Source organism: Grampus griseus (genome assembly GCF_964374135.1).
Source record: "Grampus griseus genome assembly, chromosome: 5".
NCBI classification, from domain to species: Eukaryota; Metazoa; Chordata; class Mammalia; order Artiodactyla; family Delphinidae; genus Grampus; species Grampus griseus.
In genome coordinates, this window is record NC_138998.1 from 133,167,589 (window position 1) to 133,311,767 (window position 144,179).

At 46.5% G+C, this 144,179-nt stretch overlaps 1 protein-coding gene and 1 pseudogene across 3 annotated transcripts; both read right to left on the reverse strand.

The window, feature by feature from the left end:
• Nucleotides 1-23,509: 23,509 nt before the first annotated feature.
• On the reverse strand, nucleotides 23,510-118,805 carry RCAN1 (regulator of calcineurin 1; the record flags this gene model as incomplete). Of its 2 annotated transcripts, none has more annotated exons than XM_082654957.1 (4): nucleotides 23,510-25,291; nucleotides 27,488-27,647; nucleotides 29,296-29,469; nucleotides 118,572-118,805. In XM_082654957.1, 4 exons carry the CDS (start codon nucleotides 118,803-118,805, stop codon nucleotides 25,119-25,121), a joined length of 741 nt encoding a protein of 246 aa, XP_082511083.1. In that variant the 3' UTR covers nucleotides 23,510-25,118. The 2 variants fall into 2 exon arrangements, with proteins under 2 accessions (XP_082511083.1, XP_082511084.1); XM_082654958.1 differs by lacking the exon at nucleotides 118,572-118,805 and adding an exon at nucleotides 32,191-32,494 and having other exon boundaries at nucleotides 23,513-25,291.
• LOC309822784 (large ribosomal subunit protein eL21-like) lies at nucleotides 101,497-101,979 on the reverse strand (annotated as a pseudogene). Its single transcript has one exon. The product of its transcript is annotated as a large ribosomal subunit protein eL21-like (transcript).
• Nucleotides 118,806-144,179: the final 25,374 nt, after the last annotated feature.

The following is a 144,179-nucleotide window of genomic DNA, read 5'->3' on the forward strand; positions in this document are numbered from 1 at the left end:
AAATATACCAATTTAAAAAACATACCATCAGTAAAACAAACTATATCTTACTTACAGACTTATAAAATTTAGTCTAAGTACAAAAACACACATGAGATTATAAATAGTAAACTCATGATAGCAGTTGCCTCTGCAGAGGGAAGAACGGAAATAGAATGAGGGAGTGGGGTGTGGAGGGTCTTTATAATGTTTTATAAATATGAAATATCTGGAATACATGTTACAAGATGTCAAGTTGTGATATAGTTGGGTTCAGCTACCTGGGTAATCATGATTTTAACCTCTGTTCTTTTTCCTAGTACACTTGCATATATTTGTACATATGTATACAGAGAGAGAGAGAGAGAGAGAGAGAAAGGGGTATAAGAACATGCAACCAATACCATATAGAACAATAACAACCTAGGAGAATTAATAAGTATTTTGTGATCAATACTTGGCCTCAGTGTTTCTGAGGATGAATGGATACGTAAATCTTTTGCAATATGGAAACTTTTGGCTTTTTTTTTATGAAGAGCCTAACTCAAAGATTAATTATCTTTACATTTCACCACCCCCTTGTTAATAACATATCTTTCATGAAATGTAATTCAAATTTTCCTGGAAGATAAATTACATCTGCTGACAAGGCTCTTTAGAACCACTGGGAACAGTCAGATATTGGAGGTTGATGAGAAAGCAACCCAGCTGCTTGTTCATTCACTCTGCAGCACGGACCATGTGAGATATGATGGGGTCTGAACTCGGCTGGTAGCAGAGGAGTGGGGGAGGGGAGAACAACAAACAAATAGAAACGTTTTGAGGCTGAGCTCTCAGAAGTCGCTGAATGGCTCTGAATAATGTGGCAGAGCCCAGGACTCCAACAGATGAGAAGAGGAATCTAGGACGTTGACAGCAAAGTTTGAGTGGCTGCATGGAGGTTGGTGTCATGAACTGAGATGGTGAAGATGAGGGAGAAATTTAGGAAGTTTGTCTTTTGAACATGGGAAATTTGGGTTGCCTTTCAAAGTCCAGGTCTAGAAGTGGGCGCTTGTATATTGAATTTGAAGCTCAGAGAGGAATCAGGGAGGAGATATACACTTGGTTTTCATCAGTATACTGATGGTACTTCATGCCAGGGGACTTGATGAGACCCCCGTGGAGAAAGGGTAGCTAGGGAAGAGAGGTCTGAGGTTCAAGTCTGGAAACGCTCCAGGGATTCGAGCTTCACAGAGGAATGTGGAACCAAATGAGAAAAACAAAGGCTATTCCAGAGCTTTCTGCAGCAAGGGAGTTGGCCACCATCACTTGCATTTTGGCAGAGACTCAAAGGCAGGCAGAAGAGTGGGAAAACCTCGTAGTGGAAGAAGGGGACGGCTTCAGTGTCCCTGATTCGAGGCTGTGGGCCTGGGGAAGCCGGAGGTGGGGTAATTAGAGCGGGGCATCCTATGTGAAGGCTTAGGGTGCATATTTGGCTTTCTCTGTTGGCCTTAAGTTGGAAGCGGGGACAAAAACTGGGAAGCTGTCAGTTATTAAGTCCTGGCCATTTGGGGTCAGTTGTTGCAGAAGTTATTGATGAACTTCCTGTATTGTTACTGGAGATGGCAGTCTAGCTGCCTACACATCGGACTGACAGCAGGCTGGCTTTCTGGGCTGGTTACTGTAGTTAAGGGGTTGCTTTCCTGGACAGGTTGCTGCAGATTGTCGGTCAGAGTTCTCTTTTTATATATGATCTGACTATTGTCCATTTGTATATTCAGTCTCTCCGGAGAGGAAAGCAGAAGAGGAGACTATGAGGGAACAGCACGAGGTAGGAGGAAGAGCAAAGAAAAACCTCATCCTGGGAGTCAGGAAAATAAAGCGCCTCCAGAAGGAGGGAGTAGTTAACTGGCAAGCGTCGCCGAAATGTCTGATAAGAGGAAGATGCAAAAGTAGATCGAGGTTTTCCAGATGAAAAAGAGATGCAACCATCATTCTTGCTGAATTCTCACACAGGAGAAACATTTTCCTGTGGCAATGGTTGGAAACAGGAACAAACAGGATGAATTAGGAAGAGAAGATACCAGTCAGTCCCTGCAGGTGGCACCTTACATCATTGTGGAGGACTGAGCTGCAAACACTGCCCCCTACTGGGAAGAAATACTGGCTGATTAGATCACACCTGAGATTCCCGTGAACCTCAGCCCGCTCCCAGGACTTAAGCTCCACACTAAAGGCTCTATTATTCCATTTTAGGGAATTCTACTGCCAAGTAGATTGGGAACCTGGTCATTCTCCTTCACAGACTGTTAGAAACAAGGCAAAGAAAACTGAAGACAGCAGTCCCGGGTTTAATCTCCAGCATTCCATCCCAGGAACTTCAAATCTGCCACAAGAATGTTAACCACGAGAAGAAATTGTTTAATGATGCTTTTCACTATCATGAATTTGGTTTTCCTATACCTACGTAATGTAACCATGTTACAAAAACACGTACAATTGAGAACAGATAAAATTATCCAGAATCTCTCTCCCTTATCATTGCTCTGTTAGAATTACCTTACACTTGAATTTGATGGGTGACATAAGCAGATGTTTCTGCCCCTTCATGAGAGGACATTTGCCTCACTTCTAGATGTGAACGCTAACTCCTGTTCTTCTGGAAACTGACTTAGAGGCTGTGGAAACCTAAGAGCAGAGAGACAGGGAAAGGATGACCTTGAGGGTCTTCTTCTTTGTCCTGCTGCCTCCACTCCAGCCCAGGCTCTCACCTGGATCACCCAGCAGTCTCCTACCTGGTTCCCTGGGCTTGTTCCTCTCCTGTGCACCCTTCACATGGCTGCCAGAGCATCTTTCAAAATCCCCAATCTATCAGTACTATCCTTCTCCTTACAAAAATTCAAAGGTCTTCCCTTTCTCAAAAGGCTCCAGTCTGGACTCCCTAATAATACACAGAAGATCCCTCCACGTTCTGACCCTGCCAGCAGTTTTCAACCTTGGCTACACTTTAGAATCCTTTAAAGATTTGGGAGCTTTAAAACCTACCCAGTTGGGACTTCCCTCCTGGTCCAGTGGTTAAGACTCTGCACTCCCAATGCAGGGGGCCTGGGTTCGATCCCTGGTCAGGGAACTAGATCCCACATCCCTCAACTAAGACCTGGCACAGCCAAATAAATAAATATTTTTAAAAAACCAAGAAAAAAATCTGCCCAGTGGTTCTGGTTTAATCAGTCTGGGGAGGGTCCCAGGTATCCAGAGTTTTAGTTCACTTCCCCAAGACCTGGTGACACCTTCTTAAACTATTTGCAGATTCCAGCGGCTCAAAGAGAAGAAAACTTGTTGTGTTTCCAAGGTCACTCCATGCAGCATATGGTAGGTTTCAGACAGAGAAATGGAGATGGGGATGCGGAAGGGAAATGTGGGAACCTGGACCTGGGAGGGTGCTTGTGAGACCTTGATAGACAGCAGCCCCAGGACTGACCAGTGGCCTGAGAAGTGAAGCAGCCAGCGAACAGGAAAAGGAAGGCCAGTCCTCCTGGACTACAGGGGCACTTCCACTGGGGGGGCCATCCTCCCAGGCAGCTCGGCCCCTCAGCAGATCTTCACCTGCTCCTTTTTCCCTAGGCAGTGTAAGGGTAACTACAAATGGAAAGAAAAGATTTTCCCTGGTGCCAGAAGGGAAAGAGAACTCCCTCCCTCCCTTTCTTAGGGTGTTTCCTTTACAATCCTTTCTCTGTCTCTTTGAGATGTGTGTAAGCCTTTCAATAAAACCTAATAACCCTTTACCAGTTTGACTCCCCAGAGATGTCTTTCTTGGGGACCTTGGAGCCGTCTCTTTGAAATGTGAACATCAAGGAGGATGGTACCCTGACTCCCTGTCTCTCTGGCTCCAAGTTGTAACTTCATGCTTTGACAAAGGCATGAGAATTTTAATTTTTCTTAACATTAGGTGTTGCCTGCCAAATTCTTCTTGGGAGTGGATGAGGGAGGTGGGACTTTTGGGGGCATCACTCCAGACTCAGGCACCCTCAACCCAAAGCTACAGGACTGGTTCTGGTTTGCCACTGCTGTCTCCTGCTCTAGCGAAGTGGAATAAGCATGTGTAAATGCCAGGTAGGAGCTGCACTGCCATGGAAGTTGGATTGCCCAATAAGCACACATGAGCTGACCAGTGGAGGCCATCCCAAATCTCATGGAAGGGGGATCAGGAACTCATATACATATCACAGCAGAGAGTAAGACCAGGCAAGTCAAGGTTACCCACTATAGTAAGTTACTGCCCAAAGAAAAAGCGATGGAAAAAGGTCCCCCACATTCTTAAACACAAAAGTCGTCTGCTCCAGAAGAAGATGAGAGCAACTTCCCAGGTAGAACTTGAGGATTGCTGCTCACAGCTCTACTGGGAATGGGAAAGGGGTTTCTTATCATGGAAGTGTGGACAGGCACCCACTGGTCTGGGAGGAAATGCCCATCTCCTGGACTCCACTCTTGCTATTGTCCTAGAGGTTGATACTTAACTGTCTGAGAAAGATGAGATCATGAGATCTTGCAGGTTTCAGGGCCTGAAAAATAGGTTTCAGGACCCCGAGGGTCGGGTGGAGGTGGATGAGAAGGGTTACAGTCTTTGGGTCCAAGAGGTGTGGTTGGTGAGAACAGGGGAGTCTTAAAGAGCCATTAGAGCCTGGGACCATACAGGTGGGTACACAGAAGAAAGCTCTAGGTCCATGGGCTCAATGCTAGTGCGCCAGGATCAAGCCCAGACAGAGAACCCACCCCTGAACTATAACCTCATTCCCACAGGCCCCCACTCTGCAGTTGGAGTGTCCATGACTTCTGCAAGCTAATGATGGGCAGCATCTGTTACTCTCCAGTCAAGGTACACCTCAGCTACACTCTGGACTCCAGGAGGAGTGAGTTCAATAATAATCTGGAACCTCTGTAAGCCTTGGGTAGCACTAGATCCCAAGATGGGCTTTGAGCTTGGTGTTATCACCAACCAGTGGGTGTGGACCTGGAAGTCCCATACCTTGGTGAGAGTGGGAATGTTGATGCCCTGGGAACTGGGGACGGACGAGATAAGCACTCCATTTCTATGAGTTTGCTTTTGTGCCAACCATCTAAAACACCTTTCCTTTTCTGATCCATGTGGCAGAGTCCTTCCTGTCTGCCAAGAGTCAACATTAGCATCACGTTGCTGAAGGAACCTTTCTTGGGTCCCCTTAGGTCGAATGGCCCAATCCTTCCTCTTGCATTCAGTCCTTGTTGATGAACCCAAGTTTGTGTGTCTGATGCACAGTGAGGCCAAACAAACCCAAACATTAGAGTTTGGAGCTGAGAAAAGTTTACTGGAAGTCCAAGCAAGGAGCACAGGCAGCTCATGTTAAAGAAGCCCAAAGTCCCCAATGATCTGGGGGGAAGAGCTTTCTTTTGTTTTGTTTTGTTTTTGCGGTACGCGGGCCTCTCACTGTTGTGGCCTCTCTTGTTGTGGAGCACAGGCTCCGGACGCACAGGCTCAGCGGTCATGGCTCACGGGCCTAGCCACTCCGCAACATGCAGGATTGTCCTGGACCGGGTCACGAACCAATGTCCCCTGCATCGGCAGGCGGACTCTCAACAACTGTGCCACCAGGGAACCCCGGGGGGGGGGAAGAGTTTTTAATGGCAAAATTTGGGGGTGGGCTGCAGCGTATGTGACCTTCCTCTGATTGGCTGGTGGTGAGGTAACAGGCTGGTGTTCAGCCTTCTGTTTCCAACCTGGGGTCCTCATGGGCAGGGGCCTTGGTTACCTCATGGGTAACGGGCTGGTGTTCAGCCTTCTGTTTCCAACCTGGGGTCCTCATGGGTGGGGGCCTTGGTTCCAATAGAAGAACCCAGAGGCATATTGCCATGTATATCCCCCAGGAGGAAGCAGGACCCTGCCCCATCCCTGCACTATTGTTTCTTGACTGCCTTTCCTTTGTTTCTGCATTGCCTCATTCCTCTAATTAGTGACTGTTTGAATCTGCCCTTTGGAACTCAGGGAAGGTCTAAGAGGCTGAAACCATTTTCCCCCACACAAGAAATGGGGGACACAGAAAGGCTTTTGTACTCAGGAGGGTCCCACAGGGTCCTGCTTGGTTTCATCCTGTCTGGATTATAAGGACTTTGACTCATCTCTAGCTCCATCATTTTGCCCTGTATTGGGCACCTAGCAGGTACTCAATAACTGTTCAGAGATGAATGAATGAATGAATTCAGGTGCAGAAACTAGTCTGAGGGTGGTTTGCCCATTTGACAAAGTCATCCAGCTTGTTAGTTTCTCATCTCTTTGAACCAACCAGGAACAAAGACCAAAACTCAGATTGGCTTTTTCATTTCAGGGCATGTCCTGTCCTTCATACAGGTGTAGACTTACCATGGAGTTTTTGTTGTTGGTCACACCTAATAATCCCTAGTGGCTACCTGGGTGGAGCTCACATTGTGCGACAATGAGGAAAACCCATGCCCCACCCAACCCCATCCCCTGTACTCACTCACCTGACCCCACCTGAAGACTTGGTCCCTCCATCAATCAACAAGAGTACATTGAGGACATACTGTCAATTATTCTCCACCGAGACAAGTGAAGTGCAAAGAGTTGTTAAGGGCACTGGCCTGAGACTGGAACTCAGCCAGGGCTGGTCAGATGACCACATGATCAGAGGTCACAATACTCCTTATTAAGCCAGGCAGTTTGCCTTAAGAAAGGTGGCTCTAGAATTTCTGAGTTTTCCATACAATCTCACCATGGCTACTGTCAGGCATGGGTGAGGTTCTCATCTTCCAAAGTCTCCTCCTTTAGAAAACCACCTGCTTTAAGGGAAGTACATCCTTACAAAAAGTGAGCTCTTTGGGCATCCAGAATTTCAACATATGCCACCAAACTCTTTCCTTCGCTCTGAAATTTTGGAGTAGCTCTTCCCCTTGTGAATTTGTAACACTCCAAAGCAGGAAACGCCCACATTCAAACACATGTAAATACCAAGAGTTATTTCCTAGTAAGCCCCTCCCATATTCCAGTTACACAGATGCAAAAAGATAGAGAAATTTTCATCTAAGCAGCTGGTGTCAGAAGCCCAGCCTTTATCAGGTGAGCCCACGTGTGGCAGACCCTGAGCCCTGGACCTTGTGTTGACTGGTGCAGGGCCTTCAGAGGAAGAGGAAGCCACTCCATGTAGTTTGGACCTAGGTGAGCGTTTGTGGGTGGGTGGGATTCAGGAGGATACAGGGTGAGGAAGAGGGGGAGGGAGAGGGAGATGGTAGAATGTTCTGCAAGATGAGACCCGCTTCTCTGAAATCAAAATGAATGGCCAATTAAGTACAGGAAAAGATGCTCAACATCACTAGCCATCAGGGAAATGCAAACACACACCAGGATGAGTTGCCACTTCTGCCGCTAGGACGACCAGCATGAAAAAATCAGATAACAATAAACAATAAGTTTTGGCAAGGATGTGGAGAAATCAGCACCTTCATACACTCCCGGTGGGTGTATAAAAGGGTTCAACTGCTTTGGAAAACAGAAAGGCAGTTTCTCAAATGCTTAAACATAGAGTTACCATATGACCCAGTCATTCTACTCTTGGTATCTACCCAAGGGAAACAAAACTTCAATTGTCCACATAGAAACTGCACATCAACATTTGTAGCAGCATTTTTCATAAAAGCCAAAAACTGGAAACAGCCCAAATGTCCATCAGCTGATGAATGTACACACAGAATGCTATATATCTATACAATGAAATATTATTCAACCATAAAAAGGAATGGAGTACTGATACATGTTACAATGTGGATGAACCTAACAAATGCTATGCTAAGTGAAAGAAGCCAGTCAGAAAAGATCACATATTATAGGATTCTGTCTGTATGAAGTTCCTGAATAGGGAAATCTATAGAAACAGGAAGTAGATTGCTGGTTGCTTAGGGCTGGGCTGGGGGCGGGGGCAGGGGAAGGACGAGGCGATAAGGGAGGTGATAATAAAGGGTTTAGGGCTTCTTTCTGAGGTGATGAAAGTGTTTTAAAATTGACTGTGGTGATGGTTGCCCATATCTGTGAATATGTCAAAAACCATTGAATCGTACACATTAAAGGGGTGAATTGTATGTCTGTGAATTATATCTCAATAAAGACGTTTAAAACAAACAAACAAAATCAAAGACCTTCTTTCTGTCCTTTTGATTTCTTGTGGCAGCTGGTGACTGAGGCACACTTTGTGACCTGGGAGGTGTGGGTCCCAATAGAGGCAGAGGCAGGTGGGGAGGGAGTGAGGTGGGGAGCAGCAGGCACCACACAAGGCTCAGGGCTTCCTAAGCTGTGGACTTGGGGTTTGAACTCACCCAGGTCTTAGAGACCCGAGCAGTACCGGTTGACACCAGGGTGCAAACATGTCCTCTAATCCACACTGCAATCCCTAGGAGCTGGGAATGTGCTGGTTTCTCTGTACTCACTTTGTCAATATGTCCTGAGTGCCACTGAGTATCATCTTGTAGATTTCTCCTTCTCCCCTCTTGTCTGAGAAAAAGTGAAATAAAGTGCATGCAAAGACTCCACTGGTTACTCCAGCTCAAAAGAGGCAAGACTATACCCCTGAAAACACCTTGGCTTGGGGGGTCTCCTAGTTACTCCCACCCCCAAGACACCTAGCTTCCACCTCGAAGTTGGTAAAAATTCCCGTGTGTTGAGCTTAGTGAGACAAGACAGAAGTTTCTGGGGAAAAAAACAAAAACAAAAACTTTTTAATGGCAGTTTTCTTTTTTTTTTTAAGAAACATTGTTTAAAAGTAATTTCAACATATACTCTTTGTCAGTAGAGTTGTATAGCACTTGTATGTTAAATGCCTCACATGCAGAGATTATTTTGTTTTCAGACCCAACAGGGAATTCCTCAGGAACGGATCACTATTGTGCATTCAGAATTATGTGGCTGCATTGTTTTTATCTTTACAAATACAAGTCTTCATAACCTGTTTATTCCATTCTATGTAGAAGGCAACAATAGCAAGATTTTTAATGCATATCCCCCGCAACCTGTACTCTTTCCCTATGCTACCATTTTGACACTTACAAAAGAACACCTCAATTCAGCAACCAAGTTTTACAACCATTATTCCTACCCATCAAATGGTGATGCAGAAGGTCGTACTTCTCATGAGTTTTTAATATATTAAGAGTACATTATTTACCTAGGACCGAAGGACTGTGCCTTACTTTTTTTTTTTTTTCGGTACGTGGGCCTCTCACTGTTGTGGCCTCTCCCGTTGCAGAGCACAGGCTCCGGACGCGCAGGCTCAGCGGCCATGGCTCACGGGCCCAGCCACTCCGCGGCATGTGGGATCCTCCCGGACCGGGGCACGAACCCGCGTCCCCTGCATCGGCAGGCGGACTCTCAACCACTGCGCCACCAGGGAAGCCCTGTGCCTTACTTTATAAGAAACAAAGATAGCCACATCAGTTGAATTCCATATATGTGATGCTACATATTCAATGTATTAAAAATTGAAATAAACATCATAATCAAACTAAGCCTCCAAACTCATGCTCTTTACGTGGAAGACAGTGCAAGAGCAGACACAATAGAGACTGCCTTGCAACAAGAAAAATGGGAAGGTGTTTGGGTCCCCTGTTGATTTTTGAGCCACTGTGTCAGATCTGATCTGCCAATCTTTGGGCTTCTGCGTATATGTGAACAAATAAACCCTTATCTATTTAAAATAAATACATAAATAGTTGCTTCTTAAAAAAAGAAAAAGAATTCTGTGGCTGCAGTGGTTCCATATTGCAGGTCCAGGTCAAAAACTCAGGAATGTCCCTTCTGTCCCAGCTCCTTAAGGCGGGCCCTGCAGATCCCAAGGGGACAACCTTTCAGAAAACTGCTAGGTGTCTAGACTGATCATATCTTTGAAATGTTTTCTCATCACTGTTTTCTCATGCGTGCGTGTCATACTTCCATGTGAGAAATCAAAGGTTTTCTCATCAGTGATTTCTTGCTTTAGCTTAACTCCGCTGGTTGGATAGATCACACAATGTGAACACAGCTGGGGGCGTGGAGGTAAGAACCAGCCTCTCTTGGACGCATCTGGGGAAAGCCAGGCCCGCGTTTCCATGTTGGTGCACAGAGTCTGCACCCAGAAAACACCCCGGTGAAATATTCGTGTGCATCACCTGCCTTAGGTTCTAGCCTCCCACACAGACACGGCCCGCTCAATAGTGCTTGAGGGAACTACACCCATACAGAGTTAAAGAAAAAGGGATCGAGCTGGGTTGTAAGCAATTCATTCAACAAGTAGCTATTGAGCGATGATTTCATTCCAAACCTCTGCTAGGTGCTGAGAAACCAGAGACAAATAAATCAGCTGGTGAACTGGCTGGGGGCTGGAAGGGAGGCCAACCACTGGGGTCTAGATCAGTGGGGTGAGAGCTGTGCCGGGAACTCAATGGGTTTGCAGGAGCCGGGGCAGGGACACGTAGTACCCCGACCAGGGATCAAACCCACGCCCCCTGCAGTGGGAGCTCGGAGTCTTAACCACTGGACCGCCAGGTAAGTCCCAGGGACACACAGCTCCATTTGATGGGACAGGCAAGTGGCAGGCAAGTCATCCCAAAGGACATGATGCCTGAGAAGTTCCCTGAGAACAACTAGAAGCTGGAAAGTCAGAGAAAGACATCGCAGGTGAAGACAGAGGTGGAAGTGTGGCACGTACGTCCAGAGAAGCGCAGATGCCCACTGTGCTTGCTGTCTCTGCGGGAGGTGAGAAAGAATTCCCAGTGTAAATGGATGCATCTTAGGAGACTGAGTTTGGACTTTAGGATGAAGATGAAGGAGGCATGAAGATCAGACCTACGTGTTAGAAAGCTCACTCGAGCTGTTGTGTGGAGAATGGATGGGCGAGGCTTTGCCTATAATACAGTGAGAAAGGGTGAGGGTCTGATGGGGTGGGAACACAGGGGGCACATCCTAAAGATAGAACAGAGAGGGACCGGGACTTGCAAAAGTGACTGAAGTCGGGGATAAGGAGGCCACCTTCCATGGCCCTAGCTTGAGTCACTGGGTGGACAGGGCTGAGATCTGGAAATGCGGATTGGAAATCAATGAGCCCTGCCGGATAGGCAATTCTGGAGTTCCTGAGAGAGGCCTGGGTGGAAAAGTGTGCAGGGAACAAGGGCCTGACCCACGTAAGCATGTCAAGACTTCTTTCTGAAAGAAGGAAAGCACACCTCTGATGGTGCGAGACATAAACACACATCAGCGGGTCAGCCCTGAATATCTCTCTTGGGGGGATTAAATGATGGGGCAGGGGTAGCGTATCCCAGCTCTCCCTTGCCCATGAGAGGACCTGAGTCGGTGATGAGATGAAACTGAGCAGGTCCTATTCAGGTTAATACAATGCTCGGCCTTAAAACTCCACTGCATCGCAATGTAAGAGGTGAGAGGACCACTGAGGACCAGCGGCTTTAGCATCTGAAAAAATTTAGACACTTACTCTGGCTTTTAGAATGTTTTTAGACCAGGGACTGCACAATGACAGCACCATCTAGAACCACAGACCATCGTTCTTCGGAGGCATACAAAGAGCCTAACTCATCGCCTCAGGTCTAGGTTAGCTAATCGGTTTCACTCACGATTTGGTGTTTTCTGGAAGGACATCTATGAGGTAACTCTCTCTTGAAAGGCTTCAGAATAATCAAACATTAGGACAGAATGTATTTTTAAAAACATGGGAAATATGCAAAGAGTGAGCAAGCAGTCACTGGACACCTTTATAAAAATATCCATAGAAGTGAATATATATGATAAAAAATGCAATACAGCTAGCAGTCCTTCTTCACCCTTTTTTTGTTTGTTTGTTTTGTTTTTTGTTTTTGCGGTACGTGGGCCTCTCACTGCTGTGGCCTCTCCCGTTGCGGAGCACAGGCTTCGGACGCACAGGCTCAGCGGCCATGGCTCACGGGCCCAGCCGCTCCGCAGCATGTGGGACCTTCCCGGACCGGGGCATGAACCTGTGTCCCCTGCATCGGCAGGTGGATTCTCAACCACTGCACCACCAGGGAAGCCCTCTTCACCCTTTTTTATTGATATATGAGTATATTCACCCAAGTGTTCTTCTCACACAGAGAGAATCAGGTCGTATTCCTTACTACAGCACTGGTCTGAAGTATTTATGCTTCACTAATGGTACTGATATAAAGTTAGCTAAGAGAAGATATAAACTGGGATTTTAATTATGTAGAAGTAAAAAATCACCCCAAAACTTAGTGACTTAAAACAGCCACCACTGTATTCTCTCACACTGGGCTGTGGATTGGCTGGTGTGAGCTGGCAGCTCTTCTGCTCCATGAGGTTGGTTAGCAGTACAGTCTCCGAGGGCTCTATTTTGCTAGAACATTCCAAGATGACGTCTCGGCCATCTTGGTGCTCCTCCCTGTGGCCTTTTTCTCCACGGAGGGGTCTTACCCTCTAAGGTCTCTCTGTGTGGCCTCTCTCCACGAGAGGTAGTTGGACTTCTTACACGGCAGCTGGCTGCTAAGAGGGCAGAAGCAGAGGCTGTCAAGCCCTCTTAGGATCAGAACAGGCACAGTGTCACTTGCAGCATGTTCTGTTGGTTTAGTCAAGTCTTGGAGGCAATGCAGACTCAGTGTGGGAGCAGACGTCCCCAGGGCACTGATGCTGGCAGGTGTGGCTCCTTGGGGGCCATCTTTGCACACTGGCTGCCACGGTTCACAGTGCAAGAGGGATGAGCAGTGAAGTGGTTAGAACCACAGATCTGGCGTCAGACTAATACAGGTTGAAATTTTGACTCAACCACTTCCTGACAATAGATGTGACCATGGGGTGTAAGACATAAAATGAGACTCAAGATTATGTGGTCTTGACATCTGGTGAAATTGGAGGCCCTCTTATGGCCCAACAGCAAGTTTCCCTCCCCACTCTGTTCCTTTGGATAAGGTCCCCCCAGCTAAACACCCAGCCCCCCCCACCCCTTATCAAACAGATCAGGCTCAGTTCCTGCTTACCCCTGAGTAGTGGGTTTCCGTTCCCTCCCGGCTGGTAGAATTACTCAGACAAGCCGGTCACATTCTCCCGTGGGAACCAGGGGCCATCCCACCCTCTTGAGAGCCTGCCTTCCACCGCCCTGCTTGTTCACTCTGTCCTGAGTGTAACCCCCATGTGCCCCTGCATGGTATGCAGTATCCCCCTCTCCCGGGCTGTGAGTGTGTGTGACTAATAAGCTGCTTTTTATCTCATCTGTCCTGTGTTGGGTGTTGCGTGTTCATCCCTCCCCATAACCCTGCGGTAGGAATCCCTCCTTCATGAAGAGGGTGAAGGGGAGGTGATTCAAACAGATGACTGGGCTTCCCTGGTGGCGCAGTGGTTGGGAGTCCGCCTGCCGATGCAGGGGGTGCGGGTTTGTGCCCTGATCCCGCATGCCGTGGAGCGGCTGGGCCCGTGGGCTATGGCCGCTGGGCCTGCGCATCCGGAGCCTGTGCTCCGCGGTGGTGAGGGGCCTGCATACTGCAAAAAAAACAGATGACAGAAGCAAAGGCCTGGTGTGCAAGGAAGGGGTCATGAGCCAGGGAACACAGGTGGCTTCTGAAAGCTAAAAGAGGCAAGGATTCTCCCCTAGAGCCTCCGGAATGAATGCAGTCCTGAGGGCACCTTGATTTTAGAAAGCTGATTTCTAGAACTGTAAGATAATAAATTTATGTGGTTTCAAGGCCCTGCGTTGTGGTAATTTGCTACCAGCAGCGATAGGAAATGAATGCATCTTCTTTATCTTCTTCTTCATAGCATCTCTCACTATCTGAAGTTATTTAATTTATTTATTTGCATGTTGATTGTCTAGTTCCTCTTACTAAGCTCTGTGAGAGTGGGCTCTGTGTTGGTCTCCATCACCTCATCTCCAGCTGTGCTAACAGTGCCTGGCACATCTGGTTGCTGAATAAATACTTACTGAGTGAGCCTTGAGTGAAACATGACAATAGTGCAGTGGCCTATGTGTGGCACTATCTGGGCTTCTACTCTTCCACTCGTTCTGATAATCATGGGAAGCCTGATTTTTAAAATCATAGTAACCTTACTTTGCACATTTTATTATTTATTTATTTATTTTGCGGTATGCGGGCCTCTCACTGTTGTGGCGTCTCCCGTTGCGGAGCACAGGCTTCGGACGCACAGCCTCAACGGCCATGGCTGACGGGCTCAGCCGCTCCGCGGCATGTGGGATCTTCCCGGACCGGGGCACGAACCCGTGTCCCCTGCATTGCCAGGCGGACTCTCAGCCACTGCACCACCAGGGAAGCCCTGCACATTTTATAACAATGCTTTGTACTAAGAGTATTGTATCCTTGAAAAAAAACCCACCCAAATTCAAAGCTGTATTTTGTTGCAAAATTGCTTAGGAAAGAGCTTAATGTAACTATTAAAATATGTTTATAAACGCCGCATTAAAGGGGAGAGGAGAGATCAGTGTTTGAGTCCACATGGCCTGCAGCGTGCAACAAAGGGATGGCCTGAGGAGATATCAGGTTCATTGGGGGCTGACAGCGCACGGGGCCACACAGGCTGCCCCAGAGGAGCTGGCCTTGGACAGGTCACGCGGCACTGTGAGTCTGGCCCGATGAGGATGCCACACCTCCCTTCTGAGGTTACACCTTACACCTCTGTATTAGTTTTCTATCGCTGCTCAATGAATTACCACCAACTTGGAGGTTTCAGAGAACACATTTATCATCTCACAGTTTCGGTGGGTCAGGATCCAGGTCTGTGACGGCTGCGTCCTCTGCTCAGGGTCTCTCCCCAGGTGAGACCCCCTTGGAGTCAAGGTGTTAGCCAGGGCTGCGATCTCACCTGAGGCTCGGAGTCCTCTTTCAAACTCACGCAGTTGTTAGCAGAAGTCATCTCCTTGCAGCTGTAGAACTGACATCCCCTTTTCTAGCTGGCTGTTGGCCAGGGACTGCTCTCGGCTTCTAGAAGCTGCCCCCAGGTGCCTGGCACACGGCCCTCCTCTCACAGCTTGCCTCTTCCCGGCCAGCAGGAAAACCCTGCTACGGCTCTGCTCTCCTTTGAGGACTCGCCTGATTAGGTCAGGCCCACCCGGGAGCATCTTCCTTTGGATTAACTCAAAGTCAGCTGAGTCGGGTACTGCGTTCTAACTGCGAAATCCCTTTTCCCATATCAGGTGATATCATCATGGGGGTGATAGCCCGTCACAGTCACAGGGCCTGCCCACACTCAAGGGAGGGGCTTGTTCCCCAGGGATGGCGGTGGGAATCTTGGGGGTCAACCTCGTCAGTCCACCAACCACAACCCCTCGACCCCAATTCACAACTGCATTCTCACCAATCCCATCCTTTCTAACCCCAGGCAGCGCGGCCTCAGCCGGACTTCTGCTAAGCTCTGGGAACTCTCTTACGACTGGGGACAACGGCACTGTCTCATGAGACCAGGGATGGCCTCCTGCTGAGCCCCCTTGCCTGTCCAGGTCACCTGTCTGCCTCACCTCTCGTCCTGCAGAATGTCAGCCTCCACCCCAGAACTTCCGCTCCCCGCTCGCTGCTGCACGTCTCTCCTCCGTACTCCCTGAGTGTGTACAGCTCAATACGGGCAGCAGGGGGCGCTGCCGGCCTTGGCTGGCGGGCGGTCCCAGAAGGCGGGAGGTCCCAGAAGGCGGGAGCTCAGCCGCATCCCAAGGCCATGCGCCTCTTCCTGGATTCCCGGCTCTCTCCCAGGAGAAGGCGGGCTGTGCCTATGCCTGAGGTCTCCTCCCTCTCAGCCTGCGTCTCTGCAGGGGAGTTAGCCCTGCCGCAGGGGAGTGGCAGTGCAAGGGTAGGGGGCTTCCATGGCCAGGTCCCTGCTGGCGGATGAGCACGCCTCCGCCTCTGCCCGTGGTCTGGCGGTGGCGGCGAGGATGGAGAGTGAAGCGGATGGTCCCTGATTGAAGAGGGGCTTGCGCTGCCTCCTTCTCCTGTCCCTTTTGTGTGTCTGGAGGCCCCCTCCCAGCCACACTGCAGTGTTCTTATCATCGGCGGTAGGTTCTTCTCATTGGGGCCGTCTCAGGCACTCTTTCTAGTCCCTTCTTCCTGAGCACAGCTCCACTGGGTGAGCTCCAGGTCACAATTTTCTGGGTCCTTCACGACAGGCCGAGCGGCTTGTCTTTTTGGTGGTAGAAGAGGATCCCCGGCCCCAGGCCGCCAGCTTCCACAGGCCTGCAGGTAAGGCCCTGAGATCTGCGGGCCAGCAACGCGCCGCTGCACGCAGGCCTTGCCTGGCGCCATGACCATCCTGTATTCTACCCCACCTTCCCCTTCCCTTTCCCTCCTCCAGGTCTCCATCAGCTTCTGCAGTTGGAAGAGGCTGTGAGTGGGGCTCAGGCTCACTTGGGCGAACAAAGCATGCCCCTCAGGGTGACCTTGCCACGTGGCCTGAGTCTAGGACCCTCGGGATCGGGGGGCGGGGGGCAGCCCATCACCATATATGGCCTTGTACAGCTCCTGTTCTTGGCCGCCCAAACCCTTACTTTGGAGGCCTTGAGATCTTTGCTGCAGTCACCCAAGACTGGGCATTAGGACCGGGAATGTCCCCATTAACGTCCCCTTTAGCCTGAGCCCTTAAGGACATCTGTCGGTCAGCGCCTTCCTGCGACCACCATCCGTGGAGTGTGCCAAGAGTGTATCCCAGTCAAGATCCAAACACCTTGCTTCCTGGGGAGGAAACTTCATTTCCAGAAAGTACTCTGAATTTTTGGTAATTCGTGATTTCCATTGCTGGCTCGGGGGCCCACCTGCTGCCTAGCCCATGTGGCACAACCAGGCGGGGGCCAGTATGGGTCATCTCCTGCCCTGGGTGTCCGGCAACATTGGTCTAGGGCGTAACTTTCTTCCGGACAGGAAATCCAGTAGTTGCTGGTATTTGGGGCCCAAGGCAAAGGCCTGAGAATCACCACCCACACTCCTTTCAGTCCTGTCCTGGGAACTTCATGGTAATTAGTATCTTTGGCAAACTTGAATACAGGGGAGTGTGTTTAGCATGTTGGTGTAACTAGCCAGTGCTGAGCCAGGGAGAGAGTGTAGACAGGGAGGTCGGAGAGAAAGGACAAAGGCCTGGAGGAAGAGGGCCTCAAAGCCCAGTAAGGATTTTAAATTCTAAGTCGGGGAGCGGGGGTATATATTAGCTTCCTACTCCTGCTATAACCAATTACCACACACACTGTACCTTAATGTAGCATTTACTCTCCTTAAGTTCTGCGGGCTGAGATCAAAAATCAGTTTCAGGGCTTCCCTGGTGGCGCAGCGGTTGAGAGTCCGCCTGCCGATGCAGGGGACATGGGTTCGTGCCCCCGTCCGGGAAGCTCCCACATGCCACGGAGCGTCTGGGCCCGTGAGCCATGGCCGCTGAGCCTGCGCGTCCGGAGCCTGTGCTCCGCGAGGGGAGACGCCACAACAGTGAGAGGCCCGTGTACTGCAAAAAAACAAAAACAAAACAAAACAAACAAAAACAAACAAACAAACAAAATCAGTTTCATTGGGCTGAAGTCAAGGTGTGGGCAGAGCCACGTGCACCCGGAGGCTCTGGGGGAGAATCCTTTTTCTTGCCTATTCCAGCTTCAAGAGCTGTATTTCTTGCATCCCTTGGTTCATGGTCTCTTCCTCCATTTTCAAAGCCAACAGTGTAGCATCTTCAAATCTCTTCTCTGTCATCACATCTGTCTCTGCTTCTCTCTTATCAGGACTCTTGTGATTACACGTGGGGCCCACCAGGATAATCTCCTCATCTCTAAATCTTTATCTTAATCACACTTGCAAAGTTCCCGTTGCCCTGTAAGGTCACATCCACAGGTCCCAGGGATTAGAACCTGGATATCTTTGGGGTCCACCATCCAGCCCATCACACAGAAAGTCCTGGTGCGGGGGGCGGGGGTGGCAGTGAGCAAGGGTGTGGCGGGATCTGATGTACCGTAACAAGGGTCCCTCTGGTTCTGTGGACAAGTGACTGGAAGAGGCGGGGGCAGAGCAGGTGACCACACAGGAAGCTCTGCAGTGCCCCAGGGCAGAGACCTCGGAGGGCCAGGTGACCTGAAGGAGGGAGATTCTGAATGTATTTTGAAGACAGAGGGGAGAACATTTGCTAATGGGTTGGAGAGGAGAGTGAGACAAAGGGTTTCTCAGCTGAGCTGGGTGAATGGTGTTGCTACTGATGGGAACATGGGAGGACGGACAGGCCTAAGGGTCCTGCGTGGAAATTAAGATAAAAAAGAAATTTTGGACTTGGGCACATTTTGTCTAAATGAAAAGCAAAATAAAAACAAACAAAAAACCAAACATCCCAAGCACAGGGTAAAATGAAATTTGCTCAGAAACTCGCCTCCTGGGATTGGCCGGCAGTTCAGTGGAAGTCAATGTAGGGGACTCTTTCTATGAACACAGGGAGCCCGGGGTTGTGCCTCCTGAGCCCCCCACCATGGAGGGCCTGGTCCTTGATTGACGGGGGCTGCCTCTGGTCCTTGCTCAGGCCTGCAAGACCCAGGCCAAGAAGAGGATCCTTAGTGGGAGATGCCAGTGACTCGAGCCATGCCAAGTTTGGCTTCACACTTGGTCCTGAAACCCTCACAAGGATGAGTCAACCTCTTCCAAGGTCAGCTCTCTCCTTTTATAGCCCCGCCTTCTGTTTCTCCCACCCCAACCCGAACCTCCCAGCTCTGAGCACAGATTCTTCACTCTGTCTCTTTTCTTAGACATTGGAAACTGGACTACCCACCAGGAAGACCTTGACCTTTCAGAGAGGGGAGCCCCAGACACCAGGATCCAAGGAGATCTTGCTGACCTCATCTGGAGGCTAATGAAGCCCAGTCTTAGAAGTACAGTATCCTGGTTCAACACTTTGGAAGGGGAAACTCTTCCCTTTGTTTTCCTGATGAGCCTCCAGGGGTAGAAAGAGGAAAAAAGAAAAGAAAAACATCGGTGCAGAGGATAACCTCTCAATAGGTTATGACAGTAGACTCGGTCAGAGATACTGAGTAACTTCAGGGAGAAGAGTGACACCTGTTTTGGTGAAGCCCCAAGCACTGTGAGGGTTAAATCCATCAAGAATCTGGAACAGAGCAGCTCTCAACAAAACAGGAAGACAAATCATTTATGAAATTCAGCAGAGAAAACTTGAAGTAACTGATTTGAAGTGGAAGCAGCTCGGGGGCTGAACACTGCACAGTTAGGTTTAGGGAAACAGTAGATTGGCAGCCAGATACCAAATGAAAACAGGTCACATCTTCTTGTGGTTTTTCTTTTTTTTTGCGGTACGCGGGCCTCTCACTGCTGCGGCCTCTTCCGTTGCGGAGCACAGGCTCCGGACGCGCAGGCTCAGCGGCCATGGCTCACGGTCCCAGCCGCTCCGCGGCATGTGGGATCCTCCCGGACCAGGGATTGAACCCGTGTCCCCTGCATTGGCAGGCGGATTCTTAACCACTGTGCCCCCAGCAAAGTCCCATGGATGAATATATTCTTGAAGTAGTAATTGGTTGGTTCTGAACATATGAAAAATTAGTCATATATTAAACTTTAGGGAAAGAACTATGACCCAGGTTACTTTTTAACGTTAACAGATTGTCATGGACATATCAAGGTCTTCTAGAAGAGATTAATCAGAATGCTCACGCTCTAATCTGGGAAGCTGCTTTGCCTCGCTGTATAATACTGTGTTCTAAGAATGTTATGAAAGCATTATACACTTGAAAAATGTTTTTACAAGGATAGGGTGAGAATTAAGACCTTCCCCCAACTTTTGTCCATTGTCTAAGATTTAAATGTTTTCCTTTATCCTGATTTTAAAAATAAATCAACTTTATTGAGGCATACTTTACATAAAACAAAATGCACACATTTTAAGTATGCGGATTGATCCGTTTTGGACAAATGTATAAACTTGTTTTACTACTACTGTGGTGTTGTTACTGCTGTCATTACTGTGTTCCTCCATCAAGATATAGAACATTTCCATCATTCTGAAAAATTCCATGATGCTCCTTTCTAGTCACTCATCCTCTAGCCAATCAATCTGTTCTGAAAAGAAAATTTAAAAGCAAAGTTTCTTCTTTTCTCATCTATTGCTTTACTCCAACACAATTATGTCTCCTTTTCTTTCTCTTTCATTCTTTTTTTTTTTTTTTCTTATTTTTTTTGCGGTACACGGGCCTCTCACTGTTGTGGCCTCTCCTGTTGCGGATCACAGGCTCCGGACGCGCAGGCTCAGCGGCCATGGCTCACGGGCCCAGCCGCTCCGCGGCATGTGGGATCCTCCTGGACCGGGGCACGAAGCCATGTCCCCTGCATCGGCAGGCGGACTCTCAACCACTGTGCCACCAGGGAAGCCCTTCTTTCATTCTTGTTGCTCTAGCAGCCTGGCATTTTGTTGAATTAGAGCACTGAGCTGATTATTGGCTCTACTGACTAAGGAGAGAGAAACATGCCTTATTATTTTTCTATTTTTTCTCAGTGACCTTTTCACTCTTCATCCTCTGAAATCTGCATCCATCCATCCATCCCCCCCACCCACCTATCCATCCATCCATCCATCTATCCATCCATCCACCCATTTGCCTACACATCCATCCTTCTATCCATCCATCCATCCATTTGTCCATCCATTCATCACCCACCTATTCATCCATCCTTCCATCCATCCATCCATTCATCCATTCCACTCATCTACCAATTCACCCACCCACCTGTCCATCCATCCAACTTTTTTTGAATGTCTGCTCTGAGCCAAAGGCCACCGGGAATCCCATCTCCACTTGATTTATGTTCTAACAGCGAAGACAGACAATTTAACAATTATGCTAAAAAGGCAATACATACTACAACAGGGAATTATGGGACACAATGGGTGACATAGCAGGAGTAGCTGGGAGGGATTCTCAGGGGAAGTGACATTAATGGTGGAGACGTAGGACAAATATCAATGAGTCGGCTAATTATTTCAGGAACATTTATTAAGCACTGCAGGCTGGGCACAGTGGTAGCTGCTAGTTATTCAGACAGAGGTGAGTAGGGCAGACATGGGACGTTTCTCATGGTATACACATCATCGTGGAGTTAGCCCAGGCGGGGCTGGGGCAGTGGGATGTTTTAGGGAACATCTCAGTGGAGCACAGGGAAGACAGAACAGAGTGAGTTAGAAACACTGCAAATTCCACATGACCAGAATATGAATGTCAGCCAGGAGGGGCGTTCTTGATAGCCTTGCAAGATACAGCTGTGAGCAGGGGCTACTGTAAGCTGTGAGCGGCTTGGCTGTCAGTCGCTGTAAAGAATGGTCATCGGATCCCTAATCAGAATCTTGAAAGAAGGAGAAACGGTGCATGTAGGGACCGCATCTCAGTCACTTCCAAATAATCTTCTCTGGCTTTCATAAACGTAGTCATGATTAAAATGACCTTTCACGAACAGCGGGAGGGAGTGCTGAAGAAAGTGAGATATGTGAGAATAAAATCCATCTACCTGATTGCCGTGTAACTTTTGATGAGTCACGAGAGTGAGAATTTCAGATGTGAATTAAAGATTGCCAAGCGTGGCGGCATATACTTGAAAAAAAGTTCCCTACAGGTCCTACTTTAGAATCAGAAGACACGAGAATTGGAGAAGAAAAAAATGTATTTCTTATTATACCCTAACTTCTTCTCAGATAATTTTAAGGTAAATTCTTTATGTAATTTCCATCTGAATTGTTGACCTTTAGATGAACTTTACCTGATAGGCACTTAATGCAAATATTCCACAGGATTCTTTAAATGCTGTAAAATATGACGTACCCCAACTGCCGATGCACTTTTGGTCATAACATGCCTGTATAGTATATTTAATCCTTTGCAATGAACGTTTGAGAAAATCTATTTAGTTGGTAGTGAGTTCTGTACAATTTCACCTAAAATTAAAGCTCTCCAAAAACCCACATCTCCTGCGGGCACTAATTCTCACAAGATTCTGGACATGAAAAATCCTAAATGCTTGCTGACTGCATGCAAGTCAATGTTTATAGCCCGAGTATTAATAGCCGCACGAAATGTATACTTCTCTCATCATTTACCTCCCATTGCTTGGATGTAGCATACATTGAGGGGCTGATTTTCTTTTCTCGGATGGGTGGCTCCAAGCTACTTATCATCAGATGAGAAATATAGTCTATGAAAATCTCTTTAAGGAACACAACCAATCAATGGCAAAGGATGCGTCCCGTGTGATTCTGCCTGTCTGTGTCTGTCGTTTTGCATTTTACTGAGCCCTCTCGCTAGCAGGGCTAGCGAGATGCTTGAGTCCTGGGCACTCAAGCATGCGTGATTTGGGGCCCTTCATAATCATCGGCCAGGTAACCAGACTGTGAGCATGATTGGCTTTGGAATTTCAGGTGAGGCTGTACCTGCCACAGAACCACTCATCAGACATCGTCCATCAGGAGTGAGGCTGTTTGTCGACTTGTGATTTCTACTCTAGGGTCTGACGGCTTCCCGGGCAGTGGGACCAGCCACCTGTATTTCCCCAGTGGTGTAAGGGGAACTGTTGGAAATCTGCATTAACTGACAACACAATTCGACTTTATTCCAGGGTTATTAATGGTATGTTTTGTTTTGCCACATCGCGTGGCTTGTGGGATCTCAGTTGCCCCACCAGGGATTGAACCTGGGCCCCGGCAGTGAAAGCCCGGAATCCTAACCACTAGGCCGCCAGGGAACTCCCTCCTGGGTTATTTATGAAACAGGATCCTGGACCAGCACACTTCCCAATTCAGTTCTGCTCTGCAGGGGCTCCTAGTTATTCAACACGATGACAAATAACAGCCCTTCCCCCACCCCCGTGGTTAATTAGTGAATCTCCTCAACAATCAGATTGTTGGAAATGTGGTGGAAATGTGGATTTTCCAACATGTTTAAACCTCAAACGTATATGAATTAAAAATATGCAAATGCTGTTGGGGAATGACAGAATGAGGCTGCTTGTACAAGGAAAACAGAGGAGCAAGTGAATTTTCATGGAAAAATGCCTGATGCCTATCTCGATGAAGATTAACACCATTTGCTCTAGTTCAGCAAATAAACATGGGGTTGTTTAGGCCTTTGGGGGCTGGCCAGGAGTTCACCACCATTTGTAATAAGAGTTCCAGGTGAGATTCAAAGAGGAGGCTTACAGACAGATTTTCTGAACATAACTGGCCTTTGTAACTTAGAATCTTCCATGGGCATCTTTTCTAACAGGAAAGAAAACTCCTTAAATGAACAATCAGAGAGATTGTCGTTGAGTGGGTCTGCTGGCGAAAAGGGTTTTCATCAGAGTATCCTCTCCCTGGACAAAGGAAAGACTCAGACTTCTGATTTCAGTTTTCTCCATTTTCCCCTTTCCTAGGTGATGCAGCATTAATGTGGTTGACCCTCTGTGAATCACAGCAAGGATCTGGGAGTTTCCAGACTCAAACTGATGAAGGGATGCGTCCTTCTGAGACTGCAGAATTCAAAGGGTGCACAGGTTGACAATTAGAAATAAAATGACAAACCAGGTAACTTTTCCGTAAAGAGCATATTGTGTTGATTTATTATAGAATGCAGTTAAAAAAAATATCTTGAGGTTAGCCTCTCCAGTTTAAAAGCACTTAACTAGGGACACTTGAACAGCTATGCAATGGTCTCTCCCTCATCTGCCCCGACCCCCCACCAAGTACTGTAAACAGGGTTTTGAGAACATTCAGTCAATGTCTTGATAGGAACAGCCACATACCTTTGCTTCTTAAAGAAAACCATCTTCCACATTTCCAAAGCATGCATTGTTACTTGGCATTAGGTATTTCAAAAGGACAAACCTTGTTATGGTATTGTAAGGCCAAAATAGAATACCTATTGACCAGACACACACATGACAACTAGAAAAAAATTACAAACATTTAACCTAGTGTGACAATTCCGTCAGGAATGAATGGGGAAAGGCACTGCATCCTTCTCATACCACCACGCATCTACTGTCCACTTCACATGCTTTGAATTCAGGTCCTGTCAAATAGCTGAAAGGCATTTTCTATAACATACGATTCACAGGGAGGTTAATACATCTTACACTAGTCTTCCACGGCCGTATTTCTCACCCAAGGGCACAACAGGTATGAATATATGCTATCAGCTTTATTTACAAGTTTATCTTGATGTTTCAGTGGGGTTAAAAAAAAAAATCAATGATCTCAACTGAAAGTTCCCCCCAAAAAGGGTTTTGGCTGTGATTCATGTATATAAACTACCACGTAAAAGAAATAAATGAAACCCATTTATTGTCTGACCTAAACCATCTACACTAAAATTTCTCACCCACTAAAAGTTGGCAGTGAAACTGCTCTTTTCTGAGTTTTATAAGCGAAACGCTACGTAGGAATTTCAGATCGACTTCTTTTGCAAAAGCACAAGCTCTAGGTCGCATCAAATAGGATGCTGAGTGGGTGTATTACCGGTAGAATCCCCCTGTGTGTGCTGTTGCAAAGACAGTCATTGAATCTGGAAAGGTGACAGATTTTGCAAATGCTTTCCTATCTTCCCCAAAGATGTAAAACAACAATGGCATAACGCTATATACGACCAAAGGTTAGTTCTGAAAATCAGTAATACACATGCACAAACATTAGAACGTGAGGGGGAAAAATGAGACACTACAATTTCCACATTGCGTTGCTGTCTTCACAACCTTTCTGCACCAGACACCTTATGGCTTCACGTGGTGCCTTTTCCTACTGGGAGAGAGAGTCTACCTTGTAGGCTGGTTAAAAACAGAAGGCTCTCCCTGGACCCACTGATCAATCTACCCCTGGCAAAAACAGAACCTACCAGAAAAGAACAAGTACAAAACACTATCGTTATTGGTTTTCTCGAGACGTTCCCAGAAATCCTTGTGCGATCACCCCAAACGCAGTGATTGGCTCAGGACATTCCCAGGAGCCATGAACATTGACTGATGCGCAGCGTTAGAACCAGAAGACAAAGCCTCGATTCTCTTCTGAGCAACATGGAATTTCTGCCACAGCGATCACAGGCTGCCATCTCCAAAGTTGTGACTGGGCCGCTTCCACAGTAAAAGATTCCTTCTCGTGAGTATGATTCAGAACACTTCGTCTGGGTGCCAGTTCAGCTTAAGTGGACGGGCGAGTACTCCGGCCTCCTGGTCTGGATAATTTTGGGTTTGGGTCTCTTCATTCTTTCCACCTCGTCTTCTTCCTCGTTCTCCTGGTCGCTCTCACACACGTGGACCACCACACTGGGAGTGGTGTCGGTCGCTGCGTGCAATTCATACTTTTCCCCTAGGGAAAGAAAATAATTGCAGGGTAACTCAGGCAAGGGCCCGAGGGTCAAAGAGTAAAAGAGCAAACGGATGCGGACATAGGGGTCAGCTCGGCCAGGCTTCCGTGGGCATCCGATGGGGACTGAGGGCCACAGGCAGCCACACTCTGGATTGGTGTTTCTTTGGTGCCTCATTCTATATATCTCACCACCGTAAATGACTCAGCTTTCAATCAAACACTCTGAGTCCAGGCACATGGAAGGTGTGGAAGGAGCGTATTTTTTAATTACACTTAGCATGTTCACCAGGCCCTCTGAGCTACCCAGAGGACTTCCCCAGTGTGGCGCAAGGAGCACCCGTTCAGGAAAAGACGGTGCATGAATAAAGGCGTTAGGAAAGGACCTCTCGAGCCCACGATGGGGACAGGAAGCGCGGGTGTGCAGCACACAGGTGTGCTGGTTGAAACAGGTGCTCTGGAAACATTTTTGACCACACCATATCCTTTTTCACACAACTATCAACCCCTTGAACCAGGAGTGTCCTGCTGTTCTCCGTCAGCCTGAATTTTATCAGGTTCAGTCAAGACGCTTTTCCTCATAAAAAAGGTGTTGCCTCTTCCCCACCCCGCTCGTGAGACTGGGATGCTATTGTAACTGCGGCTGGAAGAGCCTCAGCGTTCTTGGGGTAGGGGGGAACTAAGGTGGAGGGCCAGGGAGATCGCTCAACATGCGGGTCACGATCCCCTTTACAAACCCCTGTCTACCCTCTGAGGAGTCGCAATCCAGAAAGCACGGGGACAGGATCATATTTGCAAAACCTTTGCAATCTTTCAACTGTTGAAAGAAAGACTATTCAAGGTCATAAGCCCTAAGTAAACGAAGGGCAAATTGATCTTATGGCTATTTTCCAGAAGGGCTTCTCAAACAAGCCGTCTGTAAAGAATGGTAGGTTCTAGAGTGTGAAGAAGGCTCGCTAGCATCACTTCCTGCCTCTGGAGCAGTTTGACGCCTCTCCCCAGGTGGACGTCCCCTTCCTCCCTTCTCTAACATCCCAGGAGGTTTCAGCCCTCTGCTACCTAATACACCTTGACCTGGAGCTGCCAGGAGGAGCGCTGGCCACTTCCGTCTTGACCTTCATGCCACGATGAGCAGTAAGTAATGTGATTCTTGCTTTCTACCACAGGGGGATTTTCCGTCAGAGCGATGTTTACAGAGATGTCATCTTTTCCATGTGAAACGGCTAATGGTCCAAGGAAATAAAACCGTCCCCTCAGAGGAACACCAGATTGCTGGTCAAGGAGAAAGCTGATGGCCTCAGCATTTACTGCATTTGCTCCACGAATAAGGCAGAAGGGGGGCTCAAACCTCTTTACCCCCAAGAACCCCGATTGCACCTGCCAGCTCACCCAAACCCTATCAGGTAGGACAGGGACCTCCAACATTGTACTGTTTCCAGAAAACATGTTTTGAGCGCTGCCCATAAGCTAGGCACTATATGAAGTGCTTTTCACACGATGATCTCGTTTACTACTCCACCCAGTAATACCCATTTTCTGGATGAGAAGCCTGAGGCCAGAGTACCTTTCTTCCTAAATGCTCACACCTTTGTTCTTTCTGAGGACCGGAACCTCTTCTTTCCCTGGCAAGCTCACTAGGGGAGCACCCCTCCCTATTGGGCTTCGTGACTGGGGCTCTTTCTCCACTATGATCTATGGGTCCCTGTTCCCTCACACATTCAAAAGGTCAGGGGAGAAGCAGATCAATAGATGAAATTACCTTGCCTAAAAATGAAATGTCTAAAAATGGGGAAAGCCTGTTTTCCCTTTCCAAAATCCAATCACTCATCCCCACCTGGAGCAACAGGACGTGAGGCCGGGTCTTGAGTCCCTCACACCGGCTGTGCTCAGTGGGTGAGGGGATGGATTCACGTGATGCGGCCCAGAGGGGTCATGGTACTTGGTCCCCTGGACCAGCGTGCATGCTTTCCTAATGGATGAAGTAAGAGGCAGGCGTGCACACTCCCACCCCGGGGCATGGGTTACTTCGATTCAGAAGAGAGCAAATAGAGACAAGTCACAACACACACTGGCACTGATCACGTGAGAAGTGGAAAGAGCAATGGGGTCGTGGCCACTGCTGCTGCAGGCGTGTCTCTGCCTTGACCACAATCTCTCCACGTCTCCTTGCCCCCTCTCCACCCGAGGGGCACTGCTTACCTGGCCCCAGCTTGGAGATAGCATATAAAAGGTCATAATTTATGACGGGAGTAGCGTCTTCCACTTGTTTCCAACCGACCGGCGGCGAGGCAGGAGGAGAGATCAGAAACTGCTTGTCTGGGTTTGGTGGAGCCAGGTGTGAACTTCCTATGTGTAAAGTCTGAGGAGAGAGATAAATGCAGGTGGGTGTTCCTCGGGGGAAGAACTGAAGCAGCAATCGCACTTAATGGCAGCCTACGGAAGACAGGTGTGAAGGACAAACCCATGTCCAGACAGCTGAACAGGTGCAGCCCAAGGGTGAATCGCAATACGGTTTCTAAGGGCGGGGAAGGGAACTTGGATTATGGTGCAAACATGATTAGAGGCCCCTCTCAGGACAGGGACTCACAGGCACTGGGACTGCAATTAATTATGCTTGAATTAGACCGATAGAAAATATACAGAGATAATTTTAGTAAACATGGGAAAAGTAAAGCACTGTCCCTGAGGTCAAGAGGGATCTCAGCATCAATTGCTTCCAGCTCCTCATATTACGGTGGCATCACATCATATCACAGAAGCTCCAAAGGCTAAGCGACATCTCTAAGATGACCCAGGACTCCTGCCCACCACGCTCTCAGGCTTCCCTCCCTCTGGGTCTCTGAATCAGATGCCCAAAGTGAGGAAGGAAAAATACATCTACCTTCCAGGATACATATTTAAAACAATAATGATAAGGAACAATGACCAAGATCCTAGTTTGGGCTTAAAAATTATACCAGTGATTAGAGGGCTGTTTGGAGACATCTTACATCAAAATGTTACCAGTTGGGATTTTCTTTGTTCTTTAGTATCCTCCCCCCCCCCCAGAAAAATCACAATGAACATGCATTTACTTTAACAAACCAGAAAAAGTCGTGGAGAGACCAAGTAATTACTTATACGGAACCCCACCAAACATAGAAGGGAATTTGCCCCTAAGGATCCAAGGTTGAAGCCTGCGCCTCGCACTTACCACCAGGGGGCAGGGCATCCCGGCTCTCATTTACCCTGGAAGGGCAAGTTCACCTTCGCGCAAGGTCAGGAAGCCCCTCTACAGGATCTGCTCCCGTACTGGCAAGGGGAACTCAGGGCCCCAATGGGGGTCTCTTTCACCAGGGAGAAGCGTCCGAAGAGCCCCTGCCCCGCCCCCTGCCAAGCTGTTAGACTCCGGTAACATCATCAAATGGAACTTTGTGAGCTACCTAGAAGGCAGTTGCTGGGGGAGGCAGGAAGGGTGATGCAGGAGAAACAGCAAACCCGCCGCACAGCTCCCGGGAATGCCCTGGGGCCGGGACCCCCGCTTACCAGAAGTATTTCTTAGCATTTGCTACCTGCCTGGTGAACCCATTTTTTTCCTTGCAGGCCGGGTCTGGCAGCCCCGTGCTGATGCGCGGGGCCGGCTTGCAGACACCAGCTCTCCAGGAGTGAGCGGGCTGCGGGGACCCAGCGCAGAGCCGAACCGCTCTGGCCCGGGGGGGTGGGGGGGTGGGGGGGTGGTCAAGGGTAGCCACGCCCACGACCCTGCGGTCTTCCACCTTCCTGAGTCAGGAAAGGCTCTCTTTCTCCCCTCATCACTCAACTCAAGAAGGTCATCTCTGAGGGCACTTTCAAATACACCCCGATGTCTTCTTAAAATAGGGGACATAAAAAATTTCGAGTATGAATCTTGTCCTTCTCAAGATGATTTCTTGGAGTTTTAAATCAACCTATGCGTAATGGATGTCTAAGCTCCTTTTAAGGGTGGGAGGGAGGAGGGAGAAGGATGGGTATCAATGAACTCGATTCACCTGAGCAAAATATAATTTCATTTCCTTTCCAAGAAATTCCGTCTTATGTAGCTGGAGTCTGGCATCTGCTGCAGATAATGGGTTGCTGAAGTTTATTCTGACTCGTTTGAAGCTCTTAAAATACTGAAAGGTGATATCTTTGTCATATGTCCTAAAGAGGGATTCAAATTTGGCCTGAAAAGTAAAAATAAAAGGAGTTGAAATTTACCTGCATATGACCTTTGACTGGATGACTTCATTACATTTCTTATGGAGGAACCAAATTATTAATCATGTCAAGAACTTCCAACTTTTTTCTTAGAGAAGAAAGAGAACCCACCTTTCTCCTCTGGGGAGATTCTGCCCTTTTAATTTAATATACGTGATTTTATACAAAAGTAAGAATGTACGATTTACTAAATTCATTTAATCAGCTGAACAATTACCAATACTTCAACACTTCTTACAGTCACGGAAACATTCTTTTTAAAAGTAGAAGGAACATTTTCATTTGGTCATTTGTCACCCTTCTGGCCTGCCAGACCCTACTGTCCTGTGACCTCCCCCAATCTAGTGAGCTCCAATCCCACCACACAGCTCAGGGCATTGCTTTGTCCATCAGATACTGCTTTTGGACTTAAAAGCACTGGAGATAATTTCAAAAAAAAAAAAAAAACACATTATTATTGAATTGGTAACTAATGAAGTTAATGAAAAGGCTTGCATTTCTTAATGTAAAGGAAGCAGTTTTTTAAAAATTCCCATTATTATTTTCCCATTCAATCTGTTACGTTTTAACTCTCTAAAATAGTAGTGGTTTCAAAAATTAACATTCTGCCAATGAACCCATTTCTGCACTCTGGCTTTAATATATGTACAGATGTAGCTCTAGTGTTGAAAGAGCTAGTGAACACTATGAAACAGCATGAGCTCTTAGAATTGAAATGCCCAAGTTCAAGGACTAAAAGCCTAGATTCACGAGAGCGTTCATCAGCTCCTGGGAATAGCTCTAGGGAGCGACCCCCGGCGGGGTCCTGGGTGCGGGTGCCCTTGGGGGGACCTGGGAGGCCACTGAAACCTTTCTGACCAGAGAGGGAGGTGATGGACAGTCTTGAAACTTCCAGGAAGATTATGCAGGGACTTTTAGTCACCGAACTTTCTGAATCTTTTTTCAGACTAAACTGTGAGGATGGTGAGAGGCAGATGGGGGTGGGATGGCAGACGGTGAGAGCCCAGATGGGGCAGCATGCCCTCCACCCAGGTGACTGGTGAGAAGGGGAGGCCCTGGAGCCCACAAGTACCCTGGAGACCTATGCAGAGCACGGTGCTTCTGCAGAGGGGAGAGAGGATTCCCAACAAGAAGGGAGAACATCTTCGAGGATATTCATGGCTAGAAAGCGGGGGAGGGGAGGGGCCCTCCTGTCGGTCAGTGCCTGGTCCCCAGGGCAGGGCTGTAGGCAGGTCCTGCATTCCCTGCTGGCTGGTGTCTCCACCAGGCAGGTGGCTCAGGGGGAGTGGGAACAGCTCACAACCGTTCTCTCTTCGAATTCGCCGGCTTCTCTTTAGTTGATGGAAATGTCTGTGACTTTCCCACGAGGGGTATTGCAGAGGCAAAGAATGAGAAAGAATGCACAGCAGATGTTTCAGCTGCGATTTCATCTGGCTGCACGTGGCTTGTTCTCCACCCCTCCCGAGCACGGGGCAAGTCTGGGGCGTAAGGGTGTCTGCGCAGATCTGGAATTTCACAGGACCTCATCCATAGGCACTGTGACCAACTGCTTAGTTTTAAAGTTATCATTCATAATTTAAGAGAGATGACTTTGCTGAATATTTTTAGAATACAAGTCAGGGCTTAGGACCAGAACCCAAGAGAACCCACACTATCTTGTTAATTTTATATTGCTATTATGTTATTAGTATTCTCTTATAAAATAATCTTATTTGTTCCAATAACCAATACCTAGTAATTATAGTTATTGGATGGCATCTCTACTTAATTAAGTAAATCAGTGATTTCACTCATATAAGGCTAACATTAAATACATAGACTTTGTAGTACTTTTACACGTAGAACATGCTCTAATACCTAGTTCAAAAACTAGTCCCAGCTTGCAAGCATTGTACACAGTTATGGAGTTAAATTTGATTAGAAAAAAAAAGAGAAACCTTCTGATGTCTCAGTAGGGCTTTGGGTATAAAGGTATAACGTGATCACCACCCCCCAAACAGAACATACAGAAGTCATTCATATATAATATTGTTAGAGATCAATTAGATAGCTTCGTAGCTACTGATGAAAATCTTACATTTTAATCAAATGAAGAAGAAAAGCATAGTAATTAAAATTACTAATTATATTAATAACCATCAATGAGAGCTGCTTCCCAGGAGGTATACTCATCCCACACTTAAGTTATGTATCCAGTTTTATTATTTATTTGCTATGGCTGCATTTTCTCCAGCTAGAGAAATCTGGAAACTTGAAGACAGGCCCTTGTAATTCCTGCAAACATTCAAATATCTTTCCAGTATTGATTTCCTGAGATAAAAATCAATGTATCCTGAACTCTAAATGTCAAAGTGAAACATTCTGTTCACTGTCAGAAAAGTCCTCCCTCCAAAAGTTTACTTATTGATACAACCCACACAGAATGAAAAAACACCACGCCAAACCCTCCCTTACTAACTGGTCAAGGGACACAGATGCTTTTAAATATTGAGAGCTTTAAAAATTCCTTCACAGTTAATTCCTCAGGCAACACCTTTTGATTTTAAGGCTCAAAGCATTCTGGATGTATTTCAAAACCCCCAAACCCACAAGACAGCCACATACCCCACCAAGTATTTCAGCTAATAGTCCCAATTAACATAATCGTTTGAAAACTCTCAAAAATCACATTATATCAGAAGCCTTACCCTGGTTTCACTTTCGCTGAAGATCTCACTGTTTGCCACACAGGCAATCAGGGAGCTAAAACTGTAGTTAAAGTTTCTAAAGTGCATCTTGCTTCCTTACAGAGAAAGCTGCAATTCCCGCGGTCAAGTCCCAAGTAAGGTTCCTTTACCAGAGACTGTAGGTTCTTTCTCGAGCCCTCACTTATAAAGCGCCGAGGTCCAGCCCCCACCGGGAAAAAAAGCACCGCTTCCAGAGCATCCTGTTTGGACACCAAATTCCTGAGTCAAGTCCTGCTTGCTCGCAGGCAGGCAGAGACAGAGTGTAAGTTTCTACTGGAAAGAGGTGACGTCAACACCTTAGTCATTTTCCCTATGCTAATTAACTTTGCTTGGGGAGGATGGAAAAAACTGCCGAGGTTTGCTGTGCAGCTGCTTTATCTACCCCTCTTGCAGCATAGTTTCCACTGGTAGTAATTCCATTCAGCCACTCAGTCACCAGGCTCCTCGGCTGAATGGGACGACCCTTCTTAAGATGGAAAATGTGACAGAGGAACAGGAGGAAGGTCTATAGCAGTAAACAGTAATTAGCCTCCAGGGAACTCTCAAGGCTTGGAGAAACCTGGAAACCCAAGTCTTGGCAAGTTGTTTGATCCCTGTAATTTCCTGAACACTGAAATCAAAGTTTCAGATGCTGGGGTATTAGAGAAAACATTCTGAAATCAGTCTTGGTCAATGAACCCTGCTTTTAAAGAAAAAGTGGACTTCATTTTGAAATATGGTCTTTTTTTTTTTTCTAATTAAACTTTATTGGAGGAATGTCCTAATTACCACTTGTATTTCACAGTGAGAATGGGAGAAGAGATCCTAGGATTTTCATTGGAAAACTTTATTATTGTAATTTGAGAACTAGGAATATGCAGCACGTTGATCATTTTCTAATAGCTGCTAAATTCGGGAAAAGATACAAAAATATTTTAGAGGATCTAGCCTCTGAAGCTGAGAAAAGAAACATTCAGAGGTTGTCTGCTTAGAGACTCATAGACGGAAGGTTTTTGTTTTTGCTTTAATTAGGAAAGGAAGAAGAAATAGAAAGAATGTACACTACAATTGAAAAGTTAGTTCAGTTGGCCTTTTTTCAGGTAAGATGTCTGGTCTTGGAGAAGCACACTGGGTGTCAGGATGCCAGTTCTTTGAAAAGGCTGCAACTCTTTTTTTGCAACTTTTTACTTTATTACTTTTTAAATTGAAGTATAGTTGATTTACAACGTTGTGTTAGTTTCAGGTGTACAGCAAAGTGATTTAGTTATACATATCTATATCTATTCTTTTTCAGATTCTTTTCCCTTATTGGTTATTACAAGATATTGAGTGTAGTTCCCTGTGCTAAACAGTAGGTCCTTGTTGGTTCTCTCTCTTATATATAGTCGTATGTATTTGTTAATCCCATTAAAAGGCTGCAAGTCTTTGAACTTCCAAGTACTTTGCTAGTTTAGGTCCCTATGGCAGTGTGAGTCCTAGGTCCTTCCTACTCAGTATCACCTAAATGCAGTCTCATTATTTATAAAAACATTCTCTAGTCTAGAGGCGGACACCTCTTAAGCTTCCAAAAGTTAAGTGGAATCCTGCTATTCACATTTAAAAATTAACTACAAAGAAGCATTAAAGTCAGCCAATAATAAAAAGAATATATGCAATGGGAAAGAACAAACCAGAGCGTTTATCCCTCCATAAAAGGAAATGCAAAGTCTTCTTGCATGAGTGAGCACTGCTTAATCTCCGTGGATGGTGCCCTGCTGCCAGCTGTAGGGTTATGCAAGAGACCAGTTATGGTGTTTGCTTTGCCAAATTACCCGTAACTGCCAACCCACGAGATCTAAGTGCATGTGTTCTAGAAGAGTTTCGAACGCTGTGAGATAGTATGGCATGCATCAAACGCCAAGAGAAAGTGGTCCATTGGGTGGTGCTTGGTTCCGGGAACTGTGCCCTGGGATTGGCTGCATTTCGGTGCACAGCCTGCAGCGTACCCTGGAGGCACATGCAGGCTTTGGTGGTGGCCTGGGGGTGGCAGTGGGGGTATGGGAGGCCAAGGGGAAAGGCACGGGAGGTAGAAGGCACAGAAGTGCATTCCACTCCTCCGGAGCGGCTGTCCCTCCTTTTCTCTTTCTCCTGGAGCCCACCTTGGCGAATAAGGGTTAAAAGGAGATCAGAGGAGGAAGAGGAGGTTAATTTCACCATCTCCTCATCCTATTAAAACTCATGACATGAAGCTCCAACTCAGTCGTGTGGGCAAATCTGGAACATTTCTGTTCATCTGAGACAACAGCACTGAACTCACCCAAATTTACAATTGTGGTTTCATTAATACGGATGGGATAAAAAAAAAAAAGGAATAGTGAGGTATTTGAAGATGGTTCAACTATCTTTGCTCCTAGAAATAAATGATAAATGATAGATCTTTCATTAGGCTGTCCAGAAAGCCTCCCAAAACATGCAATTCTGTACGTGCCTTTGAATCGATGGTAAGCTCTATCTGAATCATATTTAGGGAACTTGAGTGCTTCCATTTCTAGATCAGAGAAAGGGGCTCAAAGTTGTGGCCGACTGTAGGGAGGCTGGATTGGAGGCTGGCAAAAACCACCGGGTCACAAAGTGTACCTGAGAGAGATGGCACCTAGGGTCCAATAACACAGGCTACCCGCAGCGTGAGAGGTACGGAGCATGGACCCTTCGTGGTGCTCCAAAGCCCCGGCTGGCCAAGGGGACAGACACCTGTCCCTGAACCCAGAGGGCCTTCCTTTTATTGGCTCACCTGACAGTTCTTGCTAGGAATGTCCACTCTTCAACTGCACGTCTATTAGACATGAACTTGCACTTCTAAACGTCCTATGGTATTTGTCTATCCCTTGTGGTTTGAAAGGCAAATACTTTTTTGATTCTTGTTTGCAAGTTGGATGTGAGTGATTTGAAGAAAGCAGGGCCCACAGCAACGTCTCATTAGAACTCTTGAAAAGCATACTAAAAATTGCACTTAAAATAGTAAAACAGGGGATTCCCTGGTGGCGCAGTGGTTGGGAGTCCGCCTGTCGATGCTAAGGGACACGGGTTCGTGCCCCGGTCTGGGAGGATCCCACATGCCGTGGAGCAGCTGGGCCCGTGAGCCATTGCCGCTGAGCCTGCGCGTCCGGAGCCTGTGCTCCGCAACGGGAGAGGCCACAACAGTGAGAGGCCCGCGTACCGCAAAAAAAAAAAAAAAAAAAAAAAAAAGTAAAACAGAAACCAGAAGTTAGAGAAGAAATGAAATGCTTGAGTCCGCTGAAAGCTTTAGATGTTTTGCATTTCTTCCATTCGCGCCACTAAAAATCTTAAATGAATCTCTTCAACCTGCATTTGCTTCCTGTGGTTCCAAGCAGTGAGAGCATATTTTCATTAAGAAGTTTCTATTCTCAGTGAGGAACAATTGAGGTTTATGTCGAAATCCATCATTCCCATCACAGCACTCTTAAAGCATAGGGAGGATGACCTCAGCACGCCCATTATAAACTCCAAGGAGTTTACAGCTACGCCAAGAACGTGCCACCAGTGAAGCCTTCTACAGAATGACCACAGAGAGAAACCGAGTTCTGACTTTGCTGTGCAAATCAAAGCTGAGCGAAGAAGAAATCTGCAGGTCTCCTGGGAGGGAAAATGGCACACCCGACTGAGATCAAAGGTATCAGAGAGTTTATCTTGAGTGCCAATTAAGCTTGTGTTTTAACGGAGCTTTTAGCTTCTGAGATAATGGGATAGCTTTACTGTTATTTAATATTCGTAACCCTTCCCTTTATAAGGTGGAGCACTGTTCCCCCAACCTAAGTTACTGTACACAGGGGCCTCTGAGTCATCTTTATCACTTCCCAGTCTAAAAGGTGTTATTAACTGAGGGGACACTTCTTGTTCTCACTTGGAAACCAGGTTAATATCAACTTCCCAGCTGCAGTGAAGATTGAACAATCTGACATAGGCAGAGTGCCCAGTATAGTGCTTGAAACACAATCAGTGGTTGATGCATGTTAGTTGTGTTTCTAGTTCCCATTTCGTCGGTAAGGATACTGAGGTTCAGAGGGCCTCGCTGTGTTGAGGAGTCAGGACTCACCCCGATCCTTTGACTGCAGATTCCATGGAACTATGCTTGCCTCGCAGCAGTGCCCTTTGGTACTTCCCCATCTCCATTCTCTCAGTCCCTCTGGCATCCTGGATGGCTTCCTCTCCTACGTGCCCCACTGGTCAATAGAGGGGTCTCTAGGTTCTCTGTAGCATCCTCCACCTGGCACTCCTGCACACCATTTCAGGCAGCTGTGGCCAATTTCTTACTGCTCCAAAATAGTGCGTAATTCCCACAACATAAAACTTCCCGAAGCTGAGCTTGATCACGTTCTTCTCCTACTGTAAAGATTTCAGTGACTTCCCATCGCTCTGTAGGTTAAAGGGGAAGATTTTCACTTGGTATTCATCCATGTGTCGATCCATGCATCTATCTACCCATTTGTTCTTTCACCCAAGCACAGTTCCAGGTGTTGGGGGTTCAGAGATGAAGACAGACAAAACCCTCTGCCCTCATGGAGCTTACATTCTAGATGGGAAAAAGGAAAAAGAAATGAGATAAGTGGGTAAAATATATAGTGTGTTTAGATAGTGGTAAGTGCTGGGAATAAGGCAGAGATGAGGGATAGGAAAAGCTGGGAAAAGGAGAAAGAGAGAAAGAAAGACAGAGAGAGAGAGAGAGAGAGAAAGAAAAAGGAAGGAAGGAAGGAAGACTAGCCAGGGAAGGCGTCCCTGAGAAGATGACAGGTGGGTACATCAAGACCCGAAGGAAGTGGCGGAGTGAACCGTGAGATGCTCGGAACAGCATCTCAGGCCAGGGATCAGAAGGCACAAAGGCCCCTGGCATGTTCAGGCCCAGCAGGAGGCTCAGAATGGCTGTAGAGGAAGGACGTGGAGAAAGTGGTTGGCAGCAGGGCCACGCGAGACCTTGAGCCATTGGAAGGTCTCTGGCTTGCATGCTGGTATCAGAGGGTTTTGAGCAGAGGAGAGGCATGAACTAACTTCCATGCAACAGAACCACTCCAGTATCTGGGTTCAAAAAAGAGGGAAGGGACAGGCTGGGGGCATGGCACCCCTGAGGCACGAGACCTTCTCTGACTACGGAGCCCATGACTCCTCTAGGCAGCCCTCAGCTCTGCCTGCTTTCCTCAGTTGTCAGCCAGCTCCTCCCAAGTCTCTGCCCGCCAAACTTCTATTCATCCTTCAAAGCCCATCACCAAACATCCGTTCTCCAGGAGGCACCCCTCCGGACTTTATGTTCTCTCCCTCCTTTAACCCCTGTGACCTCCCCCCACCCCCCCACCCCCCAGCTCTCAGTGCAGTCTGCCTGGCATCCTAGTTATATTCTTGCCTTGCAATCTCCCTACTACAGTGAGAGCTGCTTGAGGGTACCACTGCCACTCCCTGGAGATGCGGATAAATGCTTGTGCAGTTCAGGGACTACACCAGGGAGAGTCCATCTGAGACGGGCCAAGAGCCAGCATCCACCAGCCATCAAAGGGTCAAGGCCATCTGTGTTCCTAACTGGAGGGTTTCCAGTGCCTCTGGTTTGAACAAAGAGCTCCTTTTCATTGCAGGGGGTGGTAAAGGTACAAGTTTGCTCGGTGGGTGCTGGTCCCATTCCAGGGTGTACTTCCTCTGTCCTTGCTGCATGGTGGCTCGCAGGATGTCCAGGCATGGACTGCACCACCAGCTCCAGACTCTGAGGCCTCACCCCCCCAGACCCTCCCAGAGGCCTTGTGACTCTCCTTAGGGGTCTACGGCCGGGGTCTCGACAGCCCTTTGTCGTTTGGGCAGAACGTGTTTAATTTAATATATGTTCGCTTGTCTTTTTTAAATGCCTATTTTTTAGGGTGTGTTTTATAAGGTGCACAGTAGGGAGTAGAATTTGTATAGAAGTTACAAATAAAATGCTTTTATTGGCAGATGTACCAAAAATCTTTCATCCATGAGGTTCATGATCAAAAATGTTTGAAGGCCTATTGTCTCCGCAGTAGGGTGATTAAATTCCCAACTTTCTGCTTTTTTGTGACGATCATGTGTAAGAAAGAGAACAGGAAGATATTCTTCTTTCTGATTTCTAAAGGCGTTTCCATTTTTGTTCTCTCTGGAGGGTAATCAGGGAATGGGCTGGGGAGCGGGGCAGAGCCAGATGTGGGCTCGGGAATTTACTGCTCATAGAATTGCTTTATTACTGGTAAGATCTGCTCGGCCACAGGGAGGGGCCTTGTAGGAAAGAAAATGTAAAACAAAGCGGATAACCTTTTTTTGTGGGACTTGGAAGGTTCTAACCAGAACTCCTCAGACAAGAGAGTGCCCTTGTCTCCCACGACAGAAGGTGATGCCTATGAATTCTAAATCTGAGCTGAGAAAACCATCTTTAATGAAAATCACCTTTATGTTTAATAACCATTAATCTTCTGAATCTGCAGGATAACACAAAAGAAGTGATATTAATACTACACTTCAGCCTGGGTCATTTTTGATACTTTGGGGAAAAAAAATGGAAAAGCCTGAAATATCATTTGATACTTTACACAGAATAGTACAAGATAGTATACAAATAATTTCTATTTCTGAGATAATGTGGAACTTCCTATTACTTAATTTTTTTTTAAGTGGCTTATTGGGCTTCCCTGGTGGCACAGTGGTTGAGAGTCCGCCTGCTGATGCAGGGGACACGGGTTCGTGCCCCGGTCCGGGAAGATCCCACATGCCATGGAGTGGCTGGGCCCATGAGCCGTGACCGCTGAGCCTGTGCGTCCGGAGCCTGTGCTCTGCAACGGGAGAGGCCACAACAGTGAGAGGCCCGCGTACCGCTAAAAAAAAAAAAAAAAAGGTGGTTTATTGACACCAGTGCCACAAATGATGGAAGCAGTGGTGAAAATGCTAAACGCATTTTAGTAGAATGGCAATCATGCTCTGTTAAAGCTTGTGGTGGAAATGAAGGAAAACTGCAATCACCCTCAAAAAAAAAAAAAGAAAGAAAGAAATGACATAAAGTAAAATAAAACAACCAACTGATTGGGGAAAAGTAGGGAGGAAAGCATGTTCAAATCGATATCTTAAAAGAGAGTTCACAGTTCATCCAAGATTTCATCTTGTTTGTTAAATTCCGTGTGCACTTGAAATCCCATTAACTCTTTTTTTTTAAAATTTATTTTTATTTTTTTTTTTTAACTTTTTTTTATTTTATTTTTTTTACATCTTTATTGGAGTATAATTGCTTTACAATGGTGTGTTAGTTTCTGCTTTATAACAAAGTGAATCTGTTCTACAAATACATATGTTCCCATATCTCTTCCCTCTTGCATCTCCCTCCCTCCCACCCTCCCCATCCCAGCCCTTTCCTTATTACCTCAATTTTTCCCTAGTACATGAAGGTTAACCGCCCCCTCTGTCACTTCTTGGAAATGCACTATTTGCAATGCTTAAGATGGAGAAATAGCCACAGGGAAATCAAAACTATACTTAATGACTTGAAGACCAGCAGCCCGGATTAAGGGAGGTAACATTTATTTAAAGTCAGCTGGGGCCAAAACCCCCCTAATAATCCATCCTCAATTGTTCTCTTTATTCCTTTCCAGACCCACTTTGCTTTAATGATTGATTTTCACTTCTGCTTTGAAGCTGTTCTGAAGCCAGGGCACAATCCTGCAGTGACAAAAACGTGGACAAGAACACTGGTGCAGGGGCTTGGCTTCCCTGGTGGCGCAATGGTTAAGAATCCGCCTGCCAATGCAGGGGACACGGGTTTGAGCCCTGATCCGGGAAGATCCCACATGCCGCGGAGCAACTGAGCCCGCGTGCCACAACTACTGAGCCTGCGAGCCACAACTACTGAAGCCCGCGTGCCACAGCTGCTGAAGTCCATGCGCCTAGAGCTTGTGCTCCGCAACAAGAGAAGCCCCTGCAATGAGAGGCCCACTCACACCAACAAAGAGTAGCCCCCGGTCGCCACAACTAGAGAAAGCCCGCATGCGGCCACGAAGACCCAACGCAATCAAAAATAAATAAGTAAAAATAAATAAATTTATTAAAAAAAGAAAAAGAAAATAAAACACAGTAATGCTAAAGAAACAGAATGTTGGGGGAGACTATGGTCTAATAAAACTCAACTTTAAATAAAAAAAAAGAACACTTGTGCAGGGGTGGGCTGGTGACAGGCTGCTCTTGTGTTCCTCAATCACCAGGACCTGGTTATCTTCCATTCCAGCTACAAACAGCTTTCACAACCCCAGACCGATTCATTCCCACCCAGTAAATCCCTTTACATTCAAAGGATGAGTTCGACACTGTTGTGTGAACGCTGACGGAAAAGTCCTGTTCCTATCATTCTATGTTCCATACTCATCTCAGAAGAACTGACACAACTAAAACCCTGGGGGGCACATGTGCTGCCTTGAGGCAGGCCCGGATCCTGTTCTGGTTCTGGTAGGTTCTCCCAGGGAACCTGGCACAGCACTGGGGGCACGCAGACACCCCCTCAATACCAGGTGAGTGACTGGCCAGACCAGAGTCGAAGGTCAAAAAAGAGGAAGGGGAAAAGAATGAGGTCAAACCGAACTCTGTAAATCTTTAGCACCAGGTGTGAAACCCAGTTTTCAATAACTTGGCTACGAAGAGTTTGTATCCACACCCAGTTTTCAATCTCATGATCTCAGCTCAGAAATCGTTTTGCCAAGTTTGGGAGAAGAGAAAAGTATTACGTGTTCTTACCTACTCTTTCCATTACCACCCCCAGGCCCCATTTCCTTGTCTGTTGTTGGGAAGTTACCGACAGTACCACTGCATATGCTGTCTTCTCACACTGACATTGCCTTCATTGAGGATTATTTAAAAGTCTGATAAGTCGGCTGAGGAACTATCTCCTGTCACCTCCATGCGGGTAACACAGTGATTCAAAACATACTTAACAAACAATAAACTCTAAACACAGGACAAACAAGGTATCACCACAACTTGGATATCATGCTTTTCACCATGAAAAGCAAGAACAATCATGCCAACTTTGTTCATTAGGAAAATTGGGGTGTTTATGGCAAGTGACTTAAAATTTGCACACCCATCTTTGCACCAGAGCATCTGAGAAGTGAGAGCTGCCTCCTTTCCATCAAGTCTAGAATGGCCAGGTTAGTTTACTGGTTGTGAACTGGCAGCCCCCCTCCCCCCAAATAAAAATATTAGTTTTCAACATTTAAACATTGGGAGGTTTCACATAGAAATAGAATTTCTGGTTTCTTTGGGATTAAAAAAGAAAAAAAGGCAATAAGGGGCCCAGTGGTCTGTTGGGCAACGGCTGAACCCTTGGCTAAGCCCCTGCTTTTCGAATACCAGGGGCCCTGTCGCTCCCGACCCCAAAAGCATCTGAGCTTTTGGCCGCTAGCTTAATTTAGTAAGTCATCAAAAATAGATTAGTCACCTGCTTTGAGCCAGATACTGAGAGGTAGGGGTACGCACAAAGCAGCTTACCCATCCATATCCCCGGGGCTCAAAATGTTCTGTGTCTCATAATCTACTCCAAATAATACATCGAGAGAGTGTGTCCCTCGCTCCTCACACAGCAATTCTTTATTTTTTTTCTGGCTCAACACATTTCTACGGGTGACTACCTGGGCATTTGCAGGATGTTCTCTCTACTCCTGAAATTATACTCTCATGCAAGTGAATGGTGGGGACGTTATTATAGGGCTGACCTAGATTCTGCTCAAACCACAGTTGGTTTCTTTAGCAATCATTAGGGCGACATGATTGGGCCATACCAGGGAAGCACACAGCACAACTGAGAATCAGAACCTAACGTATTTCTATAAAACTGGCTTACGATGAATGAAGACAGAAGGGTTTTGTTACGACCAATATTCAATGACACGGTTGGAAAGATGATCTAAAAGTACACTGAGATACAGGTATTCTCAGGGTGTGCCTTTTAAGATAGTTTTTCAAAAGATCATTTTGAGAAGACAGCATTTTAAACTGCTCTTGTAAGATTCTAGGATACAGTTTGATCAATATTCTTATGTTGAACTAACTGTCGGAAGACGGAGGCTGACTTCACCCTTGAGTCTGAGCTGCCCTGGCGCTTCCATCCCGAGGGAGGTCGTGGTGGCACTATTGGCCCTGCGGAGGAGAAATTACGTGGCACATACAGTGATCAACTGTCAGGGTCTGCTGAGCCCCACTTCTGCTCTTACAACCCCCCCCACCAACCAAAAACCCAACAGTTATCCTCTGAGACAGAGCTTCTTGTGCAGGAAGTTTATTAGGGGGTTCTTCTGGGATCAACACCCAGGGAAGGAGAGGAAAGTGGAGGGGAGGGAGGGGAGGGGAGAAAAAGAGGCTGGGTAGAGGGAGAGTAGGGCTACCATGTGGTCCCACTGGCAGCCTTGCTGGTTGGTCCTGTGGGGTGTTCTGAAGACAGGATGACCCTCATTGGAGCAGAAGGGCTGGGCCTTGATACCCCACATTGGTCAGCTCTGGGATGGGGGCGGTACCTTGAGAAGGAGGGGACTTAGCGGGGTGGCTCTCAGCTGAAGTCATCCCCAAAGGGGGTAAGTGACAGGGCAGCTGGGGGACAAATCCAGTATTCTTGAAGGGACCTGGGTGTGTCACTGTGTCCCTCAACCAACCAACCAATGAACCAATGAAACAGACCCAAAGTCAACGAACCAAAAAGACCCGAATTCAAAGATCTGCACCCTAAGTTAATCATCTGAAATTTCTGACAAATACGACAGACTTTAAACTGGACACCATGAAAATACGACTGATTCCACTCCAAATCATTAGCCCATCTCCCCAGGTAAGGAACTTCTAAAGGAATATGGTAGTGAACTGTAGTACACTCGATAGTTTAAACTTTCAGTGTAAACCAGGTCAACTAAAACCTTGAATAATGACTCAACCGTTTCCCTCCTAGGAGTTTATTCTAAGGAAATCCTCAGGGCTGTGGGCAAAGATTTAGATGCAAATACCTTCCCTGTTATTTGCATATTCTTTATGCAAATAACACATTAGAACAAGCTAACCATCCTATCAGTGACCAGCTAATAAGTATGCTGAATCAATGACTATAAAGCCACTCACACCTCACGGGAAGGAAGTGAAAACTACTTAACGACATAAAAGGATGTTCACAACTTGCTGTTAAGAAAAGAAATGCAGGTTTCAAAGCAGTGTTTACTGTTGTGACTCCAATCTGGTGAAAAGAAAAAGCATGCACGTTAGTATTAAATAAGATTGCAGCGTTTTCCTTCTTCGCGTCTTTGGACTTACTAGAATTTCTACAACGCACATTTATTACTTTTGCAATAACCAAACGGCTTTTCTCTTTCCCCTCCCCCCACTATATGTTCTATATCAATGGTCAAGGAAACCATGGTTAACAGATACACTAAGTAAGGTGGAACGTTAGTCAGAGAGGAAATCTACTCCTTTCTTTGCATAGCAGTCTGGTGTCATGAATTTTAATTCCTTATGAAACCATTCCCAAACCTGGTATTTTTAACTCATTAATATTTCGGAGTGCCAACTGTTGGAAAAATCCCATGTCTTCCTTAAATACCTGTAAAGACAGGGATTTCGCCAGGAAATATTTATTTTGCTTTTCTTTTGATAAGCTCTCCTGCCAGCCATCTTTATCTGGTGGAACGCCCAACTCATCAGCTGTATGTGCTGAAGCAGTCTCCACGGAGTCGAGGTCAAGCACCGGCCAGCACAGGGTCCTGCGATTCCGTCCGGCTCCACAGTGTGGGTCGCTAGGCTGAGCACTGCCTTAGTGTGAGCAGACCTCACACGGCACATTCTGCAGGCTCCAGAGTGTGCTCATCAGAGAATATCTGATCTTGGGGGGAAAATCTCCCATCTGGGTCTTTCAAATGTTCCCAAGGGTGATGCCTTCTCAGAGCAAAACTATCAAGTTCTTTCCTGTCACTGCCATGTCACCACATCTACTGCTTCCTCATCTGTGTTTTTTTCCTCTGTTCTTCTGTCCCAGAATCACATCCGGGTCTTTTTTTTTTTTCCTCTCCCTGGGACAGTCCTGCCCTCTGCATCTCCCTTCTAACGAGACTGGAACGTACCTAATGAACTTTTCACCGTGACTGCGTTAATGATGACAGCTATTTAATGTATAAGACCTCCCAGAGAATTTGTATTTAATCAGCAACTTCTGGAGATCAAAGTCTCAGCCCCAATGGAAAGCATCACTAAGGGGAAAGTTCCACGCAGCAAGTCAGTTATAGGGAAGAATTCCTTGGACAGGTGGGCTCTTCTGGGGCCGGGTGTTGCCTACCTGGAAAGGAGACACACATTTTTTGAGCATCTACATTGAGCAGATTCTTGTCTGGGCTGTTTGGAGTTAAGAACAGACTTCCATGCCTAAGGAAAATCACTCATTTGTTTCTTGTTCAACCACCATTTAACAAGGATCTACTCCGTGCCTTCTCGAACTCCACCGCTCCGTCAAATTACACCTATTACATATTCTCATAACACTGGGGACCTCTAGTTCTTAGTACTTATCATATTTTAACTGGTTTCCTCCACTAAACTAAGGGCAGACCAAGTCATGGACCCTGGAACACTTAGGACCCCCCATAAATATTTGTTGAACCAAGCATGCAGCTAAGTACCTGACTCTTCACTGCAGACACAGAGAAGAGAAGGGCATGACTCTTCCTTCAAGAACTCACGGTCAAATCAATCGTGAAATTCTTACTAAGCCATTACCAGGTGTCCCGTACTCTACGAGGGGGTTCAAAAGCCTAAGCTACAGCGCCTGACCTTACAGGGGCTTAAGATTGAAGTTTGGGAGATAAGACTGCCACTCCAGTAACGTGGTAACATGCATGACCCCATCTGTGCTGCAGGCAGTAAGAGCTCAGGATACTGGAGGTGGAGGGCGGTGATCAGTGATGATCTCATCTCAATACCCCATTAGTCCAGTTACAGAAAGTCCTGTGGATTAAGGCCTTGAGAATAGGGTTAGATTTTAAATAGGGGGGGAAAGGATATATTCCTGTATTTTCTCATTACTACTTGAATAAAAGGTATTAGAAAAAACATTTTCTTCATCCACTACTGTGCAGAATCAAATAAGGAGCTGCTTTTATGAAAAGGCATATACAGTTTGTTCATTTTGAACAAATTTCTTTGAGTGCCTGCATTTGGTGCGGCACCGGTTCAGTGTTGGTGTTTGTTAATCTCATGTCCTGGATTTCTTGGGAAATCCTACTTTTGTTACTTTGATTTATTCCTAAAATACAAACGATTCGTGCAATACAGGTGGCTATGTTTTTAACATTTTGGTAAAAATATCAAAATAAATGAACATATTAGACAAAAATCTTCTGTTAGTTCACATAGCCAAACTGGGGCTTGGGGAATAATGTATCCATCAGTGTGCGGGCAGAGGAGGACGCAGGGGGCTACTCTAAAGGCAATTCTGGCAGATGGCATTTTCTGAAGACAGCTGCCACAAACCTCCTATCCCACATGCTCTTGTAGAACCTTGCCATCCCCCATCAAGGGGAGGGGTGTGTATCCTCCACCCCTGAATGTGGGAGGGCATGTGTGAGTGTCTCAACAGACACTGTATGGTGGAAATGACACCATATGACTTCCGAGGCTAGGTCATAAAAAGCCGTGCACTTCCGCCTTGTTCTCTTGGAACCTGGTCACCATGTTTGCGGGAAGCCCAGGCAGCCCGTGGAGGGGCCCACGTGGAGAGGAACTGAGGCCCCTGGCCCAAAGCCCTGGCTGAGCTCCCAACCGACCTGCCAGCCATGTGAGTGTGACATCTTGAGAGTAGGTTCCCTGGCGTCCAGTTAAGCAAACCCAGCAGACGCCACATGGAGGAGGGAAGACCCATCTCCACACGAACTGCAGATTTATGACCAAAATAAAGGATTGTTGCCGTTTTAAGCCTTTAAGTTCTGGGTGGTTTCTTTCCCAGCAATAGTAACTGGAACGACATTTCAGAGATGGCAGAAGTGACGAGGCCTCTGTAACTGATTAGACTTGGAAAGCAAGGAAGGAAAGACCAACGTGACTGACTGCTTTCCCACCCAGAGGAGGATCCTTAACAGGCAGAGTGGGAGTTAGAGGAAGGGTAGGTGAGGGGTTGAGGCTGGGACGGTGACTTTGGCTTCTTGCCATTTATATAAAGTGGCCTGCTTTTCACCTGTCCATCGACGAGAGGTACATAGAGTGTAGACTGTGGAGCCAGCCTGTCTGGGTTGGAGCCCTGGCATTGCCGTTTCTTAGCTGTGTGACCTTGGGCAAGGTTCTGAACTCCCACGTGCTTCAGTTTCTGTGTCTGTAAAAGGAGGATCATGATAACAGGACCTACCTCATAGGGTGGTTGTGACATTAATGACCTAATGTCTAAAAAGGGCTTGGCACAGAGGAAGTTCTAGGAAAATGTCTGCCGTTGTGATCCGCAGAAATGTGCGTTGAAGAACGGCCTTACATGGTGAGCTGGGGTGAAGACCAGCCTCTCAGACGTCCACGTCCTAACCCCTGGAACTTCGAACATGGGACCTCACGTGGCAGAGGGGACTTTGCAGGCACAGGGTCCTTAAGGACCCTGAGATGGGAGACGATCCTGGATTGTCTGGGGGCAGGTCCTTATAAGAAGGAGGCAGGAGGGTCATCAGGGGTGGACCCAGACATGATGTTGGAAGCAGAGATCATGGTGATATGGGGCTGTGAAGCAACGCTGTAGCCTCTAGAACCTGGAGAAAGGCAAGGAAACAGGTTCCTGAGTTTAGCCCACTGAGACTGATTTTGGAGTTCTGACCTCCAGCGCTGTAAGCTAATAAACCTGTGTGGTTTCAGGCACTAACTCTGTGGTACTTGGCTACAGCGGCAATAGGAACCTAATCCAGATTTTAACCTTGAGGAAGGTGGCTTTATAGAACACGGAGCAGACAGAATGAAAAGAAGATGGGTTTTGGAATCAATAAAACATCTCTTTATTCCTCGTCTCCTGACTTAGCCTTGGTGGGACATTTTCTCTTTAATCTTAGCTTGCGGAGTAGCCGAAGCCCCGGCTCTGCTATGAGCACTGACTCCAGCCCTTGCGTGCTGGGAATCCATCAGTGGGTACCAGCCAGCAAGACCACAGAGGTTCTACACGGCCAGAATCTGGCCTGATTGGCTTGACATCCCTCCTGATTGGTTGGTGCCCACAAGCTACCAGTTGCTGTGAATTTCAAATATTACTACCTCTAGGCTTAAAACGCTGAGTGTCTTCCTCTGTAAATTAGGCGCAATCGAAGTCAAAGCTGGTGGAATTAGTGTAGGTGAGTAGTTCTCACAATGTGATTTCCCAAGCAGCAGCATCTCATCACCTGGGAATGTGTTAGACGTGCAAAATGTTGCCTCACCTACTGTAGCTGGTAGAATTCTAAAATGGCCCATTCCCCCCTTCCCCGGGGGACACGGCAGGCAGGACCATGGCCATGACGGATTTTACCCGTGATTAGGTTATGTTACACAGCACAGTGTTTTGTTTTAACTTTTTTTTGGGGGGGGGGAGGGGAGGTGCTGCATCGTGCGGGATCTTTGTTCCCCGACCAGGGATCGAACCCATGCCCCCTGCATTGGGAGCAAGGAGTCTTAACCACTGGACCGCCAGGGAAGTCCCACAAAGTCCCTTTGTGAAAGGGAGATTAGCTAGGCTGAGCCCTTCAAAGCTACGAGGCTCCTTCTGAAGGCAGAGATTTGACGTGTGAGAGGAGAGATCCCTTGTCGCTGGCTTGAAGGAGGAGGAGGCCAAGTGGCAAGGATGTGAGTGGCCTCTCGGAGGCAGGGTAGTCGCGGAAGGAAACAGGGATCTGTTCCCAGAAGCAGATTCTTCCCCAGACCTCCGGAAAGGAAGGCAGCCCAGCCTATGGCTCAATTCTAGCCTTGTGTGACCCAGAGCAGAGAAGGCAACCACACCACACCCTGAGTCCCGACTACAGACCTGTCAGCTAATAGCTAATAAGCGGGTGTGGCGTTACGCCACTCAATTTGTGGTATTTCATTATGCAGCTAAGAATTTACTTACAGAATCAGAAGCTCTGTGTTTTAGCAAGCCCTGCAGGTGACGGCGAGGCACACTCAAGTTTGAGCACCTCTGGCGTCCATAAAGGGCCCACACAGCCGGGCCTGGCGCCGTTAGGTAGCGTGAGCAACAGCTGCGGTTGTCCTATCATATATTCTAAGGATCTTTCCGCTCCTTAATTGCATTTGAAAACGTTTTATAAAGCACGAACGCAGAAAATCTTCCAGATGTGCCCTTTTCAGGTGTAAGATCGGACTGATCCCTGGACATTCTGCAAACACCAGACAAGGGGTCCATGCAAACTTCCCTTCTCCCCTTCAACCTAAGAGTCCAGGGCAGCTGGAGCTAATAGCCATAAAGCAGCGGCAGAAGGAAAGTTCGAAGGCAAGTGGGCCAGGGAAGGCAAGACCACATCCCATCTTCTGAGAAGCTGCAAGTAGGGGCAGGTAGACCAGAGTCTCTGAAACTATAAAAGCAGGACCTACCTCCTTGGGTGGTTATGAAGCTGTAAAGCCATGCCCGGGACTCAGCACAGGGCCTGGCACAGGGATGGGGGTCAGGGGAACTGGTCGTGCCTTTGTCCCCTTTATCATCTTCCTCCATTTCATCCTTCTGCATCCTTCTCACTTCTCCCAGCTTTTGTTTTACTCTTTTTTTTTTTTTTGCAGTACGCGGGCCTCTCACTGCTGTGGCCTCTCCTGTTGCGGAGCACAGGCTCCGGATGCGCAGGCTCAGCGGCCATGGCTCACGGGCCCAGCCGCTCCACGGCATGTGGGATCTTCCCAGACCAGGGCACGAAGCTGTGTCCCCTGCATCGGCAGGCGGACTCTCAACCACTGCACCACCAGGGAAGCCTTTTGACTCTTTTTTTGATTAGTGTTAGCATGGTTTATTTTTTCCACCCACTTATTTTTAATCTATATGTACCTTTATATTTAAAGTGGGTTTCTTATGGACAATATATGGTTGGCCTTGTTTTTTGATCCACTGTCACAATCTCTGTCTTTTAATTGGTGCATTTGACTATTGACGTTCAAAGTGCTTACTGATTTAGCTGGATTCGTATCTGACATATTTGTTAGGATTTCTCTCTCCTTTTAAAATCCTTGCCAGTTTCTTACCCTGCATCATTCTTTCCATCTCTCTGGTTGGTTCCTGTGTCATCCCCCTCCCCCCACCCCCTCTACTCCTGTGAGGACTCCTTCACAGTGGGCTCTCCTGAGGGTCCTGGTAGAGGGTAACACGTGGGGATGGCCAAGGACGCTTTTGCGTGAGCTCAGGGAAGCCTGTTTATCTGAAGGCATGGCTGGAAGCTCCACCCGATTCTCTGCAGGATGGTCCACAGACAGGACCTGGAGCACAGAGAGGAGGACGCATCTTGGGAAGGATGCTGGAAAGTGAGCCTCAGAAAACGCACTGCAACGTCCTCTCCTCTGAGACGCTCCCAACTTGGGTGTTAGAAATGGCCTGTCCTTCTCTCCGTCAGCCCTTCTATGGCCTCCATTTGCTGTCAGGAGAAAACCCGGCATCATAACCACAAGTGGCTCTTGCTGCCTCTTGGTGCAGGTCCTGCCCTCGACACAGTCCAGCTCCGGCCACTGTCCTGGTTCATCGATGCTGCCCAGGCTGGTCTTCAGGTCTCAGAACCTTTATCCGGGCTGCCGTCTACCTAGAGCATCTCCCGGGCATCTGCTCTGGGCTGAGTCCTACTTGAATAACAATATAAACATCACTCCTCAGAGAAGCTGCCCCTGGCCCCACAGACACGGGGAAGCCCTCTATTAAGTACTCCTTTTCCTTCCTGGCACATATGACAACGGTAATTGGTCTGGGGTTTAGGGCTGGAAAATGACCTTCCTGCTGCTGGCCACACTGCCACATCTTGCCCGGGTCCCGGCTCAGCAACTCTCTGTTGACTGAGTGACCGAATGAATTAATGACCACGCTCTCTGTCAACTCCAAAATACTGATCTAAAAAGAGGAATTTAGAAAAAAGAAAAGAAAAAGATATCTGGTAGTGCTTTTAAAAAAATATATTTATTTTTGGCTCGTTGGGTCTTCCCGCTGCGCGCGGGCTGTGGATCCCCTCCAATCACAGCGAGCGGGGACCCCTCTTGCGGCAGAGCACAGGTTACAGGTGCGCAGGCCCTGGCGGCTGCGGCACACGGGCTCAGCAGTTGTGGCTCGTGGACTCCAGAGCGCAGGCCCAGCAGTTGTGGCGCATGGGCCCCGCTGCTCCGCGGCACGTGGGATCCTCCCGGACCAGGGCTCGAACCCGTGTCCCCTGCACTGGCAGGCGGACTCCCAACCACTGCGCCACCAGGGAAGTCCCTGGTAGCTTTGAAGACCTGTAAATGAGTGAGTGACGGAAAATCTGATTTGGGGATTCCTTTCCTTAGTCATTCAACAAGCATCTTTCTGAGCATCTTCCCTGTCCAAGGAGCCGAGCTGGTCTCTGAGAGAGAGCAGGTGAAGCAACACCGCCTTGCTCTCGGGAAGCACCCACTTTAGGTCAGAGTAAAAGGTCGGTACTCAGAACTACCCTTTAAGTCTTAGCAAACAGCAGTATGAGTGATGCGTGCGGAAGCAAGGGAGCCCAGGGTACCACTGGGTGCAGGTCGGGAAGCCTTGTAAGGCTGTGCTACACGGACTCCAAGATCCACCCCTGAAGGCCAGTGGGCAGTCCGATAGATGGAGGCATTTGATATGTGGACGAAGCTGCTTTTCCAGCGCTGTCAGCCGTGTGAGAGCCACTGGGACCACCTTTCCGGTGCTCTGTGCCTGCAATTGGGGGTGGGCTTACTGGCCGTCTGGGTCAGCAACCCCGGCGACTTCTCAGTGGGATGTGAGCTAAATCAGGAGGCGAGAGCAAAGCAGACTCACAAGAGCAGCCCCCCTCTAGCCTGGCCTTGTTTCCATGTCATGTCACTTCAAGTTTGCTTCTCGCTCCGGTCGGGAGACTACAGCATCACACAATGGGAAGTGTGGGCTGGTCCGCACGTGCCACTCACCCTTCCAAGACCCGGCCGGAGGACAATCTGAACCCCGACTTGACATTTTCCAACAAAAGTTTGTACCAGTGACGTACAGTGGATCCCCACCGAAAGCTGATCTGAGCCATGACTAAGAAGGTCATTTTGGAAATGAGGAAGCGTATTTTGGGCTCCTTGTGGTTTCTGATGAAAGTTGCTGCAATGTGGGACACGGGTGAAAGAAAATTGAGAAAAGAGATGAGTTCGCTCAGCCTGTCCCTGTGAAGAACGGGGGAGATGAATGAGTGGGAAGATCCTTTATGTCCTAAGAGTCCGTGAGCCTATGGCTTGTCTCAGCGTTTCTCAACGCTCACACTCACGACGTTTTAGACAAAACAGATTTTCCTGTGGGGTCCTGTCCTTTGCATTCTAGACTGTTTCAGTGACTCCCTCCCAGATGCCAGCAGCTCTCTCCCAGTCGCTGCTGCAACCCCAGCGTCACCCACGGATCTGCAAACGTCCCTGGGAGGAGGATTTTAGAACTCTGGGATCTAAAATCAAGCAGGTTTGTTCTAACGTCCTAAGAACAGCCCCAGCGCGCCAAACACATTCACTTAACGTCTTGTTCAACAGGAACGAATGACCTCTTTTAATATAGAGCTCCTCTGAAACGTGTCATTTCAACTGGGTCCAAAGGAGATACTGTCCGAGTCTCAACTGCTCAGCTGAACACACGGAAAAATGTTGGGAGAGTTCAGTGCATCTTGAATAAGAGGAAATCCCTCAGAGATATGACATGCTCTTTGATCATTAGAAGGATGGTAAAAGAAAGTGATTTACAGAAATAAAATGGATAACGAACATTTTGGTGACTCAGAAAATGCCTAGAAATCACATCAGGCCAAAGTTCACTTTTTCCATTAAAACAACCCCAAAACTCTGCCTAATAACAACGTCCCACTCCAAACATTTGCCAGCAGACTGAGAACTTACTACATTTTGGCTCTAAGAGGAAATGACGTAAAAATACTGACTCGATTCCTTGTTCACAGTTTCTTCCTTTCCGTTAGGTTTTGTTTTAAATGTAAAAAACATTTTCTTTGTTTCAAACTAAGCAGGTTTTAACTTAAAATCATTTACTGGGATAATTGAGCATTAAATTATTTGAAAAATCCCAATAATGCTGCTATTATATTGTCAACAGGTGTGTAACTACTATTTATTTTAGAAGCAGATACAAAGAAGGTGCTACACCTATGAACATGAAAGAAAAATCGCCGTAGCTTAAAACTGTCTTTGTAGTTTGAAGGTAAACACAGTGTTCTCAAATACTAAGTTATTGTAACTCTCCAGCTCAGAAAGTAGAAGTCAGGAGGCATTCACCGCACCAGGAACTGAAGAATAGGAGGAAGCGTGTTCAAAATAGCAATGGGTTTTTCCCTGAGATGTATATTTTACAAGAAATGTTCAATTCCATTTTAGATATGGAAACAGTGTGTTTTCCCCACTAAAAGGGGAAACAGGAAGGGTATAAGTAGCTTCTCCCATTACTGTATCCTATCTGGAAAATTTAAAAGGTGGAGAAATGATTAGTCATAAGTGCATGACTTGTTAAAAATGACTTTCTGGATAACAGAGACATACCTGCGTGAATGAACATTTCCCACAACCTCTATATTGGGATCCTTGCTTTGGAAAGGCTTACGTAGTAAGCAAGACAGTGGATCTTGGTGGCGGTGTTTTGTTTGGAACCCGAAGGGTCACGGAAAGATTTCCACCAGGCTGCAGCCATGCCACCCCCAGGACCAAGGGGCAGTGGTGTCAGGGAAGGACTAGGGTCCCCAGCACCCGGGCATCTCAGGACCTGAGCCCAGGCATGGGGACTCTCCCAGCACACCTGAGAGATCGGGGTATTTCCAGTGGAACCAAGAGAAGAGCTTTCATGGGTGATCTATTATCTCCACAGTTCTCTCCTCACCTGCTCCCTACCATGTAGGCAAATACCCCCTAGGAGATAGAAAATTTGGAAACAATGGTCCCAGCAGAAAAAGTAAAAACCTGTCATGAAGGGGCCAGGAGAATGAGAGAAACTAAGTACCTCTCCCACTGCTATGGACTGAATTGGGTCCCCCCAAGTTCATATGTTGAAGCCCAAACTCCCAATGTGATGGTACTAGGAAGTGGGGTCTTCAGGAGGTGATTAGGTTTAGATGAGGTCATGAGGGTAGAGACTGCATGATGGAAACTAGGATCCTCACCAGAAGAGGGAGAAAGACCAGAGTTCACTCTCTCTTTGCCACATGAGGACACAGCAAGAAGACAGCCATCTTCAAACCTCACCAGCAAGGTGAAGAGAGTTCTCACCAGAACCTGTGTCGTGCGTGTACCTGATCCCAGACTTTCCGGAGTCCAGAACTGTGAGAAATACACGTCTATTGTTCAAGCCACCCAGACTATGGAGTTTCGTTATGGCAGCCCGAACTAAGAAGACTCACCATCACTTAGCTTTGGAACAGGACTGTGAACCAAAGTCTATGGATTCTAAGCTCATGTTCTTAAGAACTGCACTTTTATCACTTTGTGAGAAACACTGAATTAAGACATTCAATATGTTTTAATTACAGGGTGCTGTTTGCTTTCAAAGCTATATATGAAATTTGTTTTGCATGGTTAGATACGTGCTGGATGACTCAGATTTCTGAAACATAACAACAGTCGAATCAGTTTTCTTAATAAAATGACATCTCTCTGATTTCTGCAAAATCTCTTTAATGACCTCTTAAACTGGGAAAGCTGAGTTTTCAGATTTAAACTTGGGGAAGTGCAGATTTCAAGAGGGTGAAAGTGATCCTGCTCAGGATTTAAATTCTCTGCAATATTGAAATGTGTGAAATATATGAGCATAGAACTTTTTTAAAAAAAATTGAAGTGTAATTGCTATACAATATTATAAAGTTACAGGTGTATATATAGTGATTCACAATTTTAAAGGTTATACTTCATTTATAGTTATTATAAAATATTGGTTGTATTCCCTGTGTTTTACAATATATCCTTATAGCTTATTTTATACTAATCGTTTGTACCTTTTAACCCCCTACCCCTATCTTGCCCCTCCCCCCTTCCCTCTCCCCACTGGTAACCACTCGTTTGTTCTCTATATCAGCGAGTTGAGCATAGTACTTCGGTACGTGGGCCTCTTACTGTTGTGGCCTCTCCCATTGTGGAGCACAGGCTCCGGACGCGCAGGCTCAGCGGCCATGGCTCACGGGCCCAGCTGCTCCACGGCACGTGGATCCTCCCAGACCGGGACATGAACCCGTGTCCCCTGCATCGGCAGGCAGACTCTCAACCACTGCGCCACCAGGGAAGCCTGAGCATAGAACTTTTAAAATAGCTTTATGGAGATATAATTTAAATATCATTACGGTTTTTTTTTTTAAACTTATTGATTTGTTTTTTTTTAAATTTTTGGCTGTGTTGGGTCTTCGTTGCTGTGCGCGGGCTTTCTCTAGTTGCGGCAAGCGGGGACTACTCTTCATTGAGGCGCACAGGCTTCTCATCGTCGTAGCTTCTCTTGTTGCGGAGCACGGGCTCTAGGCAGGCACGTGGGCTCAGTAGCTGTGGCGCACGGGCTTAGTTGCTCTGCAGCACGTGCGATCTTCCCGGACCAGAGATCGAACCCGTTTTCCCCTGCATTGGCAGGCGGATCCTTAACCACTGCATCACCAGGGAAGCCCACCATTACAGTATTTTTTATATCTTTGTCTTTATGTTGTGATAAAACTGATATTTTGCTTAACATCATGAGAAATAATGCTTTAACTGAAAAACATTATTCATGATCATTTAAAAGGCTCTTATGAATGTCTACATCTCTCAGTAAATCTACTCATGTCTAGTGCAAAAGGGGCTGGAAGAAGAATGTCAAATTCTGTTTTGGTGCCACCTAAAGAAAACTTTCTTCCCAGTTGATATTGTAAGACTATCACGGTACAAAGCAATTACAAAGAAAGGCATGCTTTTCCTCTCTGCGCTTATTCCGTATGCTGGCTTCTTATTTTGTGTAGGTTCTATGATGCTGCTGACTTGCGCTGCCAACAAACCATCTTGTGGTCAACAACCAGGAGAGGGACCGTGAGATTCCGTTTGCTGGATGCCGGGATACGACCAAATAGTCGTGTCTGAAGCTCGCCTTCACTTGCCTTCCGTTGCTTCTGCTCTTTCCTGTCTCCCTCCTACATGATGAAAGGCAGCCATGTGTCTTTGGCCAATGACTAAGGCGCCGTGCCCATGCCTGCTCTGTCTGGGTCCTGGCGTCTTCCGACTCAGGCTGTCGGTGGCTCTCAAAGGTACCGGGGGAAAGTCGAGAGTCAGATGGCCAGCAGCCATGGTTACAGCTGCCTGCGTTCAAAAAGGCCAAATCTGCCCGAAGGCACTTTCTAGGACAGCCTATAACTCTGTATAATTATTATTTTTATTTCTTCATAGCAGTGGTCATTTTTGCACCTGGTGGTTTAGGTGAGTTTGGAGATGCAGCTACTACATGATGTGCTGTGGTTGCTCGAAATCAGTATTAGTGGTGGGCGCCTAAGACCCCAAAAGAACCGATTATGGAGGTAAACTTGGAAAATTAACACTCTCTCCCAGCCAAGGTGGTGTTGGTGCCCCTCCAGTCCAGCTTAAACCCTCACTGCACAATACCGCCTTGCTTCCAATATACCTAAAAGCAAAAAGATGAGGGTTAACTCTACTAGTGGGATCTATAGCAGCAGCCCCTAAAGGGGCTGCACAGGGTGGAGAAAATGACAGGGGATGGGAGGTCAGTAGCCTTGATGGCTGACATGCTTCTGAAATTCATCCATTCGTTGAATATCTACCACAGGCCAGGCATGGCCTAGGCCAGGTGCTGGGGCCCAGATATGACTCTACTGTGGTCCCTTGAGGAGCCGGGAGGCCCACAGGGCAGACCTGGCCACCCAATCTGACCCCAGGAGCTACGGAACACAGAATCCAGGTGTATTTCTGAGGGCCTGCCCCCAGATGCCCTTCAGGTACAGGACTGCCCCTGAGTGGCGAGGTCGGCAAGTGAGAACAGGAGAAGCGCGGCCAAGACTCCCAGGTGGTAGCGGTCCACGCTGTTACCTTTAGAGTATCCTAGATGTCCTCCCAAATCCATCTTCTCCCACAGTGAAAGCCTCTCAGTGGCCAGAAATACCACTTAGAGAATGATGTTGCTGTTGCGATTCTTACTTCCACAGTAAAATTCCAGATCTGCCATCTCTCTGCTAAGACGGTGACAGAACCATTCTTGAAAAGACATGGAAGGACTGCAAAATAATCCAAGCCTAGGAAATAATTTTGCAATTTCAAAGTGGTTTCTATGACCTTAGTTATAGGCTGAACTGCGTCCCCTCCCAAATTCCTATGTTGAAGCCCTAAACCCCCTAGACCCTCAGAATGTGACTGTATTTGGAGATGGGGCCTTCAAAGAGGTGATGAAGGTTAAATAAGGCTGTTAGGGTGGGCTCTCATCCTATAAGACTGTGTCCTTATAAGAAGAGGAAATGTGGACACACAGCAGGACACCAGGGTGCACAAGACAGAGGAAGGACCACGTGAGAACAAAGTGAGAAAGCAGCCACCAGTAAGCCAAGGAGAGAGGCCTCGGAAGAAATCAACCCTACTGACACCTTGATCTTGGACTTGCAGCCTCCAGAGCTGTAAGAAAATGAATTTCTGTTGGACAAGCCACGCGGTTTGTGGTATTTTGTTACAGCAGCTATAGCCTAGCAAACTAATACGACCTCCAGCTTAAGAGTATATAACCATATAAACGATGCCCATGTTGAACTACCATTCTTACTAAAAATCCTCATATGAGGTCTCTGCAGAAGCACAAATTCCTATCTACGGTTTGCCTGAATGTTTTCAAGGAAAAGTGTCTGGAAGAAAACGATTAGACAGAGATGTCAGCACTGGAATGCGCACCCAGCTACCCCCAGACACAATTAGTGGCGCGCGCAGAGATTTGCCATGTATTTGATGGAATTCACATTCTGCCATCATCCAGTACCAAGCTGTAAGTCAGTCATTCATGTATGCAAAACCACAGAACTCTCTGATGTTAATAAAGTAAGACAGGCAACTCTATGACAATGATTAAACTCGCCTTTGCAAACGCCACATTTTTGGCAATCATTTGGAATGGAGCTTTTTTTTTTTTTTTTTAACTAAACAAAGACCCAAGGAAAATAGCAGAAAGGCGTTCAAAGGCACCCATTACACCAAGGAAGCCATCCACGAGGATGCACGCATGCCAAGAGTGCATCCTACATTCTGAACACTGTTTCTTTTCAAATGGGCTGTGTGAAAGGTTGCTGGCTGGCTTCTAACTGGAAAAGTCACAGAAATTTACCCTTGCAGAAAATATCTATAACTGTTTCTTCCTTGGAAAAAATAATGACAAGCCCTGAATCATATTTCCTAGGATCTTAAAATAATGATGTTGATTTGCTGGTTTATTTGAAAATTCCATGGTAATAAAATAAAATAACCAATTAAAGATTTAACCTATTTCCATAGGAGCAGTCAAGGGAAAAGGAGGCGGCAGAAAGCAGCTGACACTTCGGCTTAACGACTTTTTGGCGAGTCCAAAACCCACGTTCCGACAATGGGTAGTTCTGAAATACAGCAATTGCTGGAAGTGCCTAGGCTGGGATCCTCCCTGAAGACCATTCTTTCCTCTTTCTTTCATTAAATCAGCCTTAAGGAATTCTTAAACCTCTCAAATCTTCACTTGTAGAACTTCTAGCATTTCTCCATTGGCCACTGAAGTTGAAATTCTTTCTTGTCCTTCTGAGCCCAGCACATTGGAGGCTGAAGACAAGTGGGCGGTGATAAAAATCTTAGAATTAAGATTAAGAGTAGGGCTCGTGGGTCCCATGAGAAGACTTAGATGACCAACAGTTCTAGAAATTTTCTTCATACTAAGAAACAGTCCAGTCAGTGGAGAAAAGGAAGGAATGATCAGATCTTTACAAGGCAGAGTCCAGGGCAGACAACTGTGCATATGCTCAGAGCATGAAGTATATAGTAAGAGATGTTAGGTGAAGAGGCCAGCAGGGGAGTCTTGCCAGGTGCCTATGAGGGTCCCTCCACCCTGGGGTGTTTCCCAATCCTGCTGGGGAGAGGTATGAATGTCACGTAAAGAGACTCGAGGTTGTGGACATACAGAGCTCTGCAGGTATTAGCATCAGGTGGTGACACCCTTTAGGGTTGGGATTTTTGCTAACTCTGCAGATATAGTTTGTTTATGCAGCTCTGTCCTGGATGGTCTAGATACTCACAGGGCAGCCCTGAGCCAGTAGTCCTGGCCTCACCTGTGAACTTGCAAGAAACGCAGAACATCGGGCCCCACCTGAGATCCACTGAAGCAGAGTCTGCATTTTCACACGATTCCCAGGTGATGCCCACACATGCTATCAGTCTGTTCGGGTGCTAAAACAGACTAAGACTGGGCAGCTTATAAACAACAGGTGTTTATTTCTGTCAGTTCTGGGGGCTGGGAAGTCCAAGATCAAGGTGCCAGCAGGTTTGGTGTCTGGTGAGGGTCCAATTCTTGGTTCATAGAGGGCTAACTTCTCATGGTGTCTTCACATGGCAGAAGGGGCAGGGAGCTCTCTGGGGTCTCTTTTATAAGGGCACTAATCCCATTCGTGAGGGCTCTGCTGTCTGACCTAATCACCTCCCAAAGGCCCCATCTCCTAATATTATCACACTGGGGGTTAGGATTTTAATGTGTGAATTTCAGGGGAGACCAGCATTCATCTGTGGCATACAGTGAGGTCTAGGCTGGAAGGGGAGGAAGAACACGCCCATTGTTACCATCTGATTGCTCAGTGATACCATGTGACAAGGACATGAAACCATCCTGGGTTAACTTGGGGACAGATGATTCTCTACACCTTGCCAGATGGCCACACATGGCAAACAAGGCAAATCTGGTTGGCAGGATTCTTCCAGAGGGATGTTTACCAGGTTGCCAAGGGCATCAGAGTCAACTGGACTTTCACTGTTGTTCAATGGAAAGTTGGGAATTCACATGCAGGCTTCATTCTTCATTGAATTGTTCCATTAGATATGCTGGTTAAAATATACATGCTATATTTCTATACATATATCTCCATCTCTCTCTATATCTATATGTATATATCTCTATATACATCTATCTCCCAAGCTGTAATTAGTGAATGCTATGTGTACCTATCAAGTCTAACAGACAGGGAAGAGGTGGCTTGATTACTTGATTATCTTTAACTGACTTCTATTGCCAGTAAAACAACAAACTTATTTCCCTCCATGTTTAGTTTTAGTGGTTGATTATATTTTCAACATTTTCCCCTAGCAATGTAGCTTTATGAAACTTATATGATCCAAACTTTTAATCCACTCCATTTCCCCAAGGTTCTCTTTTCTCTTTAACAGGATGATAGAAGGCCAGATCACACTGCCTCCTTCTCAACTTCAGAGCACCCTTCTAAAACACATGGGCTTCTCTGGTGGCGCAGTGGTTGAGAGTCCGTCTGCCGATGCAGGGGACGCGGGTTCGTGCCCCGGTCCGGGAAGATCCCACATGCCACGGAGCGGCCGGGCCCGTGAGCCATGGCCGCTGAGCCTGCGCGTCCGGAGCCTGTGCTCCGCAACGGGAGAGGCCACAACAGTGAGAGGCCCCCGCGTACCGCAAAAAATAAAAGAAAAATAAATAAATAAATAAATAAATAAAACACAGCACAACACAGGGAGAAGCAACTCTCCTGCAGACTGTAAATGACATTGCCTTATAAGCAGCAACACCAGGAGTATGAAAAAAGGTATTAGAAACAAAAGGACAGATGCCACCCCTTTGCAGCAGCACCTCCGTCAAGACCAGCTGCTTTTCCGACTTGACCTAGCAGCCTCAATGGGCTTTCGGGTGAATGTCCGTATCCCCCATGGAGTGGGAGTGGAGTGGAAATGCATTCGAGTTGACAGCAGGGATCCACAAGTACTGAAAGGGCTGTGCTTTCACTCCATGGTACTTTTCAATTTTACCTCAAAACTTATGATTGAAAAAAAAAAAAAAGACTCCAGGTGTCTGGAGCGTTCTGCCACATGATTTGCAGTACATAAAATCATGGAAAGTCACACCACTTCCTGATAGCGCACAGCTCATGTTGGCCACCGAAACCCTTCTTCTGACTAATTCATTCCATGCTGTAGTTTTCCAAGGCTGACTCATAACCATATCCTACTTTTCTCATTTCCTGAAATGATTCTGATGAAGGTTATTCCACATAAAACGTGGAATGATATATAAAATCTAGAAACCTAGGTACAGTTTTAAAATCTTAACTCTAAGTCCCAAATAAACTTTTGTCATAAATTCATCAGATGGACCCAGGTTTCTGGGTTTCACGAGGACATCACACTCTCCAGCAGATGAGGCTATAACACAGTACTGGGCTCGCGATCAAAATTACTGAACTCAATTCAGAAGCAGATCTACTTTTAATGAAACAAATAGGCTATAAAGCAAAAATATTTTCAGGGCTTCCCTGGTGGCGCAGTGGTTGAGAGTCCGCCTGCCGATGCAGGGGACACGGGTTCGTGCCCTGGTCCGGGAAGATCCCACATGCCGCGGAGCGGCTGGGCCCGTGAGCCATGGCCGCTGAGCCTGTGCGTCCGGAGCCTGTGCTCCGCAACGGGAGAGGCCACAACAGTGAGAGGCCCGCATACCGCAAACCACACCCCCCCAAAAAAATATTTTCAGACCACAAAGGGGTCTGAAGTCGGGATGAAGTACGATGAGGATGCAAAAGGGATTAGAAGCCATATAGACCTTTCTGTTTTATAAGATGGGATCATCATCATGCTTTATTTAAAAGAACATTTCACTATTTAATCCCCAAATTTTTTACATTATTACCAAAAGGAGCATGGAATACTTTATTTTAGTTTTTATTCTTTTAACATTGAGTACTCTAAATTGCCTTGATTCGCCCCTGTTTTAAGGAAGATAAATGCTTTAAAATTACTTTTGTTCTCTAAAAAAACAAAATCCCTTAGAAGCAATGCACATTTCGACTCTTTAGTCAGAGTTTCTGGGAAAAGAGTAAACAAGCCAACTCTTTACTAATTATTTCTCATACTCATCTTCTATCTTTGAGACTTAGAATTATTTTTATTTTTCTAGTTAACATCCTGAAAAGTATGTGTTTCAATATAATAAAAATGTGAAAGCATTTTGAATCATGCAATCATTATCTTATCAGAATCACTCAGCATTTCTAATACCCACTAAGGAACATTTTTGGAAAATCTTTCAAAATGAGTTACTCATTGGGTGCTGAAACCCTAATGAAATGATGATTCCGGAGGCCAGGGTCAAGAATGGCAACTAAAACCATCAGGTGAAAAGCAGACGGGGAATTTTATCAGCTGGATCAGATTGACCACAGTTCAACTCGGAGATGGACTGATCTGACACACAAAAGGGGAGACAACCAGACATTATGCACCTCTCGATGGACGGCAGTAACAGGACATCTCACGTAAACAAAAACAAAACTAACAAAACACTGATTTGACCACTTTCCCAGACCTATGGGTTTACAATAAATAGAGAGATAAAGGAATGTGCTAACAGGGTGCAATTGCCAGGAAATGTCTAAAAAGGGACTTTCTACCAGACAAATGACCCAGTCTTCAAATACAAATGACTATGGATGGGGAACCCAGACATTAACAGACAGAAGAGATATATCAACCAAGTGCAATCGGTGCATCTTATTTGAACTCTGACCCAAACATGCTAAGGACAAAAATAGATTCATGAGTCAATTTGGGAAATTGGAACACGGAATTGGTATTTGATATTAAGAAAGTACTTTTATCTCTTTTTTTAAAGAAAAGAGTCCTTATCTGTTAGAGATGCATACCTTTGAAATGATATGATGTCTGGGGGGTATCGTTAAAATCACCCCATGGTGTGAGGATGGGAAGGGGAAATTCCATGTGGTGATCAATGCTGAGACTGGGTGATGAGTTGAGTCCATGTTGAGTTCATTAGACTATTCACTCTACTTTTGTAAGTGTTTGAAAACCTCCATAAACAAAGTTATTTTTAAAAAGTAGTGGAGAATTGATAGGGGATTTAAGATAAGGTCAGCACTACCTGTACTAATGTTAAACAGACATGGTATAAGATGGCTTTCCTAATAAAATGTATAATTCACAAAAGCTGAGAGTATGTAATTTTTAAGTTTTAGCAATTTTTCAAGAGAGCGAGGTCTCTGATGAAAACTGTCATACCCTGACACAAAGTATACAACAGAACTCTCTTGGACATGGCTTATTTTTTTGCAAGTATTGTCCTACAGACAACAGGGAAAATATTTAGAACAACTTTCAAGATGCTGGAAAATAGGTACAAAGAAACATCTCAGTCCACCTTTCAGATGAGAACCCAGTAGTATCGAAGTTTTTGTTTCTTACTGTGTAACAGACCCGGGTCAGGTCAGTCACATGACTAAGGTCTAAGGACCATGCTGTGAAGGGTGCTCTAACTACACGGTTGATGAAACACTGGATGCTTTATGGTACCTTAAAGCTGTGAGGACCACACTGGAGCCATGGGTAAGGGTAACGTCCACTCGACCGGATATGCCACGGGGACACCTCATGCCCGCATGGCTCACTCCAGCCACCCATTGCAGAGGCACTAACTCATAACTCCCACGACAATCCAGCGAGGTGTGGAGGTGGCAACTGTCTGTTTCTATTTCATCTATGAAAAGACTGATGCAGATCACATGATCGCCCAAGTCAGAGAAAGACTCAAGAGGAGGGCCAGAAATAAAACCCAATCCAACACTTGGAAAGCCCAGCACGTAGTGTTAACCATCACGATCTACTTTGTTCCAAGCCCGGGGAAGACGCTGAACTGAGTGACATATTCAGATGCATATTAGCACATATCAGGTGGCAGGTTTTTAAATTTCCAGGTAATTTTTTAAAAGAAGAAACATTACAACAACTTTCACATTGAACCCACTTAGAAGATGAGAAAGGTGGTGTCCATTTTTCACAGGAGAAGATGACGTTAATAGCCTCGGCAGCCAACAATGGTAACGATGAAGAGGAGGGGAAGCAGTAGCTCTCAAATTGGCACCTACCAGGTTCGGGGGCGGGTACGTGGCATCTGTTCTCTCTCTTCCTCCTTAAACTTCTCTGTGAGAGAGGCGCTATTGCTTTTTCACAGCCGAGGAACTGTCTGCGAATTAGGCTAACTGAATTAGGCTACAGGTCATGCCGAATTCTCTTGGATGTTTGACTTGGAATCAGAATCTGAAGCAAGGTGACAATGAAACTGTACCCGGCCGAACACAAATTCTTAAAATGGTGAAGAATGATCCATCATACCTGGTGGCCAACTATGTTGACAAGATCAAGCCGTCAAGGAGATGCCTGTGGTCCCATGAACTACTAATGGAAAAAGCTTAATTCTCTTAATGCTGCCGACACTTCACGAGACATTTGGCCACTCCAGGGAAGATGCTACCCCACGCGGGCATCCTGCACTGACAGGCGGACAAAGGAACACGCTAGAGAAAGACAAAGATGAAAAGGTTTGCGAGGCCAGCGACCTTCTGTAAGAAAGCAGGCCTCAGGCTCAGGCCCTGTTCCTTACCTTATGCACCACACCACCTCCACGTACAGCAAAACACAGTGACTGAGGCTCAGAGTGATTGATGAGGTGGAATCACCTAGGAAAGGCATTATCAAGGATTATCAAGAAAGGAAATTCTCAGGGAAAATCCTTTCAGCCCTATTTAAGATTAAGGCAGGGTTGGACTGTCCATTTTAGACACTGATCCCCAAATAGTTAAACATTAAACTTCTAATGATCAGAACATTATATCCTTTTTCTACAGAAAACCTGGCTATCTAAGGATTTTGAAGAGCAGAGGTTTTACGCTGGTTTCCCAAGAAGCTATGGCATCTTAGGACACTGGTCCAGGAGTCAGTTTTGGTCTTTAGCCCCAGCTTTGGCAAAAACAAGTTGTGCTGTGCTGGGCTGAACATTTCACCTCCCTGGATCTGTCTCATCTGTTGCAAAATCAATGGTAAAGGAGCTCCAAAAGGATGATAGCAGGGACAGGAAAGATCATAATCACCTATAACATAATTCAGCTTATATAATGGAACAAATTGTGGGAAAGCAAGGCAGAGATATTAACACTCATGTATTCATATCTATGCTAATGGAGTACTATAAACCCATTTCACCTGAATACTAAAAATAGGCTTCCGAGTAATCATAATAATTTTTTTTTAAAAAACCATAAATTACTGTCATCCTAGCTGCATGAAATTTCTGTTAGAATCACTGGAAATTGTGAGAATGCAAAGATAGATAAATGTAGCCTACTTATTCCAGGAATCGTTGGAAAATTCATACAAGGTCAGGATAAGGGGGGAAAAAAAAGAAAGAAAACTTGCCTGAGAAATTAAGTAGTGTCAGGAAGCTTAATATAATCTGTGTTTGATTCACAGCACAGGATGCTTTCTGTAAGAACTCTCATCTAACCCTGTTTGTTCTGGACAGTGGCTGGTCCGCTTGTGAATGATGAGTTCAGACAAGTTCAAGTTAATGAGCTCCATGAAGAATCCTATTATGTAGGCGTTTCCATAACTTTCATAGGCAAGGGAGAAGATAAAGAACTTGTTTGTAAGGTGAACAAACGTCCTGCTGGCAATGGTCTGATCAGCCTAATAATGCTTTAGATGCTGTGCTCTCAAAGATCCCCTTGTTCCATGGATTAAGTCAGTCAAAAATCCAGAACCGGGTCCCATAGAAGGTACTGACGATCTTCTGAGAACGTACCTCCCATTTTCCTGTTTATTACACAGGCTCTGAATAATAATATTTTTAAGTTACGTTCAACCTACACTGTGCAGTGTACAAGTCTTTTCACATGTACTAACTCATTTGAGTTTCCGGAAATTCTCTGGAGGATATAGGGAAGGCATTCTCATCCTTACGTTTGAGAAATGAGGCTCGGTGAGCTCAGATCACTTGCCCAAGGTCATGTAGCTCCTACTGGCAACATCTACATGCACGTTCATGCCTTCTGACTGTTTATTACCCAGAATGGCTGTACCCAAATACACCTTCTTGTAAATCCTTAAGACAGTACCAAAAAAGGCATAGTTGAGGTATACACACATGCCCTCAGATTTCTGTGGTGAGTCAGTAAACGTGACTTTAAAGGGAACACTGATTTGTGAGCTCATTCACGTCTTAGGCTCTGAACTGAGATAGGGTTAACTGACCAGTACAATTTTTTTTCCCCCAATTAATCTTTTAATCCAAGAAGTAAGGTTCTAGGCATTCTTGAGCACTCTAGCACAAACCCCAAATCTGCCTAAACTATTAACAGAGGTGCGTGATTTATGACTCTGACAAGCATGCTTTAGTCTGAAGGTGTGGGCTGATCAAAGGCACATGCTGGCACAGATGCAAGCAACCCATGAAGGGGCTTAGGAAGGAAGCACTCACACTGGAAGGGGCTGGAAGTTTCTGCGAGAAGCCTAGTTTTAGAACTCCTCTGTGGAGAAATGCAAATCAAAACTACAATGAGGTATAACCCCACACTGGTCAGAATGGCTATCATCAAAAAGTCTACAAATAATAAATGCTGGAGAGGGTGTGGAGAAAAAAAGAATCCTCCTACGCTGCTGGTGAGAATGTAAATTGGTGCAGCCACTATGGAACAGTATGGAGGTTCCTTAAAAAAACTAAAAATAGTGTTACCATATGATCCAGCAATCCCACTCCTGGGCATATATCTGGAGAAAACTCTAATTCAAAGAGATAAATGCACCCCAACGTTCATAGCAGCACTATTTACAATAGCCAGGATATGGAAACAACCTAAATGTCCATCAACAGAGGAGTGGATAAAGAAGATGTGGTACATATATACAATGGAATATTACTCGGCCATAAAAAAGAATGAAATAATGCCGTTTGCAGCAACAAAGATGGACCTAGAGATTATCATACTAAGTGAGGTAAGTCAGACAAAGACAAATATCATATGATATCACTTATACATGGAATCTTAAAAAATGATACAAATGAACTTATTTATGAAACAGAAATTGACTCACAGACATAGAATACAAACTTATGGTTACCAAAGGGGAAAGGGAGGGGTGGGATAAATTAGGAGTTTGTGATTAAAATATACACACTGCTATATATAAAACAGATAACCAACAAGGGCCTACTGTACAGCACAGGGAACTCTACTCAATACTCTGTAATAACCTAAATGGAAAAAGAATTTGAAAAGAATGGATACATGTATATGTATAACTGAATCACTTTGCTGTACACCTGAAACTAACACAACATTGTTAGTCAACTATACTCCAGTATAAAATAAAAATTAAAAGATAACCAACAAGGACCTACTGTATAGCACAGGAAACTATACTCAGTATCTTGTAGTAACCTATAATGGAAAAGAATCTAAAAAAGAACATATATATATATATGTATATGTGTGTGTATATATATATGTGTGTGTGTGTATATATATATATATATATGAATCACTTTGCTGTATACCGGAAACTACACAATACTGTAAATCAACTATATTTCTTTTAAAAACTCCTCTGTGAATAAAAATCTTTTAAAAACTCCTCTGTGAATTGCTCCATATAAGAATATCAACCTAGACTTCTGTAAGAACTTAACAAGCAGGATCTTCCTTTACTATTTTTCCATCTTTTACACTTAGAAGAGACAGGTAATAGCATAAGAATAAAAACTGATGAAAAAGAACAGCCACAGACAATGAAGGTCCATATTGATATTCATCTCAAGGTGGTTGGTTTTTTGTGGGGCAGCCATTTACTGGAAAATATTTGTCCAAAAGGAGGGTTGTTATACAATTTTAAATAATGAAAATAGGGTTTTATAACGGAAACTATTTTGCAATTCTTTAATAATTTTAATACTTAATACGATAATTTGAAATGTACCAGAAGAAAATTTGGTTAAAGTGACAACAAAAACAGAGTGTCAAAAATTGTAATCATTGACATAATTTCACAAAGACATCAGGAGAATGATACATCTGTTTAAGGAGCACAATGAGAGCCTGGGGGAAGCTACATGGAGAATTAATGGCGAAATAAAGAAACAAAAAAAGAGTAATATCCAGCAAAGACTCTCTGAGAATGCTGTGCTGAAATCATGATCCGTGTAAAGCTCCCAATCTACGCCACTTTCTATGCACCAAAAAACTTTTTGTTAAGTGGTTACTTTAAAACTTTTATTTTTAGTACAAAAAAACTCCCCGAAGTATACTTGTAAGCCATGGTTGGACGATGTTTGATGTTGAAAATAGTGATCTAGGGAGTGCCCTGGCGGTCCAGTGGTTAAGACTCTGTGCTTCCCAGCAATCCCACTACTGGGCATATACCCTGAGAAAACCATAATTCAAAAAGAGTCATGTACCAAAATGTTCATTGCAGCTCTATTTACAATAGCCCGGAGATGGAAACAACCTAAGGGCCCATCATCGGATGAATGGATAAAGAAGATGTGGCACATATATACAATGGAATATTACTCAGCCATAAAAAGAAACGAAATTGAGCTATTTGTAATGAGGTGGATAGACCTAGAGTCTGTCATACAGAGTGAAGTAAGTCAGAAACAGAGAGACAAATACTGTATGCTAACACATATATATGGAATTTAAGAAAAAAAAATGTCATGAAGAACCTAGGGGTAAGACAGGAATAAAGACACAAACCTACTGGAGAACAGACTTGAGGATATGGGGAGGGGGAAGGGTGAGCTGTGACAAAGCGAGAGAGAGGCATGGACATATATACACTACAAAACATAAGGTAGATAGCTAGTGGGAAGCAGCCGCATAGCACAGGGAGATCAGCTCGGTGCTTTGTGACCGCCTGGAGGGTGGGATAGGGAGGGTGGGAGGGAGGAAGACGCAAGAGGGAAGAGATATGGGAACATATGTATATGTATAAGTGAGTCACTTTGTTATAAAGCAGAAACTAACACACCATTGTAAAGCAATTATACCCCAATAAAGATGTTAAAAAAATAAAATAAAATAAAATTGGAATCATTAAAAAAAAAAAAAAAAAAAAGACTGCGCTTCCACTGAGGGGTGGGGGGGGTGAGGGTTCGATCCCTGGTGGGGGAACTAAGATCCCGCATGCCACCCAGCCAAAAAAAAAATCAACAACAACAACAAAAAACTAAAAAAAAAAGGAAAAGAAAATAGTGACCTGCCTGCATATCCTCTTTACTTTAAATACCATTCTGATGCTCTCTATGTAAACAAAAATACATCTGAATACTTTTCTTTTCCTCCAAGAGTTAAAAATATTGTTGTTAGTTCTACTTGGCTTGTTTGAATAGTTGACAGCAGAACTGCGAGGACGAGCTCTCTCTGGAAAATGCTTCCCTGTTTCTGGATTAGATTACATAAAAGTTAGTTACCTGAGTCATCTGTTTATGAAAGGAAGCCAAAAAGGAATTCATACACGGTGTCAACAGCAATAAAACCTGAATTTTAACTCAGAACTGTTCTGTCAATATTGTCCCATGTCAGGGCACCACAATGGTCCTGCTGTTCAAATAGCTGATGCACCCTGGGCTGGCTCCTGGCCCACCCAATTTTCCACAGGCGCGTAGGATTCGGGATCTGGCTCCTTCAAAGGCTCAAGATCCTATCTTTTCCAATTCAGGGAACTACCCAGAAAATTCCACGTCGTGCGTGACGCCAGTGCAACACTCCATTACATTCTCTTAAATGTGACTGCATTAACTAAAGCGGGCCACTCCCAAATCGGCCTCAAATTTTCTGTGATTTCAGGCAGAACAAGCGCTTCAAGAAAATCTCACGGAGTGCTCTGTGAATTCCATTATGAGGGCACATAAAATAATCATCTTGCTCAATTTCCCTGAGGGGTAATCTCCGAAGGTCACATTTTGGCTGTAAATCAATAAAGACTTCCTGGAGCCCTGATTTCATCTGCAGCAATCAGTTTGGGAACATATTCTCATGCTCCTGAAAAATCAGATTCCTCTATATTCCATAATGATCCCCAAATATTCTGAATATTTGGTCATCACTGGTTGAATACCTACTACAAGCCAGGCGCTCCCAGGAAGGCATATTTTCTGGGCGGGGGCGGGGGGCAGACACACAGGGGGCACAGGAAGAAAGGCACGTGGCAACGCCCTGGGGAGGCCCCGCAAAGGGCAGAGGGATTACACCAGTGGGAGAACAGGAGGGAGGGAAGGCGGGGCCAAGAAGCCGGCATCCTCCCACTGCCTTCTTATACCTGAAGTGTCTAGGACAGCAATGTCAATATACTTAACACTGCTGAACTGTACTTAAAAACAAAAACAAAAAAAACCCAAAGATACGAGAACCGAATCTAATCACGAGGGAACATCCGCAGAACCCAGACTGATGGCCATTCTATGAAGTGACAGGTCTGGTACCCTTCAAAAGTGTCCGGGTCCTGAGAGTTCAGGAAAGACGGAGGGGCTGTTCTAAACGGAAGGACACTCAAGGGATCAGACAGCCACTCGCCACTCGTGAGCCTCAAAGGGATCCTTTTACTCCAAAGGGTGCCACTGGGACAAATGGAGAACTTTGAACGAAGTCTCAGGATTACATGGCCGTAATGTGTCAGTGCTTACGTCCTGATCCCGATAGCTGTATTGTGATTATTTGGCAGTGTGTCCTTGTTTTAGGGGACGTGCTACTGTATTCAGGGGTGGTGGGCGCGCCTGGCAACTACTTTCAAATGGCTCAGAAAAAAAGTTACTTGTATTGAACTTGCGACTTTTCTATACCAACCACCGCAAAAAGAGAACTATAAGGGAGGCAAATGTAGAAGTTCAGCACGGTGCTGTCACAGGGTGGTGTCAGGGCTCCGGGCCGCCCAGGATTGAACCCCAGCTTCACTCTGTGCACTGTGTACCTGCCACTTCGGGCAAGTTATCTCACCTCTGTGTGCTTTAGTGTCTCATCAGTAAAAAGGGATAAGAACACCCGGGTGTTAGCTCATACCGTTGTGGAGGGGATTCAACAGGAAACATGTAAAGTGCTCACCGTGCTGGTCCTATTAAAACAAGCACATGTGTTAATTAGATATCCTTACCCCAAATAATCAAAGATGCTGCTGGTGGCACATCCACGTCAACCTTCGGCCACCAGCATGCCTGGCTATCCTTGTCACTCTTTAGCTCCACCTTTGCTGGGCACATCAGGAGGGACATCTTCCTTCAACAAACCTTTTATCTTAACTTCTGCTCACCTCAGCGTCAGGCTGGGTGTCATCACCACCGTCGCCATCATGTATTGATTAGGTGTCCACTGTTTTCAGGGAAAAAGAATGTTGGAAGACAGGCCCTTGCCTTTGCAGAACTAACATCCAAAGCGGAAAGCCAATTCGTTTGACATTAGCTGTTACAAACCTAAGAACTCACTGTACACTCTAGTGTGAAACTTATCTTGGAGCCAATATTGGCACCATATTTCTGAGCTGAAATTCATGATTTATTGCTGTTGACACTGGAAAGTGGCTCAGCCTTTCTGGAAAACAAGTCGGCAATGTGCAACCATGTTTATAAGGTCCATAATCTTGGACTCTATGATTCCATTTGGGAGAATTAATTCCTATATCAAAAACAAAGACAAATAGTCTAAAGATGCTTAAGTCAGTGCTGTTTATGATAGAAAAATATCTGGGGAAATGCAGCAAAACGGGAAGCTTGTTATCTGCAAGAACTAACCGCTAGCATTCACTGAGCGCTGGGTGCAGAGAGCTGGTTTATTAGGGCCACAGCCCGGGAAGTGTGAAAAGGCAGGGACCTTCCAGGACCGCAAGGAACTCAGCGTGGCTGAGCACACGTGGTGTGGTGGGAAGGATGGTGGTGTGGGAAATAAGAAATGAAGTCAGAGAGGCAAGCAGGGTCCAGGTCAGACCTTAGAAGGCTGTAGGCGCTGTACTATGAGAACTGTGAGCCCACTGGAAGGAACGAGATGGGGTTTGTGACTTGGGAAGACCGCTCTGGGCACCTTGTAGAGTTTGACTTGAACGCAGAACAGAGGGGAGAGGGGAGAACAGTGTGGAGGTTGGAGCAGTGACCAGGCGGGAGGTGAGGAGGGCTGGGACCCAGGCAGTGGTGCCGGGGATGCACACCTGAGAAAAGGGCCAGTGAACAAAAGCAGAATAGGGACCTCCCTGGTGGTCCAGTGGTTAAGACTCCGAACTCCCAATGCAGGGGGCCCGGGTTCGATCCCTGGTCAGGGAGCTAGGTCCCACACGCTGCAACTAAGACCCTGTGCAGCCTAAATAATTAAATAAATAAATATTTAAAAATAAAAAAGCAGAATAAACACCCAGTTAAGGATCACAACTATGTAACATGCGTGTTTGTTCACTGGAAAAGATTTAAACATAAATTTTAAAGTAATGCAAATTGAATATGATGTTCATTGATTTTCTTTTTTCTAGAAAGTCTATGAAAACCTTGCAATGATACACACACATATTTATAATTTTAAGTTAAGTCCAAGATTTGACCCCTACTGTCATTTAGGGTGATGCTACCTGAGTGTGGTCTGTGGACAGCAGCCAGTCTGCAATGAGGTCAGAACAGAAACTCGGAGTGTTTAGAAACTTTCAAAGCAGTTTATCAGAAAAATTGCGTGTCTGTTGCATCTAATAATAAAACATTAAGGCTTGTGCTCTGTATGTCTTCCTGTTCCACTTCATTCTTCTAGTCATTTATTTTTATTATATTGTATTTATCAGTTGGCAAGAGACTGGAAATGGAAACAAAGCAGGTCATCCTGGCCGATAGTTTGAGAAATGCTGATTGAAGCACACTCACAGCTGGGGGCTCTCAGAGGCTGGCCCGGTCCACACAGGGCTGCCTGCTCCAATTGGCAGCTAGCAGTGCCTCTTAGCCCCTGCCCCCAAATCTGGGCTGCTGCACCCTTTACATGGTGGTTGGGATGGTGAGGACTCAGGTCTGAGGAAGAGGTCCATACACACCTTGGAAGTGGATTTGGGTCATTTGGGGAGGGAACTGCAGGGTCCTGTACCCTGAATGTGGCGTTCATGGAGGGGTGCAGGGTCTGAGTGACATGTCTCCTTAGGGCCATGTGGGTGTGGACACAGGAGGGCTAACGTGGGGAAGCACTGGGTCCTGGGCTGGTGCCCATTGCCAGGGTCTACTGAGCTCTTGATTACAAGACAAACACCGCCAGGTTCCCTCCCCACCCCACCCCAAAAGTACACAGTTCCTTTGTCCTCTAGCTTCTCGGTTACAAGGAACCAAACTCTCCTTGCCTCTTCTTCCCTGATGCTTTTCCTTTCTCCCTTCCCAATGCGCACACCGACACATGCGCACAAGGCGTACACGGACACGTGCACAAGGCACACGGGCACGTGCACAAAGCGCACACGGACACGTGCACAAGGCGCACACGGACACCTGCACACGTGCGCATCCCGGTTGCGCACGTGCATGAGCTCACACACGCAGGTCTGGACCAATCACTGCTCCCCGGGTGGCGCAGGATGGGGTCAGAGCGCCTCCGACCCGGAGGGGACACACAGGGCCAGCGAGCCTCATCCTCACCTGGAGAAGGGGCCAAGGAGAGGTCAGAATCACGCCAAGCACTCTCACTTCAGCGTTCTTTACCTGAAGGCTTTAAACTACAAATCTGATAGATGGTATGGCTTTGCCTTCCTCCCACCCCAGGCCGCCCCCAAACCCCATTACGATTCTGCGTGTTTCTACCGTTTGAGGTGGTGTAGCCACAAACCACATGCTTTCAAGTAAAAGGAAACCCTGAATACTTAAAAGATTGAGAACACAAGCTCTAAGAGTATCCCTCTGTTAGATAAAGGTAACCAGCCATGCAGACTAATCTCAAATCAACTCTGAAACTGAAAACCTCAGCCCAGTTACTGACAGGGAAAATGTTTAGGGAAATCTTTGTGAGGTTTAAACCTACAACAAAGACATCTCTAGCAAGTACAGCCTTCATTGGAATTTCCTACTCCTTGCTGTTGCTGGTGTAATGAAATAGTAACATAACAGGAAAAAGGGGGGAGGAAGCATGTCCCTCTCTTGCCATTTATATTCCAGAGTTCTGTCTGCTTCGTGGACAGAAGATAATCAGGGTGAAATAGATACTGTCCAATGTCTCTTGTGCTTTTGGGTGGTTCTGCCTAAAAGCGACTTAGCCCTGAGAACGGGGGAGGTGTTGACAGATCTGTGTGGCAATGCACTTAAAGCAGCGTCCACGGGGATGTGAGCCTTCCACTCAGGACCTGAGCTCCAGCGTTGAAAGCACACCATGGTCCTATTAACGGAAGTTTGATATGCACACTGCAAGCTGACTCCTACTTCAGCACTTCCGCTGGCTGCTGACGCTTAGCTAACGCCTCATCGCCCTCCATCCCCAAAGTCAGAATTCCATCTTGAAAGGCAGACACTTTTCTGTGCTCCCATTAGGCAGGAGAAAGGGCGAATAAAGGCACGCTATATCTGATGCAATTCCTCCCTCACCAAATCCATCGAAAGACCGTTTTAACATAATCAGATTGGCTGTTAAGAGCTTGACCTTGAGTAGAGGATGTTTTAACTTTTCGATTAACTTTGAGAATTCTGTTTTCCATCTTCACAAGGATGTGAAGTTGCAACTGAGTCTAAAATGTGCATTTGCTGGTGGGGAATGGCAGCAATGCCAGGGATCAAAGGTGTGTTGGTGTCACCTTAGTTCCTTGACGTCTACAGTACATGGGGCTCCTTAGATGGGTCTCCTTACATCAGTGGGAGGAATCCCATGCTGACTGCTTAAGGGTGAGAGGCTCTAAGCAGAAGGGAGCTTTGCTTCTCTAAGTTGCTGTGCTCATGGACTGCTGAGGTGGAACCCACGGAATAGACATGTTTGGACCTGCGTTTCCAGGGGCACATGGGAAAATGCCTTCCAAGTCCCAAATGGCAGGTTCATAAGAGAATTTTTTGAAATAAAACTTATTTGAGGGGACTTCCATGGTGATCCAGTGTTAAAACTCTGTGCTCCCAGTGCAGGGGGCCCGGGTTCGATCCCTGGTCGGGGAAATAGATCCCGCACGCTGCAACTAAGACCCGGCGCAGACAAATAAACAAATAAATAACTTCTTTTTTGAAGTTGGGAGAATTGCTGTATAGGAATTGCCATAAATCCTGAAAGACTGAAACTCAAAGAAGAGCCCATTTCCCTTCAGTCATTTTAAAATAATTTAATACAAATACTAAAAAACGAATGCTACCTTTATTTTGTGGTGATTCTTTGCACGTTAGCATATCTTAGACTAGAAACCCAACCTGACTATGATCTGGTGGGAAAGAACTTCCAGAGCTTCAGACAGAAGGCAGGTGCCTCTCATTCCCTCCACCCTGAGAAGTGGAGCCTTTCCTGCTGTGTGCGCCCTCTAGGCACTGCTTGGGCTGGGGTTGATGTCCCAAGGCAGAGCTACTAGGATGGAACAAGTGAGGGGGTGGAAGTGGAGGGATAGCTGGAGAGAAAAGGAAAGAAAAGGAAGGGAAAGCAACTAACAATTTAAGCACATCCTACGTGCCAGCAACTCTGCGTAGGTGCTCATATATATTATCTTTTAAAATTTCTCATCTTGATACGTGTTATTTCCATTTACAGAAAAGGAAGCAATCTCAAAGAGGTTAAGGCCTTGTCTGAGTTCATCAGTTAATTCCTTTCTGGAGCCAAAGATCACTGGGCTCAGGGCAAGTTATCTCAGAGAGGGGAGAGGCCTTGGAGGAGGCCGGAGGCAGCAGGGGGGAAGGTGGGGGTGTTCCCATTGTTTCCCATTGTTCCCATTGTTTCACTGTGCAACCACAGACTGAAGCTGAGGAACAGGGGACAGGGAAGGGGAGGGCCTGTGACTACAGCCGCCAGGCCCCGCATGAGAACCCCAGGCCCTCGTATGAACTGAGTCTTCAGTAAGTACGCTGCCTGTAGAGATTGTAAAGAAAACCCATCAATCTAGAAGATCCCAGACAATGAAAAAGGCCTTTTCCTCTCTAAAACTGAGGAGTTTAAAAAAAAAAAAAATTGGTATAGGTAAAATATGCTCTGGAGAAAATAAAAAAGAACAAATCAAGTAAATGAATAATAACCGAAAAAAGAAACCAGAAAGAGGAAGAAGAAAGAGAAAAAGAAGAAAGGAGGAAAGAAAGGCGGGGGAGGGAGGGAAGGAAATCGAGCAAGCTTTTTTTTGTTTGTTTTTTTGTTTTTGTTTTTGTTTTTGCGGTATGCGGGCCTCTCACTGCTGTGACCTCTCCCATTGCGGAGCACAGGCCCCGGACGTGCAGGCTCAGCGGCCATGGCTCACGGGCCCAGCCGCTCTGCGGCATGTGGGATCTTCCCGGACCGGGGCACGAACCCGTGTCCCCTGCATCGGCAGGCGGACTCCCAACCACTGCGTCACCAGGGAAGCCCGAGCAAGCTTTTTTGCCTCAAGTTCTCCAGAAAGTGAGCTGATTTGCTTCTGCATTTAACTTCCATGAATTTAAGTACCAGTGGTGTAAGAGGCCTCGTGAATATGGAAAAAACTCCCAAGAACAGGATGTAAATGACAATTTCTTAGGCAAGAAGGTAACAGGGAAGAGCCAGATCTGACTACATGTTGCATCTGTTTCTTTTACTTTAACCTTTGCTTCCCATTGCTTTTGTTCACTAAAAGGACACTTGTCTATACACTAATAGGATACTGTCTATACACAATGGCCTGCCTCGGGAACCCTGCCCCTCTGCCTGAATGTTACACCAAAGTGCCTTTGTTCAGGGAAACATCCTGACCCTGTCCACATGTGGATGGCTGCAAGAAAGAAGAAATTAACAAATCCCCAGGGGACATTTACAAATCTTATGGCCTTTTTACTTTACTTCCTCATCTCCTCCCTCTCTCTGTGCTATAAAAGAAACTGGCACCCAAACCCCAAGAAGATGTTTTTTGGAGGCGTTAGTCTGCCATCTTCTCAGTCTGCCGGCTGGCTTTCCGAATACACTCGTACTCCCTGCCTCAACACCTCTGTCTCCGATTTACCGGCCTGTCGTGAGGGGAGCAGAGTGAGCTTGGGCTTGGTAACAATAAGAGTTTAGGCTATAGAGCAGCCTGGCGGGAGTCTTGAATTAGCACTCCACCACTGAAATATATAAAGCATGTAGTCCAAGTACTTCGTGCTTCATGGCTCAAAAGTCTTTTGGAAGTCACGTTCCATATTGCCTATATCATCTATAACACATTTTCTGTATTATCTATAGCACATCTTTCTGATGATACATCTCTGTCCTTTGATGATGGCAGATCTGGTTTCTTTTCTTTCTTTTTTATTTTTTTTTGAAAACTTGAAACCGAAATTTTGGTACATGAAGTACATTGTCAACCTAGTAACACTATTATAAGCCAGAAATAGCATGTGATCGTAACCCCCATCTAATTTTCTCAGGTACTTAGTGAACTTGCTCCAAACACAATTTGAAAAGAAGACCTACAAATTACTTTCAGTACAGCACAAGAAAACGCTCGTTTTTAGAGATTTACATGATTTTGTATAAAAAAATATATATTTTCAGAAACCCTTTCCCCAATCACAGACTCAAGCACGTTGCAAACTTTAACAAAGACCCACAAAAACTAATCATGCTTTTGAAGAGTTCTCAGAGGGAAGTTGTTTTCTAAATGACTGGAACGTGTTTAAATATTCCAAAGCATAGTTTGAGTTTCTGACAAAATTCTCCTGAAAAAATAAAAAACTCACCACTTAAAACTTAAGCTAACATCTACCTCTTAAAAATAAGCATTATGTCAAAACACAAATACACTTTTAATTAATGAAATCACATTTCCCTAATAATGCCAATCAATTCATTTTAAATTAAAACTATACAGAGGATACAGATACAATTTTAAAATGACTTTACAATTAATTATTAAGACACTTTATTTAATTTGGTAAATTACAACAAACTGCTTTTACTTGCATGCCTATCAAAGACCATTCCTAATTTAATGATCACTAACATACCAGGAAAAGGCAGAGAACGATCACCATATTGCAAGAAGAGCCCTATTTGTCATGAAGGAAACATGGTACCCAGCAGCGCCAAGGACAGTAGGCTGGAAAATCTTCATAATGAACTTGCAGTTTATCTGAAGGGCACATACGCATCTGTGGGACCAGAACACGAGCAGTTAACTCCCCTATGACCGAGGGATTTCATAAGAGGCTAAGGTAAAAAAGCCTAGGATTAAAACTCTCCTGAGATATCCCCTTTCATGCCGACGGAGGCTAGAATGTCAAAGGTCTGGATTTATCCACAGCTCTTTCGGGTCCAGAACCCGATGCTTCTCGGTGGCAGGGAGACAGTACAAGAGAACACAACACAGGGGGTCTGGGTGCAGTTCTGACCTCTCCTGCCCTCTTTTGGCCTCAGTTTCATCGATTATAAAGTAAGGGGAGGGGATTCCCTGGTGGCGCAGTGGTTAAGAATCTGCCTGCGAATGCAGGAGAGGCAGGTTTGAGCCCTGGTCCGGGAAGATCCCACAGGCCGCGGAGCGGCTGGGCCCGTGAGCCATGGCCGCTGAGCTTGCGTGTCTGGAACCTGTGCTCCGTAACAGGAGAGGCCACAACAGTGAGCGGCCCACGTACAGCAAAAAAAAAAAAAAAAAAAAAAAGTAAGGGGAAATCCTGTGGGTCTGTGGTGATGATGCAGGGCAGACCCCTGCTCCACAAGGGGGCAGCTGCACTTCACTCTATGGGTTGGGTTCCATCGAAGAGTTCATTTAAAAAAGGTATTTCAGGGCTTCCCTGGTGGCGCAGTGGTTGACAGTCCGCCTGCCGATGCAGGGGACACGGGTTCGTGCCCCGGTCCGGGAAGATCCCACGTGCCGTGGAGCGGCTGGGCCCGTGAGCCATGGCCGCTGAGCCTGCGCTTCCAGAGCCTGTGCTCCGCAACGGGAGAGGCCACAACAGTGAGAGGCCCACGTACCGCAAAAAAAAAAAAAAAAAAAAAGGTATTTCATTAACAACACCACCACCCCAAATGAGACCATTTCAAAAGCATTGGGCTGGACCTCTAAACAGCTTCCACATTCTAAAGGCCACGAAAGTGGGTGAACTTGGCTTATCTGGACCACGCCCCTAGATCCAAGCTGGAAATTCTGTGAGCGAGCAGAAATGAGTGGTTTTATGATGGTGACCCAGGGATCATGTCTGGACACGGACTTGATGTAAATGGAAAGATTATAGCAGAGACCCTCAAATCTGGGGACCGAAAGCTCCCAGCTTCCTCTTGGTCTCAGTTCTTCCTGGGACACCCTTTGGCATGGTGACGGTGGTCAAGGGAGAGGGGAAGGACACTGAGTCACCGACTTGGATAAAGTCAAGATTACTGAGCTCATTTCTCGCATTAACATCACTGATGGAAACATTTTGCCTCGGTTGAGTCCTCTCATCCGTGTCCTGTTACCATGCTTGCCGTCAAATTTCAATCCCCCTCCTGCTCGCAGCCCCTAAATATTGGACGTTACAAAACCTGGCCGACCGGTCCCACTACAGATACATCTTGTGTATGTCAGATGGGTCTTCAGGGCTTCTGGGTCAAACTTCCATTCACCATCCGTTGCTTCAGCAGATGTTTCATCCCTTTTCATACCCTCCAGTCTTCAGTCTAAGTAGAGGACCTCAACTTCTACTTTATAAGATTATCAAGGCCCCGAAACTTGAGTCAACATCTCCCCTCTGTACTATAACATTATTCTGTATCTTAACTTGACTCCTTGACTATCTTGTCAATAAGAAGCATCCCTCCTCCTTCCCAAAGATAAAGCCTTCATTTGCTCCCTCAATTCTGTTCCCTCCTGCCTCCCCCAAGGCCTGAATCCGTCTGGTAATTACTCCTACTTGTAATTTTTGTTGTTGCTGTTACAATATACATTATACAATATACAAGCTTCTCTAATTAGTAGAAAAATGCCAGAATTACCCGTGTCATAAAAACACAAAGACAGAAATTATGAGATATAGATGAACAATTTAGGAGACCCAACATTCAACTCCTAGGATTCCAGAAAGAAGAGAAATAAATGAAGGGGAAGAGATGAGGAATGCTTAAAAAAAAAAAAAATTCCTCAGGTCTCAAGGAGATGAGTCTTCAGATGGAAAGAACTTACCAAATGAAGACTACCTCTTACAAAGACCTACACACGGAAACATGAGTAGAGCATCTCAGAATATCAAAGACAAAGAGAGATGTTTGAAAAGAAAAAAGAAAGCAGTTACCTACAAAGGTGTATAAGTCAGAGTGACGTCAGCCAAACTAGACCCTAGGAGACACTGAACTTTCCCTAAAAGTTCTGGAGAAAACAATATTCACTAAAGAATTCTACACGCAGAGAAACTAGCACTCAGGTGCAATGCTTAAAAAAAAATACACATATTTCAAGATATCTTCAAGATATCAGACAACTTACTTTTTATTGTCTCTTTAGGGAAGGGGAGAAGTTAATGTGACTGAAGTCCAGCAAAATGAAGGCGTAAACCACACAAGAGAAAGCAGGGAAGGAGTGACGAAAACTCCCCGGGGGTGGCAGGTAAACCTCACATCTTGAGAAGAGTCAGTCCAGAAGGCAAAACGAGAAAAACAGAACGTCTGTCATCATTGTGCAGATGTAGATGCAAGACTCTTGCAAACTCAAGACTGTGATGAAGCAGCGTGACACTTAAAAACGAACAAACAAACGTAACGGGAACTCTAAGAAAAATAGAAGTCTATCAAGAAAGTCAGGTCCAAATATGAAGTAAAGCATAGCATGACATGATTTTAAATTGGCAGCTTTCTGAGTGTATAAAAGGAGTTTGCATTTGCCTTTGACGCTAAATACATTCTCTTCAAGTGCCTCCGGGTCATGAAGTTGGACCTGCTTAGAAGGAAATGTAACCCTAACCAACTGCTTGGCCCAGCACTGAAGAATATTTTTATAGCTATAATAGCGTAAACCCTACTTACTGATGTACAGGTTTTAGAATCCAGTTATGAATAAAACACGGGCAAATGTTAACCACCTAAAAGTAAAAGTATGACTGCTAGAAGGTGGAAATAGACAGGCAGAGAGAATTGAGAAGGAGTGATGGGAAAAGGAAGGTGGAAACTCATGATTCCAGAATTTGAGGGAATCTGCTAAAACTGGCCAATTTCTATCCAAAGAGTTTTCCAACGGCAGCATGGATCATTTGTTACCAAAATCGGTGGTGGGGCTTTGCAGAGATGCGGTCAGTGTGAGCCACTCTCTGTAACATGGACCTGGCCCCTCGTTGCCACCATGCCTGGGTGCCTCCAAATGGCCTAGGCCCACCTCAGCACGGATGGCAATACTCCACAGGAAAGCAAACATGAGCTCGGCACCTCGTCCCCGCCTGGGACCACCCACTCAACTTGCTAGTGACATACCTCCCTTCTTCCCTCCTTTGCCCTCCTCTCCCTCCCTCCCCTTCTTCTCTCTGATCATGGAGCTTCTTTTTTCTGCCAAACATTGTGGCCGAGATGGTCTTGCTCTCAAGGTGGGTTCATCTTAAATAAGGTCACACCTAGAGCCTGAAGACTCTATGCCTGGAGGTGACAGAGAGGAAGATGTAAAGTAGAAGTATTTTCTAAAAGGCATTTAACATAGAAAGAGCAGTGTTAGGACTTCCTAAGCATAATTCTACTAACCAAGGACATGCATAAAAATTCACCAGCTGAAACCCAGAAGAGTAGATGAAACGGCAGCCACTTTGTGACCCTCAAACACACCAGCTCAGGGCTTCCCTGGTGGCACAGTGGTTAAGAATCCGCCTGCCAATGCAGGGGACATAGGTTCGAGCCCTGGTCCGGGAAGATCGCACATACCGTGGAGCAACTGAGCCCGTGCGCCACAACTGCTGAGCCCACGTGCCACAACTACTGAGCCCGCAAGCCACAGCTACTGAAGCCCACTCGCCTAGAGCCCATGCTCTGCAACAAGAGAAGCCACTGCAATGAGAAGCCCACGCACTGCAATGAAGACCCAATGCAGCCAAAACTAAGTAGATTAATAAATAAATTTTAACAAAAACAAAAACACACCAGCTCATTAATCCCTGGGACAACTCTGAGGTGTATTTTACTGATGAGGAAACAAACTCAAAGGACTTGAGTAGGCCCCAACCAGGCCTGTATAGCACCAGAGCTGGGGTTCTCTCCACCACGCTGTCTGGGATGGTTAAGTCTCGCTTACTTACTCTGAGTGAGTGAGAGAGTGCATGAGTGAGCGGACCAGGGCCCTCCAGATGTTTCCAAAATGCTGCATCCCCTCGGGGATGACTAGAGGAGAAGAAAAGACAATGTGTGGGGAAGCTTGAGGGAGATTTTGATTTGCATCCAACAACTCAGCAATGTAGGTGGTCTCTGGGAACCACTCAAAGACAAAACTCCATGATTCTATCAATGTACGTGGCCCCCAGGTTCCTCCTTCCGTTGCCCGGCCCAGGATTGCTCTGTACTGTCGTTGTCAGAGCAGGTCAGTGACCAAGTCCACGAGCTCCACAGCCTCACACCTGCACCCCCCAGCCTCAGCTGAGTCCTCTCCCTGACCTGTTCTTTCCAGCAATGAGAACTGCGGCCTCTCCAAGGGCAGGGCTCTGGCCGCCTTCCAGACAAGTCTGTGACAAGGAGACAAGAGCCCCTGGGCCACCATCCAACTCAGAACAGGCGAGCAGCGGGTGGGCAGCTGTGAGGGGTTCAGCCTTTTTACTTTAAATCACTCCCTGACTGTCTTGTGTGCTCTGAAACTCAGGCTTCCTTTTTAAGGAAGAAGGATGAATTTTATTAAAAACAAAACCCAAACCAGCCAGCAAGGATCGTCTTAAGAAGAAGCGAATTACAGCGGGTTGAGAATAACGCACACACACTGGAGAAATGTGCACGTTTTGGTAAATGTGTGTGGATGTTTCAAAGTTTAAACTGGGCAGATTTCCAGCGGGTCTAATTGCTGCTCGGCAGGAAATCTACTGCAGTCAGATGAATTTTATCATACACATGAGGGAGCAGGTGGGAGAAGACGCAAAGATGCTTAATGAATTATGCTTTCCCCTTTGGGTCCATTCTATGACTTGGTTTTTAAATGACTTGCTAACTCATTCATTCATTCACCAAACACTTGTTAATAATAAAGGACACGGCAAGCAACTGTGCTAGGCACTGGCAATACTAGACAGTTTCTTTGTTTCTTCATTTGAGAAGATTAGAAGTTAACTGGGAGGAGAAAGGCTACTTGGGAGGAACAGGCAGAGCACAGAGGTTTCTCAGGGCAGTGAAACTACTTTGTATGGTACTATCATGGTGGATACACGTCTTCACCCATTTGTCCAAACTTATAGAACGTACAACACCAAGAGTGAACCCTTAAGTCAGACAGAGAAAGACAAATATCCCATGATATCTCTTTTATGTGAAATGTAAAAAAAGGATACAAATGAACTTATTCACAAAATAGAAATGGACTTACAGACTTAGAAAACAAACTCATGGTTACCAAAGGGGGAAGGTGCGGGGGAGGGATAAATTAGGAGGCTGGGATTAACATACACACACGACTACATATAAAATAATCAACAGGGACCTATTGTACAGAACAGGGAACCCTACTCGACACTCTGTGATGACCTATATGGGAAATAGAATCTGAAAAGGAATAGATATATGGATAACTGAAGCACTTTGCCATACACCTGAAACTAACACAGCACTGTTGATCAAGTATACTCCAGTATGAAATAAAAATTAAAAAAAAAAAAGAGTGAACCGTAACGTGAACTGTGGACTCTGGGTGATTATGATGTGTCCATGTCGGTTCATCGAGTATAAGAAATGCACCATCCTGGTGCGGGACGCTGATAATGGAGGAGGCTTAGGCACGTGTGGAGATGGGGTACACGGGAAACCCCTCTACCTTCCACTGAATTTTGCTGTGAACATGAAACTGTTCTAAAACAGAAAGTCTGTTTGTTTGTTTTTTAAATTAAAGGCTATCAGAAGGACTGGAAAGGGTCTGCTCAATGCGGAAGGGGAGTGAGGTATCCCAGGTGGAGTCAACGTCAGTTTCCAGCACACAGCGCGCTGTGTTCTGGGGACCCCTGGCGATTCTGCACCCCTGCCTTGATGAGATGTGTTCGGGAACTGCAAGAACAGGGCAGAGGCACGAGCAGGGGCAGACAAAAGGCCGTATTTGCAAAGTAAGGATTTTGAACGTTACCTTATAGACCAGGGGGATAAGTGTGGAAGAGTTGTTAAAAGCAGCGTAGTGATGAGGGAATAGGTCTTAGAAAGATCCCTCAGGAGCAGGCTAGAGGTGGACTGGAGGTCACCGGACCAGAACAGGAGGGCCGGGTAGGAGGCTGATGCAGTAACTAAGGCAAGAGGTATTGTGAGAACTGAGGCGCTTACAGAGACGATGGGAAAGTGGAAACATATGGAAAGCATGTTCAGATGTGAAATCTACAAAACTTTAGGCTGATTAAATGAGGATGAGAGAGAAGGTGGCTGCATCTTCCCTGTTTCTGGCACAAACAACTGAGTGGATGGGAGAGAACAAAAGAGGGATGGCAAGTTCAGGGGTAAAGACAACGGCCAGGGTTCCGGCACACAGAGCTTGAAACGCCTGCCAGCGTCCGAGTGGAGGGTCCCCTAGGAAGGTGGCTAGCTGGTTCCACAGCCCTGCAGAGGGGTCCGGATGTGTCAGTCAGCAGAATACCGGGAGTGGTAACAGGAGGAGGAAGCCAAGGCAGCTACGGTTAGAGTCCTGAGGACAAACCAACATGGAGGTGATGATTCAAAAAGGCAGAAGGGTAAGACGCGTGTGGCGGAGATTTAACTATCAGGAAATCTAACAGAAAAGGCTGGGTGTCTGACTTCTCTTGATGATATGGTGACTTGCATTCCTGCATGGCGACAGTAGACTGGAGCTGACAAGTTGCCCTCTGTAGACGGGGCATGTGCTCCTTAGTTCCCAAGATACGTGCTCATGGTTGGCTTCACCCATTTGCATGCAAGCCTGTCACCTGTAGACATTTGAATTTGCAACTTCTAAAAGACAGCTGTAAACACATTTCTCTGCTTTTGATTTCCTACTCTTATTACTTGAATGGGCAATGTTTTTACAATCGAATGGGAGTTAAAAGTGTGGCTTTTGGGTAGGGTTGTTTGCATCATTAGAGAGATGCAACTCTCAAATGTTAGAGTAGGAGGAAGCCTTAGCAGCTATTCAGTCAGCCGTTCATTCTGCGGATGGAGAATGTAAGATCCAGAGAGGCAGAGGCAGAGGCTAGCTCAGAGCTGGCAGTAAGTTCACACCATGGGTAAGGATGGAATTCAGGTCATATGGTTCCTAGACCTTGGAATCTTTAAGTTATTAACATATACTGACATGTTTGCTCTTAACTGAACAGAAAAGTTTGTATTTATATCTGAATGGGAATAAAGAAATAGAGACACCACATACACAAAGACGTGTGCAGTGGAAATAGATGATTTTACATTGCCCTTGCCCCTGTATCTCTCTGATTACTTACCTCATGATCCCCCGACACACACCAATATGCATAATTTAGGTAAGCCAATGAGGACATCATACTGGAATCCATGTTAAATGAGTACCAAGGGTGGGTACAATATGGAAAATTTCTACCTATTTGATCTCGAAATAAGTTAGAATATTAGATTGAGAAACTCCAGGAAGGGGGAGGGATGGAAGAGAAACATCAGGATTATCTTGCAGGAGGAAATTAACAAATGTATTACATCCTAGGTTAGTAGTTCTCCTACTCCGAGTAGCAATTAGCCAGACCCCCTGGAAATCTGAGACAGGCCAAACTACACACTCTGATCACCTCTCCACTGAGCCAAATAAGTAATTAGATAGTCAGTGCCCCGTCCGAAGCCTACTGGACAATCATTTTTACATGGGCCACTTCAAGTACTAGGGATGTAATGTACAACATGATTAACATAATTAACACTGCCCTATGTTATCTATGAAAGTTATCAAGAGAGTAAATCCTAGGAGTTCTCATCACAAGGAAAAAATTTTTTTCTTTGACTTTGTATCTATGTGAGATGATGATGGCCACTAAACTTACCGTGGTGGTCATTTTACGAGGTATCTAAGTCAAATCATTATGCTGTACACCTGAAACTTAGACGGTGCTGTATGTCAATTATATCTCAACAAAACTGGGGGAAAAAGTGGTTTGGGTTTCTTTTCTTTTTTAGAATAAAAGTTTTTAATAAAATTAAATGGGCCATATAACTGAAGGCACTGACAGGTGAAGTTCACTGTCTACAACAACTGAACCGGTTGTGTAACTGCAGGATTCCCAGGCAGGGTGCTGTCGCAGGGCAGAAGGTAGATTGGACAGACCAGCTGTATTCCAGGGCCGAGCCCTGGCACCTGCTCCGGTCTTGGGGGGTCCAATCTGTGCCCTGGGGAGGTGGGCTTGCGCAGAGACGGAGACGGCTTTCTAGACACTCCCACAAGCAATGCTTCCAAAGCGTCGGGGTAGAATCTCCTGAACTTCGTAGGTCCTCTGAGAGGTCCATCCTGGCCAGAGCGACTTTTGCAGGAGCCTGGGGCACACGTCACCAGGTGTGCAGACGGCGTCTTGCCCACCAGCCTGTGCTGGCCACGCTGTCGAGCTACGTTCACACTGATGCCCTGGGAAGAGCAGAACTGGGTTTCCAGTCCCAACTCTGACACTTGACTAGTCGTGTGACCCCTAGGCAAGGTCACTGAGCCTCTGGGCCCTGGGTTCCTCACCCCAAGAACAACAAAAACAATAAGCAGACAAACAAATTAAAAAAAACAAGCAGATGAGAACCAGAAAGATTTGTATTTAGCGATTCTCAAATGTGGGTCCTTTAGAGACTTTTAGGCTGGCTATTTAGGAAGCACTTGGGGAGCTCGTCAGAAATGCAGTGCTAAAGACAGAGGCCAGGTCATTGACCCGGGGCCTGAAGTAGTTCTGGGGCGCCTGTATTTTAGATAAGCTCTCTAGGTGATTCTGATAAACAGCCCAGTTCAGGAGCCACTGGGTTAAATGATTACTAAGTTCCTCCCAGCTCTTACACCATATGATTCAATGCATGTATTTAATAAATGCTCACGACCAATTCAATAACCGTGACCCCAAACCTAACCCAGTGTGCTTGCATCACTCAGACATCACCTATGCTTGCTGATGAATAACTCTTTGCTTTACAGAAAACAGAATAAAACGAAATTAGTCAGGGGTCCTAAAATAGACCCGTGTCTCATTTCCCTTGAATAAATTTTCTAAAACTGAAACAGAATCAGCAACCAACGTCCCTGAGCTCAGAGGAGGGAGGGGCAGGGTTGGCAGGTCCAGGGCCGTGAACTCTGATTCCACTTGGGCCACTGGTTTTTCAGAGATATTCCCGAGCAGAATAATTTTTCTTTCTTTCTTTCTTTTTTTTTTAAAATTGCCTTTCTACTCTGTAAACTAGAAATAACAACCTCCAATCTGTCTCCCAGGGCTCTTGGGAAGAATCCATATGGACTTTTCTATCAATCTCACTCTTTACAACTAACACCAGGGAACACAGGGGAGAATGTCATATTGCATTACTTTCAGACTCAAAGCATCTGCACTGCAATTACGTCGACAGCTCAAAATAAGAGAACCCGACCAAGAATTCCCAAGGAGAATTTGTTTTGCTTTCCCAGGCAAGGCGAGTGCAGCTTTAGAACAACGAGAGGCAGCTTATCTCTCCCCAAGTGTGCTGGAAAGGGAGGCCGGTCTGCATGGCCCGGTCAGCAGTTGCAACTTCCTTTGGCCAAACGTGCTGGCATTCACCCCGATAGCAAGCAGGGTCAGCAGGGATGGAAAGAATGACAGCGTGTCCTTGCATCTTCTTGAGGCTCCAGCTGATATGGAAACCGGCTGGCGCAGGCAGCAGTGGAAAGTATGAATCCATTCTTGCCTGGGGTTGAATGACTGAAGCATAATCAGATCGGGGCTCGTGTTCAAATATCAGTGCAGCTCACTTGACAGGCTATATCATCCAGGCCCGTCCTTTGGGGCTGCAGGAATTATGGGCTGGGACTCGAGGCAGCTGGAGGGACAGCACTTGCAAAAGCAGGAGGAGGGGGATGGGCTCCGGACAACCGAGGTGGGGAGGTGACGGGGCGGGCGGGTGGCCGCCTGCACTCCTCACCCTCCAAGTGCCCGGCAGGGCTCTGGAAGCTTCTCCAAGGCTGCTCGCGTGGGTGGGAGCCTCATCGTGATCCTAAGAGGTGTGCGGTATTCGCCCTGCTCTACGGATGATGGAAGCGAACCCCACAGAGATTAAAGGACCTGACTGATGTTGCACAGAGCAGGGACCCCAAGCCCGGGCCCTTTGGGTCTGAAGCCTGAGACCTGGGAGCTTCCCACCACCCTGCTTGTGTCCCATTCACATGGGTATGAAAGATCATTGTGAGTCAAGGCAAAGCAGAGAAAGGCCAGCGACACAGGGGAGGCTTGGGAACAGGACAGGTAAGGAGGACAGGGTGGGGTTTTAGGCCAGAACTTCAAATATGGCCTTCATTTTTTAATTTTATTTTTTTAAAATTTTTATTGGAGTCGCTTTACAATGTTGTGTTAGTTTCTACTGTACAGCAAAGTGAATCAGCTATATGTATACATATATCCCCTCTTGTTTGGATTTCCTTCTCCTTTAGGTCACCACAGAGTATTGAGGAGAGTTCCCTGTGCTATACAGTGGGTCCTCATTAGTTATCTATTTTATACATAGTAGTGTATATATACTAATTCCAATCTCCCAATGCATCCCACTCTCCCCAAATATGGCCTTTATACAAGCACAAGAAGAACCACAAGAAAACAAAAGCACTGAGCAGTGAGTTTGGAGTTCTAGGCCCTTCTAGAGCCAGGCTCAGAGTCGCCCCAGATTTGTCTTCCTCTCTGTGGGAAAGAGCAACCGGACAGGCATCCAAGCTGGAGAGTTTAGGTAACCAACGTGTTTGAGCCTCCCTCATCATTTCGTCAGAGTGTCTTAGAATTGAAAGATGCCGTTTCCAACATCCCAGTCAAATCAAGACGCTGTTTCTAGGGTCCTTGCACGCCTCTGCTCAGATACCTCGGAACTGGGCAGAGCAAGGAAGGAGAGTGTAAAGCCTTCTGAAATGCAGAGCAGCACAAACATGAACACCTCCAAGACTCACAAAATGAATCGGGGCTTCCCTGGTGGCGCAGTGGTTTAGAGTCCGCCTGCCGATGCAGGGGACACGGGTTCGTGCCCCGGTCCGGGAAGATCCCACATGCTGCGGAGCGGCTGGGCCCGTGAGCCAACGGGAGAGGCCACAACAGTGAGAGGCCCTCGTACCGCAAAAAAAAAAAAAAAAAAAAAGATCTTGTCAGTCTGAGAAAGTCTTATTCATACCCCCTCTTTCCTCTTACATGAAAAGTTCCCTTGAACAGAAGAAGAAAAATAAGAGGAAGAAGGGGGAGGAGGAAGAGGAAATTCAGGAAAATTCCCTCCCCTGCAAGCCCCCAACTCTCCTGGTACCATTTGCTAAATTCTCATCTTGGAAGCCAAAGGAAAAGAGCGGTTATTCCCAGATGGCAATCCCATCATCTGTGACAAAACTCACTGGAAATGAAAAGTCCCTATTGCTTATAGGACCTGAAAAATTTAAACCCAATCAGGATACCTTGCATGACAGTACCAATAGGGTATTAATAAAAAAAAAAAAAAAAAAAAGTTAGGAAGATGGGGAAGTGGCCGGCATGCCAGCTGAGCGTGCATTCTGGGTGGCTCCTGGGGCGGGGGGCTTGCTTCATTCCTACAAAGCAGGTGCCTCTCCACTGAGCCCCAGAATTAGGGACCAGACTGTCTGTGACCTCCCAGCTCTGAATTTGTTATCAAAATGCCAACAGGCCTGCTCTCCTTCAAGCCAGAGGGGTCATTACTCTTGCAGGTAATTTCTCAACGAATTGGTCTAGGCCCAGTGGAGTCTGGGTGGAAGCTTTCTCCCTGTGACCACTTTGGACCAGAGGGGCGGTCTGCTCACGGGCAAAGGCACTCTGCCTTCTTGGCCTTTGACCAAAGTTTCCCGTGAGCCCCAGAATTTCAGTTGTGATTTCCCACCCATTCATTAGCAGGCGCTGTTCCGGGTGGTTGGGATCTAGGGGTCAACAGGACGGAAGCCTCCGGGAGGTTTACAGTCCAGCACAGACAGGAAATACGCCATTATGTACCCAGATGTGGCGGTGGAGGGACGGGGAGCCACAAGGGCTCTGAAGACAACTGTGAGTACATACGGGAGGGGCTGGGTGCGGGACAGTGCGCTAGTTTAGCCGGGGGCTCAAGGAAGATCTCAGAGGATGTTACACCTGGGCAGAGACCTAGAAGACAGGAAGTATACCATGTGTGCAGATTGGGAAGAACATTTCAGGATTCCAGGCCTCTGGGGCAGGGACCACACTTGGCGCGTTGGAGAAATAACGCGCCAGTGTGGTGGGTGCATGACCGAAGCAGAGACCAGGAGGCGAGGCAGACAGGGGCCAGTTCATGGACAACTTTATAGGCCCAGGAAAGCATTCTGGAGTTTGCACTAAGTGTGCCGGGATGCAGCTGGGGAATTCTGAGCAAGGGCGTGACCGGATTTGATTTATGTTTTAAAAACACCACTGGCGGGGTTTCCCTGAGGGCGCAGTGGTTGAGAGCCGGCCTGCCGATGCAGGGGATACGGCTTCGTGCCCCGGTCCGGGAAGATCCCACATGCCGCGGAGCGGCTGGGCCCGTGAGCCATGGCCGCTGAGCCTGCGCGTCCGGAGCCTGTGCTCCGCAACGGGAGAGGCCACAACAGTGAGAGGCCCGCGTACCGCCAAAAAAAAAAAAAACAAAAAAACACCACTGGCTGCTACGTGGAGAGCCAGAGTTCCAGCAGGGGCAAGGGTGGAGGACAGGATTAGGAGGCCATTGCAATAACCCAGGCAATCCATGATGCTGGCTTAGATGGTGGAGAGGGAGGTGGAGCTGAAAAGTAGGTGAACTCAGAACATCTTCTGATGAGACACCCAAAGACCTTGCACCTGGGCTGGATGTGAGGTGTGGGGGAAGCAGCTGAGGATCAAAGACAGAACACCTATTGCTTGTTTTAGGAATAACAGTGCTAATAAATTCCTGCGGATGCTTTTATTTTCTCCAGCTTTATTGAGGTCTGATTGACAATAAAAATTGTATATATTTACGGCGTACAACGTGATGAACTGATATACACATACAGTGTGAAATGATTACTGTGATTAAGCTAATTAACACATCCATCATTTCACATAGTTACCCCCTTTTTTCGTGTGCACGGTGAGATCTACTTTCTTAGCACATTTTCAAGTATACGCTACAGGAGTATCAACTACAACCACTGTGCTGTACACTGGGTCCCCAGAACTTCTACATCTTGCACTGCCATAAGTTATAAGACCAACTTATAACTTATAAGACGTTGACCAACATCTCCCCATTTCCCCCACATCCCCCAAGTCCTGATAACCCCCATTCTACACTCTGTTTCAGCTGGAGAGCTAAGATTACACTAATAGGGTTATGGGCTGAATTGTGACACACCCCCCAAAATTCACATGTTGAAACCCTAACCCCCAGTACCTCAGAGTATGACTATATTTGGAGATAGGGCCTTTAAAGAGGTGATTACGGTAAAATGAGGCCTTTGGGGTGGGCCCTAATCCAATCTGACTGGTGTCCTTACAAGAAGAGGAAATTAGGACACAGACATGCACAGGGCAAAGGCACAGCAAGAAGCAGCCGTCTACAAGGCCAAGGAGAAAAGCCTCAGGAGAAACCACGCCTGCTGACACCTTGATCTTGGACTTACAGTCTCCAGAGCTGTGAGAAAATAAATGTATGTTGTTTAAGCTGCCCAGTCTGTGGTACTTGGATATGGCCGCCCTGGAAAATTAATACCAAGAGCCTCTATGTTGTTTTGAATATCTGTAGGTTGATAAACTTAACCACACTTTATAGAGATCCCGTGACCAGATCAGCCACTGTAGAGACCTGAAGGCTGACCATTAAAAAACCAAACTACGTGGGGCTTCCCTGGTGGCGCAGTAGTTGAGAATCTGCCTGCTAATGCAGGGGACACGGGTTCGAGCCCTGGTCTGGGAGGATCCCACATGCTGCGGAGCAACTAGGCCCGTGAGCCACAACTACTGAGCCCGCGCGTCTGGAGCCTGTGCTACGCAACAAGAGAGGCTGCGATGGTGACAGGCCCGCGCACCGCGATGAAGAGTGGCCCCCACTTGCCACAACTAGAGAAAGCCCTCACACAGAAACGAAGACCCAACACAGCAAAAATAAATAAATAAATTGATAAACTCCTACTCCCAACATCTTCTTGAAAAACAAAAAGAAAAAAAAAAAAAACTACACACACACACACACACACACACACACACGCACACATGCACAGGCACGCGAAGTTAAACAGATTAAGAAGTCTAACCAAGAGCTACCTGTTTATTCCCAACTACCTAAGAACAACTTTTCTTTGAACTTCCTGCTGAAGGGCACAGTGGCTCCGGCTCCTGTAGGGATTCCCAAGGACAGGGCTGGCCAGAGACAGCTTACAAGAGCCCTCTGGAATGCCCAGCCCGCTGCCTGCCATCAGGCAACAATTTGCTGAGCTTCACCTTTGCCCGAATTCTAGATGCAGAAAAGTCACACCTATTTCAAGAAATCTCTATTCATATCCCATCCCGGCTCTCAGAGGACATGAAGAACCCGAGGGAAATCAGAAACTCAGTTAGCCCGAAGTATCCAAAATGTCTCTCTCATTCATGATGAATGCAGCAAACAACGTCACAGCAAAATAATGATGAAAAACAAGCCTTCCAACATCAAAAGTATTTCTCTTTCCTAGTGTTTCTACCAAATCTAAGAAAACAGACATTACCATGGTGAAAAAAAAAAAAATTGGTCTCGGTAAAAATAAAACTTCATAATTATAGTGTGTTCTTGTGAAAAACTCCTCAAATACATCCTTCTGGCAAAAGGTTTTCTTTCACCAACCTCCTCTTCTTTCATCGCTGACTGCAGTGGAAAAATTATATTCCCCTACGAAATACAATCCTGTTGATATTAACACCTACTAAGATTTTCATCAAATTGCTAGGTGAGCTGGCATAATTAGGGACAGCCGGAGGGAAAATTACAAAGGATGCAGAGGGCATCACTCCAAAGGAGGTCAATACTGAGAAGATCCTAAGTTGTTTTTAACTTTGGATCATGTGCTTACAAATTTTAAAAAATGCTCGCAGGCCAGACTTCTTCAAACCACCGCAGAAGCAAGTAACTGCTTGCCTCCTGGCGATGGTCTCTTTGAAAAGAAACCTCTCTGTTTCCTAAGTCTGACTTTCACCAGAGGATTCATGAGAGCATCCTGAATGCAGATGACAAAAATTAAATGCACACTACGCACTACTCCCTCCAGCCTCACGTAAATGTGTGACATTAGGTACTGAAGACAAGAATTATCTGTTATCTGAGGGTCATGCTTTGATGTGCATTTCGTGGATACCAGTTCCGCAAGCTGAAGGGGCAATGGTGTAAAGTTTTATATAGTTGTTTGAAGACAGCTGTGAGGACAGATGGGAAGGGATAGGGGGACGGCGCGGCGCTTTAGCTAGAGATTCAAGGAAGCTCTCTGAGGAACTGACATCTGAGTAAGGCTATCTATACCGATATCTATTAATATGCAAATTAGCTTCGCTTCTATACGTACATAGGCACATAGATACATACAGATACAGGCAGACCTCGTTTTATTGCACTTCGAAGATTCTGCGTTTTTTCCACGAATCGAAGGTTTGTGGTAACATCTTCATTATGATTACCTTTGTTACAGTATCTGTGATTGGTGAGCTTTGATGTAACAGCTATGACTCACGGAAGGCTCAGATGATGATTAGCATTTTTTAGCAATAAAGTATTTTTTAATTAAGGTATGTATGTTGTTTTTTTAGACACAATGCTAGTGCACACTTAATGGACTACAGTATAGTGTGAACATTACTTTTATGTGCTCTGGGAAACCAAAAAATTCGTGTGACTTGTTTTATTGCAATCATTTGCTTTCTAGGGGGCTCTGGAACTGGACCCACACTGTGTCTGAGGTCTGCCTGTAGATACAGATCTCTCCTCTGAGCTCTGCTTCTCTGGAGAACGCTGACTAATACAGAAGGCCAGCAAACACTTTTCAATACTTACCCATTTTCCCTTTGTTCCCTACTTCCTGCTCACACTGGCTTCTTGGGTGAATGCCCCACACTCTTTCTGAGGCCTCCGCACCAGCCATCCCCCTGCCTGGACCTTACCTGCCTCTTTGCACCCCTCAGACCTCCTCAGAGAAACTTCCGGGCCCCCACGAAATCCCTCCTGTTACTGCTCCTCGCAGCTCCCCATTGGCTTTACTTGCAGCAGTATTTAAAATTTTTAAAAATTATCTGTCTCTGCCACGAAAATGTACATTCCCTGATGGCAAAGGCATGGCTCGGTTTTCCCCTGGGTCTCAGGACATTGCCAGAAGAGTTCAGTAAATATTGGTTGGACGAACAAGTGAATGAATAAATGAATGTCTGATGAGCACGCCTCACAGGATATCAACCTCAGGACTCTGACCTAAAAGGGGATGAGAACGGAAACCTAAGGAAAAACGTTCTGAATTCCCTCTCTAAATTGCATTCTTCAACAGAGTCTTTTCTCCACATTACCCTGACACACAGTTTTTCAGGTTAACGAACCTCCCCCCCTCAGCCACTGAAGATCCCAGGAAGATCCCACATGCCGCGAAGCATAAGCCCGTGTGCCACAACTACTGAGCCTGTGCTTTAGAGCCCGCGAGCCACAACTACTGAGCCCGCGTGCTGCAACTACTGAAGCCCGCGCGCCTAGTGCCCGTGGTCCACAACAAGAGAAGCCATCGCAACGAGAAGTCCGCGCACCACAACGAAGAGTAGCCCCCGCTCACCGCAACTAGAGGAAGCCCGCGCGGAGCAGCGAAGACCCAACGCGGCCAGAAATAAATAAGAAAAATAAATTAAAAATAAGTGAGACAAGTGGCATGTCACGTGGGGATAAGTGGCACAAAGGTAAACAAAGCCGGGGTGGGGGCGGACAGAAGGTGCAGGGGAAGGGGGTACAGTTGAAATAGGATGGCCAGGGACCTGCTCCCTGAGATGGTGACATTTGAGCCAAGATCCAGAGGGGTGAGGAAGCCAGCTATGGCTTTCTGGAAGAAAACTACTCCAGGAGGAGGGAAGAGCAAGCACAAAGGCCTGGGGACACATGGAGGCAGTGGAGAGGGACCGGCCACTGCAGGGATGCCGCTGGACTCCGGGGACAAGGGAAACCCTGGAGGGTATGAATAAAGCGACGGAAGTTAAAGCTGAGCTTCAAACACAACTACTTTGAGGCTAAACAGAGTTTAAGTCATTTAAATGCCACTGCATCCCAATTCGGTTAATTGATCTACCTAAATGTTCGCGATCCCCACAAGCTGGATCTTATGATTGTCAGGCTAAGACCCGAAGGGCCATCAGTTTCCAGGAGGTGGCCGGAAGAGCCGTCATCTAACCCGACCCATCCCCTCTCCCCACCTCCAGTACAACACAGCTGGTTACACAGCAGCTGCAGCAAGCCCAGGATTTGAGCCGTAAAGATGCCATCAAAAGTGGTGAAAAGTGGTGCTCTCCCACCCCCTTGCACTCTGCTAGGCTTTCAGGGCCCACCGTCTGTACCAAATCTTCCTCTCTACATAGATGAAAAAAAACGACGGGGAGCCAAAAAACCTGAGAAAACAAACCCGATTCACCCAAATATCTGAAGTTTCATTCTGGAGAGAAGGTCTGCTTGGGGCGGGGGGAAGCGGGAAACGCCCAGCCTCGCAGAGCACTTGGGGTCAAGAAGAGCCAGGACGCCCCCTGCCGGGCTGGGGCCTACTCCGCAAATAGCCCCGCCTTCCTTATTTCAGGGTGACAGCACCGAAGCGCATGGCCACACCCAGCTGGCACTGTCCCTGACTGATTGGCTAAAAACAGATTTGATAAAACCCAAGGATCGGTATTTAGGCTGCGGCCCTGAATACAACATCCGTCAGGTGATTAAAGTTGGGGGTGGGAGAGGGGGAGTCCCATTTTCCCAGCACCAGGATTAGCTGGCAAGTCAACTCAGTGGGACAGTTTGTTCCCACACACACCCAGCAAACCTCAGACCTCCTTTTCTATCCGAGCCACCTTTCTGGGGCCGTCGAGGGGCCTGTCATTGTCCTACACTGGGACCCACAGCCTACAGGAGCACAACCATGTATCAAGGACCACGTTGACTTGTGTGGCCTACAAAAGCACACAGGACCCAGTCGTCTGTTCCTTGTGATTTCTGATTCCAAGAAGAAACATTGCTTGGCTCAGGCCGTCTTGTCCCTGACCAGATTTTCCTATGACTTCTACTCACTTAGTGATTTATAGGAGACGTCACACTACCACCACAGGAAAACCTCGATGGCCTGACTTAATTTGGAGAGCCGGGAGGACCTGGGAAGGGGACACGGCGCTGATCATTTTAAGCGCATCTGGGAGCGTGAAGACAGGATCGGGCCCTGAGATCTAAGCAGTCACAGGGGCTTCGATACACCGAGGGCCCACGAGCCCAGTCATGCGCTAGCGCTGGACAGGATCCCAAACACATGTTGGTTGGCCTTCTCCCCAAAATGAGCTAAATCTTCCCTCACCTAGATTACAATAAAACTTAACCTGAGCGTATATAGACTGGGACTTCATATGATGACCTCAATCCTGCTCTAGTTGTGGAGAAGTTCACCGTGAGATGGTCTTACACGAGAAACCTGATCACAGAGGGAGGCATGAGAGTGAAGTACCAGTATTTGTAGGTCAAAAATACTCAGATCTTCGCAATTTCATGTGTTTCGGTATAATACTAATTAGCCCTCCCACCCGACAGCCAGGTGCTTACAGAGCGCCTATCACTGCTGGACAAGGCACAGCGTATTTTTACCACGTGCAAAGCTCAGCCTTGCTGGGCCGATCCCCAGATGTATCATTACAAATTGTAAAACAATTAAACTGTTAGGAATTCGATTTGGCTTGTGACATGGGCTGAGGTCCCAAGCTCACCCCACCCCGAATCACAAGCTTCCTTTTAGGGAAGTTACGAAGGGATGCTAAGTTAGCTAGTATTTCTGCTGTCTCGTCTCTTGGATTTACTAAGGATGTGAAGCATTCTCATGCATGAACCCACTCGGTTTCTCCCTTAGGCAGGGGAGGGGAGCGAGAGGCGGCCTGAATTGGAATAACTGTGTGGGTTTTATAGTCACGGACACAGAGCCTCCCAGAGATTGGGGAACTGGGCCTCAGTGAGTTCTATGATGGGCTAAGGGGCCCTCTGGCTGTGGAGCCAACTGGTACATGGAGAAAAGGTATGCATGGTTTTCAGAACAGGAAATAGGTTCAGGAAATACACATATGGGGAAATGTCTGGAAAACTAAGAAGAAAACTGCTGTGGGCATGGGAAGTTCTGGGCCAGCTTGTTTTCCTGAGTCTTCCCATTGAATACATCTGAGCTGCCCACAGCCATTCCTTTTGACAGACACTTGTGGCAGTTTCCTGCACTTCAGGCCCCAGGTTGGGGTGCAGGGTGAACTAGGCACAGCCCCGCCCTCAAGGAATGGGTGTACAGATCAGAGGACTGGCTTGTGCCCTGGACGACCACTGCCCCAGACAGACATATGCGTCTATAATACATGCGGGGAAAAGACTGCCAGTTTACACTTGGTTTATTTTATCTTTAATTAATTAACTAATTTATTTTTGCCTGCATTGGGTCTTTGTTGCTGCGTGCGGGCTTTCTCTAGTTGCGGCGAGCCGGGCTACTCTTCCTTGCGGTGTGTGGGCTTCTCATTGCAGTGGCTTCTCTTGTTGCAGAGCACGGGCTCTGGGCACACGGGCTCAGTAGCTGTGGCTCACGGGCTCTAGGGCACAGGCTCAGTAGTTGTGGCGCAGGGACTTAGTTGCTCCGCGGCATGTGGGATCTTCCCGGACCAGGGCTCAAACCCATGTCCCCTGCATTGGTAGGTGGATTCTTAACCACCGAGCCACCAGGGAAGCCCCTACACTTGGTTTTTATTGTGAGGCTGGATGGAGAGCTGGGGGATGAACAAGGTCTACGTTCTCATTCCCTTATTCAGCATTAGGGGCACGTGATTATTTTCAGAGTCGTCGCAGGACAGGAAAGGGACAAAGATGTTATATATCGATTGATGAACTCAGAGGAATTACTGTCCTGACCCTTCAGCAGGACAGTGGAGCTGCCTAAAATAAACAGTCCAGCAGCTGAAGAGGCAAAGGATATGAGCCGTCCAGAGGAAATAAGCTAGAGGAAACCGAACCAGTCAACACGCATGTGGGAAGGCAGAACAGCAGAAAAAACAAATACGAGAATGTTCCATAGAGAAGGAGCAGAGATGTGCCCCCTTTAGGGGAGCCTGGAGCCCCCTGAAGTCAGTTGGTTGTACTTGACAGGCAATGGGAGGAGGCGGTGAGGCCAAGTCCAGGGGCTGGGATGGTAACGCCGGAGAGGCTGCCAGGCACCTGGGGAGGAGTCAGGGCCTCGGGTGTGGCGTCTGAACCCCAGGCAGGCCACAGGCCACGAACTCTCCAAGCCTCTGCGTCTTCATGCAACAAGTGTGTACCTCCCCGAGATGCTGGCTTCAAACAAAGTGAGGGACCAGAGTGGAGAGGCAGTGGGGTGGCGGCGGTTAGCGGTTAAGAACACGGACTCTGGGATAAGACAGGCTGGGTTCAAATCCTGCTGCCACAACTCAGCTGTGCAACAATGAGCAGGTCCCTTTGCCTCAGTTACTCCAGCCATCCAATGGGGACAATAGCAGCATCTTCCTCCCAGGGTTCGTGTGAGGACTGAATCCGTCCGCGTTCCTAAGCACATACGACAGCGCCTGGCACAGAACAAACACCATACACGCGTTTACTTCACTCATGCACATGAGCCCCCCGCCATGGGGACCGGCACATCGTAGGTGCTGAGGAGATAGTGGGGAAAGTCACCACAGCCATTTCCCTTCTCTGGGTGTGCTGGGAGACAGGGAAAGAGGATCACCAGAGAGGCAGGAAAAATTACCCAGTTTTAAAGAAAGTTCTCCAAGACTTTTCCCAGAGCATGAAAAAAGAAAATGGAGCAACGTCCGCAAGAAGGAATAGAATCCCAGAAATGTTGTGTTCTGATCAAGCCGAGTTTGACATTTTAGCAAATTACACAACGCACGGATTCATCACAAATTCCAGCATCCGGGGGCCAGGCTCTGCAGGCGGGTGCTGTCATTGGAGCCACCGTGGAAGCCCGGGCTGAGAAAGAGAAACACGGGGGCTGTGATCAGGCTCCCGGGGGGTCGGTCCTGTCCACCTGCGGAGCTGACGTCTTCACTGGCAAAAGGTTCAGACGCGCGTGCGCCTGCGCTGGCCGCTTCACTGGCATGGCTGCCAACACCAACATGCTACCTGATGAGCCTCGAGCCAGCATCCCGACAGCTCCAACGGGGTCACTGGGGCTGGACCAGCTGCCCCAAGGGGACTGGGACCCTGCTGTCAGATACACCAGCTGCCACTCTGCCGAGCCGGGACATTCGTGTGATGCAGCCAGGAAAAGGGACTCTCTGGGGCCATGGGTATAGCCATCTGCACGCACCCAGGCAGGGCTCCCCAAACCCACCTGCATCGAGAGCTCCGACGGAGGGGCAGAGGGACACCGAGCCTGGCGGTCACCTGCCCTCGGGGCAGGGAGAGCCATCACCTCTCCCGTGTGAAGAATGACCCTCTGTGGAGCTGTGCCCTCTGAACACTCTCCACCTATGGACTCACGTACTCTTCACCGGAGCCCTGGGCGGGGAGGGGGGGGGGCGTGACTATGCCCCCCCAACTTCCAGGCAGGCAAGCTGAGGCACAGAGTGGGTGGTGAGTCGCCCAGCCACGTGGAAGGGGCAGCAGAGCTGGGCTGGACCCCAGGCGGTCCAGCACTCTTCACCGCTAAGTGCTGACCAATGACCTTCAGACGCGAAGGTAGGGTCTTCCTATTGGCCGGAAAACGTGAAGAGCTCCTTCCAGGGTGGGTCACTCCTGCTTCCCCTCCAGCCAACTAGTGGCTGGGAAGGACAGCTAAGGAGGACACCAGCAGTGAGCCTGAGTGACTGACCAGGGACCCCCGAGGAAAAGAAAAGGCTGGCGGAGGCAGGAAGATTCTAAATGCCTCGAGAGCAAGGCTGCGGGTGCTTCGTTACTGAGAGGCCCTCCTTCTCCTCTGCGGCCCCCGTCCGAGGGCCTTCTCAAAGGCTTTCCTTCCTTCTTCCTCCTCTCTGACTCCCTAACTCGCTGGACATGAATTCTCTTAAGGTTTAGATTAGTCACAGGGGCGAGAAGCAACACCCCGCTGTCTTGCTGGAAGCGTGGATGCCTGCAATCTTTGAAGAAAAAGACTAGAAAATACATGTGAACTGAAAGGGCACAGAACTAATCTTCCTGAGGATGCTGGAATACGATGCCTAATGATGCTTTAATCCCACCAGCAGAGAGGCCAGACGCAGAACCTGGACCAACAGCCGTGCGGCTTGGCCTCCCAGGCCCGCTGCACCTGTCCTTCCCGCGAGCGAGCCTTTGCCCTGCAGTGCGAGAAGACGCAGCTGAAAACTCTACATCTGAACCAGCCCGGGGGTCAACCCAGACACGGTGGAGAAGTCAGTGGGGTGAGACACGTTTACTGAAGGTGTATAGGTCCGTACACACCTGGACTTTGGTTGTCATTTAAAGAAGGAACGTGGGAAGAGCCCGAGACAAGAACAAGGAGCCTGGCTTCTTACTTCAGTTTAATCATGGGCTTGCTGTGTGATCTGGGGCCAATCTCAACCTCTCTGGGCACAGAGAGCAGCCACTGTGTAGGTCCTTTCTATGCTCACGTCCTATCCTTTATTGATATGATTGAGGAACTGGTGCTGCCTGATTCTGGAGCTAAGAGTCACATGTGGCTGTTTCAATTAAATTAAACTTACACAAAATTAAAAACTCAGTTCCTCAGTAGCACTAGCCGCATTTGAAGTGCTCAATAGCTGGTCATGAGTTAAATTAATTAAAATGAAATAAAATGTAAAATTCCGCTTCACAATGGAATACTACTCAGCCATAAAAAAGAATGAAATTTTGCCATTTGCAACAACATGGATGGACCTGGAGGGCATAATCTTAAGTGAAATAAGTCAGACGGAGAAATACTGTATGATATCACTTATATGTGGAACCTAAAAGTTACAACAAATGAGTGAATATAACAAAAAGGAAACATCGCAGATATAGAGAACAAACTAATGCTTACCAGTGGGGAGAGGGAAAAGGGGCAGGAGCAAGAAAGTGTAGGGGATTAAGAGGTACAAACTATTATGTGTACAATAAATAAGCTACAAGGATATATTATACAACACGGGGAATACAGCCAATATTTTATAATAACTAACTGGAGTATAACCTTTAAAAATTGTGAATCATGGGCTTCCCTGGTGGCGCAGTGGTTGAGAGTCTGCCTGCCAATGCAGGGGACGCGGGTTCGTGCCCCGGTCCGGGAAGATCCCACATGCCGCGGAGCGACTGGGCCCGTGAGCCATGGCCGCTAAGCCTGCGCGTCCGGAGCCTGTGCTCCGCAACGGGAGAGGCCACGACAGTGAGAGGCCCGTGTACCGCCAAAAAAAAAAAAAAAATTGTGAATCACTACGTTGTACACCTGTAACGTATAATACTGTACATCAACTATATTTCAATGAAAAAATTGTTTTCGTGTTCTTGAAGTCACTTCTTTTTCTTTGTTTTTTTATAGTCCAGAGGTCTTTTATGTTTTTTACACCTATCATGCCATGAATTCACAGGGAATGCGTTCCAGAAGCTCAGGCTCCTTTCCATTGGTTTCTGTTATACGAAGCACGTTTCTCTGGGTGGAACAGGCTGGCGCTTCAGTTGAACCCAAGTCCCTTTCTCGTTGGCTTCCTTCTTTTTCTGATCATTTTCCTTCGCGAGTTTCAGGAAGCTATCTTGGCTCTTAGAGTGCTTAATATGCTCAATGTGGACATTAATTGCCTTGGCAAGGACCATGCCCTTGTTTGTTTACGACAATGCCAACAGCATGCCAGGTCACACTGTAGACTCTTCTAGTCTTGCCATGGGAACACTGGGGGCACATGCCACTTTGAACGGTGCCCATTCCCTTGATGTCTACAATATCACCTTTCTTGCAGATTCACATGTATGTGGCCCAAGGAACAGCTCCATGCTTTCTAGGAGGCCTAGAGAACCTAGAGCAGGTGCCTCTCCTCTTTCCCTTTGTGTTGGTCATTTTGATGAATTACTGGAAGATGACGGCTCTGGCCGAAAGGCTGAAGCCGCTTCTTTAAAAGGAGGATTGAGTGCTAGGTAAGAGCCTACAAAAGAGCAATGAGAGAGCTGATGTGTCTGTTGTGTGTAATCAGGTCTAGGACAGGAAAGTATTTGTCAAAGATACCGGAAGGAAGGTGAGTTAAAATGCCACACTGCCACGCCAAGGTTAAGGTTAATGGTAGGACACTAGCACGTTTCCCTTAAAAGCTGGGTATAAGACAAGGATGCCATATGCCAACGCCATGATCTACTGTCAAAGTGCCACGTGGATTAGAGAATAAAACAGGTATTGTAAAGAAGACGGCAAAATCGTCACTATTTGCAGACGATATGATTGAATACCTGCAAAATGCAGAAGGATGAACTGTAACATTATTAGCAACAGTAAGAGGCTTTAGTATGGCAGACGGTTACAAAGTTAATATGCAGGAAACAATTTCCTTTATATAAAAGTAAAAGTAAGTATAATGGAAAAGAGAGCTCATATTTTAATACATTTCTTAAGCTTACATAAAAATATTTATACTGAAATATCTAAAACAAACTAAAATATATAGGCGATCTATGTGAAGAATATATATATATGTATATGGAAAGCGTCAATCCTGTACAGGTGGCATAAAAGATCGCTTAAATGAGTAGAACAACATTATAAGGACATAATATTTAAAGATGTCAATTCCCCTGAAGTAACTGTAAAGCCGGAGCAATCTCACTCAGAATACCAACAGGTTTGGTTGTTGCCTCTTGTTTTCCTTCTATGTGGGGGGTAGAGGATACTTAGAAATGACAGAATGATTCTTAAGGTTTGCGAAGGAGATAAGGAAAGGAAACGGGCCTGGAAAATAAATTCTGAAAGAGAGAATGGGGGAGAATCAGCTCCATTGTAAATAATATGAAACTGGCTCAGAAATGGACAAAAAGATGAACAGAAGAGCCCTGATTCAAGAACTCTTGACCATTTAGCTGGTATGTCAGATCTGTAGGATTTGGAACCTGCAAGTAACATGCAAAAAAGCAAATCAGAAACTGAATTTACTCCTTACACCAAAATATCCAGGGAATTAAAGGCAAACATCACAAATAAAAACGTAAAAGTACTGGAAGAAAACATACGCCTACACATCTTGGCCCAGGAAAGGACTCTCTAGGTATAAGAGCCCAGAACACAGGAAGGCAAAATTTCTACATCAGAACTACAAACAAAAAGGACAAAAATGTCTATGGGGTAAAAACACCACAGTCAAATGGCAAACTGGGGGAAATATTGGTAATATACGTGATTAAGTAACAATTTCTTTAATATACAACAAAACTGAAAAATTCACAAATACAGATGAAAACTTACCACAAAAATAGCAAAAGATATAAACGATCAATTTACAGGAAAACAACAATGACCAATATGAATCAAAGATGGTCAACCTTAAGCAAATGAAAACAAAGAGATACTATTTTTCACTTATCAAAGATTGTGGCAATGATCCCAAATGATTTATAATCCCTTGTATTGACAAGAATGTGGGGAAAGGGGAACTGTTATGCCGTGCAGGTGGTAATATAAATTGGCATAAACATTCAGGATAGCAAATTCACAGTATCTATCAAAATGCAAAACAGCCATACCCTTGACTCAGATATTTCACTTCTAGGAATGTATCTTGCAAGCATTTTTACACAAGTAAACAAAGATATATGCAGAGTGGGCCCTCTGGATCCTCGGGTTCCACACCTGCAGATTCAACTAACAATGGATCAAAAACATTTGGAAGAAAAAGATTCCAGAAAGTTCTGAAAAGTAAAACTTGAATTTGCTGTTCTCCAGCAACTATTTACATAGCATCTACAGCTATTTACAGAGCATTTACACTGCACAGGTTATATGCAAATATTATGTCATTTACTATAAGGGACTTGAGCATCTGCAGATTTTGGTATCCACAGGTCATGGAACTGGTCCCCCATGGATACCTGGGGAGGCGTGTATAAGGATGCTGCTTGCGACATTGTTTAAAATAGGAAAAAAAAAAACCACAACCTAGAAACAAACTAAATGTTTATCAGTAGGAATTGCTGGTTAAATTATGTTACATTCTTATAATGAAATGCCAGGCAGTCATCAAAAGAACAGACTCCATTGAGTCTGTTGGAAGATGTCCACAATATTTTAAGAAGGCAAGTAGCAAAAGAGTACATGTAATATGATATTTATAAATATATACACATGGCATATATAGAATATGCGTGAAAGAGTACACATAAAACGTAGAGGTTATTTCTAAGAAACAGGTTGAGAGAAAAGGATGAGGAATTTTTAGTTAACACTTTAACAATCAAATATAAATTTTACAATGAATTACTCTTCAAAGCACACAGCAATCTAGACAAATGTGATCACCTATAGTTGGTACTCAGCAAATAATACTCATTATGAGTTGTGATCTTCAGAAAGTTTTCCCCAGTGACATAATATACCCTTACCCCAGCACAGCGTAGACGTAATAGAGTGGTGGGTAACGTCTTGCCAAAGTCAGCATGTCATGGCTGTACTCTCTGGCTAGAAGGCTGGATAAGGGCTGAGTTATCCTGGACCAAAAGCACAGAGAAATGGCTCCAAGAACGATGAGCCCAGATCACACCATGCTAAAGCCCCTTGATCCAATCTTCAGTCTCCACTGGTGCCACCCTATGATGTAACCATCTGGAATGTCTGACCCGGGGACAGACTGTGAGTGCCATGCTGCTTTGGGGATAAGACTCGAGTTTTTAAAGATTGGTTCATTTAATTAAAAGCACAGCAGGCCGCTGAGTACGAAGCAGACAGCATGCGTTTCATTCAGGAAGGTCACCTCTCCTGGTACAACGTAGTGGAAAACAGGGCAGCATTCAGAGATAAGAAGATCACAGGTTGATTTTGCCCTCTTAGGATGAGATTTGGCAAAGAATGACCAGCCTCCTTCTATCAAGGGTGCTAGAGGCTGGCTGGTAGATGGGATTTAGCAGATGACAATGAATTTCTGAAAAGATCTGTGTACTCCCTAAAAGTCATTCTAAGAACAACAAGAGAGAATGGAAAGAGGGAAAGCAAAGAGAGAGAGAGAATAGGGAGGCAGGGAGGGGAAAACCTCACCAGCAAACATGACATTTATTTCTCAATTATAGATTTTTTTTAAAAAATTGTGCTTGGGAAGCCTAGGATTTCTTACCACCATAAATAATGATTTTATGCTCCAGAGCAACTTTATGTAAAAACCATTATCTTATTGAGTTTTATTTTTTTAATTTATTTATTTTATTTAGTTATTCTTGGCTGCGTTGGGTCTTCATTGCTGCGCACGGGCTTTCTCTAGTTGTGGCGAGCGGGGGCTACTCTCCGTTGCGGCACGCGGGCTTCTCATTGCGGTGGCTTCTCTTGTTGCGGAGCACAGGCTCTAGGCACACGGGCTCAGTAGTTGTGGCTCGCGGGCTCTAGAGCGCAGGCTCAGTAGTTGTGGCGCAGGGGCTTAGTTGCTCCGCGGCATGTGGGATCTTCCCGGACCAGGGCTCAAACCCGTGTCCCCTGCATTGGCAGGCGGTTCTTAACCACTGTGCCACAGGGAAGCCCGAGATTTATTTTTTAAAGGGTTTAGGTTTTTAATTTGTTTTCAACTTTGTAGCAACGCTCATTCATGTTAAGACATGATTTTCTAAGCATTACAGGCGATAACAAGCCATGCTAGTCTTCTGGTATAATACAGCTCTAAATGCTCAGCAACATCTCAGCCTGTTAATTTCGTGCACACACATACACACACACACAATCACCGCCATGATTTTAAAGCTGCAGAGCCTTCTAGCCTGAGATAGTTTATGCAACTTCTGGAAGTGCCTAAAACTACTCCTGGGAAAATAAGGCTTAATATTTAATGAACTTAAAAGAGCAAGACTTTTATTTTTATGTTAGTGTTTTACTTCCACTGCTGCACAAATATTGAAGTGCCTACTATATGGCAGGCACTGTCCTAGGCACAGGATTATAGCAGTAAGCAATACAGATACTGTAGGCCTTGCATTTTAATAATCATTTAAATAAAACTGCTAACAGTTACAAAATACTTACTACAAGCCTGGTATTATCCTTAGCCCTTTATTTATATGTTGTCTTTTCATCTTCACAACCCCATGAGGTAGGTACTTTTATTACCCCATTTTACAAAGAGACTGAAACACAGAGAAGTTAAGTTACTTGCCCAAGGTCACACAGCTAGTTGCTGGCAGAGCTGGGATTTGAATTCAGACTGACTTGGTTCAGGGGTCCACCCTCCTAACTACTGCATCTTACTGCCTTTTTAACATGCACAACTCCAAAGAAAGGTAGGTATTTGTCCACAAAGAAGGTGGGCACTCACAGGTAATATGTGCATATTCTCTTATACATTTTCACTCTCAGCTAAGCCATAAAAATGAGATAAGTAGCAAGCAAGAAGAAAACCTACAAGTAGGTTGATCTTGCCAATGTAGTCCCTGTGCGGAGAAAACAAAGGAGGAAAAGAAAGGAAATGAAATGAACAAAAATTAAATGGCTACTCGATATAAAATCTCTAGTCATATAGTCAATGACATTAAAACGAAGTCCTTGATAAAGACTAAATAAATCATTTCAGGGCATCTCCTGCCTTCAGCTTCTATCACAAACACTGTCCTGCTGTATTTAATTGTCACAGGCATCCTAGTAAGGTGAAGGACCGCCCAGCCCTTGTTTTATGATATAAAGAATGTGCTCAGAATCTCAGCCATGGCCCAGCTGCTACTGCTTCATTCCAGGCCACGAATTGAAGCACGCATCTCCATTCTGCCCTCTGCACAACTATCTCTCAACAAATGCAGGAAGTCATCCCCTCAGCATACAAGCTCTCTATCCCCATCCACCTAACCTGTGCCACCGTCTCAGGCAGGCTCGTGGTGCTGAGGACCAGGTCATTATCCCGAACATGTTGTAAATAACTGAAATACTCCGAATGTGGAGGTTACAAAGTCTCTGAAGATCCATTAATGGTATTTCCCAAATATATGTCAAGGAGATAACTGAATAACAGAGCACATTAGGGGCACTTATGAATCACTTCGAAGAAATACACAAATTCAGAACTGATTTTAAAAATGAAATCCACTCTGGAAATGCTCTGTCAGGGTCCAACAGGTGGTTGAGTTTGAAAGATATATCTTGGACTGGGCTGTTCCGGAAAGAGAGATATAGATACAAACCAACCCTGATGTTGCCAAACGTTTGCAAGGGTCTCCAGGCCAGTTCATGAACTGTTTGTAACCAGTGAGTTTTGCTGATGAGTGGTCTGTTTTTAGTAGTTTATAGACTGCTGACCCAGACCTGAGGGTTCTCCATCACCATCCACGATCTGCAGCTTAGGCGCAAAAGTGGTTATGAGAGCAGAGCTGAGATCTACCCGAATTCCCCCAAATCCCGACTCCAGCCCAGAAGAATACTGTCACTACATGGCTTGGGCGGTAGGTCATTCATCCGAGGACAGGGGTCCACCACGCGGGGCTGACAACCTATGCAGCAGCAAAAGCTTTGCCTTTTAAAAGTAATCACCATAGCAACCTAATAGCTGAGACAGCTCAGAAAATTCCCCTTATCTCTGAAGTGAAGTGTTTGTTTCATCTGAGTGAGCTCTCTCTTTCTCTTTCTTCCTTTCTCTCTTTCTTTCCCACACCTCTTGGCTTGTGGGATCTTAGTTCCCTGACCAGGGATTGAACCCGTGCCCCCCGGCGGTGGAAGCACTGACTCCTAACCACTGGCCTGCCAGGGAATTCCCTCTTTACATTTCTTTATGCTGATCATTTGAGTCATAGTCCGAGTAAGTCACAAAAAATCAGAGCACGGGGCAGAGAATGTCACAAATGTGTACTAGGCACAGTGAAAGAGGGTCACTCTCTGAGGCAAGCACAGCGTCCCTGTTTCCTGTTCTAACCAAAGGGGGTCCCATTGCCCAGCAGCAGGGAGAGTCCCCTCCCTTGGCTTTCTGCTGGGAGAATGGAAGAGAGGGGGTGTGTCTCCGGTTTAAAGTTCCAGCTACACACTTATCATTATAATAGCTTCTTCTGCAGCACAAGAAGTGACTTCTCCCTCCGAAAATGCACGCTCTGTCTGTGATGCCTGAAATAAAGTCGAAGGCAACCACCAGACTCCATCGCAGAACTTATGGGAGGTGACCTCCCCCTGGTGGCAGGCGCTGGTGTTTGAACAGCCCTGGACTAGCTCTCGCACAGCCTCCTCTGCCCTTCCACCAGGAAGGACCATAGGTACCCTGCTCTCCAGTAGCCCCCTAACGGTGGCACAGGAGACAGTTCTGCCTGTTTCAGCTGCCGGGGCTCTAGCTGTCCTCCTCATTGCCTCATGCTCCGGATTCTTTGCACGGGGTGGGAGGTGTGGCAGGCGAGGACATCATTTCACAGGAAATTAGATGAGCAATGTAACCAGCAGGTCGGGAGAAAATTCTAGTTCTGCCAATATCTAGTGAGCTCCCCTGAGGAAATGTGGCCACTGCTCTGAGATTCCTCCTTGGAGAAGTTGAAGGCTTGAGCCTGAGGTCCTCTCTGCCACGGTTCTGTAGCTGCGCCCAGAGTCTGACGCCCAGCTGCCATGGGATTCTACGTGCTGATGAGTTTTGCAAAGGGAGCAGAAGCCTTCCACATCTATAAAATGGGCAAATATAGTATTTATCTTAGAAAGCTGTAAGAAGGATGAAATGAAATGATGTACATAAAATATTTGACAAACAGTATGTGCTAAGTAAACAGGGTGCTTCTCATGAATTGTTTTTCTTAAATTTATTAATTTTTGGCTGTGTTGGGTCTTCGTTGCTGCGTGCGGGCTTTCTCTAGTTGTGGCGAGCGGCGGCTACTCTTCGTTGCGGTGCGTGGGCTTCTCATTGCGGTGGCTTCTTTTGCTGCAGAGCACGGGCTCTAGGCGCACGGGCTTCAGTAGTTGTGGCGCGCGGGCTCAGTAGTTGTGCCTCCCGGGCTCTAGAGCGCAGGCTCAGTAGTTGTGGTGTACGGGCTTAGTTGCCCGACGGCATGTGGGGATCTTCCCCGACCAGGGCTCGAACCCACGTCCCCTGCACTGGAAGGTGGATTCTTAACCACTGCGCCACCAGGGAAGTCCCTGAATTGTTTAATTACTAACTACATATATAATTGATGACCCAAACTTAAGAGTGAAGGAGGGGACTACTAGTAACCTTCCCGGGACAACAGGCATGAACCAGATGGACAAACTGGGACATACTGTCACCGTATCAATAAGAAATAGCTGTCGGGCGACTGGGAAAAGTTCCCAATAATGGGAAAACTTAAAAAAAAAAAGTTTCACTCAATTGTTCTGGCTTTGTGAGGTCATATATTTGGCAAACCCTCAAATGGCAACTGGACAGAATCGGCGCTGGCCTCAGTTAGATGGTCTCTGACACAGGTTCCTCTCCGATGGGTGAAATTTCCAAGACCAATTGCAGACACAAGTGTAAGTGACTGAAATTTACCTCCTCTCTCCCACAAACCAGCAGACAGGCCTCCCACGGACCAGTGCAGGACAAGGCATGAGAGTGGGGATGGAGGAAACCAGAATGTCAGCCCCCAATATGCCTCTCTGACATAAAAGGTATTTGAAGCTGAATGCAATTCTGAAGCACATATGCAAGAAAGCTCTATCTTGTCCCTCTTTTCTGCTTATAGGTGGGATATAAATGCCCCTTTTAATGGAGATGACTCCAGACTCTTACAGAGGAATCTGCAAACGCACCCATCAGTTTCCTCCCACGTATTTACTTCCCCACAGTGTGCTGCCATGTGGAAGCCTGAAACTGCTTTCCTCCCTCCTGCCATTTCTCTATCAATTTATTCTTTGCCGAAGAGGCTACATAAGCCAAGTTCTAAGCCTCCACGTCATGATGAGGGTTCTCCCACCTGACCTGTACTGCACGCATTAATGACTTCTGTTTTTCTCTTGTGACCCACCTTTTCGTTAAAGAGCCACAGCTGAAAACCTAGAACGGACAGAGGTAAAGTTCTGTCTCCCCTGCAGGTAAGGAGGCTGGGAAGCTGGATGGAAGAGAACTGGAGTCACGCTAGGAAAGATTCTCTCCTTGAGTCAATTCCTACTGGAAAAGGTCTGTAGGGGAGCAAGCGCTCCACTGACAGAAGAGCTGGAAGTGACCTCGCTGAGATGATCCGGGCTGAACCCGGTCACTTCATAGATGAAGCAACTGAGGTCTGGGTGAATATCTTGCCCAAGGACGTGTGGTTTGTTATGGATCTGTTAAGCTCTTTGGTTATATTTACATAACACACACAATTTAAAAAGTGTGTGTCCTCCCTGCTGGCCTGTGAGCCTCACAAAGGGAGAGACGTGTCTGTCATTCACCAAGGGCGCCGCAGCCCCCTCACACTGACCTCACCGTGACTGTGGGGTAGGGCTTATTGTCCTCCTTCTGCAATGGGGGAGACCAAGCCTGGGGAGGTTGACTGACTCACCTGGGGTCCCACAGCTGGCCTTGCAACCAGCACGGTGCTCAGAACACAGGAGGCCCTCAAAAATACTTGTTGAATGAATGAATGAATGAGTGAAGTGATGGAGCTACGATTCAAATCCGGGTCTGCCTGACTCCAGCGCCCAGGCACTGCCTTCCGCTTGAATTCGAGAATATCATCAGGGCTGCCACGGATGTACAAAACGCACTCAAATAGATCTGTTAAATATAAATAAATGGCTTAGAGAATAACAGAGTTATAACTCCTATGAACCTCAGTTTCCTGTGGATAAAAGCACTTTCTTCATAGAGATATCCTAGGGTTTAAATAAGCTGTGAAAGATATGAAAAATTCATGTGCATTAGTGCATACAAGATGATTCCAGCACAGGTTCTGTAGTCGGCTAAAACCAGGTTTGAATCGTAGGGCCAGCGCTTACTGGCTATGTGATCTGGGACAGGTTACTTGGCCTCCTCTGGCCTCAGTTTCCATGTCCACAGAATGGGAATAATAGTACCTATTTCATAGAGTTCTTATAAAAAGATGAAATGATAAATGTTACACATAAAGCACTTCGCATTAATGAATAGAACTATTTTATTATCTGTAAAGTAAAGCAGAAAAGTCAACAAAAATTATAAAAGTAATAAAGTAAAACAAGCTATCGTTATGTCGCATGAAAAAAATCCAAAATTAGCTTTCTGAATCAAATAACATTTTTGTCTTTTAATTCTGAATTCAGGCCAACCTCAAACACCTCTTCCTATGGTGTTAATTATGATTACACGTGGGAACTTCACGTCGCACCTGCTGCAATTAGTAATGAAAGGAAAAGTACTGAACCTTCTCAACATAAAAAAGCTTTAGTTTCCTGAGCTCTTGGTTCAGAAGTGTAGTGGCTGACAGCTTTTGCTATGAACCTAGCTATAAACCTATCAATGAGGTATTTTATGTTAAGTAGTCGAGTCTAAAACTGTATTCTTTGTAGAGCTGAAGCTAAAAAAATCAGATGAGAAAATACCTTCATGAACATTTCTGAACATTAACTGCTCCAAGAAGTCAGAAAAGTTTACAAGGAAGAAAATGTCCTAATAAATAGTAACGGTCGGTGGTCGGCAGCCTGTAAGATGGGCTCAGCGATCTCCACTTACCAGGACTCACGCCCTGGTGTAAGCCCCCCACCCCCCTGCGTGGGAGCTGCACTTACTGACTCACTTCTAATGAAGAGAATCCAGTAAAAGTGGTGGGATATCACTCTGAGATTATTAGGTCACAAGAAGACTGTGAACTGCATTCCATCTTGCATGCCCTTTCTCCCTTGCTCTGATGGAAGCCAGAGGTCTGTGTGGCTATGAATTGAGGGGGGCCTCTAGCCAACAGCCACTGAGGAACTGGGGCTCTCAGTCCAACAACCCACCAGAAATGCAATCCTGCCAAAGACCACGTGAGTCAATCTGGGAGCAGACGCTCCTTCAGTTGAGCCGTCAGATGAGACTGCAGCTGGTACTTTGTTGCAGATGTTGAGGCAGAGGCACCAGGATACGCCATCCCTGGATTCCTGACCCACAGAAACTGTGAGATAATAAATGTTTATTGTTCTGAACTACTAAGTCTTGAGTTAGTTTGTTACACAGCAGTAGATAATACACAACTTACATTATGTGTTTACTATGTCCTAGTCCCTGGGACAAGCATTTTATGTGCATCATAAGGTGTTAGTACTACTGGCACCTCCATTTTACAGGCAGGGAAGTGAAGGCACGGTAGGGTAAATAGCTTCCCCAGGGTCACACTGGTGTTAGTGGTAAAGGTGTGCTTCAGATTCATGCCCGTGCTGCATTGCCTCCGCACGGACACACTTCAAAGGGGAATGTGAGCATGTGAAACCCAAGGAAATCTTTAGAGGTTAAAAATATAAACAAAAACACTCGACACCAACTAAATCAAATAAAGGATTTCTACAGTGCCTGAAATCTACACAACACGAAGCCAACCCTTTCTTCCACGTCGAAGTTTGAATTAAGGGAGTTCATATTTTCCTGATGTTCAAGTTTGAAAATGTTTCTGTTCTGCCCAAGAAGGGTAGAAGAGCTATTTTTACTTCCTACGGCCATGGTATAGCCCATCACTGCTCAGAGAACAGAGCAGAGTCACTTACTGTCTCATTAACTGTCAGCGTCCCCATGTTTGGACAGTGATTCAATTTACAAAGGAAAACATTCTGTCACAATTGAATTGTATTTCAAATGACCGGCACTCCCCCTCAGCCCTTGAAATGGGTCCTAACAACTGTGCACAGAAAACGCACACGGAGGAGTCCCCTCCCTGCTCCTACCCTCAACACACACGCTGATGCGTGCACAACTGCAATCACTGTAACAGGAGTGATGCATTCACAGAACAGGGCAAATAGGCCCCTCAGTGGCATGTATGCAAAAGAGGAGACTGTGCCATCTGATGACATTTTTAGAAAGGAAAGAAGGAAAGAATAGAGCCTGAAATATAAACACTGGAATCAAACAGCCTCTGCTTTAGCTATTCTATCACAAAGCCTATTTTTTTTTCTTTTTCTTTTTTTGGCTCCCTTATGTAATTGTCTTGGGAGTTGCTGGCAATAACGTTGAAAGCTATTGCTACTGAAGAAGAAATGCTTTGAGCAATGGAGGGTGCTGAAAAGGGGACCAAACCCTTGTTAGGGAGGGAAGTGGAGAGGAGAGATCAAAAGAACCTCACGGACGTTAAAAAAATATATATACATATGTAGATAGATAGATAGATTTAAGAGTCAGAAATTCTAAAATTAGGGAAATAGTGGATAACTTCTAAGTAAACTTTGCACATATAGAATATGCAGGTTTTTGTTTTTTTAAACTTACAACATTCTGAACTTTCCCAAATAAATGAAACCATACCATATTGGGTTTAACCTCCTCCACACTTGAGGAGGTTTCAGGGGACATTTTATGCTTAATTTAAGTCTCAGAAACCACCTGCCTGTGACACTAGGATGAAAAGTGAAAATGGCCTAGGAAGGCGGGGATGTTACACTGTAATAGAACTCCCAACTGTTACCATCCTGCTGGAATGTCACATTTTACAACACACTGTGACGGGAACAAGCAGATACAAGGCCAAGCATATACAACCATACAGGCGGAAACTATGCATCTCAGCTGTCCCACCTTGGAGCTTCAAACATTTCAATCATCAAATTGCTACTGAGTGATATCTTGTCTACCGAAATACACGCTTTGGGGGGACGAGCCCGGGATCTGACGTCTGGTGGAGAGCAAGCAGCAGCACGAGAGGATGTGTACAAAAGCCCCGAGGCGACCCCACGTTCAGGTATGTGTTCTTATCTCGCGTGTCACCCGCCCAAAGGCTGGGCTCTCAGGCTGACAGCCGGTCATTCTGCTTTCCAGCCACAAGGTCAAACGGCACTTAGGAGAAGGGAGGCTCCCGACTAGGGGCCTGACTCCCATTTTGGACTAGAGGAAATCAAGGCACAGATCTGGCTGAAAGCGGAACCAATGATCAATTATTCTATAATCCTTTCATGATACAACAATGACTCTGGTCAGGCTAGACCCCTTCTGGCTAGACAACGGTCCGCAACCTTGGCTCCCAATCAGACTCACCCTGGGGAGCGTTCCAGGTGGTTCCCAGCCCCTGAGGCTGGAATTGGTCTGCAGAGGCCTGGGCATGAGAGTTTCTCAGGGGTCTTCACTGATACAAAGAATTTAAGGACACCCCTCAACCACCTTTCATGCCTTATCAGAATATTTCATGTTTTGAAAAGAAAGTCACGCCAGTATCATAAATCTTATGTGGGCATTTGTTTTAAGAAAGGTGAGTCACTAGCAGAGCTGTCAATCAAATATACATTCAGGTCTCAGACAACAGAAAAATGGCATTCGTTTCCATTACTCTATGAAATTATATCTGCTGCCTGGAAACTAACAATATTATTTGAGAACTCTGACTTTCTGGTTAGCTTGGGGACAACTGAAGGAACCTTTATTCTAGGGATCCAACGAACCACTGCCAACAATCCAAAGCACATGTAATTACCGGTTCAAAGCACTGCTTTGCTTTCTCAGTAAAAAGAAAAAATGTTCACAGAAAGTACAGTAATGGAATATGCTACGCAAATATCTGTACAACCAAAAATAACCTTATTTCAATAAAAGTTTTCATTCATTTGTAATGGTGTGAATCTCTCTAATAATATTGCTTGAAATTAATGACGATACAGTTTCAGTTATTTTTTGGATAAACATTTAATGAACATGTTAATTATAAATTATTTATAATAATTTGATGATCCAGCTAACAAAAACAAATTTTACATATCAGATCCAACTGTTACAGTTAGAAAACGGGCTTCCAATATAAATTCCCAAATGAATTGGCAGTTCAGGTCAATTTCTTTCTTTACTTTACAATTAAGGTTAGAGACTGATATGAACACACGTAAAGAACACTGACATAGCCTTTTTCCTTCACACCATCTGCCACCATCTGGATGTTTGTGTTTCCCCCAAATTCATACATTGATGTCCTCACCCCCAAAGGTGATGGTATTAGCTGTTGGGAGGTGATTAGGGATCATGAGGATGAAGCCCTCATGATGGGATTAGCGCACTTATAAAAGAGACCCCATCCCTACCGCCATGGGAGGACACAGCGAGAAGTCTGCAACCCAGAGGAGGGCCCTCACCCAGCCATGCTGGCCACCAGAACTGTGAGAAATAAATTTCTATTTTTATAAGCCACCCAATCTGTGGTATTTTGTTACAGTAGCCCTAACAGGTTAAGACACCATCACTCACCCAGATGATCCTCCAACAGACTGGTTAAAGAGAGGATGTGGCCACACCACCAGCACAGGGACTTTTGTTGGCAATGCAGTCAATGGTCCGCCGACTCAAGGGCCAGATACCACTGACCTGAAGTAGAATCATGTTTTCATTACACCACCCAAAGGTGACACTCCAGCTTTAATAAGAATGGCCTTCAAAATAATAAGGCCGTCAGACTGAAATCTCAGAAGCCACATCTTCCCACCTGGAGGAATGGTTTCAGCTAAATGAGAAATTTATCTTTCTACTGGAAGGCTTACCAACGGTCTCTGCAGGACCCCGGAGATGGGCAACCAAGGCACGGAGCTCCCCCTGTCCGCATTCTGAGGCTCCTGACCCCCGAATGGAAAGGACAGGCACTGTCTCCCACGTCTCCACCCTAGTCCAGACACCTTCACAGCTCCCCTGACAACCAAAGTCAAGAGCCTCCTAAGGGGCCTCTTTGCTTCCTCTCCTGCCCACCCAACCTCCTTCCTTAGGGAGGGAAGTGGAGAGGAGAGATCAAAAGAACCTCACGGACGTGAATGTCTTCCCCCAAAGACATTCTCCACCTAGAACAGGATCCGAATCCCTCCCAGGGCCTCCAGGCTCCCGTGGAACCGTTCCCCGGCTGCGTCAACCTCGGCCACCACCACTGCCCTCGCTGGGCCCTCTGCACACACTCGTTCATCCCTGCACTGGAACTTTTGTATTTGCTATTCCCTCTGCCTGGACACCAGCCACACAAAATCTACATGAGGAGCTTCTTCCTGCCAGGCAAGTCCAAGCTGTGCAGAGTGGCCTTCCGGGGCCACTCAGCCTAAAGCGGCCGCATGCTGACCCTCTCCGCACGTCCTCTTTACCTGCACTGATCCCAGAGCCATTCTCTGCTCTCTCCACTCTTCTCTGGGCCCTGGAAGGCTGACCCACCTACGGACTGCATTGGTTGGACTCCCTGGCCTCCTGGCTGCCAGCTGGGCTCTGCCAACGAGATCAGAAAGCTGGGGCAAGCTGGGGTATTTCTTACCTGCAACTCGCGGCTTCAGCATCTCAATTCCATCCCTCCACGTCTGTAGCTCCTGCCAAGAGGCTCCTCTCCTAGGGTTCCAGCAATACGACTTCCTCCCAACACTCCCTCTGACTCCCTCAGTCCTGCCCCAATTAACCAGTTCTTGGTTACCATAGGGTCCCTGTTAGGCCCTGACTGATACCATAGGGTCCCTGTTAGGCCCTGGCTGATATCACTGGGTTCCTGTTAGGCCCTGACTGATACCACCCAGTCCCTCTCCTCTCCCTGGTCACTCCCGATCACATCATCCTGGGTATGTCCTGCACTGCACTGACCACCATCTGAAATCACCTTGTTCACTTACTTTTTTTGACTGTCTATCTCTTCCTCAACTGCTAGTACATAAGCAGGAAGCTCACTGTGTTCACCACTCTATCCACTGGGCCTAAAACAGTACCTGGAACATAGTAAGCATTCGACAAACAGCAAAAGAATAAATGAATGAGTGAATGAGTGAATGAACGCTAGCCCATTGTCTCTGCTCAAAACAGCACCTTGTAAGCCTGTCCCTGATCATTTTATGTAAAACAGCAATCTTCCCCTTCCCCCCCATCTTCCAAGGCCAACTTTTTCCTATAGCACCAACACCTCTTAACAAATTTGCTATCTATTTGTTTACTGTCTGTTTCCCCCAACAAAAATGCCAGCCCTGAAAGCAGGAATGCTATTTTATTCACTGCTGTGCCCTCAGAGCCTAGAACAGTGCCCGGCTCACAGCAGAATCTCCACACATATTTGTTAACATGAAGAGCTACCAAAGGGGGCGACATTTCAGACAAAGCAATTTCAGGATGGTCCCCAACACTGGGAAGACCATAAAACTATGAATTGCTAGGCAAACAAGCAGCATCTTACATGATCTGATCTTGTTTCTTTAGCATGAGAGCCTAGGACCCTTAAGAAAGAGACTTGATATGCTGTTAGACCTTAGCCTCAAGAAGAGAAAAAGTGGGAGAGTAAAATGAGTGAGACCCTGTATTTGTGCCAATAGTTCCTTTAGAAAGCACGCATGGAACCTCATCGAAGCACACAGCCCCTGTAAATCCTGAGAGTAGATGAGCCTCTACATTATAAATAAATGGGTCTTAAGCACACCAGTCTCTGTTCCACAGTGGTGTTCCTCTTGGCAGCCACCCTGACTACAGTTCATTGACAGTACGCAGACTCAGAGCCAAGCACTGAAAGCAGCACTTTCTTTGACAGCTGCTCTCCTAATGGGGCATCTCTCTCAAAGACAGGCTTTATTCTGCAACGCCTACGTTGTCCAAATTTTATTCTGCACACTAATTGCAGATTCCAAATAAATTCCTCCTTCCCACCGCCCTTGGTTAGTCATACCTGCCCCCTCTCTCTCCAACATGTCTAAACCCTGGGGATGTAGAGGAAAAAAAAAAAAATCCAACTCTCCCTGTACTGAGTGTCTCCTGTCACCCCTTCAGGGAGCAAGATTCCAGACTAAATATCCTAAAGGCCTAGAAAATGGGCCCCTTCCCCCCAACACCATTCCACCAAAACTGGCCAAGTGCAAGATAATGAGCAACCGCGGATCCTCACCCAAACATTGGCTTTGCTTCCAGGCGTGCAGATTGAGAATGCCGAGACGCCGTCCTGTTTGTAACACTGAGTCACGTCGCCGCTCAACGTCTGTTTCCTCCTCCCCATGAATGAGGCGACCCCCTCCTCAAAGGAGTAAGTGCCCGGCACGGTCCAAGCCCCCAGGTGACGATACGAGCTCCCCGGCCGCTCGGGGAGCTAATTCATCCTCCGATTGTCTCCTACTACGTCGCCCCCCTCCCCACCCGAGTTAACACCCGGGGACTGGAGCGTCGCTACGAGGGGGTTACTAGCCCAGGTGAAAGGCTAGCCCCTGGGCGCGCAGCGCGCGGCCCGGCAGGTGCTGGGGACCTGGGACCTCGGGGAGCGCGCCCCCACCCCAACCGGGACAGAGGGGACCGCGGCAGGGCGGCCGGGGACGTCGCCGCGTCCCCGGGGGTGGCCTCCCGCCCCGCCGGCGGCCCGGCTGGAGAGGCTGCCCCGGGCCGGCAGGACCTCGGCGCTGCCTCCTCCCGGCAACAAGTGTCCGCCCTCCGCCCAACGGTCGCCCCGCCCGGCCCTCACCCGGCACAGGCCGTCCACGAACACGCGCGGGTCCAGGTGGCAGGCGATGGTGGCGCTGGGTAGGTCCTGCAGGTCCACCTCCTCCATCTCGCAGTCGATGAAGCTCCAGTCGCCGCCGCCCTCGTCTGCCTCGGCAGCCCCAGAGAACGGCGCGAAGGGCCGCAGCGTCACCCCGGGCTGCGCTCGCGCCTCGGCCGCCGCCCCGAGCCGGGGCCCGGCCAAACCGTCCTCCATCCCCGCGGCCGTGCGCCCCCGCCGGCTGTGCTGGGCTCGCGCGGGATCCTCGCGCTCTCCCGTCCGCCGACTGGGCGGTTAACCTCCTCGGGCTTGCGTCGCAGCGGGCTGTGGTCACCACGGCTCCCGGAGACGCGGCCTCGGAGTGCCGGCCCCGCCCGCCGCCGTTCCGCTCCGCGCCCGGCCCGCCCGGCAACGAGGGCGGAGCTCCGGCGGAATTAGACATGGGCCCTTTAAGGCCGGCCCACGTGGGTCATCTTCCCCCGCCGTCCGGAAGAGAAAGCGAATAGAGGATCGGGATTCTTCTCACATGATCCTCATTCTGCCGCCCTCAGCCTGAGGCCTCAGAGCGGCCATGTTGGTTAGGGGCAAAGGTCTCTTCAGCCAGTTCCGCTTTTCTGACATCCGATGCCAGTTGAAGGCGCCAGGCAGTGTCTTGGGCGCAGGGTTAATAGCTGGAGAATCAGCGCTTCTGTGGTTCCCATGGGTGACGTTTTTGAGGCACATAGGCCAACTTTGGGGGATTTAAACGAGATATAGTCCTGGCTATGGCCTTTGGCAAGTGGTTAGATACTTACCGTATATTGTCAGATATAGCCGCAATAGTGAATTGAACGAGACCGTGGTTAACGATAGCTTACTTTTTTTATTTTTAAATTAATTTTTATTGGAGTATAGTCGCTTTACAATGTTGTGTTAGTTTCTGCTGTACAGCAAAGTGAATCAGTTATATGTATACGTACATCCACTCTTTTTTAGATTCTTTTCCCATGTAGGTCATTACGGAGTATTGAGTAAAGTTCCCTGTGCTATACAGTAGGTTCTCATTAGTTATCTATTTTATATAAAGTAGTGTATATATGTCAATCCCAATCTCCCAATTCATCCCACCCCCGGCGACAATACCTTACTTTTAGATTTTAGCTTATTAGTCATTATATCATTGTTCAAATTTTATATAATCAGAAATACTTTTTTTGAGTTACTACTATGTACTGTGAACAATATGAGCTAACGAAAGAAGTAAAACCTTGGTGCTTTCCTTTGGGGAGTTTATAGATAGAAAACGGAGGTCCTCTAATAAGTGTCTCTCTCTCTCCCTCTCCCCCTCCCACCTTTCCTGCAAAATAGAATTCCTTCACTGTGAAGGGCAATGTGGTTCAGTGAAAATCTGAGTCTAAATTTCCGCTTTGCTGTTAATTACTTGGACAAGTAAGCTGAATCTCAGTTTCCTCCTCTGAAAAATTACGTCATATATGGTAAGAATACAGTAAGGGCCCAATAAACGGCAGTACTGTTTATGTGTAGGTGTCTTTGGAAGACGTGAAATTAGACCTGTATTTTCTCCTAACGTAGGCCTCTACGTAGGAGCTGTAGTGATTATAATAAAAAGTTTATCCAACTAACAGCTGAGATTTACTCAGAACCTGCCGTGTGCTGTGGTTGCTATTCTGACAATCTCAGTGCAGTTCATGCACTTCAGGAGTTTAAATCCAAGGCGAGTTGTGGTATGCATGCAGAGATAACTCATGAAAGAGAATGTGCTACAAGGATCTTGAGAAATTGGAACCATCACCTATTGCTGGTGAGAATGTAAGACTGTGCAGCCACTTCAGAAAAACAGTTTGGCCATTCCTCAGAAAGTTAAACACATAGAGAGTTGTCGCATGACCCAGCAATTCCTCTCCTGGGTATCTACCCAAGAGAAATGAAAGCATATGTCCACACAAAAGTCTATGTAGGGACTTCCCTGGTGGCGCAGTGGTTGAGAGTCCGCCTGCCGATGCAGGGGACACGGGTTCGTGCCCCGGTCCGGGAGGTTCCCACATGCCGCGGAGCGGCTAGGCCCGTGAGCCATGGCCGCTGAGCCTGCGCGTCTGGAGCCTGTTGCTCCGCAACGGGAGAGGCCACAACAGTGAGAGGCCCGCGTACCGCAAAAAATAAAATAAAATGAAGTCTATGTAGGAAGGTTAATAGCCCCATTATTCACAGTAGCCAAAAAAGTAGAAATAACCCAAAAGTTCATCAACTGATGAATGGGTAAACCAGATATAGATCCATACAATGGAATATTATTCAACCATAAAAAGGAACGAAGTACTGATACATGCTACAACATGAACGAACGCTGGAAATGATGGTAAGTGAAAGAAGCCAGTCACAAAACGCCACCTATTGTATGTTTCCATGAATATGAAATGTCCAGAGTAGGCAAATTCATAGAGACAGGAAGCAGGTAGTGGTTGCCAGGGACTGGGGGAATAAAGAAAGGGGGATGAGAAATGGAATATTTCCTGCCATATCAGTAAACAAAGGATGGCACAGTCATCAGCGATTGCAGCTCTCCAACGTGAGCTGGTAAACCCTGAGGAAACTCAGCAAGGAAAGAATACCTGCCATCTGACAGCCATCAGACTGCAGCCACTCCTTACGGTGAGTCCTGAGGAAACTCAGGATGTGAAAACAGAGGATACTGGCCCCAGATAGGATGAGGTGCATGTCAAAGGAAAGATTTCAGTGAGCCCAGACTCTTGCATCTTCCCGTACTTAGAAAAGCACTAAATTCCTTAACTTGGATTGTGGTGACGTGTGTATAACTCCATGAATATACTACCCGTCACTGAATTGCACTTTAAAGGCGGAATTTTATGGTATGTGAACTGTATCACAATAAAGCTGGTATTTACGGAAAAGAGAATGTAATAAAGGCCGTCAGGAGTTAGATGAAGTGTGGCAGAGTGGGTGACATCACAGAATATAAAACTATCTGAAAGCTCAGCCAGACATTCTGAAAAAGCTAACAAAGGGGATGAGGCATCACTTTTTCTTTTCTTTCTTTTTTTGCGGTACGCGGGCCTCTCACTGCTGTGGCCTCTCCCGTTGCGGAGCACAGGCTCCGGACGCGCAGGCTCAGCGGCCATGGCTCACGGGCCCAGCTGCTCTGCGGCACGTGGGATCCTCCCGGACCGGGGCACGAACCCGTGTCCCCTGCATCGGCAGGCGGACTCTCAACCACTGCGCCACCAGGGAAGCCCCTCAGGCACCACTTTTGAAAAGTAACACCCAGCCAAACCATGGCCGGGTTGGTCTGTGTTGTCATCACCCTTAGGACAGCAAGCTCTTTCAATCCCGGCTTTCCCTAGACCACTGACTCAAACGGACTGGGCCTGGTGGACAAAAAGTACAAAGGAAAGAAACTGAGCTAAGAGAGGAAAGAGCAAGTTCCACTTCAGGCAAGTGACGAAGACAAAGTTACCTGTGATTGACTTTGGAACGCTATGAGTCATCACTAAGACACAAAGTGTTCACACATTCCTTCAGTGACTTCGGAGTCCCACGTTTCTCTCTCTCCTCTCCCTCCGCAGGCAGCAAAGAGGGTAATATTGTGTAGTTGTTTGTATGTCTGCAGTAATAACATCAATTTTATTGGGGTGGCTCTTAAATAGTTAATGGGGGTACACCTAAACTAGCTCACCTCGTTCTCACAAAGAGTTAATATGACTCCAGATCCTTAGAACTGAGGCTCCAAGAAATGGAGTGACCTCCCCATAAACAAACACACAGCAAATGGCGAAGCAGGGCACCAACTTTCTTCCTCTCATCCCAGCACTGCCTCTGCCCTTTGAGACTATAGGAAACAGAAAAGGGGAAGGAACCAAAGCAAAATGGTGGAGGAGAGGGAAAATAAAGCAGAGACAAAGAAGGGGAAAGGGAGAGGTAAGGGGATTGAGAGCAGAAAGTAAGAGGTTCAGGCAGTTCAAAGTGATGATGCCTGGAAGAGCCGGCCAGGCAGGGCCCACTCTCACACAGGCAGGGCCAGTGCTGCGTGAGCTGTTTGAGACAGACAGAGCTCTCAAAATATCAGAGCGAAATGATGGAAGCTCTTGTCTACTGAAAAAATAATGCACAACCTGAAAGTTGAGAATTGTGTTTTATTCGGTGGACATACTGAGGACTTAAGCCAGGGATTTGCTCTGAGGGACAGTTCCAAAGAGGTAAGGGAGGATCCAGGATATAAAGGAGTCTTTGCAAAAAAGACCAGGTAGTTGGAACATCAAAAGATTATTCTTAAATCAAGAAAACCAGACGTGTCAAGTTCAAGAATTGATCACTTTTCTCTATGTGGGAAGATGCAAGAATCTGGGCTCAGTGCAATCATTCCTTTGATATGCAGCTTAGCTATCTGGGGCCAGTATACTGTGCTTTCTCATCGTGAGTCTCCTCAGGGGGCGCTGTCGGGGGTGGCTGCAGCCTGATGGCTTGATGGTGGGCATCCTATTTCTATTATGTGTTCCCTCAGGGGTCACCTTTGGGGAGGCTGTAATGTGATGGCTCGATGGCTGCAACATTCTTTGTTTACTGATACGACAGGCAACCTTTTTCCACTGACACTCTCAATAAATAGGATTAGCATCATGCCTTCCACATCTGGGTGCCCAAGGTTCTTGCCCGACCGCAGAAGACACCTTTAGTAATAAAATGTCAGATTCTCCTTTCCATCTAGAAAATAAAATTTTATAGTAACTTCTGTCTTTAAGAAAAGCAGACGCTGTGTCTTATGCCTTCACCCACGGACTCTAACAATTAACATCAGCAATCAGTGGTCTCTCCCAAGGAGGAAAAAACAGAAAATACGAGCTCAACAGCACAGGCAGAAACGAAGCAAAACATGCTACTTAAGTATGAGTGTAGACATTTCTATTTTTTCTTTTAGGGTTTTTCTTTTTGGCCACACCTCTTTGCGTGCGGGGATCTTAGTTCCCCAACCAGGGATCAAACCTGCGCCCCCTGCAATGGGAGCTCGGGGTCTTAACCACTCGTCTGCCAGGGAATTCCCAAGTGCAGACACTTTTAAGGATGAAATCAGTTAAACTTGAGAGGGTAGTCTTTTAAGAGCTATTTCACCATAACACAGATACAAAATTCCTGAAGCATCCTTTGGGAATTCTTAGCTGACCCTCTTCTTCTAACAGTGGCAGTGGAATCTAAGATTTGTCCTTGCTTCCTGCTTTGGCCTCTATCCAGCGAGCCTTTCCTCCTCATTGGCTTGAAGAAGCAGATTTGATCCATATCTTTAGATACCCAGAAAAGAAGAGAACCCAACATGGGTAAAGAGCTGCTCTCAGTGACTCTGTTTTTCTTTTTTTGAAATGGGGGAAGGGATGCACATTTCAATTAGTGTATCCTACTACCACCTCCCATTCACGTTCCTCCCCTCACACTTCCTTCGTGTCAGCCATCACAAATACAGAATGCAGAAGGCGAAGAGGTGCTGAGAAAGCCACATTTGGTTATTTCTGTTCTCAGCACCTGTCTCTTGCATCTAACGCAGCCCAGTTATGCAAACATGCCTGTGCGAAGATAAACCAGTCTATTCATTTGCCAGGTGGGAAAGTTTCGCTGTTGGACACTTTCAATCTCTTCCTATTTTCTTCTGGAAATGGGAGGGGGCTGTGTGCAGGAGGCACCCGCTGAATGCTTATTAAATGAACCAAAGGCATTTCTGCACATTCCGGGAAATTATAGACATTTAAAAACTTAAGATAGAAGGCAAATAGCTGCCTTTGAGTGTTTGCTTTTACAAAGAATAAACTTTTCCAAAGACTGCTCAAACCAATAAACCCTTTAAATGACCCAACTGAAAATTTCCATTTTATTACCTCCTGTCAAATGAATGAAAATATATCCTATGTTGTTGCTGTTTTCGTTTGTTTTAGAGAAAGGAATGATTTTCCCTACTCAAGTTTCATTCTTACAATCCCCTCTTAAAAATCCCTGTAATTTTTTAAATGATTGGTTACATACCTTGGGTTGTACAATATATCCATGTAGCTTATTTTATACAGAAGAGTTTGTACCTCCAATCCCCTAAAAATCCCTGTTATTTTTAATGGTCTTCTGGTGCTTTTTAAATCAGAAAGCCAGAATTATAAATTAGGTTTGGGGGGAAATATTGGAATTTGGTTACTTTTCCAAGTTTAGAAAGAAAATTCACTGACTTTTACATGACTCTAAGTTCTCTTTCAAAATTGCTGACACTTGTGTGGCTTTTACTTGAGTTAGGATTCTTCTGGTTGCAAGTAACCAAAACCCCTGGAGCTGGTTTAAATTAAAGATGTCAGGCATCTCATGGCAGCCAAAGGCAGGAATGCAGCCAGGCCTTGGGAAGGTCCTAGAAACCAGACCTCAGTGGCTGTCCAGAAGCCAGGCTGTCATTTGGAGCATCTTGAGGCCATGGGAGATGGGGGATGGGTGCATATGCAAATGGGTGTCCATTTCTGAAAGTTCGTAGCCCGTTCATTTTCAGTGAGCGCTTATGGTTCAAAATGTCTCCCTTTGTTTTGACATAAAATGATCACTCCTGTGATAGTATCGCACAATCTCCTGTATAGCTCCAGCAGCCAGGTAGATCTGGTCTAAATTCCAGTTCTGTCCTTTATTTATTATCTCTGTGGCCTTGGGGAACACTTGACCTGTCGGAGTCTCCAAATGCTCTCGTATAGATAGGTGATGGAAATATAGCTTCCTTTCAGAAGTGTTGCCAGGGTTAGAAACCTTGTCGAGCCACTTTCTGGCACAGAGGAGGGGCTCAGAATTGGAATTCTACTTGTGGTCTTCCACTTGGACCCCCTTCTCCTCTATGTTAAAGTCTTTTAACATAGGAATAACAGGTAAATCGATCTTGCCCTCTGGCCAGCTTCTAGGGAATGAAACCAGGGCAGGGGCTGGGTCTAGGGACCAGTTACTTACTGTGATTGTTATGAGTTCTTCTTTAGACTGTGAGATGGATGGTACATTAATGATTTGTCCTGCTTCACACCCAGTCTATTGACAGTCTGTCCTTGGAAGCCACCTGTGTGTGCTGGGCGAGCCTGTCTTGAGATCTAGCTGATGTCATCATTATTCGTTTTAGGGGTCAGGGTAGGACATCATTGGTGACTCTCCCAGTGCCCTTCCTCAGGGATGGTTTTAACCACTGCGATGTGTTCCTTCTTTGATTTTACCCTATAGCGTAGGAGCCACATGTGACTTGCCTGTGACACCTAACAGTGCCCGGTGTTTTGCATAATGCGACTTGGTGCTGGAGAACTCACCAGGAGCAGGGCTAAAGTGACACCACCAAGCCAGCCGCATTCAAGCCCAAACCCACCCTGGCTCTGACTCTGGGGACTCCCCTTCTCATTGGAATGCTAGGGATATGGTGGTACACAAAACAGACAGAAACCCCTGCCCTCATGAAATGTACTTGGGTGATTGCTGGGGTTGGACGGGTTGGGGGGGCAATAAAGAAGATAAATAAGACAACGTGTAGTTGTTGGTTATAAATAAATATGACATGTAGATATACATTGATAAGTACTGAGGAGCAAAAAATAAAGCGGGGAAGAGTGATTGGGAATGTGTGTGGGGGGTGGGAGAGGGATGTCAGCTAGGTCAGCCAGGGAAGACCATGAGTAAATACCTGAGGAAGGGAGAGGGTAACATGCCCACTTCTAGGAAACAGCATTCCAGGGAGAGGAGCAAGTGCAAAGGCCCTGAGGCAGCACCTGCTTAGCCTGTTGAAGGGATCATTTGAAGGCCAGCATGGCTGGGGTGAGTGATCAGGGCATGAGTAATGTTGAGGTCAGAGAGATGGTCGGATCTGATCTTAAAGGGCTTTGTAGGCTGCAGTGAACACTTTAGCTATCACCCCCATTGAGACGGGGAGCCAACGGAAGGTCTGATCAGAAAACAACTAACATGCTGTGACTTTTTATGACTATCAGGGGGGCTCGCTCAGGAGCTATGTGCCCAGTTCTCTGCGTGGGGACAAGGGTGGAAGCTGGGGACCAGTCAGGAGGCTACTGCAATAATCCAGGTGAGAAGTGATGAGGATTCAGATCAGGATGGAAGACCTGAAGTGGGGAGAAAGTGCTAAGAGTCTCTCTATATTTTGAAGGTCAGCCAACAGGATTTCCTTAGTGTATTCTTTTCCTATTGATGCTGCAACAAAACACCACAAATTTAGTGGTTAAAACAACACCTCCAAATTATTTTATTGTTCTGGAGGTCGGAAGTCTAAAATGGGTCAGCAGAGCTGTGCTCCTGTGTGTCACTCCAACCTCTGAATCCACCGTCACATCTCCTGCTCTGACCTTGACCCTTTCATCTCTCTCTTATAAGGACCCTTGGGATTACATCGTGGTGTACACCTGGATGGTCTAGATCCTCTCCCAATTCTCCAGATTCTTACCTTAATCACATCAACAAAGTCCTGTTGCCTGAAAGGTAGCATAGTCACAGATTCCAGGTTTTTGCATGTGGGAATCTTCTGGGGGGACCGTTATTGTATATGTCACCCTAAGAGAAAGATGGGGGCCAAGGTTAACTACAAGGCTTGTGATCTGTGCAGCTGCCAGGAAGAAGCTGCCTCTAACCTTGGAGAGGAGCACGTGGGGAGACAGCATTTATCAAGAGCTCACAGAGGGGCAACTTAGCCTTGAGAGACCACTTAGACCTGAAAGGGGAGCTGTCAGGGAGGCCACTGGATAGTGCATCTGGAGTTCAGGGGAGAAGGCTGGGATCACGCATTGGGGAATGCAGCTCTAGGCGGGATTTAAAGGCATGAGGCTGTCGAGAGGGATTCCCTTGGAGGGATTGAGGAGTGTAAGCTCAGTCAGCGGGTGCCTGGGCAGGTGGGGTGTCTTAGAAACCAAGCCAGAGGGCTTCACGGAAGAGAGAAAGGTCCTCTGTGTCCAATGCTGCTGAAAGGCTGGCTTTGAGGACCCTTGGAAAGTGAGTTTCGGATTTCACAGTTTGAAAGTCATTACTGACCTCGGCAAGAGAAATTTTGGAGAAATAGTGGGAGGTAAATGCGCCACTGGGATAAGAAGAATTGGAGACGATGATTTTAAGTGACTGAAGAAGTTGTGCTGTAGAGGGGCACAGAGAAATGGGACAGTAGCTGGAAGAAGTGGGAGGAAGGGAAGAGTTTTGTAGGTTTTGGGGTTTTTTTTTTTGGTGTTTACAGATGGGAGAAGAAACCCCAGGTTTGCACGCTGATGAGGATGACCCAGTAGAGAGGGAAAGCCTGATGACTGGGTGGGGTGGGGGTGATTTCTGGAGCCATCTCTTTGCAGATAGGAGGGGAGGGCACCTGGTACATGAGTGGAGAGGCGGGCCCCAGATAGAAGACTGGCATCCATTCACTGTCATGGAAAGAAGGTAGCAAGTTCAGCACAGGTGCTGGTGGCTGGGTGATGGGATAGCGAGGCGGGGATAGTGACGGTTGCCTGTGGCTGCTTCGATCTCCTCAGTGAAATAGGAAGCAACGCTGTCAGCTGAGGGTGAGGATGACAGGCAGGACATTGAGAGTTTAAGGCGTGTTAAGAAAATGTGAAGAAGTCCTCCAAGAATGCGGGAGAGTGAATGGTGAATGGACTAGGAAAATGTAGGGTTACATATACACACAAATGTAGTGTAACATATGTAAATTACAATATGTAAATGCATGTATATAATTATAATATATACATATATTAATAGGTATAAACAAATACAATATTTATGTATATGTATAATATAACACATACTACAAAATAATTACCGATAGTATCTAATACATATGAATTTAATATGGTATATGAATATATGTTCATCCATCATATGTGCATATAGAAATACATGCAGATAATGTATGTAATAGCACATTAGAAAGCTGTGTATATTATATACAATTAAAACATTTATTTGTGAGTTATCTGTCTCCCCAGCTCTATTCAGAATACATGTGATGCATATGGTAAAACATATACAAATAGAAAATTTTAAAGAGTAAGGAAAGAGAAATAAACACAAATTTAAATGTTTATTGTGTGTTTAAAAATTTTTTTATTTTTAAATTTTTTTATTGAGGTATAGTTGTCTTACAATGTTGTGTTAGTTTCTACTGTACAGTGAAGTGAATCAGCCATGTGCATACATATATCCCCTCTTTTTTGGATTTCCTTTCCATTTAGGTCACCCCAGAGCAATATGTAGAGTTCCTTGTGCTATACAGCAGGTTCTCTTTAGTTATCTGTTTTATACATAGTAGTGTTTATATGTAAATCCCAATTTCCCCATTCAGCTGTGTTTTTATCTTCATCTCCTCTAGTTTGGAAGATCAATGAAGGCAAAGTCTTTAACAACAATCAAAAACATTCTGTTTTCTCAAAAATCTTCTGTTACTCTCAGTTACTTTTAACAATGTCTTAGTGAGAGTGATGTGATTGAACTTGTTTCATCCTTTTGGAAAAATCATAGTGGGTATTGTGTGCACTGCTTATTAAATCAGAATACTCATTTTTCAGTCCCGTCTGCCAAATATGCAAAGGTGTATTATAAGTTATTATTATTATTGTTGAGGTGCAGTTAGTACATTTCCATGCTCCTTTCCATGTCAGAGAGTGGTTCCTGAAAATTAATTGGAAGTTATTTGTTTTTATATGTTTCACAAATGAGTTTTAAACCCCAGAAAATCCCTTGGAAGCTTTTTAATGGGTTAGAAAATGGTGTTTCCAAGTTTTAAAATGTGAGCTATGAGATTCACACGTCATTTGTTGGCAATAACATCACTTAATGATAGAAACCTTTCCAAACTTCTGTTTTCAAAATGTTCTCTCCCTAGCACACGTCCCTGACAGTGGTTACTTTCTCACTCATTGTTAGTTGTTGCCTTGACCATGAAGGTGCAGGTTAAGTTTGTTGATTGATTTATTTAAAACTCCCGCCAAGGCTCAGACTTCATAAATCGGCTGGTTGTTGCTCATACCTGGAGTGGAGAAGTGACAGCCCACCCTGTTCTGGTCCACCTCTGCTTACTTCCTTGGAAATATCTTCATGCCATTGTGTAGTGGGCACCTTTGTCCATTTTCACGAGGATTTGTTTAGTTAAAAACTAGATGAGATAGTCTGCAAATTCTTTTAATGGGAATTTGGGATCTTCAATAACAGCAAAATTCTGGAACAAGGAAGGTGTGAGGAGTGGCATCAACCCATGCCACCTGGAGCCCCAGATGTCCCATCGGGGTGCCTGGTGCACCCCCATGACACCTGCCATTCTGGTTCCTGCAGTGAGAGCGAGCTGGGTCAACCCCCATAGCAGATCGACAGACCATAATTTCCTTTCTTTCTTCCTTCCTTTTTCCTTCCTTCCTTCCTTCCTTCCGTCCTTCCCTCCTTCCTTCCTTCCTTCCTCTCTTTCTTTCTTGAAAGAAACTAATAAAATAGAAGTCCTAATATTTTTCACACACCCCAGTGAGTGCCTTGAACCAGAAGGGCAAATAAACAGAAATGGACAAGACTCACCCAGGACAGCTCTCTCCATCTGGACTCTCTCTCTTTGACCCAGGATTGTGACCTTTGACCATGGGGCTTACTGGGCTTTACTGAGTTCTTCCCCCTTCACCCTCCCAGCTCATCACTGGGGTCCGAAACACAGGTTAGTATCCAAAGAACACTTCAAATTCAAAAGGCCAAAATAGAAGTCCTCACCTTTCTCAACGAACCTGCTCATCCTACTCTGCTCTCTTTTAATTTGTACCCTGCAGTCTGCCCGGTCAGCAGGGAGGAAACCAGGAATCCCACAGACTGCTCCCTCTGCCTTACACACACGCGCGCGCACACACACACACACACACACACACACACACACCCCAACTGACCCGTCCCCCACTCCAGACCACCAATCACCAAGTCCTGTCCACTCTTCTGCTGAATCGTCATGCCGTATGATTAAAGTATTATGAACTTTAGTTAATAATAATGCATCAATATTGACTCATCAGTAGTAACAAATGTACCTCACCAGCACAAGATGTTAGCAAGAGGGGAAACTGTGCTGTTGGAGGGGCTGGGGTGATGAAGTGACAAAAGGGAACTGTCTGTACTTTCTGCTCAACTTTTCTGTAAACCTAAAACTCGTCTGAAAAAATATTAATTAAAAAAATGCCTAATAATATGGCCACAAAACACCTGATTTAAAGCAAGAAAGCCAAGTAAACTTGACAGAACACAAGTTGCAAATTGTACCTCTCTGGGATAATATTGGAGAACATAAGTCAAAGGAATGATTCGGTCTTAGAGTAGCTAATGGTGAGGGGGTTTCTCCCTCCTTAAACAGTGAGAGAACAAATTCCTCTGTCTATGGGGGCCGCTCCTAGCAAGTTGCAGGGTAAGGGAGGGGCAGCAAGCCGTGGAAACACTGCCACCTAGTGCTAGAAGACAGACTTTCAAAAACTTGGATTATGGCTTTGCACTGGTCAGACTCTGTGATGTTATCACTAACACTGGGAAAGAGCCCACATTGCTTTATAAAAGCTGGGAGAGAGAAGAAATGAGAGAAGGGCAAAAGAACATGAGAAGGAGAGGGAGGGATGGGATGCCCACGTGGTCAGATCCCTAGCATTTTCCATCAAACAGACTGACATTGGCAGAAGGATCAGATCTGGAGAACCCAGAAGGCTCCTACACAGATAAGAGCGATGGCAAAGGCACTGCAGAATCTGTCTGCTTAAAAACATCTCTGCCACGTAATGTTGCCCATATGCTCCTATCGATGTCGATTCCCACAGGATGCAGAAGGTACAGCCAAAAGGCACGGCTACCCTTCATTCAGTGGGTCTCTAGTGAGCACCTATGGTGCACCAGGCAATCCTGGGGGCGCTTGGGGGTATGTTATACCCAGAGACTTCCCATGTCATCTGGAAATAGGCAGCCTTCTAGCCCTCCTTCCTGGGTACCAAGAGATGTTTCCCTTTGACTTTAAAAGGGGGAGCAGGAATGGAGACTTTGGTGGGAGGTTCTGGAGCTCGAGGAGGGGACCCCAGGGCTCCTGGCTGAGAGAAAGTGCAGAGCGACGCCAACTACCAGGTGCAGGAGAGACCCGCGGAGTAAGAAGCAGGGAGGCTGCGAGGACAAGCGTTAGCCACGCCCTGACTTTGCTTCGGGCTGCCAGCAGCCCCTGGTGAAACATTTTAGCTGGTGAATGGGTCGCCCATTCTAGGCCGCTTGGCTTTAACGGAGGAAACTTCCTATGATGAAGGGACTCCAGGCAGTGTTTCAGCCTCTGATGCTCCTTCCCAGATTATCCCGTATATCAGTTTCCGAGGGCTGCTGAAATAAGATACCACATACTGGTAGGCTTACGAAGTCACAGATGTACTTTCTCACAGTTCTGGAGGCCAGAAATCAAGGTGTCAGCAGGGCTGTGCTCCTTCTGAAAGCTCTAGGGGAACATTCTTCCTTGACTCTTCCAGCTTCTGGTGACTCCAGGCATTCCTTTGCTTGTGGCAGCATCACTCCAATCTCCGTCTCCATCTTTACATGGCCTTCTCTTCTGTGTGTCTCTGTCTCTAAATCTCCCTCTCCTACAAACACACCAGTCATTGGATGAGGGGCCCCTAATCCAATACTCCCTCACCTTAACTTGATTACATCTGCAAAGACCCTGTTTCTAAATAGGGTCACATTCACAGGGACTGAGACTTAGGACTTCAACATGCATTTTTGGGAGGGGGGGTCACCCACAACACCCTGCCTGAGTTGCTTTATAGAATAATCCACCAGGACCGACATCCTTTCCCTTTGTGCCAGAGCTGCATTTGCTTTGGTGTGTCTGTGACTTTGGGCTCCTTTTAGTTAAGGGGGATCCCTGCTCTGCTGTTTCTGCCCCAATAAAGGGCCAGCTGTTGGAAGTCTTCTTGTCTGCAGCCTGTTCTATAGCTTTCCTGATACATCATTGATAACCAGAATGGCTATCCCCCTCAGTCTGGGGAAAAAAGAGAAGGCTGGGTCACCCTATCTGAATCTAGAAGATTAGGACTCTACTCTTATGACCTCATTTTACTTTATCTCCTAAAAGACCTATCTTTAAACGCAGTCACCTTGCAGGTAAGGGCTTCAATATATGAATTTTGGGGTGGGACACAGTTCAGTCCAGAGCATAGACTGTAAGCTTTTTGAGGGCTGGGATTGTGCCTCATTCATCACTGAGCTCCTGGTACAATAAATGGCAATAAATACCGACTGACATACTTACTTACTGAATGAATGAGTGAATGAAATGAGGAGACTGTCAGATGGTGCTGGCTAGATTCCTCCTAACGCCTCTGTGAAGTGGTGTGGCTGTTGTGATAGATCTCATTCATCTATTCCAACCTGCTTCCACTGGGTTTTCCTTTTCTGCAGAGGCTGGAGAGGCTAAAACTGAATTTGCCAGCCTGCCTTGCAAACAAGGCTCCAGACATGATTCCGGAGCTGCAGAGGAGCTGCAGCCAGGAGAGACTTGAATTTGGAACGGAATTAAATGCACAGAGAGGCACAGTCGGGGGCATCTATTTATTTCTCTCTTTATTTGCCCGTGCAGATCTAATAGGTGTGGAGGGACCACTTCAGGTGTCCTGTCACTGCAAGTAGAGGTTCCCGGGCTGTGCAGCCTCCTGATTCCGGAGCTTTCTGCCGGATGTAGAAGAGGCAGCTCCCCTGGCGGGTTAGTTCTCTGAGTCATTCCTGGGAGCCTCATCTGCCGCCTGCTTCTCCGGCCCTTCTGAAGGTTTTGTAAGCACATAAATCTGATATTAAATCTATTTCTGCTTACAATAACTAGACTGGTTCCTACAGCTTGCAAGGGGATGCTGAAAGAGATGGGAACACTCACACCTCTTCCACAGGTGAGACCTGGAAAGATGAACAGCTATACAAGGCTTAGAGGTTGTAAGGGCCTCCCCTGGGGTCTGAACCCAGGTATGACCCCAGTGAAGAAGAGGCAGGACAGTGTAGGGGAGCATGTTTACACAGTGCTGTGGTCCCTGAAGACACAGTAGACGGGAGGATAAGTCAGTGAAGGGAAGACAACAGCATGAGGATGAGAAACCGTCAGAGGATAAGTGACCCCAGGGCCTTTCAGGTTAGCAAGCTGACTTAGTAGGGATGGAATGTGAGGGCTTGCAGTATCACAGGCACCAGGGCTTGGAATGAAGCGTCCCTCTGGGCCAGGCAGAGGCCTTGGGTTTTGGTGAGAGGCCTGGTGACATTTGCTCTGGCTTTCAGTTGGAATACTGGTGTAAAGTTTTTTTGTGTTTCTGAGTTTCCCCAGGAGCTGGTGGGTGGGAATGGTATGATCTTGCTGGAATATGGGGCCTGGCAGCCCTCTTTCAGAGACACACAGCTTGGAAATTCCCAGAGGCCTGCAGCTGTGGGCTGAAGAGCACCGACCCCTACCCAGACCTTGGAAGAATTCACGGTGCTCTACCTGCAGGTTCAAGGACATAGACAATGGATTCTGAAGCAGAACATTCAAACCACCAGTACCAACTGGGAGCTGATGTAATAGGTCACAACACCTGAGGGCAGGTGTACTTGACTGTTCCCCTGATGGGGGAAGCTCAGGAGTTTTGTCACCCTCTGATGGCCCTAGACCAGAAACCTCAGTTGCAGCTGCAACAGAACTCAAATGACCCTGAGTGTGAGAAGGGAGATGACCCCGGTTATGGTGCATCAGTGATTGGTAAAGGTAACCTCCTACAACACTGTATTGAGTTACTGGGGCCATCATGAGATTTCCAAGACTATGGTGATCATAGCGTTAACGCTGATGAAACTGGTATTGTGATGCAAGTTTGAAAAAAATGAAGTAATAGCTTTTGACAAAGCACAATTTCTTCCCATCAGAAAATGAGTACCTAAGACAGGACTTATTGAATTGGATCCAGTGACCACATATGCCTGACTTACTGGACATACATGCTAAACACTCTGACTCCTGGGCTTAACCAGACTTACTGAGTTGGAATTTCTGGGGATATGCATTTATAAGAATCTAAGATTATTTGAATCACACTAAAATCTGGAAGTCACCAGTCTTAGGCATTCCGGTCATCAGAATAATACGATGACCAGGTATTTTAATACCTGTCTCAAGCTGTTTTCCAAGGGATCTGAGGAATGATGGAATGGGCCCGGGCAGTCTTAACTAACTGTTTCCTCCAGGTTCTCCAGTGGGTCAGCTGTGTAGGACAGGAAGCACATCGATCCTTATAGCCACACACCTGTCCACGAGCAACAGTACACCTTACGCTATCAGAGATCTTAGGGGAAGTACGTATGCATGTACTTATACCCCACCTTATTCCAATGGGATTTAAGATGTTGGGTTTATCACAGTAGATTGTATAAACTTCATTTAAAAAGAATAAAATCTCTGACCTACTTTTCTTTCCTTCCTTTTTCTCCCAATACCTTCATTTTGGATTTCTAGCTCCAGAATTCTGAGAAAATAAATTTCTGTGTTTCTTTTAACAGCAGTCACATATACCTAATATTTATCATTTTAATCATGGGTAAGTATACAGTCCACTGGCAGTAACTGCTTGCACAATCATCACCATCGTCTACACCTAAGTCTTTTCCCTCATCCCCAGCGTAAGCTCTGTTATCATTAAACAATAAATCTCTCTCTCCCTCTTCCCCCAGCCCCTGATAACAGCTATTGTCGTTCCTGTCTCTGTGAATTTGACTATTCTAGATACCTCATATAAGTGGAATCACACAATATTTCCAGCTGAAGCAACCAGGCACGATTCCTCCTTCCTCCACCTTCTGTTCTGTTCAGGCCCTCAGCGGATTGGGAGACATCTGCCCACACTGGGGAGAGCCATTTTCGTTAAGAGTCCACCAATTCAAACGCTAAGCATCTGGAAAGCCCCTCACAGACACACCCAGAAATAACATTTAATCTGGGCAGCCCATGGCGAGTCTACCCACACATAAGATTAACCATCACAAGGACTCAAATTCTCCAACACTTAAAAAAATTTTTTTTTATTGAAGTATAGTTGATTTACAATGTTTCAGGTGTACAGCAAAGTGATTCAGTTATATATACATACATATATATTCTTTTCCATGATCAGTTATTACAAGATACTAAATATAGTTCCCTGTGCTATACAGTAGGTCTTTGTTGTTTATCTATTTTATATTCAGTAGTGTGTATCTGTTAATCCCAAATCCTTGACTGTCACATCCAATCCATTGCTCTGTCCTGCCAATCCTTCCTTTGTCTGATTCCTTCCCACTGAGAGCACGCATTATTTAAGTCTGTGTAAGGTGGTTACCATAGGTAGCCTGGATGCTGGGGGTGACAATACACTCTTGGGGGTCTACATTGTAAACTCACCACGTAACAGATGAGGGGGCTGTCTGTAGGTCCTCTATGGGGACAGGATCACTTCCCTCTTGAGACCTGTGTAAACCTTGGGGCTTCAGAATTTAAGAGAAAGCTGTGTAATATTTAAAACAGCCATAGAAAGAGACTGTGACCAGTATGGAGTCTAGGGGAAAAAAGAGAGGTGGTCAGGAATTGGAAGGTGCAAGCGTCTCGGCACCCAGGGCTGTGCAGCCAATGCCATGTCATCAGATGCCCCTCACGACCCGTGATAAACGCCTGTCTGTGCTCTGGTCCATGTTCACCAAGCAACCTGCTGATTCCTAGTCAGCACCCCAAGTACCTGGGTGGAAGAAAAGCGGCGCCTTGAATGGTAGCCTGGAGTGTCCCAGGATGCTGCTGCAAAAGTCCATTGCTGAGATGACGATTTGAGATAAAAAGGCACCCCGAGGACTGGAGAGCAGGTGTGGGACTTGCAGCAGGGTGTGGTCCCTGCCCACGATGGGCAGAGCTCGTTGATGCGATCCCAAAGCCATCAGCCACCTGCCTGCTCGGCCACCGTATCACCCCCATGGCGGTATTTGATGACGCGAATCCCCACCTGCCCTGCATCAGGTCCTGATTCCTCACAAAGTCCAAGGGCCTCCAAGCCTCGGCCTTGAACTGGGATTGAACCCAAAGACCCACAGACCTGAACTTAGTATTAAAGTCACAGAATCAACGATCTTTCTGTCTCTGTTGCAAGTCTTGGGAGTCAGAGGCAGTCACTAGAGCCACTGGCCTTGGGTCTTTCCCTGCCCTCACCCCTTACCCCCATCTTCCCTCAGCTGAGGCTGCCTATTCGCCTTGCCTGTGAGTGCAGTTTCCTGGGCAACCCAGAGGGGTCCTCAAACTTACTGACTCCCTGGTTGGTCCCCAGCTGGGAGGGAGCCCTGGGGTAGAGCCCATCACCTGTGCTGCAGGAAATGGACGTGGCTGGCTGCACAAGGAAACACAAATGGTGCAATGACACCTCAACTGTAGTCCGGAGAGCCCAGAGCCCTCAGGCCCATTCTGGGCGGGGATCTGCAGGGGCGGCAGGGATCTGCAGTGGCGGCAGGGTGTTGGTGGAGGCTGAAGGCCATGGTGAGTGAGGAGTTTCAGAAAAAACTCCAGCAATGGAAGATGAAGGCCTGGAAAGGCAGGTGGATGGACAACAGGAGGCCTGAGGTTGAGGGCTTTGGACTTCCTTCTGCAGGCGCAGAGAGGAGCTGGGCAGATCTCCGAGGGGGAGGCGCTGAGTGCGGCTCCCCCAGCTCTGAACCGTGGTCTTTGCTGTGGTTGTTTCTTCCCCATCTCATCTCCCAGCTGCCTCTTGAATTTGTTTTGTTGTGAGATGCATCTTAGACATGAGAGAGCATAAAATATATATGTCTGGATTCATGAGTAATCAAACAAGTATCCATGTAGCTACCACCCAAGCTAGAAGCTTAGAAGCTCCAGGGTACCCTCCTGTGTACCCACCTCCTACCCCAGAGGTGACCTCTATTCACAAGGCATAGACAGGGGGTGGGGACTGGACAGCATGGGGGAAGGTGGGGGCATGTGTAGCTAAAGGCCATCCTAGGAAAAGGATGACTTTCTTTTAGGCTTTTTGCTGATGGTCCCAGCATAAACCTGGCCGGGAACACCCAAACCTTCGGCCCCTGGGTGCTCACTTGTCCGGGGTGGCAGATGTGGGAGGTGTGTTCTGTGCCTGCCCCGCACAGGTCAGTGGAAAAGAAGAGCCACCAATGGTGACACGTAGATGATTTCAAGACTTCAGGGGGGACAGGAATAGGAAGCAGAGTGCCCTGTGTCAGGATGCTGTTGGCCGTAAATAACAGAAAGCCCAACGCAGACTGGCTTAGACAAGTGGCTTATTTACTGGCTCACCTAACTGCAAATCAGACCTCTATGTCCCATGGTTCCCTTGGTTCTGCCCTTCTGTGCGATGGATGCCATGTTCTAGGTCTCACCTCCAGGCACAACAGCATTCGGAGGACCAGAAGGGCGTTTCCTCCTGTGGTTTTTTTCTAAGAGCAAAGGAATTTCCCCAGAGGCACCCCCCTTCCCCCGGCAAAATGGGTCTAATGGGTCCACCGCTGAACTAATCTTTGGTGCTTGAGTTCCAGAATTCAACTTTAATGGGGGGATGGGACCACAATGACCAGCTTAGATGAATGAGACTCTGCCTTGGACTGGAGGCCGCCATAACCATAGCCTGACTGTTACCCCTGGGAATTTATCCAGATGTTGGTGAGCACACTGGACTTCCCTTCAGACGCAAGATAGGGGGTTCAGGTCCATTTTAGGTTGCAAATGCTACTACAAAAGAATTGTGCATACATTCATTTATTTATCCTCGAAGACCATTTCCGCGGAGGAGCTTATAAAACCTCCCAAGCAAACAAAGCTGGTTGATAGGACAGATCAACCTCTCATACCCTCTCCTTTGAAGAGCTCTTCCTGTGATAGTTTGATAATACTCAAAGGAAAGCATCACGTTACCGTGATATCCATAACTAGATGGTTGCCCTAGGTGTTGGAATCCAGAGATAATGGTCAAAGTACACTACCACTAAGAAATTCAGGGGTTTAGAAATAGACTAGGAAAAGAGGAATCTCTTGGGGAATCCTAGAAGTCCTCTCCTCACTTGCAGGTCTCGCCCAGCGTGAGGAACAGGTGTTATCTATTGATAAATATGAGTGTATGTTACTATTTTCTCCCTCTTGCTTTTTTCATTTAATATGATTTTCTGGACATCATTCCATAGCGGTATAGGAACTATTCCTCTTTCATTTCCACATCGTGTACCTGGGCTCCAGTTTATTCAACCAGTTTCTAACTTATTCAACCACTTCCCTATCGATGGACATTCGGGTTGTTTCCAGCCTTTTGCTCTTAAAAGCAATGCTTCTGTGAATGGCTGTGTGCGTGTATCTCAGTTGCATTTTGTCAGTATACCTTTGGGAAAGATTCCTAGAAGTGGGATTGCTGGGCATATATATGCATATATATATTTGCATATATAAATTTGCTAGGTAATGCCAAATCCTCCTCTGTAGAGTTAGACCATTTGAATCACATGGTTTTATCTCTCTCTCTCTCTCTCTCTCTCTCTCTCTCTCTCTCTCTCGTGCTGTTAAACCATGTTGAAGCTCTATGTTGAACTTATTGTCAAAGCGTCCCACTGAGTTAGAAAAACAAAACAACCCATCTCCTCCCTGCCCTGCCCCCTTCCCCCGCAATGTGTCTCCTTTACTTTCACACAGAACACGTCACTTCTGACACTTCTGGTCACCAAGTAGGTGGGTTTTTTCTCCCACACCAAGCATTTCTGTGACGCCAGCTGTGTCCTACACTTGAACTCAGTCCTGACACTACTGGAGAGAGTGTCAGATCCCACAGATTAGGGGCTCAGTCCCACAAAACTCCCCTCCGCCCACTTCAGATGCCAATAGCAAGACCACGTTGTCACCTGCGCTAGTGACCTAGCGGCTATGAATCAGAGGTTCCCACGACCACCTCCTTGGGTTCACTTAATTTGTTAGAGCAGCTCACAGAACTCAGGAAACCAGTTTACTTATGTTTACTGATTTATTATAAAAGGATATGATAAAGGACACAGATGAGCATCCGGAGGGAAGAGATGTGTAGGGCCAGGTGTCGGGGGAGGGGCACAGAGCTTCCACCCCTCTCCCTGGCACCCCCACACGCTCGCCAGCTCGGAAGCTCTCCGAACCCCTTACTGCTGGGATTTTATGGAGGCTTCATCATGTGGGCATGATTAACCATTAACTCCATTTTCAGCCCTTCTCCCTTCTGAAGAGAATGGAAGGCGGGGCTGAAAATTCCAAGCTTCTCATCATGGCTTGTTCTTTGTGGTGGCCAGCCCCCATCCAGGAGCTGTCCAGGAGTCCACCTATAGTTGCTTCCTTAGAACCAAAGACACTCTTATTACCCAGGAAATGACAAGGGTTTCAGGAGCTCTGAGCCAGGAGACCAGTATGTATATATACAGGTAATTTTCCCCCTATTACCTCACACTCACTTAAGAAAAAAATTACCTTGACAGAACTAAGCTTTTAGTTCCCATTACAGGTTCTATTCAATGTGTCTGTGTATTGGAGTCTTTATTAAGCATGAAAACAAGCCAATTTGGCTACTTAGTGATTAGGCACTTACAAAGGTACCCTAATGCCCTATTTCCAGTATTGATGGCTGTCTATTTCAGCATCATTAAAACTATCGCACTTTGAAATTATTTCAATGAGAAAAGTTCATGCTGTCTGCTGGGGGAAGGATTCTGGTGTTAGAGTATCCCCTGATGGCATTACATGTCCCTCAGGTCTTCTAGAAAAGGGAAACTCCCTCTTGCACCGGACGTTGAATCTCCTTCTGCAGCAAGTCCACTTTTTGTTTACTCCCATGGGTCCAGCCAGGACTCTGGATCCTTTTTGCCTCACAACACCTCCAAAGAGAGCCGGCCGAGGTGCAGCCCCTGGAAATGTGGGAAGGGTTTTGATTCCATTTATCTGGGCGTGGTGGAGGCATGCCAGCCTGTCTGATAACAGACAGGTGCGTCATAAATTCCATGGGCTGACCCCCTAATTTGGGGAATTTGGGCCCCATGATCTGGGGCTTTTGGTAGCAAGTCGAGGCTTCAAATTCCTTTGAAGATTGATCACCTGCCAAAAATCCCCTTACAAGTGAACGTGTCCCAAAAGGAGGGCTTGCACACCTCAGTTACATGATCCACCTTCTTCATGAGCCGGTGGCCTCTAAAAAGGCTTGTGAAGGGATGGGGTGGCAGCAGTGGAAGAAAACAGGAACCTTGAGCTCTCAGAGCCTATGGGTACCAGGGAGGGATCAGGTGATCGAGTCATTCAAAAGCTTCCCTGTAGAAATAAACGCAGGTCAGTTCTGGAACAAAACAAGATTCACTGAAACCAGACCACTGTTTGGCTTCAGGAAAGATTAAAGGGAAGGTTGAGCCTTTTCAAAGAAATAGGGTGCACATCTGCTGTGTAAATTTCACAGGAAGGGAGTAACAGCCCCTGTGATGTTTTGAGAAAGATGCCACTGATCTATTAAGAAGAAAGGTCATCAGAAAAATCCAGCCTTTGCAAATAAAGTTCAGAAAGGATAGACATTTGGAAATCTGAATTGCTAACCTCTTTTAAAAATAATTAATTAAATATTAGTTTTAAAGTGGCAACAATAATTTTTAATATTATCAGTTTTAAACATAATAAATTGAATGCAGAGGAATCAATAGTCAAAGTCATACTAAGAAAGTATTCAGAGAAACGACTCACTCCCACCCTCACTCCCTCCCCTAGTAACTATATATTGTTATTTTTCCTGCCTTGAGACCACAGCCAGCCCTGGGAATGTGGGAAAGGAAAGAAGAGAAGGGCCTGATGAACAGACAATCCTTTGCAGCTCTGGCCAGGAGGCGGCACCTTTAATCTGGGCTCCTTTCCCCTCAGAGGGGGCAGAGGGGTCCCCTTAATTAAGTGCAGAGCAGAGCCTCCAGGCAAAGCAGAGGGAGGGCCTGGGACGGAGATGGAGCCAGACCCAGGCCAACTGTTGAAAACCAACCTCATTTGTACACTTGCTTCAAGCCCACATTTGCTGAAAAAGTTCCTAAGGGAAGAAGTTCAATTTGGGGAGGGTAGAAACCTTTGGTCTAAAAAAAACTTTAATGCCTCGGAAGAAAATAAGCAACCTCCCAAATCATCCCATTTCAGAGCGCACACTATCAAATGGGCTATCGCCAAAGCCAACAGTTTTTAATGGAACGGCCCCATTAGCACAAAACAAGTTTTTTGAGCCTGTACTCCCGATATCCTAATTTATGTAAATATATTAATTTAAAAATTTAGCCACAAATTTGTATATTTATTTTATTCATAGATTTTATATATTAGTTACAGAATGTTACATTATAAGACATACACAAAAAGCAGGTATTAAGAGCATTAAGGGAATTCCCTGGCGGTCCAGTGGTTAGGACTTGGGGGCTTTCATTTTGGAAGGCTCAGGTTCAATCCCTGGTCAGGGAACTAAGATCCCTGCAAGCCGGAAGAGTGTTAATACCCAAAAAAAGTCTCAATATGTGCTTGTATTTACTTCCTTCACCTCTAGGGTGTGGACACCCCACCCCCTTTGGGACCCCTTGACCCCGGAGGTGGGGGGATGGTGAGACGCGCCTTCATCTCTCTGTTCCAGACTCACAGGGAGGAGGGAGAAGGGGGGACAGGGCTTATGTTGATTGACAGTCTATCATGAGTCAGCACGTCATCAACTCATTTTTATCCTGGATCCAGGGATTAGTGTCTCACTTATCAGACGAGGCTCCCAGGTGGGTGCTGTGTCATGCAGCCTCCACAGGCTGGACCAGGGTGCGACCCCTGAGCAAACCTACTCCAGGGAGTCAGGAAGCTGAAACCAGGACTTAGAGTCCAGCACAGGGACATGCTAACTTCTTTTATTTTGTTTATTTTTCTGCTGGGAAATTCTTTAAAGCATTGTTTTATTTCTTTTGCTTTTTGAAGGTAGCCACTTCAGAGAGCGCTATTCCTCCATCTTCGTCCCACGGGACACTTGTTGTGACTTGTTCACAAGTTGCTTTGTTTGGGTCATCTGTTCTGTTTAGCACAGGGTTTCCCATCGTGAGCACTGCTGGCATTTGGGGCTGGATCAGTCTTTGGTGTAGGGGCTCTTGTTCCTTGTAGGCTGTTCAGCCGCATCCCTGGTCTCTACCCACTAGATGCCAGTGGTACCCCCCCAAGCTGGGACAACCAAAAATGCCTCCAGATTTGACCAAATGTCCCCCTCAGTTGAGAACTACTGGTGGAAAATCAGCCCCACAATTGCGTTGTTCCTTTCCAGAAACCCCTACCCTGCTACCCTTTGTTATGGAGCCCAGTGCAACCGTCTACCCTTTGTTATGGAGCCCAGTGCAACCGTCCTACCCTTCGAGATTGGAGCCCCCACTTTCCAGGAAGCAGTTGCATGAGATCTGAGAGAGTGGTGGCCAGTGCCCTCTCCTGGGCCACAGCCACGTCCTCCTAACTCACCTCCTGCAAGTGCTTGCTCCAGATGCATAGCAGTTCTTATCACCCCTCAGTGGACAGCGCTTTGGGGCGCCTCAGTGCTCTTCAGATAGCCCAGACTTTCTGACTGGCTCATGGGGTTCCTCTACGCTTGGTGTTTGCCTGCACCTTAAGGGAGATCCCCCTTTACAGCCCGCCTCCCTGAGCCCGTCACGCTTTGCTCCATCCTCCCTGAGATGACTTTTTCCTGACATAGTCCTTGCCCTGGGATTTTTCCATGCTCTTTCATCTGCTGAATGCTATCTCCCACCTTTTTACTTTTTTTTTTTCTTCTCTCTCCTTTCCTTTCCTTTCCTTTTTGCCAGCTAAACTTCTATTCTTTTTTCAGGTGTTCCTTAGACCTGACCAAGACTCACTCCACATCTATCCAGCCCCATGTCAGGGCAGGGCGCTGCTCCTATGTGTTCCTAGCAGGCGGCCCTCTCCTAACAGAACATTTGCTGTCCCCGTGTTGTAATTGCTTGGCTAATTGTTTGAGGACTCCTGGGAGTGCGGCTCCATTAGGGCAAAGGCTATGTGCCTTTGTCACCCCTGTATCCCCGTGCCCAGCACAGTGGCTGGCACACCAGCAGGTCTTAGGGCATGCATGCACTGGACGGTGGCTGGCACCAGGTCCATGCCTCCCAAATATTAGGAAGGGTTAAGTTCATAGGATTAAGTTTACAGACTCTGGAGCCAGGCTGTCTAGGTGCGTCGCTGGACTGCGCTGTTTTCCAACTGGGTGCCCTTGGGCAAAGTACTTACCCTCTCTATTCCACAGCGCCTTCGTCTTTTGTGTAGGGTGGTAATAACAGTATTTACCTTAAGAATTATTATAAGCACCATATGAGTTAATATAAGTTATATGCTTAAAACAGTGTCTGGCAGAACTTCAGCGCTAAATAAGAGCTTGCTGTTAGAGTTTCTGAACACTTACTATAAGTCACCCACACTAAAGGGATAAGAGTTTTGATCTGAGGGAGACGGTAGGTGATTGGGAGGAAGATAGGGGGAGAGACAGGGTAGGCTCCGGAGTCCTCATGTCAGAAAAGGAGGAAACCAAGAGC